The following is a 108,179-nucleotide window of genomic DNA, read 5'->3' on the forward strand; positions in this document are numbered from 1 at the left end:
CTTCCTCCTTAGCGTGGCAGACATTCTGGAGTATCTATAAGATTAAAAACCGACAAGTTGTGTCTGTGAAATTGAGATGTATGATGGCTTCAGACCATGCTGTCAATTATGATTGAACAGTGTCAGATAAAACAACCAAAAAGCAGTTGCCCAGCAGTGATTTCTGTGGTTCAGTGGTGTTTAGGGTGGATAGGTGTGTTAGGTGAGTAAGATTCTTTATGGACGGAGGTCTGGAAGACGCTGTTTTGGTGCCAACCTGAGTGTTTTAGATCACATAGTGGAAAGAAGGGAGAGTCTGATATCAAAGAATTTCTCAAAAACCACTCAATGGGTCATTCAGGCAGTGCTATAAGGAGACCAGTTTGCACCAACACTTTTAAATTTTACTCCTAAGCACACTGGGACTTCTTTCAGAATACCACCTACATATCACTATCACAAGGCAGGTGGAGTGGGAAATGAACCGGCAACCCACCGATTGCGGGACGAATGCCTACCCCCTTTGCCACCGTAATCACATAAAGCAATTCTGAGAAGAGATATATATTACTGTAAAAGTAACGAGCATATTGATATCTAAAAGCTTTTATTTTACATATTTATTTTTTCAACGCCAGCATGCAACTGGAAGTTAATAGGTGGCTCCAAAACACGTTGAATATGGATCAACTAGATTTAATTTAGAACTGGTTTTGTTCTGATGTTGTGTGTAATTTCTGTACGTCAAAACGAATCATCTATAGACAAATCAATGTAAAAATATCCCCCATGTTTCTGCCCTATATTTCTAAAATATTCAGGAGTACGTACTTGCACGTCATTTTTTCCACCTAAAGCACTGCATCAAGGTAAACAGAAATACAGAAATTAAAAAAATATTTACTGTTTCTAGCAAGAATAAACTACCAAAATGATTAGGCATCAAATGTCCTTCTCTCCAGACTCTTTATGCAGTGGCAAATGAGGGTTGTAGGACACAGCTGAGCTCTTGGGTGTGGCTCTGTCCGTGCAGCAGGGCAAGCACTGCAGGACTGCAGGAAGCAGACGTTAAACAACAAGGAAGTCCCCAAATTTTCAAAACACTGTGCATAAAGAGACAGGAAAATGAGGAACAGGAAAATTAGTGGAGGAAAAACGCCAAAGGGTAGGAATTTATGCAAAGTGTTCTGTAGGTACGTACAGCCAGTGAAAAACAAAGTGTCAATTCTACAATTTCAATTGGGGATTTTCTGTTCCTACTTGAAATACCAGCTTAGCAATCAAGGTGTTCTGACATGCAATTTTGGATTTGGGAGTTTCTGACAACACAACAGTCCTGATCATTTTCGTTCCTTTACTCTGTGGTAATTTAAACTAACTAAAATAATTTTGTTGATCTAAGAAATTTGTGTTTTCCCCAACAATCTAAAGCCTCTTTTCCATAGTCAAGTCTCACTCTAGCTGGTTACTCTTTGGTTCGGTTCTAGCCAAGTTGTGCGTCTCTCTGTTGGTATTGTCTTTTCCTGACTATGAATATGGGCAGGAGTGTAGCTATTATTTTGCATGTTTCCCCTCAGACGGGCAGTTTCTCCAAAATCCCTCAGTATATTTGTTCATTGCGGGTTGCCCGTTTCAGTTTATGGTGAATTCACTCTTCCTTCACTATTGATAAAAGGGTTTGGTCGTAAAGGTTTCACAATGGGATTATTGGTTTGCAGCTCGCCGTCTCGGCAGCCACTATGGTCTCATCACGGAATGAAAATGGTGGCTGAGATGTTGTTTGAGGATTTTCCAAGTACCTTCTTCACTCATCCAGCAATGTAAATCCACAGGCCAATCAACGAATGCCATCTGCTGCCAATCAAACTGCTTGTGTGCAATAGCAGACTTGGACCAGGTGGTTCCAAAAAGCAGGGAGGAAAGATGCAGGATCTACAAATGGAGACAAATCTGGCCATTGTTGACATTGCTGAAGAAGAACCGGTTAAAGCCACGCCTGTGGAGAAGGGTCTTAAAGGGTTTTCATCCTTCACATGGATCCTGGCAGTGAAAAAGACACCATCACAGCTTCATTTCAGCCTGTGTTATTCAACCTTCTCTTGTTCTCAGACATCCCTTGTGGTTCCAGAAGATTCATGAAGAGTGATTCACTTTATTATATACAAAGCACAACTGTTTGACGATTTTCTGAAACTTAACTGGGGATGTGGTTTTTAAAGTTTTCATCATCATCTTCTGAGCCACTTCCAACATGTTTTATCTTCTCATGTAATTGCACTTAGATGTAGTAATTGTTTGTCATACCTCTGTAGAAACCTCTATAGAAACATACACCAGTCATAATGTTGCTGTGGGACTGCGCAGCAACATCATGCTGTGCACAGCAATATCTGTTTATCACTGTCACCGACTGAAGATAATGTATAGGGCAACTATAATGAGTAAGCACAGAGAGCACAACGCCAGAGCAACTCCGTGCATTCTTGATTCATATCGGACAATGGCAGGACCAATTTATCTGCCGATTTAGTTGATTTGAAATTCCATCTGGTATTCATTTTCATATTTATTTTTGTCTGGGTTCAAATTTTATAAAAAGATGTAACAAAGTCTGCACAGTGTAGAAACAGAAACTTCTCACCTATATTCTGGCACATGGAGGAAATAATACAGATTGCTCAACTCTGAATCCATCTGCAAATAGCTATTAGCATATGGTTTTCATTTTGCTTGTTTTATTTGTCCTTGCTTTTATTATGGTAACCATGCTTTTGTGGCTGCTTTTTCATGCGTAGTCTACACAATGAGACAAATTACCATCCACGTACCCAGTAGCTGTCTAACATAAAACCTTAGTCCTCATTATATCTGGGAACCTCCACCATAAACAGGTTTTATAGAAAAACTACTGCATGATGTACGTCTCCCATTGCAGTTGAACTGTTTTAGCCTCTCAAAGCCCTAGACCTACACAGAGGTAAGGTGGATGGAGCTAAAGAAAAAAAAAATTAAGGGTTTTTGGTACTGAATCAAATAAAAATGCACAATCAATTTAAAGGAATTATTTTGTGTTGTAAGTCTTATATTGCTTTACAATTTCTCTTATTTCCATTTTTAAGCCTAATCACGTGGGGACTACAATGGTATCACAAATTATGCAGGCAATTTTGCATTTAAATCTTATGTCATTTGGAAAAGTATTTATTTTCTTTTACTTTCCTACAATTTATAAATCTACTAAGTTTAGGTCAATAATTTGTAGAACTTCTTACCAGAGATGTTTTTTTCCAGTATACTTTGGAAATTTTCTTAAACACAGGCAAATCGAATGACATTCATGTCTGCACTGTCAATTTTTCTTACAAGTTTACAATTGGATGCAAGTCGAGACTTTGAGTAGGCCATTCTAACACATACGCTTTTCTGAAACACTCCACCGTACCTCTGGCTGTGTGTTTAGAGTCGTTATCCTGCTGGAAGGTCAAAGTTTTACACGGCTGGCCAGAAGGAGATCACAGATAATCTTGATGATTTTCAGAGGAATTCCCATACTGTCCATATGTAGGACTGGGAGTATGCATTGTAAAGTGGTATATTACTATGGTGAAAAACGACGGGTGAAAATATCAATTTATTTAGCACATCTAAGACCAAACAAGTTGGAATCTAAGACCAAACAAGTTGGACCAACAAGATGTACAAGGCGCAACAAGAAGAATAACATATTATGAAAATGCAAGGCAAGTTTACTTTCATAGCACATTTCAGCAAAAGTACTAAGTGCTTTACAAAATGAAAGCATAAGAGTATTAAAAGAAAATAAAGTTGGACTCAAGACAAATTAATGATGTTTCAGTTAATAGTAAGAGAACAGTGAGAGGCACCTCTAAAAGAGTGGAGTTTTTAGTCTTGATTAAAAGAACTCAAGGTTTTAACATTTTTGCAAATCTGAAAGAAAGAAACTGTTTTCAAAGGGAATAAATTAATTGAGATGTTTATTAAAATATGATAAAATAGTGGGGGTGAATGGGGCTAAACACAGGGCAATCCTGGAAGAAAACCTCGTCGGTATATCAAAAAAGTATCCTAGTAAAATCCTTACAGTCTGTGACATGACAAAATTTGAAGACATTCATGGGCAATGAACTTTTCCAAGACACTATAATCTTTTCTCCATGTTTACAGTGCTGAGGCTTAACCAAATCAAACCTTTAAGCTGGTAGTGAGGTGTAGCTGTCAGTTTACATTTGACTGCCTTTTACAATTAAATGACGTCAAACAGCAACTGGAAAGGCTCTGGTCTGGTGTCCATCTACACAGCTGTCTTCCCATTGATTTTAATCAGAAATTTTGTATACCTTCCTTCATAGTTAAAGGACAATAAAAAATGAAGGTTGTAGATGCTTTATAGAACCTTTTAAGGTTCTCCTTAAAAGTCTCTGTTTGGGTTTTAAACGGCGTTGGTGTTTCTCATTAAAAAGGTTCCTGACAAAGGAGGGAACAAGAGCCCAGAGTGAGAGTTTGTAAATGAAGCCTAAATCTGCCCGTGTCCTCTTGAGGGACCCCACATTTTATGGATTACTTCCTCCTATTCTCTGGTCCAAGAACAGCAGAACTTATGGCGGCGCCGTGATCTGTGATGGCAACCAGGATAAATGATACAAACAGCAGGGGATGCATGGCAGCTTAAAAGCCTCTGTCCCAAATAAAAGTTACAAAGGAACTGGAAGAATAAAGAGGCTGTCAGAGTGAAGAGATGAGCAGCAGCCATGTGAAATGTAAAGTCATTGGACGGAGATGGAACCAGGCTGCAGATTCCACTGTCATCTTTCTGAAGTTATTTCTGGTTCAGTGCCAGCATGCTTGTCTATCTTTTCGTTTTTCTGCCTGCTTTTTTATTTCCTCACTTTCTCATAGGTCAGCCAACGTGAAACGGCAATTTCCCCTTTTAAACTCAAAGAAAAAGCATGTTTTTCAGTAAACGGCCTGACGTGTGATTGAGAAAAGCTGACTTTTATGCAGGTCTGCTGAAGTTTGTAGTTACTGGCCTGAGAAAAGGAAAGTTGACCGGCGGAAAGCCAACAGCTGCTGGCTGATTCTGAGTCCTACACTAAATGTTCCCTTAGGTTTTTACCCCCCAAAACAGTTTGTGTTTAGCATTTCAAAGACCAACAGAGAGTACTTTATGGTCCTCTGTGTGTACATTCCTCCGTATGCATCTACTCATAAACTACTACATCATATTTACACTCTTTTAGAAGAAAGTGGCCTGTCAACACAGTAGGTTATTACACCTTACACTCTGATCTTGCCTTTAGATACAGATTCTAAATTACAATGAGAAAATGTCCTTTTTGCAGTTAATAAATGATATTTAATCCATCACAGATGTCTTTGAAGGCTAAGCAGAACTCTAAATAACAGAAAAGTTTTAAGTTTAGGTTTGTGCATATTACAGCAACTAAACATTTCTGATGCATGTTTCTACTCATATTTTATCGACACCTAGTGTTTTAAGCTGGAAGGCCTCCTTGTCATCACCCTAATCTTTAGTTCATGTGATAGAAGTAAAGATTAGGATGATCCATCCATCCATTTTCTGTACACCCTTGTCCCTTAGAGGGGCTGGGAGGGGTGCTGGTGCCTCTTCAGCTACGTTCCGGGCGAGAGGCGGGGTTCACCCTGGACAGGTCACCAGTCTGGCATCCAGGCAACACAGAAACAGACAGGACAACCAACCATGCACACACACTCACATCTAGGGAGAATTTAGAGAGACTAATTAACCTAACAGTCATGTTTTTGGACTGTGGGAGGAAGCTGGAGTACCCAGAGAGAACCCACGCATGCACAGGGAGAACATGCAAACTCCATGCAGAAAGACCCTGGGAAGGGAATCGAACCCAGGTTGCTGCAAGGCAACAGCTCTACCAACTGCGCCACTGTGCAGCCCTAGATTAGGATGATGACTTGTTAAATATTCTTTAGAGAGCAAAATGAGAAAAATAATTCTAGTCATCAATAAATTGTTATGTTTTCAGATGTTTCAAAATATCCCGATCCACAAACTCCTTTTTATTTTTTTTTCATACAGAAAATTGCTGTGAAGCAATTGACCCATGACCTCCTGTTTCCCTGACAAGTGAATAAAGTCTAAGGAAACGTTTCTGGGCCTCAGCTCCCTGCAGCATTCCACCCATTTAGCAAAACACTTAAACTGACAGTGAAAAAATGAAAGTAAGTAGTCAGCTCTCTTGGCTTTTTCTCACGTGGGCCAGATATCGGCATGAAAGCTAACTCAGGTTTGCTGGAACTCTTTCCCAAGGAGGATGGGCTGCGTTTTTCCTGGCATGTACTGAACAAACACAAACCAATTATTCTGAGCTACCTGGCTGTTCAAGGCATGAACCCATTTTCCTTTAGCATGATCCTCAAAACTTTTAGAGGAAAATATGCACTTCAAAAACAGGAGTGGTCCAATAAATATCCTGCTAGTTTTTTGTATTTTGTGACAACTTTCAGTTTTAAAGATGTGTGCCACATCTCATCCTAGCAGATATATATATGTCACTTAAAGCTTGCATAACTCATTCATATTAATCTGAGGCATTGTTTGTCATTTTCATCTGTGCCTGTTCTAGAAACACTATTTGTAGTTATTTAGTGAAGAATCGTACAAACGTACAGAATTCCCCAACATGTCGTATAATCACTCCTTAAAGCTGCAGTGTGTAACTTTTATTCCCCCTGTGCTCTCTACTACTTCAGCAGATCTTTTTGTGAATGCTCAGGCTAATTTTGGTTTTCAAGATGAGACAGTGAAACATTTTTTATTGTTCTGTTCCAAATATTCTATTGGGAGAAGCAAACCGGTGGTTACAAGGAAGTAAATTACTGTTGAATACACAAGACATTTTGGACAAACATTCCACTTCTGGATCCTATTGATTTTTATTAAAATACCTCAAGAAGACAATTGATAGAAAAGACATAGTTTAATCTGTGTAGCATCTACATAGCATCCCGATCTACCCTTCCTTCCAGTAGATGGCGATAATGCACATCTAAACGTTGCCAGAAAGAAAAAGAAGAAGAAGGCAGCGCCATCGATGACTGCGAATAAGCGGGTTTTGTGGAAAGGTAAGTACGGTAGTTTATCTGCCATTAGCACATTTAGCAGATAGTACATGACATTGAGTGACAACATTAAGACCTCCTCCTTGCTCTGAATGGTTGTTTTGGAGGTGGAGAATATAATCTTTATCAACACATACTATCACTACACGGTGATTTAACAAATAACAAAACATATTCTTTACAAAAGGTACATACTGCAGCTTTAATAGTATTCATGTTGGATACAAAAACACGACAGTGGAAGTGGACTAGTTGCATTCTGACCAATCGCACAACCCACCGGAAATGTAGCGATGTAGCTTAGCTTCATGCGTTAGCTGCCTCCGGAAGTGCGCAATCTTCATTTTGCGAACGTTGAACGCGGTGAATCTAACGTAAAACTCCGTCTTTCCGGGCATTTGGCAAAAACCAAAATGTGTCCAAATGTTTCCCCTCAACGAAGACTGGAGCGGTTGAATCTCTCTCTCTATCTTTCATTTTTGTAGTTTCCTCTGTTTTCGTGCTTTCCTGGCCTACGTGCGTTCATCCAGTATTGGCTGCGTGGTGACGTCAGGACATAATGCAGAGGTACAAATTTAAGGCAAGTAAACGTTGGATTTATTTATATACATTTCCTAAATAAATTTTTGGGACATTTTATATAGATTCTGAATTGTAGCAAACGAGAATTGCTACTCTTTTGTTTATCGTTTTATTATTATTATTATTATTATTATTATTATTATTATCTATTTGTTTCTGTAGGTAGGACCAAGTGAAAAGCAAGTAGATATTTTGAGTGATGTGGGTTTAGAATGTGGGAAATTACCCATTGAAAAGCAAATGTTTTAAACATATTTTTGTCAGTCAAAAAAGCTGTCTAATTGTTATAATTTGTATACAAATGTACTATATTTGGACATGTACCTCCATTCAGTGTCTTGTTTGAACACATTGCATTACTGTCCCGTATTTCCGGAGAGCCATTGCTGTTATTTACCAACAAGCAAAATGGAAAGGAAAATACTAAACCAAGCTTCATATTGTTTACAGTACGCTGTAGCTACCTATAAGCAATGATGCTACTAAAATTCTGAGTTTCTAGTTTTACACAAATCCATTAGGAATGTATGAAAACATAGTTGTAGAAAAAAAAAAGAATTTTACAGGTTTGCATTGCAAGTTTACATCTTTCATCTTGTTACAGACCAGTTCACTTTAATTTAACAACCAGCACGTCTTCAGGAAAAAAAGGATGTCTGTTGATTCCTCCGATCCCCTGCCTAGAAGGCTCATGCTCTGCAGCCTCAAATTCAACTGTCTACACATGTGCTTGTTTGTGTACATGACGGTAGTGGCATTTCTGTGTCTGCGTGTGTGCAGGGATGGGTGTCTGTCCACAGCGCCTCAGTGGAAACTTGGCCACAAGTCAAATGCTGCCCATCTGTGATGGATCTCCTTCTCTGCACTCATGTGCCAAACACAATGTAAACTTGTTTCAGTCACTCACTCTTTTTTTTTTCCTTCTGTTGCACGTGAGTTCAACTCTTGAGTTGCACTGCATCTAATGTACAGTACAAATATACCATTTAATGACTATATGCACTCTTTGCATCTCATTTTAGTTTTTGTAAGGGTCCTGCTATTGAAGATGGTCAAAAGTTGTTTACAGGTCCTGCTGACTGAAGTCTCAAACTAAGAGGAAATGTTTTCTTATTTCTTATTCATACCCAATGAATGGCACAAATGCCAATGCATTTCATTGACATTTTATGCATCAGATAAACATGCATGTAGTACACTAATATATACAATATCATAAAACTAAACCCAGACTTGAGCACTTCATTGTCTAAATATAAAAAGAGTAAGACATAATTATAATTACATGGCCATCAATTGCCGTAAACATACAGATAGTGATGCAACAAGATGGCTTAGAGCAGTGATTCTGGTCTGATAAGGCACACCTCTTATTGACAAGCTGTTAACTAATTGTTCAAATTGATTACTTTCCCAAATTTCTTGAATAGAAGTTTGAGTTCCAGCTTTAAACTGTGAGCAGAGCAGAAGATGAGAAAATACACTAAAAAATATGTTTAATGATAAATCAAAACCACCAGGAAGCGATCGAAAGAGGGACGTATTCCCTTTTACGCTGAATGAGCTGCATTTTAATTCAAATCAAAACCGTTCAGCAATGTCAGCCTTTTCTTATCATACTGAACAATGCTTTTACATTTATTTTGTCTGTTTATTTTTTCTTTCTTGACATTTTTTGCCTCGGCAAAGTCTGTACTGCACTGAAAAAAAAAGATAGTTTTGGGGGTTTCTGACTCATCGCTTGAGAATAGTCTAGATCAATAGAATGGCCCAGTCAAAGTTCAAACTTAAATCCTATTAAAAATCTTTGGCAAAATTTGAAAGTTGACATTCACAAACATCCTCCACCCGACCTAACCTGGAGCTATTCTTAAAATAGGAATGTGTAAAAATGTTTCAGTTTCTACATTTGCACAGCTTGCAGAGACATACTGCAATATTGACTCATATTGACTCTTAGGGCTAAATACAAATGCAACCAATAATTGTCAGTTTCTCGTTTGTAAACATTTTTGAAAATGCTGCATCTTGTAGTCATATCTTAGCACAATATGGAAAAGTTGTGGGGACAGAAATACTTTTGCCACTTAAAGCCATAAATACAGTGAGGAAACGATGGAGGAGGCTAAACGGTGAACAACTCTTTGAAACGTGCCTTTGAGCTGAGGACAGACGTCTGATCTGTCAGTAGCCGCTGCAGAAGCCAGCGCAGGTCTGAACGGGGTCACATCTGACAATTGCCCTTCATGCAACATCAAAACCAGATGTCTGATGACCTGCCCCTCATAAAAGATTCCTGTTTCACAATAGACCACGACATTGCCTAATAGGGTAAAACGGTAACATGTGCATTCCCTAGTCGTTAAAATTCCTTCGGGTACTTCTGAATAGCCTCTGGACCTGTTTTGTAGAGTGGCAGAAAATTTCACAATGAGCCTGTCTTGAGACGCCGGGCGCACAGTGACGACTGTCGTCACGCCGCTTCATCTGCTACAAACGCAGAGTGGAGAAATCATAAAGCATGTTTATAATCACTTACGGCTGTGACAGGCTAGATTCAGGCGGTTCTGCTTACTAAATTGTGTAATTTTCATCTTATAACATATTGAAATTCATTGTATGCATCACATCTAAACAGAACAACATTTAGACCCTTACACAATGGATTTGATTCAACTTTACAAAGAAAAACAAAAAAGGGAACAAATTTGTAGCAGCTCCAACGTTCTTTTTTTATTTATTTTTGCTGACTCCAACTCATTCTTTCTGTTGTCACGCTCTCATCTTACGTTTCTAAAGAGGAAATGTTTCTTTTCCTGTTACCTAGAAAATAAAACATTTAGATAAAGTGACATTGTTTCACCTCACCCGGAGGGGAACGAAAAGTTACCTCCAGGCTCTGATAAGGTAAGAGACAAATGTTTGTGACAAAACAGAGGTTGGGCTCAGAGCCAACAGGCGTCATTTTTTTTTTGATGCACTGCACCATGGGAGAACTGTTGGGTGAGCGGTAAACATGCGTTGAGGGGTGACGGACGGGATCCTTCCTCCTCTTGTTCCTATCGCTGCCTGTTAGCACTTCTTCTCCTCCCCCTGCTTCTCACTAATCACAGCTGACGGAGGATATGCAGTGCCTCGTATATGCCACAGAGTCACGCTGACCTGTGTCAGCTTGCTAAAATAGGCAGAGAGACAGGATTCGGGGAGAGGAAGAAGATGGGTGCATAGAAATGTAGAATCTCTCTGACCTCTGAAGGAGACTTTTTTTGTTTTTTCAAAATGCTATAGATTTGGATGAAATTTGGACAGCCCTGCTAAAGATGTGTAAAATTAAAAAGGTCTGTGTATATCATAACTTCTCATTGGAAAGTTCAGTATGTGCATTTGGTCAGTTAGGAATGTTTGTTTTGATCAAAGTCAGACCAAAATTATTGATACATTTTAACTGGAACATTTTAAAAATGTATGCTTTTTAAGTTGAGCAATGTCTTAAGCCATGACCGCAGGGAAGTGGAGGTTGGGGGGGAGGAATCTCTACCTCCCACTGTTAGATAACGGCAGCTAAATGCAGAATTTGGAGCAGCCAAGTCCCCACCACAACCATTAGATGCTATGCCAACCAGAGTTTGGTGGGACAGGACAGAGGAACTGGTGGACTCAAACCATATTAAGTGTCATGCCAAAAGTGTTTATACTCAAGTTACAAACAAACTTTTATATTATTTTTATTTTACATGAAGGAATACCAACAAGGAAGTGCATAGTTGTGAAGGGTAACAAACATGAATCCAAGTTGATATAAATTAAAATTAGAAAAGTGTGCCATGCATTTGCATTTACTCGCCATTAGTGAATACTTCTATGGAACAGCCTTTTTTCTGTAGCCTCAGCTGAAAGCCCCTTGGGGTATGTCTCTGCCAGCCATCTAGACGCTAAAACTTCTGCTCATTCTTCTTGGCAATAAAGCTCAAACTCAGTCAGATTGGATGGAGAGTCAGTAAATGAAAGTTTTTAAGGCTTGTCAAAGTATCTTCTATTAGCAAAGATTTCCTTCTTGTCACTACTAAACATTTCTGAAGCATATACCTAACAGCAGTCCTATACGGATACTTCCTCCTGAGGCGTGGATCTGTGCAGCTCCTCCTGAGTTGCTTTGTGTCTCTTGGCTGCTTGCTTGACTAATTCTCTTCTTGCCAGCCTGGTCTTGTCAGGTTCTCAGTTGTGCCATATAGTGGCCTACTTATGGTTTTAGTAACTCCAAATTATTTGCGGAAAAATCGCTTTTCTTTCGCATTTCTTTTTGTTTTGGGGAGTCCTAAAATAGTTGGAAGAAAAAAAATCATATCACATATCCAGGCACAATGCTACTGGACACACTGTTAGCTATTACTTGGCTATACACCCAAGAGCGGAAATAAGGAAGAATGTAGATACTAGGATCTTTGGTTGAGCCACAACACTTACCACTTTGTGCATTATTGCATAATAGGATATATTTTTGGCATTTAAACAATTAAAATGGCTAAGTCTATGTGTTTTTGGAGTGGTTGTTCAGTATTCCCAAATGTCAGCTATTCGTGGGTGGTTGTGGTCCCTTACCCCCAATACTAGCGGTCCACTGCTAGATAATTTAATCATCTTACCATCTCCTTACCCTCTCCAAATGTTTATGGTGCATTAAAGGACAAGTGCAACTAAACATGAATTAGAAGTTGATAACCTGAATGCATGGTATGCTTACAAAGTTAGCTAGCACTTATTGTCATCCCTGCAGTTCTTCGGGTTATGCACATCATATGAAGAAATATTGCGACAACAAAAAATTTGTTATGCTCTATTTAACTCTAATGGCTCTATATTTTTAAATGATGGCCTAAGCATTACTCCGTAGATCTTAAAAGAATGGGATATTGTTTCATGACCAAACCTGCTTTAAACTTCTTCACGACTTATCGTTGGCCTCCATGATGATGTTTGTTCACTGATGTTCTCTAACAAGATCAGTTGTATTTATTGCACACCAGTGGACTCCGTTTACTAACGAGGAAACGTTGGAAGGCAATAGATTGTACTACACACCTTTCAGATTATTTTCTATATTTGAAAACCATCACTTTTCCTTTTGATTCACATTATGCGCTACTTTGTTTTACTGTATCTCATAAAATTTCCATGAAATGCACTTAATTTTGCGGATTAATGTTACGAAATGCTCAAAACTTAAACGGATCTGAGTCATTTTTTGCAAGGCACTGGTTGTAGATGGAAAATTTACCTTGGCAACCTTGCAACAATATTACACCAAGGCCACAAATCAAAATGTGCCCACCAAGATGTCACATGGCCTGAAATGTGGCTGCTCCAGTACATTATGATTTTCAAGAAGACTTTGCAATAAAAAAAAAGTCATATATGTTTTACACAGATTTCTTTGTACTAAATAAATATTAGCACATATAATCTCATAGCCCACAAAAAGAAAACATAAAGTATCCTAAAACGAAGAAGAAGAAAAAAAACAACTAAACCTCAGTCATTTGCAGAAATACTCCTGCTGGGCTGGCGCAGGGGGATTTGGTGGGTTTCACCGCTGCTCCCTGTGTAAAAAGTTGGAACTCGGGGGTGTGAATAAGCTGACACTCGCGGCTGCTTGGAGAGCTGGTGACAAAACGCTCCGGATTTGTTCGAGAAAACGCCGAGCGGACACTCGCTCTTCGCAGCTTAAATCCGCCAAAGGAGTTTATCCTCGGAAGTGCACCGGAGGGACTGTTTCGTTTCATTTCAGTAGGAGGACAAACAGATCATTTATGGTCCGGATGGTCGCCGAACGGGGTTGATGTTTTTTTTTTTTTTTTTTGTTTTTTTTCCCTTTTCCGAGGTTCTGCTGCTGTTTCCTGGATTCTGAAAGCAGAGAGAATGACAGAAAATGTGAAAGAAAGCGCGCCACAGAGGGCCGAGCTGGACGTGCGTGCAGAGAGGAGCAATGCCCTAAATCTGTAGCACAGCTTCTGAGCTCTTCTGTCACCCAGGCTCCTTTTTAATGCAGCTCTGCGTCCCGCACCTGGAAAACAAAGAGAAGACAAAACAGATCCATGCGTAAAAGGAGAGGCGTGTGCGCGTTTTCGTCCTATGCGTTTCCCAACATTTTGCACCGAACATTATGAATGTTTTTCCACATTTAACTCAAGCCCTGGCCTCCCCCTGACCACACCTGTATAGATGCTTTATAGACTTCCTCATACTTCATATCGGGCCATGAGTGATGGCGATGTCTGCAGAGGCTTGCAGTACCACCGGTACGCAGAGCAACACTCGTAAGAAAGGCTTCGGCGCACCGGATCGCAATGGGTATGTGAAAACACGCGTCACCCCGCGGTGCAGAGACCCGGACTGTGAAGCGTGGCTCAGGCTGATGTTTAACAAACTCTGGAGTTCCCAGAGGGTCCGGAGGGCTGCGTGCGTTGGCTCGCTCTCCGTCTTCCTCGCCGCTCTGGTCAAATGCGCAGGCTGGACAGCTGAGGCCAGCAGCAGCAGCAGCGCTGACAACACACTCTCGCCCTCACCGTCCCCCCTCCACTTTGTTTCAGACTGCGCAGCCGAGCTGTTGCAAACTTGCTGGAGTGCGCTGTCGTTGCTGTTTGCGCTCGTATGTGCCTTCTTATGGGTCGGCGTGTACTTGATCCACTGCGGGGTGCTGATCGAGACCCTCCTCTCCCTCCTGACCTTGTGTCACCTGGGCGAAGTGGCGGCGTGGGCTCTACTGGACGGGACAGATGAGCAGCTGTTCTTGTCCGCCACAGCGGCCGGGGTTGTGCTCCTTTGCGCGGTCGCGGGAGTACTCATGGTAGTTCGGTTGAACCAGGGCACATCGGTGATCGTTCTCATCAGCGTGGCCAGGACTATCTCGCTCCTCTCGCTGCACAAAGTGCGAGCCGCCTGGAGACCGTACGTGGCGTACCTGGTCGGAGTGCTGGGCATCCTGCTGGCGAGGTATGCTGACAGGCTCCTGCCTAAACAAGGGACACACAAGGAGGGCTGCAACCCCGTGACTGGAGCCAGGGAAGAGATTCCTGTATTTAAAAGGCGCAGGAGGTCCAGTTCAGTTATAGCCTCAGACATGGCACACAGTCAGTCCAACAGTAAGACACACCGACGGACCTCTCTGCCATGCATCCAGAGGGACCAGGTAGGACGCTTCTGTCCCATTCAGCTTTTCTCTTTCTGCTTTGGTTTTTGTGTTCATCCCCTCGAGTTTGGGGTTTGTGTTTTTTTTTTCTTTAAAGTTCTTACTTTTAATCACGTTTTTTATTTATTCTATTTTAAGGGTATTTTGTGAATTTTGAGCAGTAAATAAAAAAAACCCTCCCCTAAGCTTTAATACAATTATTACTATGAATCTGATTTTTCTTTTTAGCATTGTAATGTATCCCGAGGTGCTTTGGAGAGATTGAATGCTTGTATATTTTATTAGGTAAAGAAATATTAGAAAAACAGCACTTTATTATGCTGAATTTACAATGTTGATTACAACATTCCCATATTTTCACCTCTCCTCTTTTTCTTTTCCATCACCAGTATGTTTGTTTTCCATCAAGCACTCTTCCTGAGCTTACCACCAAATATTGCGTACTAGCAGTCCTTTGTGACTGGAACTTTGCATGGCCTGATATTTCAATTATAATTGTGATTCGATATCTTGTGCAGCTCTAACAAGAAACTCTTTTAAGTCACTTTCTGATATTTCCAATCCAAAGAAGAAGTAGAAGCACTTCAACGCTAGTCTATTTTGCACACTTTTCCTTACAAATGCCCAGATTTTGAGAAACAATTTTTCATATCTGCTTTTAATAACATTTTCTAAAGCAGCCTGTTTGAAATTATTATAAAGAAGTAGAGTTACGCTGATCAGACCTATTTTTTGACTATTACTGATTTCCGGTTTTCCTCGAGGTTTGACTTTCTGATAAGAGCTGCAGACACTTTGATAAGAAGATTTGTGCATCTTTTGCATCAAAACATAATTGCCTAACCTTTATGTTCATTTTTTAAACTAAAAAAAAAAATCCCATTAAAGTACCCTATTGTTTGATGTGCATAGTTTTAATTTAGATGAAAACAGTTTCTTTTGTTCAATAGTTGATCTACCGATCAACATTCAGAGCCAATCAATAGATGTCCGATTTGAATCTGTTTGGTGTATCTCTATAGAAAAAAAAGTTGTCAAGCTTTACTGAAACTAAATAAAATATATTTTTTTCTATCTAAATTGACTCACCCAGTTAATCATTTTATTGGAAATGAATAGTTTTCTCAACTAACTGTGCCTCTGATAAACAAAGCTGAGTATACAGTGTCATAATATCCTTACATCCACAGCTTTTTATCTTACTGTCGTTCTGCCTTCTTCACATCAGTCCTCACGGCTCACTGTCCTTAAATACTGCGGGGATATTGTAGCTCTGGCTTTTAAATCTCCTCTGACACTGCTGCACATAGATACATGGAAGCAGTTGTCTGTGATGATGCAGCAGAGAAGATTCCTCAAAGCAAAACTTGCAATCAGTGAGTATGACGATGAATCTGTGAATGGCAAACAAGCATTCTGATTGATCATCGCTCACGCTGTGATCTGGAGAGTGTGTTAGTGTCAGGAGATACGAGAGGCTGCATGTTAGTCCGTCCGGTTGGAGGATGCGCTCACCTCCCAGGGCTCGCTTGGCGTTTCCAGGGTTCCTGTTTGTTTTCTCTAGAAGAAAAAGAAAAAAAATGCAGTGTGAAAATACAAATATAGTAACATTTAAAAGCTCAGACTTTTATGTATTTTTTTCCTTTATATGTGTGAAGTTAACATTGCAGCTGAGGACCATTAAAATGTCCACTTTGATTAATTTCCTATGCTGTTGTTTTGCTGGAGTTGTGTACTAAAGATGCTGTTTTCTTTTGTTGTTTTTGAATGAGGATCCAGCTGGAAGTATGACTGGAAATGGTGTGTGTCTGAACTCATGTTAACGGCAGGTTATCCCCTCCCCCAAGAGCAATCCAGGAAAAGGATGTTGTGTTCAGAGTTTAAACAATATTACGATTTATGCTTACTAAAAAGTTATTTTAATATTTCCTGTGTTATTTCAAGGTTTAAACAGTTACAATTTAAAAACTCTAGTAAGTCCCAATACGCTGTTTCTATGTTTTAAATCCATAAGGTGAGAAAGTCTGAGAAAGTAACCAGAATTTTCTATGGCTACATAGAGTAAGACAGCGCCTCCCTTCCTCAACTCATTGCTGCGCACTGCCATTCAGCTGCATTTACCTCAGGTTATACGGGGTCCAAAGCAGAATCTGATTTGGGATCCACAAGTCAGCGAGTTTTCACCACAGCATCACTAATATCTCTCATATTTGACCGTAGTTTGATCATTTTTGCTTTATGCATTTTGAATAATGTTTGATCACTTAGCCAGCTAACCATGAATCGCTTAAATTTAGGTTGCAATGAAATGTGATCAACCCTTTTTCATAACACTGAGAATAAAAGGGTTTCATATGACGGTGCATTAGAAGTAGTTCTGGACAAAAACAACAATTTTTTTTTTTGTTAATTTGGGATACATTTGAAGGCTGATGATAAAGTCAAAATTATTTATGGGAAATAATAAAAAAAATACTGTAATCACTATATTTTATCCAATACTTAGCTATCACTGGTCTTAGCACTTGTGCTGGTTTAGTGTACTGTAAGCTACACATGCCTTCTATGTCTTTTTTCTTGAAAACATATTTAGTTTTTTGGCATTTTAACTCAAGTCTCTATCTCAGTATTTTGACTTTAATCTTAATTTAGTTTTTCAACTTTAATCTAAACATTTTGACATGATTTCTCATCCTTTATAGATTTTTTTAAACATGCTAAAAATACTCACTGCTTTCTTTAAAAATTTTAAGTGACCCTAATACTCTGTCCCATTTGAAGTAGATGACATCTGTAAATAAATTGTGTATTTTGGGTGTCTGAGTCACTTATGGTCTGGCAATTGTGTTTGATATACAGCATTTTAATATACAGCTTTCAAATGACTAAACTGCGGCATTGGGATCAAATTATGACTGTTAACACATCTATCAAACCATTAAGTGTCATTTTGGATGTTGCCAGTTGAAAGTCATCATAAATCTAAAGTGAACGTAGATGTTAAAATAAAAAAAAAAAAGTAAAAATCCTAATATTATTTTGATTGTGCTTTCCAGAATTATTCTAAAGGGTTTATTATTAAAATTAGCTGTCACTTGGCAAACTTCATTACATTTTGAGGTTTTGAAATAAATCTTCTTTTGGAAAAATTAGGGTCTGTTGAAAGCCTCTGTTGGCTTGGGGCACTCTTGTTGAAGTAGCAATGTTTTAAAAGAACATCTTGTGTTACTCCAAAAAGAGCACAATTGGAAAAAGGTTTATTATTATAGGTATTCTTTATTTTAAGACTGTGTTTAAAAATCTAAATTACCATGTATTAGAGGGAAATACATCAATAATACAACTGTAATCATGAATAAGTTACATGATGTTAGCAACCATATAGAAAATAATGTTCTTATTTGCTTGAAAAGCAGTGAGATCTTGTGTAAATACCATGATAGCGTAAAAGCGTGGTATTTTTACTCCACGTTGTCATACCATGAAAATCTGATGTGGGCCCATGCCTTCTGAACTCTTAACATAAACATATTCTCACTATTAAAACAATGCCAAATACGTCAGACGTGGAAAAGGAAAAATTCCCACATTTCATGGCCTCAGACTTGGACACAGCCCTAAAATCATCACCTAGAGTTGCAGTTCACTCAGTAACACAATTCCTGCCATATTTGACTTTTGTGTCTTCAGCTTTCCCTCAGATAAAACTGAACTACTACCCAAGTAAAGCTAACAATACTTGGAGAGATTTCAGACCTTTCCGTCATCTCTGGATGCTCTCTTTGCAATGCTGCTTTGCTGGAAGTCTTTACTGAAAGATGATCCAAGTTTTAGCTTTTTGTTGTGGGACATTAACAGACAGCGTGAAACAGGGAGGAACATATTAGCGTTTCTACAACAAAGCCTGAGCCTGATCCACCATTCCCTTTTATCTGAGCGGCTGTCCAGCAATGGCCCCCATCTGTAATTGAGACACACATGGTGTACATATGCCGTCTTGACCGAGTCTTGTCTGTGTGGTCTAGAGAGAGTGTAAACAACCCCGTGCTGATCGACTCTATTCCTCACCTCGCTCGCTCTGGGTTCCCCTGAGTGGGGTATGGGTGAGTTAGGACAGGCTTTGTTTGGGGGGAACCCACGATGCAGCCTCCTCATGTTGACGAGAACAAAGAAGATGCCGGTCTAGGTAACGCTGCCTGCAGTTTTACAAAAAACCTGTACGATTTACCGTGCAACGGCTAAAAACATTTGAAAATATTCCAGAACTTGTTGCTTTACGGTCACCTGTCCTTCATTCAAGACTAAAAAAAGTTTTAAAGAGTAAGACAGAGCTGTGCTTTGTTGCAGATGTGGTGATATTAGGTCTTTAATAAACAGAATAATGCTGAAAGGAGGGTGAGATTGAACCTCAACATTAAGTTCGACCACAGAGGGAGGGTATGATTCAGGTGGATGTGGAAAATACAACAGATTGATAATTAGGTAAACATCAGCTTTAAGACTTTTAACCACTGTCTAAATGGGAACATAGGATTTTATAAAACTATCCTTGTCTTTGCTTCATCTTCGTCCTTTTTTATAAACATCCGTATCGCCATCAGTACAAAACATACAAAACAAAAACACACCGAAATATTGCCAGGCATCCATGTGGCAGTAGAGAAATACAGTAAAAAAAAGAGGCGTAGGCCATGTGGTTAAAGTTTTCTGTTGCTTTATCTAGTATGTTTGGGGTCAAGGAAGGGTCATGTTTGTGTATGTGAGATCATAATTTTCCAATAGCTGCATTTTTGTTATCTACACAAACATTTAGCAAATGAAGATGGAGTGTTGGATTTTTCTTGGAAATGCGAGCAAAACACATATTGAGTAAAAATAAAAAATAAAAAAACAGTAGAAAAAACTTGTTCTGGGGGCCCTGAAACCTCAAACCCCAAGCTATTGTCACTGTAAGCCAGTGCTAAAGTCCAGACCTCCCAATAGACACTAAAATCATAATGAAGATGTCCGTAAAAGGGAAAGTTCAAGACTTTTCCAAACCGGTTCCCTAAAACAGTCGTCAGTATTTACCGTCATACTTGCAGTAAATAACACTTTCCATCTTCTTTCAGTATAAACTGAATTTAGTTTGTTAACCTAATGGTTAGACTGAGACAGGTCAAAGATCATCTAAAAAATCCAATGTCAAAAAGAGTTTTGCAGTTCATGACAATAATATTAAGTGTATCTTTATAACACAGTTTGCATCTGATGGCTATTTATGTCGACGTTGATTATTATTTACCCTGAAAATGGAAAGATGAAGCATTGTCAACAATGTTTCAGTCTGAAGCTTCCTGAATATGAAACATTTGCCCTCTTCAATGTTACTGTCTGGTTTTAGAAATAAGGTGGTATAAAAAGCAACATTATTATAATGACTTCAACGAACGCTACTTTACTGGTGGAAATGCTTTCTTTTTCAAATAAAAAACTGCTGAGGTTGGAGGTTGTCAGGATAGCCTGTATGGGATAAATTTAGCTCCATATTTTCTTCCTGATTACTCATTTTTATTCAAAACACACAATTCAATGTGACCGGATGTTTATTAGCTTTACCAGTTTGGTCACATTTTCAGATAAAAACATTCTACTAAAAATCTCTGAAAATCTAAAAAGAAATGGATCCACCTAAAGCACAATATTTCTGCTCTTCACACCCTCTTTACTTTTAAATCAGACCAATATGTCCAAAAATAGCACTCGCTGATTCTGTTATGTTTGATTTTAACGGCTTTGTCACATCCTACTTTGTAAGTTGCTTTGGATACAAGCATCTGATGCATAAATCGAAACAGAAATACCTGCTCTGTTCTCAGTACGTTTCACACAGGGAGTTGTTGCTGCTCCTCCAACTTCCATTTTCTGTGCATATTGTCTATGAATAACCAAGGTGACAGCAATTTACAGGTTTGTAGCACAGCGTTTAAATAAACTGCTATGACATATTTTCAGATTTAAGTTGTTTTAAGACTTTGCTCTTGGCCCCTCTTGGACTATGATGAGGAGAGATAAGATGATCTCCACAAGGGAAATTCAGGCATTACAGTTGCACAAACACAAATAAATTACAAATAAAGTAACATAACAGCAAAATGAGCTTAAACCATGAATAGCTCGATACAAGAGACCGCTTACGTTCAGCCTCTGGAACCATCTGATCTGGTTTTATACGATATGGAGAGAATAATCTACTGCAAGTAAGATATTAACTGGTCATAACCTTTTAGCAGAACTCCACTTCAAATACTCTGAACTGTCTCTCTCACAAAATTTCTTCTTCATAAGAACATTTTAATCTGAAATTGCACAAAATCAAAACTCTGCCAATGCATTTTCTAAATTGCCACCTAAGTGTGGAAAATTTATACTTCATAAACTCATTCACACTCCTCGTGATTATATTTTGGCTGCCAGCATCCGTCAGCTCTCTAAAGAGGCACATTTTGCAAAGCTGCGGTCGTCATCCACATCACAAAAGTCATTACCAGCTGATCTGATAGCGGTTAGTGAAGGCTTGTGTGGGATAGTTCTTCTTCTCAGGTTAAAACAAAATGACAAGCCAGGCTCCTGAGTTGCAGCAGGGGGATATTAAAGTGGAGGATGAGGTGTGGAGCAGTGGTGTGGATCCCTTTTTGCAGTATGAAAGGAAATTTGATTCCCTTCTGCTGCAGACATCAGCGCTGTCGCAGAAATTTCTCCCCTCGCAGGCAGAGCAAAGCAGGCAACATACTGGGAGCTTTTCACAAAATCTATCTGAGCTGCAATGTTGGAGCAGAACTGATTAGGCAGCAAGTGGGAGTTAGCCGCTCGACGACATTAGTAGTAGAAACCCGCCTTCCCCCCCATTTACTCTCAAGAACTCCGCCCCTTTCCACAGCAATTGCTCTCTGTCCTCAGAGTGACACCAACACAAATATTATCCCAAATGGAGGAGGAAATTCTTTCTTAACTCGGATAACAGAGATATTCCTAAAAGCCATGGTAATGACTTCCTGTGCATAGAGATCCAAACACAATTCCTGACGCTGTTGTAAACGTTTCCTCGCAGTCTATTTTTGCTGCTCCGTCAGTAATTGAATTGTGTTTGGGTTGCAGGTTGTTGACAGCCTGTAGGGAAGTGATTTAGCAACAAACACCCTCATTCTGATTACTTGTTTGTATTCTAAACACACAACCTCATGGGATATGAAGCTTCATTTTTTCTTTTTTCTGTACCATTTCAACTTGTATCCGGTTTAGAAAAGCAAAAGAAGATACTAATGTAGCTTTCTGTATATCAGATATCTGGGTAATCAAATTCACACTTTAAATATCCATCCAAGCAATTAGCTCTGGTGTGCATATATGAGGAGGAGGCGAGCTCTGGATGAATTGGGGCAGGAATGAAAGTAGGTCATTCAAGGTTTTTGTTTAGCAGCCAAGCAAAACAGCATTCTAACTCACGACCACCTCAAAGTCATGCTATGATTGAGACATTTTTTGCAGCTTTTCTGCAGTGTTTTCTATGTCACAATAAATTTTTGTCAAATGAAGATGTCGCAGATCAAGAATGTCTAAGTGCGGCCAATGGTCCATTAATGGCCCTCTGCATCATTTGATCAAACCTGCCTGCAGGCACAAACAATTGATACAGAACAATGGCTTTTTTTATTTATAATTTTTTTGTTGATTTAATCTTTAACATTATTTATTTTTATTAACCATCCTGCTGTAGTCAAAATAGAAAAAAAGAGGAAAGAAACATTAGAAAATTGCCTGTTTTTCAGCACAATGATGTACAGATTTATGTTCTACAATAATCTGACTATATTGTTAATCTCCATACAGGCCTTGATGTTTAGTTTATTAATGAGCATTAATAAAATAAAATAAGAAAAGGCATTAGAATCTATTTTTTAAGCATTAAAATATAATTATTTTTTTGCGGCCCAGAAGTCCTTCCGACTTGGTGCTCATGGAAAAGAAATTGACGCCACTGTCTTTGTTAATTTAAAAGTATAGGTAAGCCCAAAATATTTCCTGCCCTTGACAATAAAATATGTAAAATTATTATCATTGAACTAGAAGGTTTGTTTCTGATAGAAAAGAAAACCACAATTAAAAGCAGTATAATTTTTTATTTTATTTTAAAGATCTGTTTTTATGGACATTTTTTTACTTTGAGTCAGAAATAATTTGACAGAAAAGGTTTTAAATACTCGTTTGGTAAATATTTTTTCAAATAACCGACTAGACAAGTTTAGTCTGAGGAGAAGCGATGCCCTCTAAGCCTCTTATGCTTCACTGAGCAGGGAATGAATGATTAACAGGTGTTAACTATATCAGCACGGATACACTTTCAGTTTTTCTCTGAATAAATACCTTGTTGTATTAACAGAGCTAACACAATACGAAAAATCAATAATTTTTCAAATGAAGTAAACCTTATACCCTTAGTATTAAAAGTAGATTTTAGGAGGCTATAAGGAGGGGCAAATCAAATTATGTAACATCTAGTAAAAACAAAGCAAAAAACTTACTACAGGAGACCTAACTTACAGGTTAGTCTGTTATACAACTCAACATGTTTTTTCTGTAGTGAAAACACACTTGACACATAGTACACTGCTCAAAAAAATAAAGGGAACACTTAAACAACACAATATAACTCCAAGTAAATCAAACTTCTGTGAAATCAAACTGTCCACTTAGGAAGCAACACTGATTGACAATCAATTTCACCTGCTATTGTGCAAATGGAACTTTGTACAGAACAAAGTATTCAATGAGAATATTTCCTTCATTCAGATCTAGGATGTGTTATTTGAGTGTTCCCTTTATTTTTTTTATCAGTGTATTTAAAGGATTTAATATCAGAAATATTTTATTTACATTTTTGTTTAGACTTGGGGAGCTATAAGAAACCATAACTTTAACATTTTCACACAAGTCTTAGCAGATAAGTTAGCCAGACAGCTTACCTTCTGTTCTGTAAGTTGATTGATGTAGCTGAGTTTGCTATTTAGAGCTGCTCTAAATAGAGTTTACAGTGTTAAATTTCATATTCCATAAACCTTTGTCCCGCAGACAGATTATCACATTTCTTTACTAAAGACTTCATATTTCATAATGCTTTGTTTTGGTTTGTTCTTCATAATGGAGATCAAATAGTTGAAAACATGTATAAGTTATTATTAATGCTGCTACAAACAGACCCAGCTTTTAATAAAGCAGAATGAAGTCAGCATTAAATGGCTCACCAATCCGAGTCCAATACTTTTATTGTCTTTATCTGCAGAAAGAATAGTAGCCCATATTCTTCTGATCATCTAAGCTAAATGAACCAGAGGCCTGAGACTGAACTGAATATCCCGTTACACTCAAATTGCTACTTTGGGCATTGCTACTTTTTTATTTCCGACTGATTACCATGGAAATTGTGGAAGTCTTGCATGTGTTTGTGCATGTGTGCAAGCATTTGAGTTAATGTAAGGCAGCTTGATGGCTGCCAGCTGCTTCAGCCTGAGAGGTTGAATCTGCTCTGAGAAAAACGGAGGGGCCCTAAACCACAGACAAAACCTTACGCAGCTAAAACTGGTAGACAGGCGCAGGCCTCCAATCCCAGCACACATCATGCAAATTAACACCTCTGCTTCCCTGCTGCTAACTCAAATTTGAACAACCTGAAGCTTTATGCGTGTTGAGGTTTTGATTATATACTGAATTTTATTTTTGCTCAGGTTTTTTTATTTTTTTATCATAATAAACGGACTGTTTCAGCAGTGGGGTTGAAAACGGTTTTAGGCACAAACATGTGGGTTGGTAACGCACGCCGGTGACCATGTTCAAGCATGTTTATTCACATATCACAGCATGTGGCGACAGTGATAGACGTTTGTTCATCTTTGCTGTTGCCTGGCAGCCTCATCTCCGTCAGACTGCCCCAGGGCAACTGTGGCTACCATGTAGTAGCTTAGCATCATGAACGAATGAATGAATGGCTGAATGTAGTGTGAAATGTTTTGAAACCCTCTGGAGTTGATAAAGCGCTGTACAAGTACAGGCCATTTACCATTTACATACGTATGCAGTACGCAGTAAATCGGTTATCAAATGTCTCGTATTGTGTCCATGGTCACTTTATCTCCAGGCTTCTGTAGCCAAAAAATAATTTAAACTGAACCCACTCACAACATGAAGTAGGCTAAATATCCTAAAAGGCAGGACAAAGACTGAAAGCACAAGGAAATTCTCCCTTAAATGACAAAAGATATAATAATAAAGTGATTGTTTTGGAGTGGCTTAGTCAAAGTCTACACTTAAATCCAATTTTTATATTGTGTAATTTTATCTTAAGGGATTTAAATGCTCAAAAGCCCTTCAAATTGGATAATAAAACAAATTCCACAAAGACGAATGGGCCAAAATTCCTCCAAAGCAATGTTTACTACTGAAAACCTGTTATCACAAGTTGGCTCAGCCAGTTTTTAGATTTCTCATGGTGTGTGATGGTGAGGATGGATCCAAAATGCCAAACAGACATAAGCTGCTAATGAAACTGAATAATTTAATGAAACAAATGATAAAATGAGAACTTACCAACAACAAGGTGAACACAGGAAGAAATAACAGGAACAAACGGGACCAGGCACATGACATTAATGAAGAAACCAGTGTTGTGGAGAGTGAATGCTGGAACAATGGACGCAGCTGTGAGGCTGAAGGCTGGCTGAGGGAGAGCGAGAGTGACACAGGGGAGCAAGGAGGAGTAAACACAAACAGCTGAAAAAAAATCTCTAAGAAGATCTAACTAAAATAAGTAAAAATGAACTGAACTAAAGTAAAACAGAAACGAGGTTGATCTGATCAACACCAAGGCAAAACACAGATAGCAAATGAACAAAACTATAAACCCAGAAAAAACCCCAGAAACTACCCAAGATATTTGCCTACTGACATTTAGTTGGTAATTACTTTTTCACACAGGGTCAGGTTGGTTTAAGTAGCTTTTTCCTTTTTAAAATAAGATTCTAGTTTAGAAACAGCCTCTTGTATTTACTCTGGCTATCGTTGATATAAAAATTGGCTCGAATACCTGAAACATATAAGCATAACAAAAAAAGAAGAAGAACTTGTACAGGGATGAATACTTTCCCAATGCATTGTAGACATGGACACCAACAGTGTGGATACTAAATACTAAAACCCTCGGAACCACACAGTGTATTGATATTCAATTTCAAATCCATAGAAAGATATTTGCCTTTAAGTAGATATTATTCCAACATTTCCTTCCCACACATTGATGCAGTAGCTTACATGTTGCTACAGTAAACTGAGATGTTATCTAATCTCATGTTACAGTTTGCAAAGTCTTTGTCTACAATAATAAAAAATTACTTTCTTCAGGATGCTAAATGTGTAAAACTGGCAGTACGGAGAGCAGTCTTAGCTGTTTAATAATTTGCCCGTATTTATTTGAATAGATTAAATTTTCCTATGAAATTGTGATTATAAATATATAAATGTGACAAATGAAAAAAAGCAGTACTTACAAATTGATAAAAGTATTTTGGTGATTGATTTTTTTGTTTGTTTTTGTTGTTTTCACTGACGCGGATGTTTTTATCTCTTCAAATGATTGGCAGGTTGATACCTAAAATGAACTGAATGTTGCTCCCATGTTCCTTTCATTTCTATCCATCCTCTGAAGGGCCTTTTCAGTCACACCTCCGTTAACACAGTCATCCCTCACATAGGCCGGCATTCCTGCACTCGCCCCACTGCAATGAACTGGAATGTGCAGGTTGAGCAGAAGTTTGAAGGACAGGCCTGTGGGCCCGCTCACCAACCCTGAGCCCCCCTGGCACTCTATGACCTGAGCCAACACCACCATCCTGTGCTGTCACCAGGTGTGCAGCTGGTCTGTGCTGAATGAATGGACACTCTCACATCAGCCTGAGAAGCATCCACTGAAGTAACTGTGTATGCAAGTACAGGACAGGAAGCTGGAAGTCGAGAGGAAGGTAATCCTCCTGACTTACAGAGCGGTAAAATATAATGTGCTAAAAACAGATAGAAGCAAGCATTCTTAATTTCCACTCTCTGTGTTCAAAATCTGATCTCTGAGCCAACAACGGCTGCGGCTGCAACTCAATTGATAAACAGGAACATTTTGCACAATTTGAAGCCCTCTGACTGGCTTTGTCTAATAAATCCAGGCATAGTCTGGTATTAATTCCTCATGTAATTCAAGAGAGTGACACAGGTTGAGGGTTTCAGTGATAGATGAGAGCAGTTAGTCTTTCATCGCATATATTCAGGATAAGTACCTCTTTAAAATCTGCCCACAGAACTGTTCTATATTCAATCTACCAACAAATGTTAAATCAGTACCTAAATGTAGCCTTATACATATTTTATGTTCAGTTTGCACACATCACAGAAATGAAAATGTGCTTGATTTTATTTGCAATCAGCCTTGTCGTTGTTTTGCAAAGCAGACGTAATGTTAAAATACACTTTATAATGAGGCCTCTCTAAAACAGAAAGAGATTCACATACATTTCGTCTTGTTAACAGGAAACTGACTTTTTTCCTGTTTATAACCTATTGTTATTGACACAAATAACTGATCTCTTCAAACTTTCCAACCTCATCTTCGCAATTATTACCTGCAACTGAGACGTATGTCTTTGCTGTTTTTATATGTTTTTTATGCACCTTCCTTGGGCATAAAGTCATTATCACATGACTCATAAAAAACAACGCTTCTAAATCATGGCATCTTTCTGGCATATCTTTTTATCAGATTTATCTTGGTGGCATACCAGCATTCTGAAACAGGATGTATTTTGATTCAGCAGATCTAGACTTAAAATCCAGGTAAACGTTTTATGCTTTCTCAAATATATGCTGATTTAATGTTTAAAGCGTCTGTAAACGGCTTTATTTAGGAAATGCTCACTGGACTGGACTTGACTGGACTTTAATTGCCCAGACTGCATGACATTTCTGAGTGCTCATATGTTGTTGCTGCAGACTGGTAAACCCAGACAGTTTCCACCTGAACAGCACAAGCTCATACTTTCTGCTGTATTTAACCTGATTTATGGTGTGAAATCAGAAGTTTGCTCCCAACATTTAAAGATGGGAAATAAGCTGCTCTACTTACTATATTGTTTATGTGCCTAGTGTATGTACATTTAAAACAAAGTGTGATTTTGTGTAGAAAAGTGAAACTTTTAGCTGCATACATTCACTGTGGTTTACAATATAAAAGCATAAATACAACAAGGTCTTCTGGAGTTGCTTGGAGAAAAGGCAGCACTGACGTACACTTATGTGTATCAGAGTAATGATGCTGGTCAGAAACAGAGCAAAACTATATATGCTTGAAAGCTGTCAGGATTGTAGTTTTTTGAGTTACTGTTTTTGCCAGGTAGTTTTTAAGAATATGTTGAATCATAATAAGACTATTTAAAACCCTGGGTAGGGTGCATAAGCTCAATATGCAATATTGAGCTAATGAGCAATATTTCACCTGACTTCCTCCTCCTTGCTGGATAAATTTAGGCACAAGCCTTTTCCTAATGAACTCATAGTGGAGCTGAAGATTTTGCAAACATTTTGAATTTGAAGCATTTCTTGTGCCATAAAATTTATTCTTTTACCTTTATTCAGAGAGAAATGGTATGAATGCACAACAAAATCCATCGAACTTGTATGTTAGTCAGTTTACTCAGCAGACAGATTCAATCTCCAGCTCAGTGCTGTGATGCAGGGAAATGTGTTATTGTAACTTCTGCATGGTGAGCCCTTCCTTTCCCTCCTGCCCGCTGCCTCTCTGGCTCTCCACATCTGTGTCTGCAGCCAACAAGGCTTTTGCTGTTCCCTGCTCAATGCTATGTTTTACTCTCCAAATATGTAAGGGGGTGGGGGGATTCTGTCTGTACATCTGTCTGTCAGTCAACTCATTTCATCCCCTTGGAGTTGTGCAAGTCTCAAAATTTGGGTCAGGAGCTGCTTTTTCAGAGTCACTTTCAATTATTAAACATGCAATTTACATCCAAAGATCTGCGCTGAATTAGGTTGGCCGCATAGAGTTTCTATGGAATGTACATTTTCAGGGACAAATCATAAACATTTACAAGTGATGTAATGTTATGAAACTCGCTTTGAGCCACTTCAGTAGATAAAAAATAAACAGAAATTGTAGCTATTCATAATGTATAAAATGATAAAAGGCAAAGCTAAGTTTCACCACTTTTTTTTCCCATTTACAAATAAAAATTTGGAATGTGTCACAAGTTTTTATGTTCAAAGGTCTTTACTTTAATGGCCCAAAGTAATATCCAGAGCATCTAACTGGCTTTAGAAATAAATAGCCTCAATAAACAAGCAGCTTTATAAACACCAAGAAACATACCAAACAGATCAAGGATAAAGTTATTGTGAACTCTGTACATCTCACCTCACACGGTTGCAAAAAGGACGTTATTGTTAAAAAGATATTTTAATTACATTCATTTGCTAAGCAGGAGAATGTAATGAGTGGTGAAAAACTAACAAATCACTCAAGAAGCGAACCCCCTGCAGAAACATAATGGTGGCAAAACGTTATTTTGTCTTCAGTAGGGACACGTAAGCCAACCGGTCAGGTGTTAAAAGAAGTGACAGGGGGATTGCAGTTTACTGTCTTTCTGAACATATAAAAGCTTATTTTTGTGTCAGAATGGTCAACTAAGAGCACAAGATCCAATTCAAAATTCTGATATTTCACGATTGTGCACTACTACCATGTGTTGGTCACATTAATCCTAATAATAGACTTGAATTTTTAGGTCATATTGTGACAAGATGTAAAATAAAATAATCTTTTATGAATACTTCTGTAAGGCTCCCTATTATGTTTAGTTTCATTATGAATTTTCTACAACAAACATGAAAAAACCCCCAACAAAAAACAAAATCAGTTGTCAATGTGTGTTGTATCTCCTCACGTTGAAACACAAGGGCCCGGCATAAAATGCAGATTTAAAGTCAACTCACCAATATTGCCCTTCTTATCTAGTAGTAGCAAACCTGTAACCAGTAAAGACTTCTAGGGACAAAATAGGATTGTGTCACATTTGAATTAGTGGTCTGATGCAAAGCAAAGACAGCAGCAGCTCAGTCTGTGGGTTTGCACAGAGCAGGGCCTCTGAGTGACTCTCTGCTGCCCCGCCGTACCCGCCAATAACTTGTTGAAAATGCCATGCAAGTTTGCTTGTTTTTAAAGCACTGCACGTCTTACATGAGGTTTGCTCAAACAGGATAAGGAAATCCCTTACATGCATTTTGGGGATATTGGTGAATGCTGCAAGTTGTAGGCTACGCTCCTTTGGTTCCCCAATCTCAGCTGCATTTTCTGAAGGAATGCACGGGCCGTGATTTCCTGCGGATCAACTCTATTTAACTGTTAATCTGAAAAGGGCTTAAAAAAGGGAGGGAGGCATTATGTAATTTCCAGACACATAGTGGCCTTTTATTCCACAACCAACTTTCAGTTGTGAAAATGTTGTACATATCTAAAATAACTCTCTCTTTAAGAAGCTCCTACTTCTACCCACACTCCCCTTCAGCATGTCATCACAAAAATGCTTCTCCTTGATTCCGTTTACATCCGTTCCTAGAAACGTTGGACTGAGAAGTAGTTTGTGTAATAAGTTCAGTTCTACCAGGTGTTTGCTAATTGCAGGAAATTCAAGGATTCCTCAAACACGCATGAAAGAATCAAAGCAACACTCCGGGTATGTTTTTGATGAGGAAGTAACATTATAACATGATGTAAAGTTAAAAAAAGTTGGGTTTTTTTTTTAACACACCCATAAGAATTTTCATGCAATATGATGATGTTTCAGCTTCTTTTCCCATTTCACTGTTAACAGACTAAAGACTAAAGTTGAAGGCATTAGCCTGGTAAAACCCAACCTTTTGCACTACACTTCACTTCGTCCAGAAGGTCTGGGCTCTCGATTGTTGAAAAACGATTACGTCCTGGAGGCGTGGAGGGTGTTGAGGTTTTAAATTTTACCTCGTTGCTAATGTTTGCCCGTGACGTATATAATCCACCAGTTCAATGCTAAGAAGCTAACCTGTAAACAACCATCCTCCACTGTGAAGAGTGATGTACCGATCCAAACAAGGCGGGTTGTTGATGTCAATTCGATATTTGGAAGTGTGACAAACAAAACTGAACGACTTTGCTAAAACTACAGGCAGACTACAATTCTAAAACAGCGCGGAAACTCGACATCATCGTTCACAACTTCTTATGTTCGCTGATTGGTCCGGTCAAAAATCAATCAGAGACTATCCGAGTGAAGGGAAGAAAACCCAGACTGCAATAGAAGTGAGAATTTGTTTTCGAACGGCATTGCGCAGGAAGGCAATGGCCAGGCTAGCATCCAATAAAATGTGACCCTCACAGACAGGACGAAAAGCCTTGTTTCAATATGTACTTGCAGTATTTTGTCTATTACTGATCTTTAACAGGTAAAAAATGTGGTCTACAGCAGACGGGTAGGAGTTTTTTTTATGGTTATGTCTAGAGCTTCCTCAGAATTCCAGACTTTCTCCATCCACAATTTTCCATTAGACTCTGTTTCATTCGTACTGTCTCTGGTCAGTGTGTGTAACTTGCCAAAATATCTTTCGTTAAATCAAATGTATTTGTTTCTTAATCTTTTCCTTTGGAAAAAATTCCGAGTCAGGTGCTCAAAATCGGCCTAAAGTAGAGCCACTAATTTTGTTATTGTTTGTTTTTTTTGACATCTTGGTGCTAAAAAATGTCATATTTCCACCTATTTTCTTACATGAATAGTCAAACCCTACAACTCTTTTTTCTTTGTGTCAGGATCAGATCTAGTTCACTATTAACTACCAGAAGTTCGCATTCGCCTGGAAACTCACCAGGACTTCAGGGAAAGGATTTCCATTGTAGGCATGTGGCGGTTTTTGGCAGAGCTCCACAAACCGAAGAGGCAGAAGGACTTTTGACGTCATCAGGAAACGTGACCCACTTCTCAGGAGGAGAGAAGCCTTGGGCTGGTTGAGCAGATGTTGCACAGATGAGCCACCACACACACGCGCGCACACGCCTACTTTGTATGCACACTCAGTTTTGCCTTTTATTTTCCATTAAAATGTCCGAAGAAAATGAATTAACAGCGTAGAAACGCTTAGAAAGGTCTCATTTGGGTTTGCGGTTGCATGCATCAATACATTTGTTTTTTTTTCGACAATAGATCACATGACTACATACAGGCGTTGCTTATAACCACAGTATGAAGCCACTTAGAGCTATTCCCTGAATCTGCAGTCCTTCTCAGATTTTGGAGAGCTTTAGCATAAATTAACTCATAGTTTTGGTTTTCTAGCCTGTATCTTAACTGTTTTTTTGGTTTCAACCAGCGTGAGGCAGCTGCTACGAGTGAAAAAACGATTTTATAACACCACAGTAGGCTACATGAATATCATCAAACAGGGAAACAAGTTAGAAAACAAATTAGAGGCTAGGTGGTGCAGTCCTTGTAGAGAGCTAAATGGCACAGGAACACAATTAAAGAGAAAGGAAACTGAGGTGGTGGAAATTAACCCACCTGCAAATGTGTAGAGAAAGTTATATTTTCAAGAAAGTGTATTTGTGTAGGTACTTTAAACTATTCAACTTTTAGTGAATCAGATAGAAAGCACTGAAGGGACGCACAAGCACTTGTTGAAGTGTCCAATTCAGCAGAAATATTAGAAGAACAAAAAAAAATTGAATAAATCTTATGAGAATGTGCAGTACAAACATGCTGAATAGCAGAAATACAGGTGATAGTCTAATAGCACGGCATGACGATTCAAATTCATTTATGTAGCACCATTCATACAGCAGACTACCCAAAGTGCTTTGCGGGGCATCAGTATTACCTCTGTAATATTGGTACAGTTGGAAGTGAACACACATCTCTAGAAATTTAACTGTAAGAAGATATTTACTTCAACTAAGAGCTACAGTATAGCAGGAACTTCAGATAAGTCCAAACTGTGATAGAAATAAACTGCGATTATAAAAAAGCATTAAAAAGTTTAATTATTTGTTGTGTAACCATTTCAAAGTTTGAATGAAGTTTCTAGCTGAATCTAAAGCGAAGCAGCTGGATATTAAAGGACACAAACTGATTGGATGATGGAATTATTGCATTTATTTCAATGGAAAAGTGAAAGACATGAATACCATCATCCATAATACATCTGATGAATTAAATAAAGATCTAAAAGTTGTGAGGTGTGAATAGCATTCGCACAAATATTTTTTAACATTTTAAACTGCATAAATGTATATATTTTTAATCATTGCTAAGTAAGTTCTCAGCTTTCTAAAAATGTCTATTGTCTATCTGCTACATTTAGTGTCTCACTATGGAAAAAACAAAATTACATAACCCAAGTCAGATTTTTGTTAGCTGTGGCTTCACAAATCAACCCATTTTGTGGTTCAGTCTAAATGTGCTGAGTGGATGATAACTATCGAGCGCTGAGCATGCATCGCACCAGAAGTTGTGAAAGAGCGGGTTTCAAACTGAACGTCATCCAGGTTTTTTCTTACCAATTAGTTTTTATTTGATCCCTAAACTTGACCAGGCACTTTGCTGTTAGCGTTTAAAGAATTGCAGCCCTTGCATTTGAGCTCATTTGTTAGTTCTCCATCCTCCATCTAAACAACAAAAGCAACCAACAGAACTGGGATTTTGTTTTCTGTGACCAAAGATTTTTGTTTCTATTCATTGATCATTTGTAGCAAAATCCTATGAAGACAAAGCACATGAAAAGCAACATTCTTCTTTAAAAATCAAGGACTTTGCTTCTAACATCTTAATATTTATTGACTGGCATTTCAGCTGCTCTCTGCAGCTCTCTCTGCTTTGTTTAGAGCTTTCTGCAGATGTTAGAGGACTGTGCTAGTAAGTTACCACATAGACCAATAGATACATTCAACAGCCTAAACAACGCCTGTTAAACTGCAAACAGTGTAATTTAGGGAAGTAGTTTGTTAGGAATAACCCAGAGTTGTTATATAAACACATAATGCTGTCTGCCACAATATATTCATTTTAAATCCGTTTACATTAAAATAAAGGAATGCTGCAGACACATTACAGACAGTAGAGCAACAACAGGGAGCTAGAGTCTGATAAATATGAGATAATATTTTACAAAACTCTACAGTTGACAGCAGAATGACCTTACCAAGAATATATATGTTCTTACTATAGGTCACGTATTTCCCAGTTTTGATAGAAAGCTATATTACGTCTATAAAAGTGAAACATCATTACCATATCTCCAGTTTAGACCCATCGATGCATCACTGATTCCTTAATAAAACTGAAATTAGCTTGAGCTCAGCAGCTGAGCTCTCTGTCATTTTCCCTGTGAGGTGAGTGCTATCATTTTATGACGTTATTTGACCAGGTTATTTTTTTCTCATTGAGTTGAGCATTCAAATTCCAACGCAGGTTGGATGTTCCTCTGTAGCTTGTTCATGCCATTGCTGATTAGTACATTCCCTCAAAAGTCAACAAAGCGTAGAATTCGTGCCCTTCAAGAGGTATCTTGATTGCAACAACTGAGGTGTTTCTGTTTGTTGAGAGCTAAATAAACACCACATGCTCATTGCGTTTCCTGATACTTGATTCTACGCAGCTACAGGTACACATGCAGCACAGTCTTATGTAAAGGAGGCTGAGGCCTGTGATCCCTGCAAAGTGCAGTAATCACCTCTTCAGATCAACACAGGCAGAAGGTTAGGACAGCCTCTATAGCTAGTGTGCGGAAAGGACCAGTGAGCATGCTTTGAGTCAGTGTAAGATTTCCATCATTGCACTGCATGCTCCAGAAGACCCAGTCCAAACAACACAAACAGTGTCTCTGAAGCCCTTTGACAGAGCTGAATCGGCCATTAAGTCAGTAGTCGCTCCTTGCTCTCTCCTTCCTCTTCTCCCTTCACAACTGACCTGCTGTTAGTTTTTTCGTACTTCCCTTTTTACTTACCCTCAACAAGTCTTATCCAAACAGCTGCAGAACTTCTCTCCTTACTTCCTAGACTCACATTTTTAACGTTTCCCACAGTCTTATTTACTTTCCAGTTTATAACCAGCATCGTTTGTTGTTTCCAGACAGCAGTGGAGCATTTTGAAGGCAGTGTGCTGGATGTCGAACTTGTTTTGCGTGGAGGAGAGGCACACAGACACACTACCCCACTTGCACATGTCAGACACACAGAAGGGATGGCTCCAGGAAGGTGGCCATTAAATAAATTCAGTGAACCAGTGCAGACCTTTTACATATGGTGACCATACGCTGGAAAAAAAAAACAAAACAAAAAAAACAAACAAACTGGAAACGGGTCACGGTTTAGAGAAGTGAAGATAACACATGTTGAAGACTTGGTGACATATTCTCATCAAAGCCCCTTGAAGCTCTTCCCTGATGCTCAGTAAACTGGCTAGATTGTTAATTTTTGCTGATGCTAAATGTTTAAATTCTTGGAATTATTTATTTTGCATGTAGCAAATGGCAGAATGTCATTTTTCTCCGCTGTTGTTCTCTGCTGAATCTCAGCAGAGAGCAACATATTCAACATATAACAGATCAACATGCACAGTAGTTTACTTCCTCGCTTGCTGTTCAAACTACTCGCCTGGTAGTTTCTTGTAATAGATGTCCAAATGAGCAGCAGCATAGCACCAAACTGCATGACCTTGACCTTCTCCACTTTCAGTCACGCAGGGTGAAAGCCAACCAAACCAAATGACGGTGATCATTTTCTTTTAATTTCCTACCCAATCTAACCTTTACCCCGACCTAATAGTGGGAAAACACATTTATACAATTGTTTTTGCAAACATTTGTATTCAAGACTTCTTTCCCTACAAAACCCCCAGAAAGACATTGGAGCCAATTATACAGTATCAACAGGAACTTGCAGGTTTATCAGTTGGATGTTCATCCCATAAATATATATGTGGTGTTAATTGGAGGCTCTCATTGCACCCATTTATGAATTTGTACCTTCTTACTTTTTATACTTTTGTCCCTACAAAACATGCATCAAGCATCTTCAAAAACGAATGAGCTAGTTATGCATAGTTTATTGTAAGGAAAAACTGTTATATGACTCTAATAAATACTATTTACCTCTTGTGAGCTTTTTAATTTGATCAAGGATCCTAATGTCATACTTTATTTCAATAGACAACAATAATTAATGTAGGGTCTAAAACAAATGACTGTCTAAACCCAGATGAGTCATCAAAGTTAATGACCATAAAGAGAAATAATGTGATTAGCAATGGTCAGAAGCTGTACCATGAATGCAAAAGGGTTTGTTTACATGTATGACATAAAAGTAAGTGGAGATCAAATTGCAATGTGAAATGATCCAACGCCTCTTATATACAACATCTTGTATTTTTAAAAAACGTTTTCATGTATTTCGTAAACTGCTGTTTTGCAGGATTTGCTTGTGCTTTGTACTTTTCCCGAATGAAATCCAGAAGACATACCAAACTTATCATCAGCCGAACACAGTGACGTAAAACAGATAAAAAAAAAAACAGTGTGGCTAAATGGTGGATGTCTTAGTTTGGGGGACTTTTTTTCCAGTGAGCAGGAGTGGTCCTGTTCTTGTTTGGCCTTGAAAATGAGAACATGAAGTGAGAAGCTGATTTTATCACAATTATGTAGATATTTACTTTTTAAGGGCAGCTGATGTCAATCAGCTCAAAGTGACTTCCTGTAGTTTTTCTTTGACAAAAAATAAAAACCTTACAAAGTTTACTGATGACATTAACAATAACAGTTTGAAGACAATATGACTTGCTAAGACATCCAGCTCTCTGAGAGGCTCTTGGCTCGTGGTGTTCGAAGACGTGTGGTGTCAGAGCACCTGGTTAGAGCCTCGGGCGGCGGATGTTGCTGTGCATGCTGCATGAATACAAGACTCATTGAGTTCACCGGCCTGCCAGATGGACTGCAGCTTGCTTAAAAAAACACACACACACACACCCCACACACCCCTACTCCCCCCCAACACACACACACCCCACACACCCCTACTCCCCCCCAACACACACACACACACACACGTGGGGTACATATGCTCACACATGCAATGCATGAATGTACCCATGTGAGCCTGCTAATCAGTCCACAAATAAGGCACATTCACAGCAACGTAAAGAGGCAAGGCAAGCTACTGAGCTTATAAACCTCTAATCAGATCATCTCAGATATGGTATCTCCGTAACCAAATTAGTGATGATGCAGAGTATACTATATCAAATTTTCGCCAGAGCTCAGTCACACTTGTGCCAGAGCAGTGTCACGAAGCACTTTGTCCAAAATGCAATAACGGACCTGCGTCATGGACAACGAGGACAGTTAAATATACAGATAGTCTGAGGTTCAGTGATGCTTGCGAATGTAATGTCATGTTCACGAGAAAAGAAAGAGAAAAGAGATGAAGCTGCAACTTTGTCTCTGATGTTTGTGTTTTTAACATGCAAGAAAAATATATTTTATTCAAATTAATCCCAAGATGGTTCTGCTGAAAAAGAGTATTAGTATTAGAGTAATAAAAACACGTATGATGGTGATTTGCAAAATATACCATCAGCAGATAGAATTGGGTTGGTGTTTTTGTTGACTTCTGCTGAAAGTATGTCACATGCCATCGGGAAAGCAAAATCAAAGACGCTGACTGATCATGCTCATAAAAAAAGAGTAAGCAATCAATATAAACACACGTGTGAGAGTCTAGTTTAAAACCACTGCATAGAGTAGTCTGTGCATAAATACTGATGGGGCTGCAAAACTCTGGAAATGACAAACAAATTAAAAATTCGAGACAAAACTGAATTTATTAGAAGTTCCTGAAGCTGATTTGTTAGATTTTATTTGTGTCCTCACTCTGTCTCAGGATTTTTCTGCTCTTGCTGTCTGTACACACTCACCTAATGGTCTCCGTGGTGGGAATGTACACAGCCTTTGTAATGGAGTCTGGATCACATATTTGTCTGTGCATACTCTCCTCTGATAGGTCAGTGCTTCTTAATTACCAGAATGTCTGTTTATCCACTCTATTTGCCTGGATCCTTATCAGCCCTAACAGTGTTTTAACTCCCTGAGGAGAATGTGTGGGAGATGGCGAAAGGAAATGGGCGTGTGCGTGCGTGTTTGTGTGTGGTGCCCCACAGGCGTGTACATGTCAGTGTTTGATGTATTTTGTCAGACATGGTCAGAGTGTGTGGAATGCAGAACATGCAGATTTTGACAGTGATATTATGCTTGTGGCTGTGCTGATGAGGAAGTCTTTGTGCTCCTCCTGGATGGGACGGATTCATGAGCTGCAGCCTGAGATTGAACACGTTTGAGACTCAGCATGGTCCTGGCCTGTTTACCGACTCTTGCAATTGTTAAAAAAACAAACAGGAATAAGCATCCCGTTATTCAAAATCAGTAGTATGATTTGTAAAAAAAAAAAACCCCAACAAAACAAAACAAAAATCACAAGAAGTGAGATTATGCGGTTTGTGTGTGTGTGGATATTGAAGTGTAACCTGAGCTTCAGCCATCTCTCTCTCTCTTTCTCTCTCTTTTTCTCTCTCTCTTTCTCTCTCTCTCTCTCTCTCTCTCTCTCTCTCTCTCTCTCTCTGTGTGTGTGTGTGTGTGTGTGTGTGTGTGTGTGTGTGTGTGTGTGTGTGTGTGAGTAATGGTCCCTTGTTTTATTGGCTCCTTAACAGACTCTGAGTAATCACATAATGCATGCTCTGACGTCAGGCCTGTTTCTATGGTAACCCAGGGCTCCCCACTCCGGGGATAGTGTTCTTTCTGGGTTTTTTTTTTTCTTACATCTCTTCCTAAAGTCTTCAAAGCTCCGGGTTGGAACAGAGAACCGGTCCAACTCATAATCACCTCCGATCATATAGATTCGCAGCGTTCTACTCCAATTAGCACCACAGATGTTGCTGACTTGTGCTTCACATTTTTTTTTCTGTTCTTTCTCTTACTAAAACATGCTGGCACGGTCTTTTTTTTTTTTTTACTTAATTAATCCCGACTTTATTCATCTTTATACGTCTTGCTTTTCTACTTTGTCTTTTATAATTATCTCTCATTTTCCCCCAGTCCTCTTCTTCTGCACTACTTTTTCTCCTCCTTTTCAAACGGTGTAATCCTCAACCAACCACCTCTACTATTTCCATGCCAAATGAATTCATTTTTCTCTCTGCCTTTCATGCGCTGTTGAATTCCACTGAACAGCTGGCCCCTTTCTTTTTTAGACCGTCTCTCTCTTGTTACACATTTTCCTTTCCCTTTTCTCTTTCTTTCTTCTCCGGTGAGAGGATGGGTCAAAATGAAAAGGAAACACACTCCCTTGTGTATTCTTTCCAGGCAAAGATGAGCACAGTGTCAGCCATCTCTAGGATGACATGGAGTGAGAAAGCAAACACGTGTTTGAGTTGTTACAGAGATTTTTTTCTTTTAACAAAAGTGTTTCTGACAAATTATACGTCATACAGGTTTATAGTTTCTGGAAACTAGACCCATTTCAACATATCATCATATAAGCAATGTGAAAGATTAACTTAACTGCACTAATTTAGCTGTAAAATGTTAGTCTGAGGACACTGTGTCTTTCCGCTTAACTCAGGCTATCTTTTTTTTTTTGGCCTTAAAATGTTAGTAAGTGTTTGAGAAATTTAAATACCAGTATGCCAATCAGACAGCAGCTGCCGTCAAGCATTTTTTCAATGGGCTCAGACAAAAAGTGAACAACGAGTCGCAACTGAAACAAATCATCATGATTTAAGAGAATCTAAAAAGACTTCAGCAGAGGTTTGTTTTGTAATGACAGAAGACACAAAAAGTAAAAACACTGTAAATGGAAACTTTTTTATGTGATAAACTTTATGCTCAAAAACAACAGCTGTAGCTGGCTCTGGCCTGGCTGCTGTCTTCCTGTCCGAGCTGTCAGAATTTAGGGACTTGATTAGTATAACAGTGAAAGTACATAGACGGAAGAATAATATCCCCCAGTGGTCAGACTCTGCTTAGTGACACCTGGAATGACCCAAAGGCTTGCTTACATATAAAAATTTACCACAAATATACATTCATTTTTGTATGAAATTAATAAATTGTCAAATATCAGTCCAGTCTGATTCTGTAGCTTGCAGCCGATCCCGCTAGCCAAACACTCAGAGTCGATTCTGTCTTTTGTTTGTTGTCGGTAATCTGACCATTTCCTCTGCTTATTGCTAGATGACTATTGTTAGTAGTGAAAAAAGAAAAGGACCCACCACTTCTATTGTGTTGTAGTGAAACCTGTGTCTGTCTCTCATCCAGTCACCAGTCAGATTCGAGACTAAGAAAGAACTGAGTCCTTGTCTCTTGCTCACTCAGGCGTCCGTCCTCATTTCATAATCAATCAGACCTTCTGGGCTCACAGTCACACAGGTAATCTGTCGCTTAGACTCCTTTTGCACGTGTGGCCAAGATGGGAGAAAGAGAAAAAAAAAAACCTAGACTGTGACAATTTGTGACCCTGTGTAACTTTCAGCGGTTTACCAGAGAGGCAGATGACAGTCATAAAAAACAGAAAAAAAAACTGGTCAACTTCATGTCACAATGGTTTCTGGCTGACTTAATCTTGACTTTTAGCAGCTGGGACACTCAGTACCCTTTCCATTAGCGTTGCATCTGAGTAGAGTTTTGACCTGAATCCCTGGGAGCGCTATTGAGCCAGAAACCAATGAGTCAGAGTTTAGGGCACAGGAGCCTGAGGCAAAGACCATTTTGCCAATGCAGGGATCCTGGTCAGCCAGAATGTATTATGAAGCTGACAGTTCAGGAAAAGAAAGGTGAAATTAGTAAACGACAAGGACAATGTGTTCACGAGAGTCAAGCAAGATGGATTTATTCCCTGTGAAAAGGAGCACCAAAATAAAATAGAAATAAATAATCGATTTAAGGTTTTCTGTATAAATGAACTGAGTGCTGTGATGGAGTAAGGAGAATATTTTTGTGACCCTGTATGGCAAAGGTATATGAGCTTACATAACCACATGAGAACATTCAACTATTAATCAATAATGCAGTGGAAAGACCCCAACTAAAATTTTCACTTTACAAATTTGATGCAGAGTACATTAAACTTGTCAGTTGCTTTTATTTTCATTTGGAAACCTGAAAGTCCAGGCTGCCCACTGCCTGGATCACTTTAAATCGCTTCTTAAAACTCATTTTTATTCTTTGGCATTCATTGAGGCCTGATACCGTAGCTCATCTGTTATTATTTTAACAATATATATATATATATATATATATTTTTTCTTGTATTATTTCTCTTTTTCTTTTCATCAACTTACTTTATTATCATTTTTGTACAGCACTTTGGTGCAGTTTCACACCTGTTTTTAAATGTGCCATGCTAATTTCTGCTAAGCTGTCCTTATTTGGATGAAGGCTTTCATCCAAATGAAGCCCGACTTTCTCAAGAAAGCATATCAGTCGTTACAAAACAATGAGACCAAAATATAGAAAAGCATAAGATACCTTAATCAACCAGTATGATGGTTAGAGCCCAATAATAGTTTTAATCTTTATCTTACTTCCAGAAGATTTGTTTACAGATTATATAAACTAATGTTTTGCTTTTTAATTAATCATGTGGTAAATTTTCTTTTACGTTACAGTAATTATATTTCAGTCACCAATAAATGGCTCTTCAAGTTTTGCCCCAATTTCCTTAATTTTAGGAGAGCGGTGATCGGTTGATATTTGCATGTGAAGCTGATCTTATCCACCGTTCTCATCTTCCTCAGCAAATGTTTAAAAATCAGCCACTGTTCTCTTCTGCTTTCCTGTGAGAGAGATTTGACTGACAGACCGGCCCATCAAGTCATGTCTTCACATTTGCAGTTAACAGTATTCGCTGCCACCTCAGTAACTTTTTTTTGCTATGTTTAGTGACATTTCAGACAGAAAAAATCATATCAGTTTTGCCCAAAATTGAGGGACCGAACTGACCTTGCATGCGCTCTTACGCTTCGTTTTCTTTTCCCGTTAAGCATCTTTAAGTTTACATCCTCGTTGGAATAACATTATGAAAATTGAGCAATATGTTATCATGACAAGATTTTTATGTATTCTTCAACCCAGATCAGATATCAAAACTATTAGAACTGAGGTTGATTCGCATCATTGGAAAAATCATTATTTCAGCTCCATTAGGTTTGTATTTTTCTTATTTTCTTTTTATATAAAAATAAATTGGCTATGCATCTATCTTCCCATTTCATCTGCACTACATGGCTCTGACTGCTTTGTCTCTTAATCCCATTTTTGTTCATGTGAGACTAGTTTGACAAAGAATAGTGTCCATTCTGGTGCAGCTGGACAGCAACTTTTTTTATTTATCTAAATCCAGTTTAGGATGAATGCAAAACCTTGAAACAAATTTGCTTTGAAATACTTATGTCACTAAATGACCCCAAACACTTACTTGGAAAACAAAAAGTCTACCCAAAAACTCCAGCTGCAAACAGGAGACACATTTAGTCTTATTTACTGGCAGCTTAGAGTTCAACACCTCCGTCTGAAATATACGTTCACTGATTACAGGCGTGAAAATTGTATTAAGGTTTGGCTCGTTTTCTTGTAACATAAAGTTTCATGAATGTTTTTCCAACTGCATTCATTCCAACAACGGTCCTGGATTAGTGTTTGAGATAATTATTCAAATCAAATCAAAATCAAATTTTATTTGTATAGCACATTTCAGCAGCAAGGCATTTCAAAGAGCTTTACATCATAACAAACAAAAACACAAAGTCATGCAACATAGAATCAACAATCAAAACATGACATTAAGTCAAGTTCCATAATTAGATTTGTAATTGATTACGTTTCAAAAGCAACTCTAAACAGGTGGGTTTTTAGTCGAGATTTAAAGGCACTCAGTATTTCAGCAGTTGTACAGTTTTCTGGAAGTTTGTTCCAGATTTGTGGTGCATAGATGCTGAAAGCTGCTTCTCCTCATTTAGTTCTGGTTCTGGGGATGCAGAGCAGAACCAGAACCAGAAGACTTGAGAGGTCTGGAAGGTTCATACAACAACAGCAGATCTTTAATGTATTGTGGCGCTAAGACGTTCAGTGATTTATAAACTAACAACAGTATTTTAAAGTCTATTCTTTGAGCTACAGGGAGCCAGTGGAGGGACTTTAAAATGGGTGTTATTTTGATCATCTATCTTTCTAAAGTATTACTGATTCAACTTTAAAAATTATGTAGCTTTATGTTATTAAAGCTACAGTTTAATCAGTAATACTTTTCTGACAAATTTATGTCAGATCATGATTTCTTGGTTAATGCCAAGTTGTCATAACAAATACATTTTGAATAATGTCAACTTTGTATTAAAAGTGTCATGATTTACCAAATGACACTTTATGAGAGCAGTCATAAATATTCATGAAGACTTACTCATGTTCATGACAGGTGTTATGACGTCATGTTTATGACGGTGTCATGACAGTCTTATTCACAACCCGTCAAATAAAGTGTTACCGATTGTTGATTACTGCAGAGGATTTAGTAGAGAGTTTAGTTATATATTTGAGTCTGCATTTTATACTTCTAACCTTTATGGACTAAAGAAAATCCATAATGGATTTTAACATTTTCACCTATTTTCTGTAATTCATTCAAGCAGCTTGTTGTACTGTCAGCCAAAAATAACCCATACAGATGTTTATTTGACGTTCCTGTCCTTGATTAGTGTATGACCATTTCATATCTAGAATAATCAAACTTTTTTCATACTTTTTATTCCAGTTCTTTTTATTACACTTGATTGTTGTAAAGCTGTAAATCCACAGCTTCATTCTTACAGTATTCAAACCAGCAACCTTAGTCCTCTTACTTCCAACTAAGATGCTGTAACTACTACTTTACTGCCATGCTTATTGACAAGAAGATGCGAACACAGACTCTTGACTTTATGCAGCATTTGCTTTGTCCTTCAGAGAATAATAATGTGGCACAGATGGCATAATCTCACACACCCCTCCTTTTTAACCCCATTGATCATCTGGCCTAGATCTATTTTGGGTTAGTCTGCTGCAGCTGAACTAATCAGGTTATAGAAGACAAAGTCATTTATTTTAGATCTGTTTTCCATAACAGTAATTCCCATATGTGCATAACAAACAAGCAACTTTCCCAGAAGGAAATAAAATGTGCACACTTACAGAGATCTTAGTGGCCATCTTGCAATAACAAGTGCACCACGATGGCCTGCAGCCTTATCAACTGTGCAGTAGGTTTAAGCCTTTGCTTAATGATGCCTCTGCTTTGGTCTGTCTTGCTAATTAATGAAACTACTTTCTATTAAAGTGGATTGTTCTCAATTTTTGGTGCCATTTTGGAGTCTGAGTTGTTTTCACAATGGTTCTCATTTATTCAGGGAAGCAACAGACCTCTCTTTCTGCTTTTTACATGATCCATGGAAAGTGCAATTTAAGCAATTACACATGAGAAGTCACACCAGTTCCAGGCTATGGGCCCAGCGTGCTGGACTTGCATAGGACGTGAACCATAGCCGAGTAAGACACGGAAATTAGAACAAGTCTTTCTTTTTACCCTTTGATTAACTTTCCTGCCACTGCAACTGAGTTGACTATTAAGAGAATAGCAAACTGAAGTTTTGGAGATGCAGGGACTTGAAAGGTTAAAAGCAGCCTTCTCTCACGTCTCCCTTCAGATGGTAGCAAGCTGAGCCTGCCGTTGTGTTGTGTCTGTGGAGCATGGCGTGGGCAGAATGTGAGAGGCAAAGGTCTCAGCAAACTGTTTCTTCAGCTGCGCTGCACAGTGGACTGTTTATGAAGAATTTCGAAGCCCAGGAAGAGTTTCTGTTGTTTTAAACTTACTCTATTGCAAGAGTTTTTATTGGTTTGATCAACAGATTGCACAGCAAGTCCCACTGTGTTGCTAAAGAAGAAGATATGTCAGTGCAGAGAACGAATGAATATTGTGTTTCTGATTACAAATGTGACATAAAAATATCAGACTGTGTTTATTGGCTTAGACAAACTATCTTAAATAATGTTTTGTTGCTGTGTTGTTATGGTTTGAAAACTGTTCAGCCTGAAAATACCTGGGATGGCTTCAGACCTCACCCTGAACAGGAACAGGAGAAGCATCTGTAAAGTGAGCCTAAGTTAAATAATCCTGACATTGATGGCAGATCTATCAAAACTAGGAAAAATAATTTTCATTTTGCATTGTAACTTTTTTCATCAACATACACCAAAACACTTTATTTGCTTGCTTGTATTTGTTTTTTTATTGGTTATGATGAAAAGTACCTTGTGCTGCTGAGTTTTATGAAATTATTACTCATTATAAAGTCTAATAATAGTATGAGGATACAATAACTTAATTTGGAGATTTAAGAGAACAAAATCCACGTGACAAACATACAGCAACCATAATTAGACACTTAAAAAAATCTTCTCAAATGTTTTTCTTCTCAAATGAAACGTTGGATTTTTCAGATTTTTTTTTCATTATAAAGTAATGGTGCTGCAATAAAAAAGTAATTAAAAGGCTTTTAACGCATACAGTGATGATATTAAGAAGAGAGATCACTGTAATTTAATTTAGTTCTTTTGTTATTCACCCAGTTCTGATGTTTTTATACACACATTACTAAATTAAAGTCACTGTCAATATTCTGATTTATCATAACAATCCAGGAAAAGTTTTTCAAAAATATGTTTATCACACACCTTAAAGTACAAAACAACAACAAAAATACTGTTTCTCAAAATTCAAGCATATTTATGTAGGGAGTTATTTGTCCGGAGTATTCATATCTTGACAGCAGTTTTGCAATTATTTATGGATTCAATGTCTTAAGTGGAACAGGAGGACTATTTCAGGCAATATGTCTTCATGACTGCTCAACTGTTTATGAAAACAGATGGCAAAGTGGAGGTTATTTATTTGATCAAGAGAAGATAAATATAGCAAACACAGGCCCAGTGAATTATTGCCGCTTTTATATTGTGTGATCTTTGCTCCCTCTCTTTCGGAGTATCAGAGACAGTATCAGTGAGAACTGAGTTTGATGAATGCAAGGAATGCAAGCCGACGTCAGAGGACGTACAGTGGCTTCAGTCACATGGCTACATAAACACGAGGGCGGATGTTGTGGAAAGCACTCAGCGCGGATGCAGAACATCCACTTTTCTTGAGGATTTTCTTCAAGAGTTTTTTTTTTTTCTCATGTTGTTTAAGTGTGAAAAAAAACACACAAATGTTTTGTGTATTTGTACTAGCATCCCTTCCATGTTTAAACAGCAGACAATGTTTTTTAAACCAGTGTTTTCATAGCTTGAGGTTTGCCTTTGTGCTGATCCTCAGCTCACATGCACACATAGACACGGTTGCACATCTGTGTTCATTGATATATCACAAGGATTCATGCAGCATCCGCTTTTTACACTGAGAAACTAAAAAGGCTTTTGAGAAATTCACTTGCAAACAAATACACAGCATTAAAACAAAACTGGTGTTAAAAAACAAGCCTTGTGTTCAAAGCAAATGCACATTAAAGACCAGTCAGAGGGTTTCACTGGTTATGGAATGAATTAAATCAAAGGTGATCTATTTACAGAACACCTATAAAATAAACCAGCGTTCACCACTGTGCTCTGCACAAAAACAAAAAGAAAACTATGGCAAACAAAATGTGAACACCAAGTAAAAATAGAACAAGGTAGAAAAAGTCAAAGGCTTAAAGCTAAAATAGTAAGTAACCTCTTAGGAGAATTAGCATCCATTTAGCTTTGTTGTTGATGTCTCTATGAAAGGCGCTGTATTAATTTTAAAATACACCAGTGTTGCCCGGCCACAACACCAAAAGCACAATCTGTTTTACAAATATTGCAGTCTGGATCTCAGAACAGCTTAACCAGCAGTTTGGGAGATTTAAAAGATGTAGAATTTGAATAAGTAGAGAAAGTGTATATGAAGTGCACAATCCTCAATTTAACAGCTGGCCAGCACATAGATGGTTTAGCTGCCTAATACAACCTCCTTTTTCTTGTTCCAGCTGCTGACGGGAAAACACAGACTGACTGATGCCAAAGTGAAAAGAGCTGCAATTCTGTTATCACTGCCGCTGCAGCCGATTCACATCATAACCAGATTATTTTCAACATTTAAAAAGGAAATCTTTAATATCTCTTTATTTCAAATCACAGTCAGAAATGGCTTACATATTCTTTCTGTGGGCCTTTGTGTGGTCTAGTTTTAATTTTGGTTACGTATAAGCAATACTAGATCTTCAGGAATCCAACATTTAGGATCTAATGTGTTGAGTTATTGAAAAACCAACAAAAGCATGCTAAATGTGAGGCCAAACGTGGCATTAGGATGAATCTTTGGGTAACTCCAGGATGGACCGGAGCTGAAAATGACTATTTTAACAAGAGAACATTTTTACTTTCAGTGGCCGTGAGTCTCAACCTGGTCCAGAGGGAGATTTAGAGGGATATGCAGAGCAGAGGCTGTTCTAAGGTCCACACGCTTCAAGCTTATCTAACACTATTTAAAAAGAGCAGGCCACAGCGGACTTTAACAGAGCTGATTCAGGGCTATCACCAAAGACTGGCTAAAATTTAGAAAGGATCAAAGCTGTGCATGAATAATTTTGTCTAGAATGTCAGAAATAAATTGCAATCTGGAAACTGGTCTACAGTTTTAAAATGTTAAGGAAGGTGAGGCTCTTTAAGAAGTGACTGGGTTGTCTTTTAATCCTCAAAACAGGATGAAACTACTAGAGTTTCTGGACCAGAGTGAGAGTTAAATGACGAAAATTATACATTTCTTACTTTTACCAGTGCTGTCAGCTCAGGAGTTTCCAAAGAGTATCTGACTCTGCTGCTTAGTATAATTTTCTTTAACATCTCTCTGCGCTTTATTCTCTAGTTTGCCACTGCAGCACAAAAAGCTGTGATAAACCAGCCTTTTATTACCTGCGCAGCATCAAAAGGCAGACATCAGAAGTCGGCCACAAGGTGATGAAACATTTTATGGCGGTCAAACTTCGACGAGATCTGTGGGCTGTTCGGCTTTGTGGCTTTCATCCTGTGAGGACTTGTGAGCATGATTCACGCTTCAAACAGTATTTTAGAATAAACTCATTTGAAAACATAAACAACGCTTCACCATGCACTTCTTCTATAGTATGCCTTCTTTATAGTTTCCTGGCTAGTTGACCTGGTTGACATTCTGCAAGGCGTCAAGAGTTGCTGTTAATCTGTTAATGTCCCAATTCCTTCTCAATAAAGGAAATGAAATGTTTTAGACCAACACAAAGTAGAGCATAATTGTGATTTGGAAGGAAGTTGATACTCGATTAATTATCTGCTTTACAAAAAATGGATCTGAAAAGTGCGGTATGCATTTCTGCTCAGTTGAGAGGTTTGTGTGTAAGTTAATTTCTGTTTGACAGAACTGTTCTAGGAAGGCAGAACATTAACATCTAGAGAACATTAACGAACAACCAGCATAACAAAGACAAAGGGACACACCAAGCAACGAGCGCGCCAGCCCTGCAGCGAACATGGAGAGGGAAGCATTGTGATGTGAAAGTGTTTATGGACCTACGGATAGAGCACTAAAGCATAAAATCCCGTTAGAGGCTGTAAAAGCCTGGGATGTTGGCCTGCCTATCAGAAGGACAGTAACTCTAACACTATCAGAGTCACAAGGAAATGATTATGATCTAAGTGGCTGGAGCAAATAAAGTGATTAAAGTCAAAATTCAGACTTTGATAATGTTCACAGAACATTCAATCTGCCTGAGCTTCAGCTGTTTTGGAAAGGTAAGCAAACAAACATTTTAGGCTGAGCAAATCTCATGGAAACATGCAGGATTGCTACTGCAGCTGCAATGATTCTGCAATATATAGACTAAATACAAACGTATGTCATATTTTACATGTTTTTGTCTGTACAAAACAAAAAAAGTGACACGTAAGATTTTTATTTGACAGCACAACTGTGCACTACTTTGTTTTGGTCTATCACATAAAGTCCCAAAATAACACATTCAAAAGTGAAAAGTCAGAATGAATAAATTTGTAAGTGGAACTTTGCTGAAGTACGCCAGTCAGGCCAGTAGGTGGCAACAACATCCAGAATAATGACATTAAACACATTAATTTATTGATTGGCAACACTAGGCAACACAGTCTAGATGAGCTTTGACAGACAAAGAAAAACTTAGGGAAATGGTGCCATTGTTTGCAAAAATACTTAATATGGAGCGGACCTAGAGCACTCACTGCTTTGGGACTCAGTGATGAGACTTTACTGCTACAGTGTGCATAAAGTGTGAAGCAGAGAGCTGCTCACTAAGCCTCTGTGATACCCAGTAATGTTGTGTGAGAATAGGATGGCTCTCTATGCTCAGGCTGTAGCCTATTTTCCCCAGTGGAAAGCCATCATCCCCCATATCTTATTCTTGTGTTTGGTTTACATCGGGACAGGTTTCCAGGGTGGCTGTCAGCATGTTGGGCTCCTTCTCATTGGTCCTTCGCTTCGTCTCAAACCAAGAAGCCTGAGAGCTCCAGCAAAGGCCGCCTCCTTTCTCTCCATCTCAACAGTGCCCAGATGAACATTATTTTCCTTTTCTTGGGGATCCAAATGGACAAAACGCAAGCTGGTGTTGGACAGCTCCTCCCTTGGGGTCGACCCGAGTCTCTTTCAGGGGATCAGGCTCAGTAGTAATATAAATTCCTCCACCTGCAAAAAGAGGAAGCAAAGATTTATGGCCTCCCACAGGTACACATGCTGTTTATTTGAGGCTTTATAGCACTTTTACATTTGCATGTCAGTGATTTGTAAGAGATGAAGGGATATGATTTAATGGTACATGCTTGAGGGGGCAAATCCTGTCTGTCTGTTTACTGGAATCCTGTGGGAATCTTGATAGGATTGCACTGGCTGAAATTGTTGGGTAGATGTGTGCATATTTCCATGTGCGGTCCCTGCAAAAAGCTTGGGAAAAAAAAGAAAGAAAAAAGAACAGGCGTTGCCGAGTCAGTTCAGTTCATAAAAGATGAAATAATGTGGAGGCAGCATCTGTACACAAATTCCCATACTGCTCTCATAACATCGCCTTTGAGTGAACTCTGTCCTCAGTCTCAGTGTGACGGCAGCGCTGATGTCTGAAACCTTCTAGATCAGAGTAATTTCAGAAGACAGAGCTCCAACATGTTTTTTCTGCCAAAATTAACTATCTAGCAGTTTGGTTCAGTGTGTTTTACTATGTTGTAATGAACAAGTGTAAACCTTCATTGCTTTGTCATTAAACTGTTCATTAACTTTAGAAGTCAGGCTTGACATGCTTTGCCTCTTCTAGAAGAAATAACAAGACTTCAGGCTTCATAAAGACATGTTCTGAGTGCCCATCTGTGTGGATGACTGAAACCTTCTCTTGGTTATGCCAAAGCGAACTGGCATTTTTTTTTCTCCTAACTGTGGCTTTTAGTAATGTGTTTATCGCTACGGTAAACCTTTTAAAGGATACATACACTGATAAACAATAGCATTGTGACCATCTGTCTGACAGTGTGTTATTCTGCCCAAATATGCTTCATTTAGGCCCACACTCCACTAGACTCCTGGAGGTATCCTGGAGTATCTGGAACCATCCTGAATTATTTGGCACCAGATCCATTAAGTCCTCTAAAGTGGGGCTTGCATTGATCGAACTTGTTTGTTCTACACTTGTTCATTTACTGTAGATTGCTATCTGTGTAAGGAGGCAAAATCGGTACCTCAAGCTCTTTGTTGTGCTTCCCAAACCTTTCCTAGTGTAATTTTGCTTTGTGGCAAGGTGTGTTATCCAGATGAGAGAGGCCACAGCATCACTAGAATAATGTAGTAAACTAACATCTAAAGTCTGGTTTCCCAGAAGGACATTGTCCAAATCATCACACTGATCATGGTCCAACTTTCATGCTTGTTCCACTACTGTCATAACTTATTGGTGGACAAGGGTCAAAGTTGATTGTGCATTTGTACAGCATTCTGTCATTTAATTTGAGCTATAGTACCTTGTCTGTTTGATCAGACCAGATGAATCAGGCTCCATTCCCCAAAAGCATTAATGCCCACGATGCAGTCGCTGGTTCACTGCTGTTTTCACCTTGGAAAACATAGAGGCTGACCACTGCAGACTGGGCACACCCACTAGAGCAGCAGGTTTAGACAGCCCCTGACCCAGTCCTATAGGTGAAAGTTTCCCCTCATCAAACTTGCCCAACTTTCTTATTTTGATCCATTTTACCTACTTCTAACACATCACCTTTGAGGAAAAGTGTTCACTTGTGTTCACAGGTTTTCAAACTGTTGTGCAAGTATCAGCTATGGTACTTAAATTGGGCCTCAAGGGAAAGTTTGGGTAATTATTGACAAGGTTAATATAAAGGTATTAACCGTGATAAACATATAGAGAATTATATTTTTTTCTTTAAAATCTTGCCTTTTTCACAACAGGTTAAAGGAATTTTAGGTCTTTCCGCCTGACAGAACTGGTGTAACTGAGTAAGAGATCAGACTTTTGTGATGGTCAAGTAAACAAGCTGATTTTATTGCCCCAAACCTTTTCAAATGTGTATGAGCCTTAACTTTCCGTTGTTTCAGTGTTTTCTTACAATGTTTTTTACTCCCAGTGTCATCCATTTGGTGAAACACAACAGTTCCACCGGCAGCAAACATGACCACACGTGATTTTTACTTTACGGTCGAGATGGTGTTCTCAGGTTGAAAGCTGCCTCTTTTTTTACGTAAACCCTGATTTTCTCAGGAATCAGGCTTCCAGATACTGCAAAGAGTAAACCTCAGTAGTGACACTTTAGAAAATAGAAATGTCTGAAAGAATAAAGTGTCAATAGTGGACGAGAAGGTAAAGGAGCAAATGTAAATCTACTGTTTAGACCTTGGCATAATTTTTTTGTGTGTGCGATTTTGTTCATTAGCATTACCCTTTATAAGCGTGAGAAACTGAGGATCTGTGGATGCTTTTAGCAGTGCATGTGCAAATCTTTCACTACACACACAAGCGTGTTCCTCATTACCTGCACACAGCCCCCCTCACCCGGCCTTGGCAGCCCACCTCAATAGTTCCCTTCCCTCCAGTGATGACGCAAATGGCTCACAATTACTGACCCCCACAGTAAAACCTGTAAAACATTAGCCAGCATGATTAGGAACAGCTCTCCATATTCCTCCCCAGCAGGCAGGGAGGCAGGCAGGGGGAGAATTTACAACGTCGTTTGACAGAGCCGATGAGTGCTACAGCGGAGAAGGTTTATAGGTTTGTCTGGAAAAGTGAACACAAGTTTGCTGAATTTCATACTTTTACTGAGCTTTCAGTTTCACTATGCGTGGTTAACATATGTGTAGGTTCCATACAAGCTTTCGTTTTCCTAAATACATTTGGCTACAATCACACAGCAGGTCTTGATTTCCCATTTCCCAATTTTTTTTGTCCGAAGTCTGTGTTGTTTTTTTGCGTGGTCGTTGATGCTACAAATTAAGTGCAATTAGACTTCTTCGTAAAAAAAAAATTATGATCCCAAAGCGACCTGCGTGCGAAGAAGAAGAAACGTAGTCTTCACACAGCAGAGCTCTCTATGAATCGATTCTAAGATTCTCGGGGTTAGGGTGTCGGCACTGCTTGCATCAGCCGATGTTTACTTCCAAATTTACTGTGTATTGTTTCTTCTGGTGCAGAATTATGACACATGTCTAAATGAAAAGCAACATGCCTGTTCTGACTGCAGACGAGAAGTTGCTCTCTAGCCCTTTTCATTGTCTGACATTTTGAAATCCCGTCATAATCTATTTTTACTCATCATTTTTTTTATAGTGATAATAATGACATATTCAATTGCATCTAATTTTTATTCAGTTTAATTACATTTATTCCAAACAAGTAGAACAGAGAGTCAACACTGTACCAACACACAGATGAATATATGCAACTTTTTACTTTGGCACCAATAACTACATATAAATATTGAAATCAAGCAATTACATTTAAAATAACAGTTTACTTTTCTTCTGGTCCACATGGACCTGAATTGTGCACACGCTTGTGTGCAATCAAATGTCTCAAGGGGGCTTGCTGCAGAGGGTTTATTGTCATGAGGTTTAGGAGTTTTGTCTCGGACAGATGACTTCATCCTGTTTTGGTATTGATCTGGAGGCTGAATCCGCTCTCTGCTGCCACACTGGAGACTGAAATTACAAGCGGCACTTCAGCCAAAGAGAGGAAGCTGAGCACAGCCGATGTAGAGATGAGTAGTGCTCAATACTGGAAGAAGAAAAAAAATCTCTTAGAGGCTGCAAAAGACTTGAGACTTTGGCAGAAGTTTGTTTTCCTGCAGGACACTGACCATAAACATGCAGCCGCTGGCACAATAGAAGGATTCGGATCAAAGGATACTCATGTACCAGAATGACCTAGTCAAAGTCCAGACTCACGAGAATCTGTGGCATGAAAGAGTTTGAGCTATTTTGCATTGGAGATAAATTTTACATTTGTTAAAAGCATGTATCCATTCCTTACCACTTCACAATTATGAGTGTTTGTCTATCACATAAAATACCAGAAAAATTTATTAAAGTTTTTAGTTGTGATGGACAAAAAGTTCAAGTGGATGAATACTTTTGCAAGGCATATGAAAAACATGAAAGTAAGAGATCAATGCCAACGAGAGTGATAGAGATGCTCTGAGCTGTTATCTTGCAGCGAGCAATGGGACGAGGCAGATACTGGTACAGATTTTTCCGACTCTGTAACGGTGTGATGACAGCTTGATAATATGATGGGTTGGCCTCGTTATGAGGCTTCAGCAGGATCGATGAGAAAATGGGGGTATACGAGCTGTCGCCACTTCCCATCCTCACAACATCGCCTCTCAGCTGTTTGTGAGCAGAAACACGACTTGAAGGTTCAGCTTTGGAGTGATGAGGTTTTTGTATGTTCCTGTTTTGTCTCCAGCGCTGCCCTGGCTGCCATCGTAATCAGTCAATCACACTTTATTGGTAGAGCAGTTTTTATATTTCAAGCATAAAGCAACGTACTGCGCATAAGTTAAAACGTGAAGACAGAAGTTAGAGCTGTTGTCTCACATAAAGACGGTCTTGTACAGAAAACCAGGATGGTCCAAGTCTTTTCTCTAAAGAGTCTGCATGTTCTTTCTTGTCCATGCGTTTTCCACTGCAGTATACTACAGTGCATGTACACTCAGGTTGAAGGTGTGTGAGGATGGTTGCTTGTCTAGTGTAATACCTTGATACTCCTAAATAAGTCTCATTTGCAAGGAGTTGCTTGTGCAAGGTGTAACGTTTAAGCAGGACAGTAAACCTATGCATACAATCAGAACCACAATCAAATAGTTTACATAAAAGTCTATTCATATGGCCCAGTCAAAGTACAGGCTTAAGTGTTTTTGCAAGTTGATATTAAGTGTATGTTAGCTGTGGCACTGTAATCAATATACTAAAGAAAGTTATGTTCCCACATTGCTCTGCTATCCATTTAACATTGTTATATGAACAAACTGATCACCAGAGAAAACAGCTTACTGCAGAACCTTTGGAAATGTAAAAAAAATGTCTTCCTCGTAAGTATCACAGCTCATGTTAACTGCACATATGCATCACTGCAACACAGCTAATGTAACTGCGTAACTCCAATGGTGCAGCAATGACTATTTGTGTCACATTACGCAGACATTTTACTTATGCTACACAGGGGACGGTTAAAACCGACAGTGAACATTAAGCCATCATTTGTATGTCTGATTAATTGTGCTAATAATTATCTGAGCACCTGGGGTCACCTGGAAGTATTGAAATTTTAATACCAGAAGGTCATGTGATTGTTATGATAAAAACAACTTTAATAAGACAGTGACATCACAGAAAATTAATATACACACTGAATTTCACCCCTCAGGTCTATTAAGGGGTGACACACATAATTCAAAGACATCATAGTTCATTTTGTGTCATTTTCTCACATTTACACACAAAATAATGTACCTTTTCAAAAAGTCAGCACATATGGCATGATAGAAAGCACCAGCTTACACAGGCTGAATCAAAGGCCACAACTTTGGCAAAATCATTTTTATTTCCCCAATTGTGCTGTTGCCAAAACTGATGGTGTCATTATAAAAAGACAAAGAAGACATCCTGCGATTCTAAGTCTTAATACATAACTTTGGCTGTAAGTTACTAAGAATTATTTTAGTGCTTTCCTCTGTGTGAAACTGTCAAAGTTTGTAGATGACTAAATGTAATAAACAGAACATGTGAATCCATGCAATGTGCTTTTCCTACAGTGATGTACACACAAGCGTTTGAGCTACTCTGACGGTAAACGCTCTCATTGCGACCTTCAGAGTTACTCTTTGCAGGGGGGCTGTGTGCAGGGCTCACATTTTGTGCACAGCTCAGATGTTTTTTTTTTCTTCTCCTTTTTTTGGCACATCAAACAGCATGTTGAGACTTCGGTGTAGTCTAGGTCTGTCTGTCAGAGCAAAGAGATGAAAGGTTGAGTTACATAACATCAGAACATAGAACGGCTGTTTATATGTGTGTGCGATCAGGGCGGCTCACTGTCATGACGATCCTCTAATGGTGCAGCACTTTTGCTGCTACTTAGCAGCGAAGGTTTTGCTGCCAGCTTTTTTGCAGTTAAGGTAAAATGTCATTCTCAGAGCAATAAAAAGTCTGGTAAACTGCAACTAATAGTAAATACTATAAACTACAGTGATTTACATTATTTCTGTGCAATATTTTGCACACTTGTTAAAACTTTGAGAGCATTGCTGATAGTCAAAACCTACTTGCCCCTTCATAACTGTAATGCCAAATAAAGAAAAGTTGCCCTTAAGAGGATGAAAACACTGTTTGAGAAAGCACTTAATGTTTCTTTTTTTAACTTTCAAAATGTCAAATTATGGAAAGAGTGCTCCAGAGCCATATTTTTTTTATTTATGATGGCTATATATAACACTGTTTGCTCACTGTCAGGGTCATTAATTGTTGGACTGCTTTGCCTATTGTTAATAAAACCTTGACCAAAGAACAAAGTGTACAGTATTTTCTCTCTAACTGATATCTTGGTCTGCTAAATATTTGAGTGGCATGTTTGTTTATCAAACTGTATTGAATACATAAAAATTTCATCCCAGTGGTTTAATGCCAGCAATTATGCTCCAAAGGATTGCTAAATAATATTTAATGACTTGCTTGAAAGTGTATTTTTCAGTTGGATGACTTAGTGTGCTGTGCTCAAATTCAAGAGGAAAATATGGTCATGTGACCAATATGTGAAGCACAGTTATCAGCAATTATAGTTATTGGTAGGGAAAAAATGTCATTACAATATTGGTAACTTGTTGCTTGATTAGATTATAGTAAATTGAATAAAATGGCAAAAAATATGACATTTGTAAGTATTAGGCTAACCGATGGATGGATGGATGGATGGATGGATGGATGGATGGATGGATGGATGGATGGATGGATGGATGGATGGATGGATGGATGAATGATCAGTAGGTGACGAACTAAATCTAATGTGAGTTTGATTTATTTTACAGAAAAGCTTAGCTTGTGTCTTCAGTAACATTTTCAGAACAATACTGTTGCTGATTTTGAACATTCCTCTGTAGCTTATTGCTATTAAAACATCTATAATATCTAACAAAGTGTGCTGCTGAATGTAGAACAAAATGTGAAGATATTAAAGGTTCAAAGGTTTACAGACAATAAAGTTGATGGAAATGGGGAACGTATCAAAGGCAGAAGATTATTTGTGCTTTCATGAGCTTTAGTTGGAATCGTATTGTTCAGTAATTATACCTATTTTTTCAGCAATAAATAAAAATGTATCCTGTGCAAGAGTTTTTGTCTAATTACACACAGCAGCACTCTGCAAATCTTTGACTAAGTCGTGATGCTGACTGCTTTGGCCAGCGGATTTACTTGAAATTAATTTTCATTGTTCTTATTAGGTATGAGGATTATCAACTTTTGTCTTTGTTTAGCAAAGCGGCGCAGTGGGGAACTCGAAAGAACACTGTTGTCCAGACTGGTGTAATTTTTCCACTCATAGCGTGACACAATTCAGTGACCTCCACTGACACAGTAAATTACACCTGAATTATTAAATTGGCTTTTATACTGAACCTCTTTCTTTGCAGCTTTCAGCAGCAATTTAGCAACATGCTGGGCTCGCTTGTCGTTATGGCGGTGGGTCCGACAGAAATAACCACGAGTTTAAGGTTTGAGCTCTCAGGCAACATGTTCAGCAAAAAAGAAACAATGGCAGAACCGCACTTATGCATGTGGGGAAACACGAGAGAGTGGAAAATGGGTTTACGAGGCCCGTGGGAAGACGCAGAGGCTGGTAATTAGAATAAATAGAAAAATCCTCAGCCTTCATGTGCTACTGAGGCAGCAAATAACATCTAAAGTAAACTAAACCTGACTGTGAAATTACATTAAAGATGTGTGCTTACTCAAAAGCACTAAAAAGTAAAACAACTACAGACTTTTTCTTCTTCGAGAGCATTTCCGTCCATGTGCCTCCATTTTCTGAAGAAAAAAATAAAACAAAAAACTGATTATTTACAGTTTTTTTGGGAGGCCCTCTGATGCAGGAAGTCACAGGATGTGAAGTGCTGTGCTTTGAACATGTTTCTGTCTTTGTTTCCCACAGATGCTTTCCCGTTCAGAATGGGACCACAAGAGAGGCTCCCGAGGATCACAGGTTAGCACAATAATCAGATGGACATACACGTTTATTGGAAGGCCTGATCAAATGGTGCCAAGCCAGAAAATAAGAATACACCCCTTATTCCAGCAAAATAATTTTACATTTAAGCACTTAATGAATCCAATCTTTAATTTGAGTTTACTTTTTAAGTGGAAAAAATTTCACAGTAACAGGGCTGAAGCTTATAAAGGAGGATTGTTGCTGACTCATCATTCTTTGCTTAGACTCTCTTAAAAATCCACTCCTTGTTTTTGTCTTCTGCCCTCTACCAGTGGCGGCTGGTGGGGTTATTTGAAGGATGGGCTATATACTGTATATATATATATATATATATATATATATCATATAATATCATCTCATATAAAACAGTGGTCCCCAACCCCCGGGCCGTGGACCCATACCGGTCCGTGGACCAATTGGTACCGGGCCGCGCAAGAAGTAATTAAATATTTCCGTGTTATGTATTGAGTCTGGAGGATCTTTTCTTTTGAAAATCCTTTAACCGGATTCTGTCGGTTACATCTTGCGCGGCAACATTGAGCCCACAAACAGCATCGGTTTCGGTCTCCTCCCAACGCGTGCACCCCCCTGCTTTCTTTTCCAGACGCGCACCCCCCTACCCCCCGGTCCGCAGAAAATTTGCGAAGTCTTAACCGGTCCGCGGTACTAAAAAGGTTGGGGACCACTGATATAAAAGACCAAGCCACTGCAGTTGTGCAAATAAATCCCCCTGCAATAAACCCCAACACTGACTAAACGAAACAAGATACAATATGTTTTTAAATGAGACCTGCCTTATTTAAAGAGAAACTCACTCCATCGACTTTTCTGGGACGCAAAAACCTCGTTTATGCTAATATTACTCACCATGGCCCCTTCTCAGTCTACGCAAAACCACGCCCACACACGCTCGAGCTTGAGGCAAGTCCATCCTGATTGGATGAATCCTATGGCAGCGGGCTGGCCCTGGGCCGACCAAAATTAGCCCCAATGAGCCGCAAACCGAGGGGGCGTGGCTAGACACCTGTCAATCATTCTGAGCCGTGACTGACAGTAACACTGAATGGGGCTGTCAGAAGTTAGCCCTCCAGAAAGACCCCGGGATTTTCCCCAGGCCGTTTGACACCAGGTTTGTTGAACATTTAACAAAATGTGATGCATTATTTATAACATGTATTTATTTCTAGGTAGTTATTTTTAAGTTGTTTATTTTAACAACGTCATTGTAAATGTCAGGGAGGGCTTAGCCCTACTAGCCCACTTATAACCCCTTAACCAACCCCCGGATGTCTGTAGGATTCATTCAAAACGACTGAGAGGAGATTGATTTTCTAAATTGATTTTGGTACATGTTTTGGATTATCATCCTAATTTAGGAAAAATTAAGATTTACATAATATTTTTTGTCTAAAATCATCTGGTATTACAAAGGTTTCATAAAGCCATGCACACTAATAAGCTTCCTTAGGGCCTTTGGGTGAGAAAAAGGCATCATTGACCCTCCACCATACATTACAGTTTGTGTGAGTTGTTTTAATACAAATCCATCCTGTTTTTTTTTTTACGTCTACAACTCTTCCAGTATAGTCCTAGTACGGTTTAGCAAACTCCATGTTTACATTTGCGATGGTAAGGGTTAGGGACAAAAAGGGCTTTTATTTCTGGAATCACTTACAAACCACTCTTTGGAGACTATGTGATTTTCAGATTCCTTTCTTTTTGTGTGGTTTCATGTCACTGAGCTCTGAATTACTTTTTCTTTTACCATTTTACCAGCATGATCAGCAAGATAAGCACGAGTCCCGGTTCAATCTTGTGTCCAGAGGCTAAATAAAAGACCTCCGTGTCATGTTGCATTTATAAATTGTATTTATTTAAAAAGATTATAGAGGGTATCATTAACCATGGCACCTGTAATTTTGTTAATAAAAGAATTACTTATCAACATGCACTTTTTTCCCCCATTGAGTAAACATATCTATATTAACGATTGGATTTTTCAGATTTCTTTCTGTGGGTTTATGTTTTAGCAACAAAAGAAACATTTCCTTTAAGGCTTTTCGACATCTTTGCTCCTGATGAATGTGTCCAGCGTTGAGGATGTAACAGCAGACAGGAACGTCCCTGTCTCTCTCTACACATGCAGATTATAAATAACACTAACAGGATAGCTTCAGCAGACCCTGATTATCCACCCGTCTTACATTTGCGTGAGCACCATGTTGGGAGGTGTCACTCTCTCCAACAAAGTCATCGTCTTAGTGCTAGTTTGAAAGATAGAGTGACTTGGCTCTACATAAGGTTCTCTAAGCGATTAAAGGGCAAGGAAATGGGAATAGACTAAGCAGGGACCAGGGGAATTGGCTCTTTGAGAATAGACATTCAGCCACATCCTTCAGATAACCTTCCCCATCTTTTGTGGGCAGGGGAATTTGTGGATGTGTCTGCGCTTGAAAATTGATGTATTGAGCTGCGATGGAGCTTCGGGGCAGCACTCCAGAGTGAGAATAAACAACGCCCTTGGCGCTGGCTTTTCCACGTCCAGCATGAATGTGTCCTGTACCTCATGTTCTCCTATCAGGGGGGGACATCCTTCAGAAATAAATGGACAGCCGGTCTTTGCTGACAGTGTGCGGTTTATTTAGATAGCAATGAATGCTGCAAAGATGCACAACACTACACTTAGAAACTGTTTATAGAGAGTTGAATTTTTTACTTGACTGAAAAAGTATTGAAAAAAACCCCAACTGTGACAATTTATTCTGGGAAGGCTGGAGAAGAGCAGAAATTGTTACTTGTAAAAATGAGCAGAAATATTAAAATAGTCAACAACCTGCTAAGAAAGTTTTGATCTTAGGTCAAACTGCTGTATCAGATGTTGAATGGGCAAAGTTAAAATAAATAGAAATAAAATGTATTTCAATTTACCCTACAGGCAAATTGACCTAAAATTGACAAAACATAGACGATATGGTCAAAGGTTTAAAGACAAGTTGGTTGGGATTTAATGCTTTTGAAACATATAGCTCAAACTTCATTAGAAACTGTTGCTTAAAGTCATGCTATATAAAAGAGGAGAAACATTAATAAATTCTTGATGTAATGTTGATGATATGGCAGAAATTTGTTGTATTTGATCAAAAATCTAATGGAAATTAAAATGTGATCATATAAAAAAGGAAACATTGTAATAAAAAGCGGTAGAACCTAAGATCGGCCCAATGTCATTTCACCTGTTTTCATTGTGTGTCGAGCTGAAACTAAGAAAAAGTAGAGAGTCCTTAAGAACACGAGTTTCAAAGATTTTAAACTTTGTCCTACTCAGATCTATTGAAATGTATTGCCAAAATAAGTAAAATATTTTTAAAAAATTAACACTTTGGAAGTAGAAGACATGATGGCTACCGGATTGTTTTAAAATATGCTTGAAATAGCACTAATATTGCAGGTGAAAATAGATGGGGAAAGTCTCACCAGCTTTAGGATCCTAAATCTGCCTTAATCTAGTAATTTAGCAACTCTCAGACCAAAGAAAGCCTTAATGCCATCCTGAGCTTTATTCTCTGGGACTTGTGTCTTGGCACTTTGTGTAAAGTTAGTAGGAGGAGAAGACATATTTCATAACAGAGGCATCACCTAAGTTGTTCTTTACATTGAATGGTTAGTTCGTTTTTCTTCTTTTTCTGGACAGGAGCTGCACATTCCTCACTGGACTCTAGCAGAGATCCAGAAAATGATGAGATATGGAAGAGTCCAAGGCTTATGTTGGCATCTTTCTCCATCCTGTGGCAGTTTTCCCCTTAACTGTTGGACCAGGTTGCTGGTCAGAAAGGCAGGCTGCGCCTCTCTGTGCCCCTGCAACTCACAGCATATTCAAATCATAGACACAGAGAGAGAGAGAGGCAGAGAGGAGAGTGGGGTGGACTGGAGACTGGACCACTTGATTGATCTTCTCTGTGTTGTATTTGCCAACATGCACACATTAGTGGGCTCATTTTCCAAACCACATCTTTTTTCCACCTCTAAAGCATGCGGTGGATGTTTTAGCTTAGAGACTGACAGTAGCGTTATGTATGGAAAGAGCTATTCAAATATTTGTATTGAACTGGAAAGTTGTTAGTTTTGGACGGAGACCAAGGGAATTAGAAAGGGGTGCTTGTAGTCCTGGATGGATTTTCTGACTGTTATTCTAAATTAATGAAAGGTTGAAAGAGTGTGAAGCAGACAATTGATGATGTTGGTGTCATGCCATACACTTGTGAAGTGGTTGTTTATTTTCCACCATATAAAAGGCTGCGCAGTGCTTGCTTCACTGGAATACATATTCCTAACTTTCATAGATTGCTCTGTGTTACCCTTGTGCTTAGGATAAGTTACTGCCTTTCAAGAGCAGCGCAAGAGGCAAAAACAACCCAGTGTGTTTTGATTTGCGCTGGGCCACTGATTGTGCCTTTTTCCAGAAAGCTTATTTATTCAACAGTCTATCATGTAAAGCAGTTTGAATTGCCTTGTTGCTGAAATGTGCTGATCAAATAAACTCAACTTGAGTGAACAAAACATGTAAAGTTCACCACACCAGGAAAAAGGAGGCTATCTTTCAGCTTTCAGTGCCAGCGATTTAAAGTCATCACCGTTCGTTCGTGGCTGTTTTCACGTGTGTTGCGCTGTTCATATTAGTCTCGATGTTTGCAGTTTTCTGGAGCGCAACGCGAAGCTCGACGTCATTCACAGGTAATATATTAACTTGACATTAACAAAGACACAGCGGGATCATCCAGGAAATGATGGACAGGGAGAGCCTGACTAAAAGAGAGACTTGGGTTTACCAAGATGGCGGCGCGTGTAGACGCTGCGGCTCGGAGCTCCCGTGTTTTCGTTTTTTTTAGCCTGTTTTTATTGATGTCTTCGCTCAACACACTACTGGAAGCCGTTACAACTTACAGCAGATTAGAACTGTGGGACATAGGAACACAGTTTGGACTTCACACACCCACCAAGCTGGACTTTATTCCTCCAGAGCTGCTACGAACACCTGGGACTATGATCATTCCCCTCATGCTGCCAAGGCGACGGAGGAGGCAGCGCAAACAAAAGAGGGGTAAGAGAGCCGGCGTGCGGGCTAGGCTACAAGCTAGCCCTCATAAACCGGCCCTCCCCAGCCTCTTCCTCGCCAATGCCAGGTCCCTCGTCAACAAAATCGACGAGATGCGACTCCGGATTACTTCTCGCCGGATGGACAGCTGTGTGACTATTGTCACAGAGACCTGGCTGGAGGATAACATCCCGGACGCAGCGGTGGAGATAACGGGGCGCGCTCTGTTCCGGGCGGATCGGACTGCAGCTTCGGGTAAGGGCAGAGGCGGAGGTTTGGCATTGTATGTACACAATGCCTGGTGTACAGCCACACACTCTGTCGGAACATTCTGCTCTCCTGACTTGGAATATCTGGCGGTGAAATGCAGACCCTTCAAGTTGGTGAGAGAACTCTCGTCCATTGTGATCGTGGCCGTCTACATACCACCGAGGGCTAATGCTAAGCTAGCATTAGAGGAGCTGTACTGCCTGATCAGCGTGCAGATGAACTCCAACCCGGAGGCGGCCGTGATTGTGGCGGGGGACTTCAATCACGTGGAACTGAAGGCTGTGTTTCCCAAATTCCACAAATCCATAAACTTTCCCACCAGAGACAATAACATTTTGGACCAGGTCTACTGCAATATCCCCGGAGCCTACAAGGCTGTAGCAGCTCCACATCTGGGCATGTCTGACCACATCTCAGTGGAGCTGATTCCTGTCTACAAGCCTCTGGCCTGCAGAACTAAGCCGACCACCAGAATAGTTCAGGTCTGGACTGAGGAGGCCTCCTCTGCACTTCAGGACTGCTTTGAGCATACAGACTGGAGTGTGTTCAGGGACGGCGCAGACTTGGAGGAATACTCATCGTCCGTTCTGTCCTATGTTCAGTTCTGCACCGACGCTGTCCTCCCTGTTAAGACCATAAAAGTGTTTCCAAACCAGAAACCATGGCTGGACAGCACAGTACGGGCCCTGCTGAAAGCCCGGGATGCTGCCTATAGGTCTGGAGACAGGTTGGCTTATAGCAGGGCCTGGTCGGAACTGAAAAAAGGTATCAAGCAGGCCAAGCTCCAGTACAAACAGCAGATTGAGGAACATTTCATCAACAACTACCCCCTAAGCATGTGGAGAGGCATTAGAACCATGACGGACTACAAACACAGCACTCAGCTGACCAGCCGCGACCCCACCATGCCTGACACCTTAAACAGTTTCTTTGCCCGCTTTGACACGGCGGGCAGCAGAGAAGCCGTACATCTACCCCAACTGGAAGAGCAGCACCAGCCCCTCGTCTTACAGAAGCATCAGGTGACGTCCACCCTGAGGAGGATCAACACCCACAAAGCTCCAGGACCGGACAAGGTGTCAGGCCAGACGCTGAAAACCTGCGCCGACCAGCTGGCAGGAGTGTTTCTGGACATTTTCAATCTGTCCCTGCAGCTCGCCATGGTTCCTGAGTGCCTCAAGTCTTCCACCATCATCCCTGTACCGAAGAAGAGGTCCATCACCAGCCTGAACGATTACCGGCCCGTCGCTCTGACCCCGGTGATCATGAAGTGCTTTGAGAGGATTCTTCTGAGGTACATCAGAGACTTCATCCCCGCAAACCTGGACAGCCTTCAGTTCGCCTACAGAGCGAACCGGTCAACAGAGGATGCTGTCTCCATCACTCTGCACACAGCCCTGACCCATCTGCAGCATCCCAACACCTACGTTAGGATGCTATTTGTAGACTTCAGCTCAGCATTTAACACCGTCATCCCAGACAAGCTGGTGCTGAAGCTACTTGAGCTGGGGCTGCCTGCTTCACTGTGCCACTGGATCAGAGACTTCCTCACCAACAGGCCTCAGGTGGTGAGAATAAGTGGCTCAACATCGTCCCCACTGGTCCTCAACACAGGCACGCCGCAGGGCTGTGTGCTCAGCCCAGCTCTCTTCACCCTGTTTACACACGACTGCGTGGCCATCCACCCCACCAACACAGTCGTGAAGTACGCAGACGACACAACAGTAGTGGGTCTCATTTCAGACAACAACGAGACCCACTACAGAGAGGAGATTCTGCAGCTCACTCAGTGGTGTTCAGCCAACAACTTGGTGCTGAACACAGGGAAGACCAAGGAGGTCATTGTGGACTACAGAAGGTCCAGGAAGACGGATCACACTCCCCTTCTCATAGATGGAGAAGTGGTGGAACGTGTGGACAACATCAAGTTCCTGGGCCTCCACATCACCTCTGACCTCTCCTGGAACACAAACACCTCCCACCTGGTGAAGAAAGCACAACAAAGGCTCTTCTTCCTCAGGAAACTGAGACGGGCTGGACTTTCCTCACGGCTGCTCGTGAACTTTTACAGGGCGATGATCGAGAGCATCCTCTGCCTCAACATGACTGTGTGGTATGGTAGCTGCACAGCATTGGAGAGGAAACAACTGACACGGGTGGTGAGAACAGCACAAGGCATTGTGGGATGCCCCCTCCCAGACCTGGACTCCATTTACACAGACCGGGTCAAGAAGAGAGCTGGATCCATAGCGATGGATTCCAGCCACCCGGGCCACAGACTGTTTGTGCCGCTGCCATCAGGCAAGCGGTACAGGAATATATGGACTACAACAAATAGACTGAGAAACAGTTTCTTCCCCACAGCCGTCAGAGACATTACTCCCTGCCGCCCCCCCCTCCCACACATATCATAACCTCGCAGTCACACATACATATCCCCCACCCCCACACAGCCATATTGTTCTGCACTTTGCACTGTCACATCATCTGTACTTTGCCATAATTGGACCTGCTGCTACTTCTTTGGTGTGGTTGAGTGCCTTTAGTTAATTTAGTTGTATATATTGTTATTATTATTATTATTGTGTGTTTGCTTATTTATACTGTATATATTTGACCTTTTGCACGGGAGCTGCAATGGAAATTTCGTTGAATTCTGTTCAATGACAATAAATGCTATCTATCTATCTATCTATCTAAAACTAATTGGATGTCAGACAAATTCTGGGGTTTCTGTCTGCATATTTCCAAGCCCAAAAAGCGCAACCCGCGACTCATTAAATCTGCAAGCGATTTTGGAAAAAACAAGCCCTTAGCTGCTTGTAATAATCGGACTTGGTGAGCGAAACTCAAAATAGTTCCTGTTCTTCCAGCAACAAAATGCGCATCTCTCTCCATTGTTTATGTTTCTGTTGCTGCTGATAACTGTCGCATAGAAACGGGGGTCACTCCCCAAGACGAGTAGAGGAAATAAAATTTAATTACAAAAGAAAATAGTAACGCAAAGTGATTTCGATAAGTAACTGTAGCTTGTTTACAAAAAACAAAGAAACAGACACAAAAAAAGACAATTTGGCATGTGCTATATAAATAAAATTACCTTACCTTTAAAAATAAATGCAGTCTTTGGGTTTTTTATATTCATATTTATGATTCATAATGTATCTCAATGCATTATTGTATAAAATGAGGAGCAATTTTTTAAAAATAAACTGTTTTAGAACTAGTTTTTGTTAGAGAACAGTTCTTACGATACTGTTTTGATGGGTAGTGTTAGCAGATAACTGCATGTGACTCTGAGATTGGTCGCAGGTCAGTTCACACGTGGAAAGTTTTTCTTTGTCTGTTTTAAAAAGCAGGTTCAGATACAATACATGATAGAGAAGTATTTCCATGCATCTCGTAAGATTTTTTACATCTTGTGAATATTTTAGACCTATTAGGTGTCCAAGAACCACTTCTAACAATGTCTAGTTTTTTTTTCCTGCTCTACCTTTCATGTCAGTATTGGATGGATCTGACTTCTTTTAAATCCTTTGTTGCGCTTTTTCTGGACCCAAACAAGACTTTTGAATGGTTGAATATTAGGGGTCATTTGTCTCAACCTTTCTCTTCAAGTGAATCTTTAACAAAGCAATTTTTCCCTTCGCTTTGGACCTCCTCAATGTTCCCCAACAGCGTTCCCCGCCTCTTTGTCATAAAAAATAGAATAGCGTGTAATTGTATCCAGGCTGCAGCTGAGGACCTGGCTCTGTTTGAGCTGACTGAGGGTCTGTGATGGGCGTTGGGTAACAGTAGGGGTGACGGTTTGTTGTGAGTTTTTAGGTGAAGTCCTGTCAACTTTGGTACTTGCAGTGGTGTCTTTAGTTAGTGGAGTCTTGTCTTTCCAGTTTTCTGTTGACCAATAATCCAAGTGGACACATGTAAGTATCGAGTCACTGAAATGGAAAGCTTCTGGATGACATTGTCAATGTTTTTCTGTTGTAAGGTGGTTTTTTTTATTTTATTTTCCCCCACACAGTTTTTAAGGAATTACTCTGCATTGACTTAAACACAGTGGCGTGTTTTGAGGTTAGTGTGTTTTTCAGTCAAAAACTGACCTCCTGCCATCTGTTGTCAAGCTTTTTCTTGGCACGTCACGACATGCTAACAGCTCAATTTCTGGTCAGCAAAGACAGAACTTTACAGTAGCTAATCCACCTCTTTTGTTTTTGCTGCTACTTCCTACATCTCTGCTTTTAAAGCTAGGCTGATTACCATTATAATCAATGGTAGGAATGGTTTGAGCTTCCTCCTTCTGTTTCTACTCTCTGGTCCTCCTCTGCATCTACAAAATCTCTTTTAACTCCTCTGGCATTTGGGGTTGTAGTTCAAGTATAATTTGAGCTTTTGAAATGCTAATTGGCTGCTCCTGGTTGTAAACACGATGTCTTGTTGCTGCGATTATGCATGCTATCTGAAAGTAAAAAAGGAAGGGCTGGACATTCTTCCAGCTGCAAAACCAAAGGGAATAATTGTCCAATCATGGAATGCAACAATTATGATCAAAAGTTGAAAGAAAAAGGCAAAAATCAAATCAGAGCTTAGGTAGCAGAGCTACTCCAACATAAAATGAAGAAAATTATGGACAACCCTGAGTGTCTTCGTCATGAGGCACTTTTAGGAAAACAGTGTCTTCAGTCAGAGGCTTCTTTAAATATCCTGCCACACTGACTGCTACAGGAGATCCTTCCTGCCCAAAGCCATCACCATCTAGAATAATTCTTTGAAGAACCTTGTATTAATATGAGCCACAACAACATTTAGTTTCCCTTTGGAATCAATCAAATATTTTCCTATTGAATGAAACTGAATTGAAGCTGCGGCCACCATTAGCGGCTCAGTTCTGTAACGAAACAAGATAATAAACAATATTGAGTTGAGGAGATTGAGAGAAGGTGAGAGATTATCGATATTTACAAGAAATCATCTCAGATAATGAACTAAGTTTTAAAGAATACAATCAACTCTAACAGCAATGGGCAACTGTTCTGTCATCTGTGATGTTTTATATTTCAACATATGTTCACCATCTACTTTATTTAGTTCAAATCACCTTTCAAAAGCGAGTCCAAAAGAAAGTCATTGTTAGTGATGGTCTCCTCCCATCCAGCTTGCAACGTATTAGGTTATTTATAAATTGTAAAGGCTGTGACACAATAATCTGTATCAGTGCTGTTCAGAAACGACAACAAATCCACCTTTGCTTAGGTTGTCAGGCCGGTCACTCACACTCTCCGAGGAGGTCCCTTTGACCTCGCGAGTCAGAGTTCAAACCCAATATAAGTGTTTTTCAGCTTCACCAGTGGGATTTGGTAAATGATGTGGTCAGTGACCAGGGTAAAGGCTATGAGCTGTTGAAGTCAAACCAATGTTTTTCTCAGCATATTGTAAATTCCTCTGCAATCTGTTCACTGACGGAAGTTATGTAGTGCTTTGTTTGTGACTGCTTTAATGAGATGCAAACCACCAGAATTTGCATTTCAAGTGTGCGTTAAATTTAAACTCAAGGGATGCAGATTCCAGATGCGTTCCAGTTGATGGAACCTGGAAACATTGATATTTACACACAAATAGAACAAATCTCAAAACACATCAGAAAGAAAGATGCAGGTGAGTGCTACATAACAGCTTAGTTTACATGCTTATAGTTGTTCTTCAAACAGAATCACAGTAAACAAAAATCCTTATGAAAATTCAGGTGAATTAAAGGTTAGTACTGCCTGCTTAGAGAAGTTTGGGTTTTGTGTAAATGTTATTGATGACACCTGAATTTGTAAATATAAATTATCATTACCTCATTAAGAATAGTTTGTGTGACAGAATAGGTTGTTATAAAAATACAATTTTTCTGCATCAGTGCTAAGAAGATAAAACACCAATGTGGCCACATCAACACCCAAAGCAGATGTCCAGTGTCTTTTTCTCCTATGGGAGACTTTATGTCCCCAGTATGCTGGACAGTTTCAGAAGTCCTGGTATTTCACTGCAGGCTTTGAAGACTAAGAGTTTAGATCAGGGAGCCAAAGGGCTGAAAGTGTATCAAGTAGACCATCTCAGAAATTACAAATATGTGACCCCTGCATGTGTGCGTGTGTGCGTGGACGTGTGTGTAGGGGTGCGCTCGTTTGTGTGTGCCGTTGATAAAACCTCATTGATCAGAGGCCTCGGCGTTTTGTTATGTTGCACCAAATGGGTTTTGTCTGTCCCCTGCATTCTGCAGTTACTGGACAAATACATGTGGACACAGCAGGACCGTCAGCAGTCATATTTCCATGAGTCAGAGCTGTAGAGGTCAGTTCTGTAGTTTGTAAAATCTATTGCACTTTCTAAGAATTGGAATCGTCTGAAGTTTATAAAAGCACACTGAAAATAACGAGATGTTATTAATTAAAGTAATTTATGACAGTAAACAATACAATAGCAAATTCAGCTGTGCTGAGTTTAGAGCATGATTACTGGTTTGTTTTGACTGCTTCTCAGTTTAGTTTACTTGAAGTGCTGCGCTGGTGTTGATCTGCAGTGTGTCTATAGATGTACTTTTCCTGGCAGCACTCACACAAACAATTAAGGCTATTGATCATGAACACGGCTGTTAGTCACACTAAGATGTCATAACAGGGTGTTCATGCACGGTTTAGTATATTGCTTTGCCTGTTGAGGAGTCATAAAAAGTGATTCTGATAGTCACTTTTACCTAATGTAGCGTGTCAAAAAAAGCTGGGGGCTTGTGGGGGAATATAACGCAGATCTGTGGTAAGTCTTTGACTGGAGGGTCTTGCACTGGGGGCCGGCTCAGGAGGATCAGTGATAATCTGGAATTTTTTTGGCTTTGATAAACATAGCGTTTCATGCCAATTACACAGAAACCCCAAAGTATTGAAAGACTGCAAGCAGTAAAATATGTTACCTTCCATAAATAAATAAAATAAAATACTTATAGGATGACACAAGGTCACAATAGGTAAAAGGCTGGAGATTCAGGGATGAAAAAAAAAAGAGATTTCTCTCAAATAGTGAAGACTGAGAATTAGTTCCTTTGATGAGCTCAGCAGACTTGCAGTTGCACCAGGTTTTTGCTAGTTGCTGTTGCCACTAGTCTGGTGGAGCTGAGTGGGGGAGGCATGCGGGTGGGATGCTCTGTGGGGCTGAAGCTCAGACTGCAGCTCTATGGTGGAGCTTTGGGTAAATAGGTGGTTCTTTGTGTGAGCAGGCATTCAGGACCCCTGCATTACTGCAATGGGAGATTCAAGGTTTTCTCAAACATGTAAATATAAATCAAAGCAGCACTCTAGCTGTGTTTTTAATGAGGGGATAGCATTATGACATATAAAGCTAAAAAAGCTGATTTTATATAAAAAAAAACCTTTTTAAAATGACCATCAACAAGGTAGAACTGGTTTCCAATTTCAGATTTTTTGTATTTTTTTTATTACATTACACTTTTGCAGTCCATACACCAAACTTATAAATGAAATACTTCTTTTCTAGAAATCACCCAATGTGGTTTGCATTACTTTTATTCAGTGAAAAAGTTTCAGATGAGCTCTTGGCTGATGTATTAAACTTATCATGAAACTTGACAGGAAGCACTTATGTAACCCCCATGGCGTTATGTAACTCACTCACAAGTTTTTTCTCCAGGATTTCCATCAATGACGGGTTTTTTTTTAGATTTAACTTGCAGATGATTGGAACATTAGGTACACTAGGCATTGTCTTCCTGCCAAAATAATAGTCTTGAATAAATATCAAACCTCCGACAAGGGATATAAAGATGCTTAAAAGCTCCATGAAGTCACAAGTATTTATGTTGAGCATTTCAAGTTGAATTATTTCAATAAATCTGTTATGTAAAATATAAAAGCAAGCATATCTGATTTTCATTTTATATGTGGACAAATGTTTCACAGTACTGTGTAAGTTACAATTCAGTTGCAATATTTACTGCAATATTGCTTACATGTGTCCACAACTTTACTCAGAGGGTGTCTCTTATGTTTTTTGTAAGTACTGTAAGTTTTTATCTGATTCTTTGCACAATGCTGTGAACAAATTAAAATTGCAAAGAGAATGCAGTAACAACGTGAAGCATTTTATTCAGTATCTTATACTCATTACCTCACTAAAGACAGTAACGTCTCACTTACTGCCACAGTGGATTCTATTCTATTCTATTCTATTCTTTCGCTAAATTATTCATTCAAAACTATTTGAGCCCATCACAACTAATCACCCTTCTGCCATCTCGGACTAAGGTTTCAAATCCTTCTCATTCTTACAGAGAAAACAGTTTGTGTCCATGTGAACGCTGTCAGCAAGATATTGTGTTTTACTGAGAAACACACACATGTGTCAGCAACTCCATGTTGCTGAAGAGCAGCAGTGTGATTTGCTGCCTGAATTGAGGCTCAGATCTTTATTATATTTTGTGGTTATTAGCATTATGGCACTTCTTCCAGAAATGTCTTCATTTTGCAGATACAGTTATTTAGTCAAAATTACCTATCAGATTATTCCTGGATGGATGGATAGTTGTCTTTCCTGCAAGTAGTTTGTGTATAAAAGGAAATGGCACCACCCAACGGGGTGTAACTTTCGTAAAAGTGAATATGTTTGTTTGCATTTTAAAAGAATGTGACGTTAGAAAAATATTTATACTTTGCAAAATAGATAATGAACAGTATTGGCATAATAGAAACAAAACAGTTTGTGTACTTGCTGAAAAGGTTTTTGCATGTTTTCGCTGGTATGGTAACAACATCTTCAGTCAGAGAAAACATATTGGTAAAATCAAACGATTACTCCAAATCTAAATCGGCTCAAGGTTAAAATAATATTGGGCTTGACTATAACTGCGATTAGTTATGATTGTAAACATGTTGTTTGTCCAGCCATAAAAAGAAGTGGACCATTGTTAGGCTTTTAAATCTCATGGCTGGTCAATTGCATCGACTGCTAAGAACATTATAACTACATTTTAACCTGGAGCAGCCGACTTAAAGCCCTAGCAGCAATATTTTGTTCCACTTCATCCATGTACGTAGATGTGACATCACACTGGATTTACTATTTTTAGGCAAACACAAAACGATAATGAAGTTAACATTTTAGACTTTATTTAAAGGATTGGCATGGCTGCTGTGGCTGGAGTTACTAAATCAACATTTTTTCTTGTCTATTCTTTAGTGCATATGTATGAAACAAATCCGGCTTGCCATAAATGTTTACATGTACTTACTTAGGGCTGCACAGTGGCGCAGTTGGTAGCACTGTTGCCTTGCAGCAAGAAGGTCCTGGGTTCGATTCCCGGCCGGGGTCTTTCTGCATGGAGTTTGCATGTTCTCCCTGTGCATGCGTGGGTTCTCTCCGGGTACTCCGGCTTCCTCCCACAGTCCAAAAACATGACTGTCAGGTCAATTGGTTTCTCTACATTCTCCCTAGGTGTGTGTGTGTGCATGGTTGTTTGTCCTGTATGTCTCTGTGTTGCCCTGCGACAGACTGGCGACCTGTCCAGGGTGTACCCCGCCTCTCGCCCGGAACGTAGCTGGAGATAGGCACCAGCAACCCTCCCGACCCCATTAGGGACAAGGGTGAACAGAAACTGGAAACTGTACTTACTTTCCCTTTTTTTGTTTTTGAATGATTGAGGTTTTTTTTGCTTATGTTGCCTTTTTACAATGGTTTTAGGTGTTATTTTCAGCACTTTTGTTAGAGTGGATTGTATTTAAATGTGCTATATACAGTCATATTCTGTAATTTGTGTGGACCTGCTGATGAGGCTGGTTTGTTAGATTAAAACTACATTTGAGAACCACAACATTTAAGGAAGTATTAAGCACACTTTTTATTAAGCCCACATATCTGTTTTAAAAATAATTTTTGATTATCGTGTTATTTTTGAAAGTTAGACTTGGCTCAAAATTATTTGGTTGCATTTTGTCCTGAAACCATCCAGCAGTGCAGAAGACAGGGACAGAGAAGGAGAACCAGAGAAAGTTAATTTATTAGCTAATTAGAATAAAAATCTTCTGTCTGTGCCAGGAATCGTTCTGAAATTTAGATATCAGTTGTTTTGGTCCGGTGCTTCAATATAAATCCTGCATGCAGTGAAAACAGTTTATTTTTTTGTTTGCTTTTTTTTATTTTTTCTGACCATTGGGTAAAATATTTACCAATTGTTAAACTTTCTCATCTGATAATATTCTGGGAAAATGGAAAACGTTTTCCGTTCCCACATGTGAACGTCATTGAAATTGATACGCAGGTCAGCTGCTTGTTTCGTTGCCAGTGAAAACAGAATAACTCTGGGTGTCTGATGGCTGTTGTGAAAATCAATAGGATGTATGGAGAGAAAAATCTGATAACATTCTTTGAGGGTGAATGGGGAACATGTGGTCTGTTCAGATAAATTAGCTGAAGGCCTCCTTGCTTTTACTTGTGGTCAATTGACACAAATTAGTTGTGGATTTTCCCTTCAGCTTGCTGAAGCAGAGGTAGCTCAGACTGGGCGGCGAGGGTGGAGAGACGCTGCTGATGGTTGTTGCTTTTCATTGGGGTCAGGTTAAAGCCGAGAGGTTGTTAATGAGTCCGTTCATTAAGTATCGGGGACTGCTCAGCTGTGCTGAACATGTTTCAGACTGATGCTGTAAACATATTTAACAGGCTACTAGCACGTCACCATCCACTCCTGTTAATTACCGCTCCGCTCCTTTTTTGTTGCTTCTGTGAGCTAAAGTGCGGGTATAAAATAATGTTTCTATAAAATGCCGTCTCTGTGTCTACGTGAATGTAAGCATATGCATGTACAGTATGTAGCCTAATGTGATGCAGAAGCGATTAAACGGTTTACAAATCTTTACAGCCTCTGTAGGATGATAAACGGTTAAACGCATTCGCTTTAATTTGGCAGTTTCAGTTTTGAATGGTAATTCTTTGTTTATTGGCCGTATTTTTTGTGCCATTTAGTTTTTTTTCCCCTCCTGCATCTTACACATGCTTCTGCTCATGTGTTTGTAAGCTGAAAACTTGAAGTGGTAGGAACCTCCCAACAACAGCTGACCTGTTTCCAATTGAAACTGCGATTAGTTATGATTGTAAACATGTTGTTTGTCCAGCCATAAACAGACCTGAAAAGGTGATAAATGGATATTGTCCATTTATTTGAGGGAAAGAACTGAAAGAGGACAATTTCTTTTTTCAAATTTATTATTAAAATCTTGGATGAACTTAAAGAGATATGTTGTTAGTTTAGCATGGCAGCTTAGGGATAGAAATTTATCCTATTACAATTACATTTTCATACCAGTCGATATCAGTATATGTCTGGATGTACAACAAATTACTATTTTTGTGAATTTTCAATGTTCCCTTGTACTATTAAGTGATCATTGTTTACTGATCCTCTGTGTTAACCATTTATGACTGTGTCTTAAATGACTTCTTGCAGAAGTCCAGTTAATGTCAGCGGTCTCTCTGTTGAACTTTGGTCTGATCATTATGTTTTTTGTAAAGAAGAAAGTTTTCCTGTTTGCACACTTCCAATGAAACCTTTAGAGTCTCTTTCTGGGCTTGTTGGCATGTGTTTTTACTGAATACCAGCCTCCTTTAGGTCCTGTGAAGAAATTCTAATCTCTCTGGAAACTTATTTTAGTGTGTTTCTGTCTGCTGCTTTCAAGGTGAAACCGCTTGGACAACCAGACCTTGACATTTTGTTAGTATTTTGTTTTTATGTCTTCCACTTGTAAACATTTAAGTGTGGAAAACGTAGGGGTTTTCTAATTCATTCCTCACAAAAAATGCATTGCTTTATTGTCTCAGTTTTATTGTTTATTTTTATTGCATAGGTTTTTCAGTATTATCACACCGATAATAACATACACATGCTCAACTATGTGAGAAATGCATACAGGCTGTTTCATTTTTACATGATTATCTGCATAAGGTTATTCTCCTTTTTTATGGTTTTAACTGTCCTGGTTTGGTAAAATAGCACTGACCTCGGTGTGTGAGGACTACCACTCTACTCTCTCATCTCTATAGATGAGAAAGTCACACACTTCAGATTCGCTTCTGTAGGAATAACATCAAAGGTTTGTCCATGTCACAGTTAACCACATTTGGGGAACTGGTGACACAGTTTATGCACCTCCTCCTCAGGTTGCCTTCCTCGCTGTAGCTGCGTGCGACCAACACCTGCTCTAACTACCTGCTGCATCGTGATGTTTATTTCTCACTTCTGTCTCCTTGTCGACGTGTAGTCCTCCGGCACAACTGTGATGGTGGACATAGCGGTGATGGGAGAGGCCCACGGACTGATCACAGACCTCCTGGCCGATCCCTCTCTGCCGTCCCACACCTGCACGTCGCTGCGAGCCGTCAGCAGCCTCCTAACCACCCAGCTCACCTTCCAGCCGCTTCACCGGCCGCGCCCCGCCCCCCTGCTCATCCCCTGCGATGCCTACACCTGTTCTGACTCAGAAGAGGGACCCGAGAAAGGGGAGAAGACGTCGATACACAAGGTGGGAGAATCTGTGAAAATGAATCATCCTTATGTTAGACTTTACTGAGAAGAACAGCGGTCCCCCCCCGTAGCCACGCTGAAAGAAAACGTAATTTATCAAACTGTTGAAAGGTCAAGACTGTTAATCAAGAGCACTCAAAAAGGTTTCATTTGGAAACACTCGAACTAATCCGTAGATGGTGATGCAGTCCACCTCATTTAGGTCAAACATACCGTGCTACACTCCTCACATGTGTTAATCTTTTAGTCCAACTCTCAACTGGAAAGTGGTTTTTCCTCCGACATCAAATGAAAGAACGTATTTCTTAAACAGTTAGACCGAGAAAGAAGTAGAAGTATTGCTCGGAGCAGCGTTCTCCCTTTCATAGCCGCAGCTGTGTCAACATGACAGATGTGCCGAGCCAGACAGTGTGTCTGAATGAGCGTATGTGAGAGGGAGTTGTGTAAGGGAGGCAACACGCAGCTGGATGCATTTCTCAGAAACTTCTGAAGAGGGATGGGTATGTGTCAACAGAACCTGACTCCCACTGCTATTATGCATCTGGCTCCTTATCTGGCGAAAGATGCCTCGTCTTCGAGGCCGGCCTGCGGGCTTTGCGTCGAGCCCGTCCGGTTTTGGCAAATGTCATTTTGTGTCCTCGGGATTGTGTGAAAGCGTCAGAGTTGAACTGCACCTGGAATGACATGAAAACGTGCAGTCATTTCGACATTCCCGCTCATAAATGTCCAGCATTAACAGCTTGGGGAGAAAAACAATGACGTGAGGAGGGAACAGAATTTGGAAAAAATGCTGTTTTCCTTCAACTGGTTTGACGTCCATTTGTGGAACAAGCTAATAATGGCTTTTACACTTACTTAGTTCCAAATTATTTTTTTCTTATTCTCTGCTACAGAATAACTAAAGAGTAAAAGCATGTGGAGTATTTAAAAACTAAAAAAACAAAGCCCCCGAAAGATACTGTACATAAGAATATCTGTAAGAGATTTTAAAATGTGTTACTTTTTACTTGAACAGTTGCAGAGATGAGTTTATCGACCAAACATCAGCAGCCATCAGATTGCACTGACTGGTTTTGCTGCACTTTTTTCTGTTGGCCATTTTTGTCTGTATCAGTGCTTGGTATGTGTGTGTGTTTTTGGATTATGTCTTGGTGCATTCAGTATAAACTACAGAGTCATCAGGAACATCTGCCCATCAGGCCTTTTAAAAACTTTTGATTAAATATATTTAGGCTGGTCTCTCGTTCAAATAAGCAGATAAAAACAAAGTTTCTGCAACTTATTATATTGCAAACACAACTTTGCATGCATTTCATAGGGACAAAGTAAAGCAGATTGTAAAGAGGAGGAAGATATGTAGCTTTAATTCTGTAAATGGATGATTTACAGAATACAGTTTTTGGAGATAGATCAAGACTCTGCCAGCTTCACACACTTATACACTGAAATTTGTAACCGTTCTTCTAGCTGAACTTCAGATTGCGAAAGATCATGTGAGATCAGCAGTTTTTACGTCTCGTCTCTGAGTCCTGACTGGGCCGTTCTAAAAGCTTCCCCACAGCATAAATCCTACCCCCGCCATGTTTCACCATGGATATGTTGTGTTTAGGGTGATGTGGAGTGTTTCTGCCGCATACGAGATTTTGCACGAAGGCCAAAAGTCAAATTTTGGTCCCATCCGACCTGAGCATCATATTGTGCATGTATGGTTTGTTTCCGATGTGACAAGCTGTAAACAGGACTTCATATTGCTTTCTTTCAGTCACAGGTTTCTTCTTGGTGCCCTTCACAAATCTGACCTTTAGCTTTGTGCACTAAAAGTTTCCCTGTCAGCAGAGAAAACCCGCTGAAACTAAAGCTCCTCCAGAGCTACAGCGGGTTTCCTCCATACTGCTCTGGTTTAAGCTCTCCTTGTGGACAGCCATATCTTGGGACGTTCGCATTAGTGATGTGCTTTTTTTATTTTCAAATGATGTATCGAGCAATGTTCTGTGAGATGCTCAGCGTTGGAATGTTGTTTTTATAGTTAAAAGCCACTTTAAACCTCTCGTCGACTTCATCCCTGACCTGTCTGGTGTGTTCCTTAGGGGTATTAAATTAACGGGCTCAAATAAAATCTAGGCCACACTTTTCCATTTTGGGTTTGTTCAAACTAAATTAATGCCATGTACTATTTTTCTACCACTTTACAACTATAGACATAAAATCCTAATGAAATACATTAAAGTTTGTGGCGACAAAACGCATAAAAGTTCCAGGGGTACGACCACGTCTGCAAAGGCAGTGGCTCGGTTCTCTGGTTGCTGTGAATGGACCCATTCAGAATCCTGGGGTGATCTTTACTAGGTCACCCTGCAGAAGACGAAGCACAGAGCCAGCCATGTTCAGTGCTGTTGCGCCAAACTGCTGCAGCGCGGCACCAAAACAGATGGAGGCATCACGAGGGCACACACACACACACAAACACGCCTCTGGGAATCTGAGGGAAGAATGAGGCAGATGAGGACTGCGATGAAAAAACAAAAAGGAGACAGAGAGTGAGGAGCACACTAGCACAATCCATATGATGAAATTAATCTATGTGTAATGCAATACTGGCAATTTATATAATAATGAACCACCAGGAGCTTTCCTGCCACAGCTGTCTGTAAATAAACCCCTGCTCCTCTTTGACCACAGTTTCTATGTTCTTTGAATGTCGTTTTACATTGTGGATATTTAGCTCTGGAATCATATTTCAGCACCAGTCCAATGGGGATTTTTTCAAGCTTATCTACAGCTTCATTTATTTCATCTATGCATCATGATCTAGTCCCATTTAGTTGATATATTAGACATTAACTTCTCATACTTTTCCTTTTAGATCTATTCCAGTCATGTTCATCCTGCTCTTTTAATCCCTGCATGTTCCAATTTTCATTCATAGAGTTCAGTAGTGGCCTTTAGATTTTATTTTTTTTAAGTCTGTAAAAGTTACCTTGCGTGTGGTGGGGTGTGTGTGTGTGTGTGCAGCGTCTCAGGCGGAGTCTCCACCCTGGCCTTCTGAGGAGGATTTCTTCCACATGGACGACCACCACCTCAGCCACAGGACTGCCCACCATCGAGCCTGGGCCTGTTCGAAGGGACCGCAGCTCCAGCATCAAACCGTACCATGAAACACTGACATGCAGGTACCCAAAACAAAGCTGATTACCTGATACTGTTTTTAGGAATCTAATACCCCCATCGTAGTGTTATGAGTTCAATGCCATTTAAACTGATGCTGGTTTGAGTAAATAATGCTGCTGTATAGACTGCAAGCACCACAAATGCAGAATCTGAGCAGGCGCTGCTCAAATGTTGCAGCGATGACTGAGCTTTGGTGATGCGTTCTGCTTTTATTGGGGATTCTTCTTCTTTGGTTTCATCAGAGTTATGTTTTATGTTTTAGCCTATCTCTAAAACAAACAAAAGTTGAATCAAATAATGATTTCAGACGAGTGCAAAAGCAATCCGAACCAAGCTGGTCCAAGAGAAAGTATTTACAAAAAAATCTTGGTGCATGAATGGCCCTTTGCAAGGTCATAGCACAGTACCTCAATCAGACTGACGCCCAGACTTGGACTAGGACACTTCAAAACCTTAATTTTGCTTTTTGAGTCATTCAGAGGTGGACTTGCACTTTTGCTTATGATCATTAATGTTACTGGATAATGCAAATGTGATTGAGTTTAATATTACAAAGTAATGACTGGAGATTTTCCCCTCAGTATTTTCTGATAGAAAGCAGAATTCAGGGCTCAATCAATTGGTGCAAATTTTTCGGGTCCTAACATAGTGAACAGCCCCAGACCATCACATTACCACCATGTTTGACTGTCAGCTTGATGTTCGTTTTTTGAAATGATGTGCCCATTTTACACCAGATATAACAGGTTGTTACATCACTTTTGTCTCGCCAGTCCGGAGAATGTCTTCCTCAAAGGTCAAAGATCAATTTGATAAATGTGAGATGAGTTTTTGTGTTGCTTTTGGTCAGTGGAGCTTTTCTTTGACCTCTCTGTGAATGTCATGTTTACCCAATCTCTTTCTTATTGTTGAATCATGTTGATTGACCTTAACGACATACGGCAAGTGAGGCCTGCAGTGCTTTAGATTTTGTTTTGGGGCGTTCTTTGACGTTATAGGTGAGTTGTTGATGGACCGGCAAATCCCACAAAGGTTCACCGCTATATCACGTTATCGTTGTTTGACGGATGACTTTGTAGTCCTATCCAGACTGATAGATGTCAGTGACTTTCTGAACTGTTTTTGAATTATCCTCACTTTTGGATGGGAATGAGATTTTTTTTTTTAAGTGATTTCTGTTGTACAGGTCAGGTAATAATCAGACCTGGGTGTGGCTTTGAAACTGAGTTAAGAGAGTTAATCGGATAATTCATGATTTTACAAAAGGGGGTAATTACATTTTCACATAGGATCAGTTTTAAGTTGGACTGCAAAAGCTTTAAGTTGGACTGCAAAATATCCCACTGGTATTCCAGAAGAATCATGTTACTGGTAGGCCTGTGTCTCAATGGTCCTCAGGGTTTTCCTGATCTTCCAACTCCATTTCCTTTCAGCTCATCTCTTTCAAAGTCAACTTGTTTACCAATCCCAGATGCTGGTTTGGATGGAAAAAGTGGATATTCAATCTGTAATGCATTACATTTTTTTACAACAAAAGAACAAGTTAAAGATATCAATAAACGTACTAATCCATAAAAATGTTACAGTAGGTCCTGCTGTGTCTGTCTAACAATAGCTACTGCAGTTTTGATTTATGTTTATAAGGTTATTAGATTTATCCAACAGTGTGGCCACATTTATATCAAACAAAACCAGTGTGAGTGAACACCAATGGCACAGCAGTCTGAAAAAAGATGTGTGCGCAGCAAAAGCCAGAATGGAAATATGCCCCACAGGCAAACGCATTAACCTGAATAACTAAGATGCACATCAACTGTGAGCGCATTAATGCTGAAGACAGCATGGGACCAGGGTTATGCAGAAGTATGAAGGCTCAGGATGGGAGCGCTATAATGGACCAGGCCTGTGTTTATCTGGGAGTTTTAGTCATTTTGGTATAATTGTAGATAGTTGTACTGTACATCAGAGGACAACTGGGGGTTATGTGAGCGCTCAAACATTTTGGTCCACATGAGACAAGTCTAGAGTAGTTATATATAATGACTTTCTATCTATGTTTTGGTTTAAATTACATTGATTCTTTGCTAAATAGATGTAGGACTACATTTAATCCAGAAGTAGTGAATATTAGGGAACAATTAAAGTACAGTTTGCTATAAAAGAAATAACACACATTGCAAGCTTTATAGGTACTTTTTAATTGCTGTGACTTGTGTTTGAACATGAGATACTGGAATGCCAGGTGGCACAAAATGGAGTTTCATAATGAAAGATAGTGAAAGATATTAACACTGCATGTTTCTAAATGACAGAATACAGTTTATTACTGTACATTGAAGATGAAAAGTCGGTAACACTTTATTTGACAGGGTGTGCACAATACTGACATGGCATGAATAAGTTTTCATAAATGTTTACAACTGTTGTCATGAAGTGTCATTCGGTAAATAAAGACACTTTTAATGCAAAGTTGACGATTTCAATGGACTTTTAATACAAGTTTTAACAAATCTTTGCATTAAAAGTGTCATTATTGACTGAATAATGCACAGTTGACACTTTTAATGTAAGTTTGCATTAAATCTGTCATTACCTACCAAATGACACTTCATTATTACAGTAATAGACATTCATAAACAGATTTCATGTCATGTTTATGACAGTGTCATGTCAGTCTTATGCACACCCGTTCAAATAAAGTGTTACCGAAAATCCTTTATAAGGGACATAATGTCTTGATTTTTTAAATACAAATAAAACCTTAAAAGATAAATTATTGTCTTTCATCAACAGCACCTTGTGTAGTTTCTGCCCTGTAAAGTTTTGGTCACCTAAAATCTTCCAAGATCTGCACAAGTCTACAAATGCAGTCGCCTCTGCTGTAAAACAGCGCTGTGTTTACTTCTGTTGTGTCAAACAAGTAGGACAGTTTTTGCATCATCCTTCTGAGAGAGACTGATTTTCAAATGCTACATGGGAACTTTTGTTGAATAGATGATCTGGATTTGCAACTCAATTATTAATCTGCAGAAGAATTCCAGTAAGACACGTCTGATGTCTGCCTCAAAGAGACGGAGAAAAACCCGCTGGGATCCAAACAACACAGCTCCAGCTGACGATAACCTATATATTGTAATGTCTGCAAGAGTCTGCGTGCGTGTGTGAAGTCACACGAGTTCTTACTTTCTGTATTTAGTTAATGTTTAACATTTTCCAAAAAAAACCCCACTCATTATTTAGTGGGAGTCTTGTGAGAAGATATGAATCGGCTCGCCTGAACTCTTACTGCTTCAATCACCAAACTTTTAGATATAAACTAATTTAGCTTTGGCAGAAACTGCCTGAAACTTAGCTATTGTTAAATCCTGGAAATGCACATGCAAAATGAGGCGTGACTCTAATACTGCATGGCCTAGTTTAGAAACAAATGTTGGGTGGATAATTGTTAAAAAAGAAAGGACTACTTTAAACAGCCTTTTTTTCTCTTTACATTTGGAAATTACAAGGAAATACCATCCTAGGGGTATGCTGATTTGGCAGTAAGAGGAAAGGAAAAGTAAAATAGGGCAGCATTTTACTGTAATAAATGCAGAGGATACATTAGGTATGGTGAAACTTAATAAACATAATAAATATCTTGAAATAATTCATCCATGCTGAATAGCAAAGCCGACCAGTTTATAGCAGTGTGTTCTGAAATCTTTGGAAATAGTTCTTTCATCAAGTTAGTAAATGATTACAGACCTTGTCCTAGCAATGAATTGTTCAAATAAAATGCAACGCTGTTTTCTATAATTAGCTATAAACCACGTTGTAACCACTATAAACCAAAATAGACAGAATTACCTTCAAGACAAAGCTTTGGTAACTCATGCTAGACTAAACGTTTAGTTGTCAGTTTTATCCACCAATCATGTGGCTTTCATTATGTGAACTCAAATTATGCCCATTTAAAGGCCTGTGATCGTATTTAAGGATCTACTAGAAAAGCTCTACTTGATTTTGCTTTTAATGCCACACTGCCGCAGGTTCTGAATTAGGGCTGTTGTAGAAAAACAACAAAACAAACAAACAAAAAAAAGCGTTCATGTGGTGACACACATGGGATCAGAGCTGTTTGGCAACTGGGTTTTCTGTTTGTGTTCCATTTGGGTAAAAACAAGCTTTTTGCTTTTTAAAAAATGTGGTTGAATGAAATGACTGAAAACATGCTGTTACTCAAGAAATTATCCTGCTTTGTCTCACCTTTTCTAAGACATTATAACACATTGGAATATGCAATTTACATATAGTCTCTCGCGTTCTCTCGATTCAGGAACAATTTATCTAAGCTGCAGCTTTCTCACTTTTGTGCTGCCTGTTTTTGTGTTCAGAGTTTTCTCTATCATATATTTGCAATTGTTATTCAGCCTCTCAGTGAGTAATTTGCATCCGACATTTGGAAATGGTAGAATGGAAATATAACTTGCCCGCCAAGCCCCCAGAATCTTAAAAATCCATCTTAAAGAGGCAATTACTGATTAATCATCAGATTGTTGCCTGGAGTTTGGAAATGAGATGTCAAGAAAAAAAAAAAAAAAATCAGGCTTAGGTTATACATATGATTTTTTTTTTTTTTTAGGGTTATGATTTAATGCATTTTCCCAGCAACTATAAAGTCTGAGTTGGTCATAATACTTTACATTTACTGCTGGTAACAGAATTACTTAAACAAAGCAAGATTACAACCCAGATTAAGAGTTGACAGACTCTCCGTTGCTCCAATAAGAGACTCCTCAGGATGGGTCCACAGGGTTTCATCTGACGTCATTTTGTTTACTGGGTTGTTTTCTACATTCCCCCCTTTTTCTCAAGAGTCTTCAGCTATAAAAAAAAAAAAAAAACTATGTGGGCTGCTTCTGTCTATGACTTGTTTGGCTCTGTTTGACAGCGTGATACTCAAGCAACATCTGTAAATGTAGGCACAACGAGCTGACTCTCTACACAAAGCTCTGTCCCCTGGACTCAATCAGTCACTGAGCCCAGCAGAGGGCCTCAGCTATACCCACTTATGGTGGTGAGAGTGTAAACAAACACCTGGGTTTTTCCCCCAGTCACCACAACCCTGCAATTAACACACACACACACACACACACACACACACACACCAGCACACACACGCGTGCCTGTACGAGCTGTCGCAGCTGCTGCTTCTGGTGCAGGTTATGGAGCATTTCAAGTGTACTGAGTGACTCTTGGTTTGGTTTACTGAAATTTCTTGTCAGCTGCTCTTTAGCTGATTTTCAGCAGTGCCGAAAATGAAAAGAAAAACAAGATGGTTCAGTATTAAAATAAACTGCTGTTAAACATGTCCAGTGCCTTCTAAAAACAGCTTGTTCCTGATGACTGGTTAATCAACAACATGAAGAAAATAAAAAAACACAAATTCTCAAGCTAAGCTTTTACAGGACGACAGAAAGAGTCGGTATAATTTCTTTTCTTACTTATGTACAGCCTTTTGTGTCTTTTCTTTTTTCAATTCGTCTGGCCAAGAAATTTGTTATATATAAATCTCTTAGGAGATCAAACGGAGCAAAGGAATAATCTGTCCTCATGTGTCCTTAGAGAGAAAACTGGAAAACATGGACGAGGAGAACACATGAAGGGGAGGTTTGGAGGGGGAAAAAAATTAACACATGGTTTCAATTCCCCCGTTCTCTACTCCTCATCAATTCTGCGCGATCTTAATTGGGACATTAAGCATCTCCTTTCCTGCACACCTTTTTCCATCCTGTCAGCCTTTAGTGACGTGCAGGAACAACACCGACTTCAAAAGCAGCAACATCGGCTTGTTATCGGACAGTGCTTGTTGAAAAGGGAGCGAGCGATACCTTCCATTTGCCTCAGTCGGAGCCCCGGCGCTGTTATCTTCTTCACGTCATCTAGCTCAAGAGTAGGCAGATTACTGGAAGCAGAAATAATGGCTGCTGTGTTTATCGTGGCTTGGACAATGTCCGTTTGGGCTCTGAACCAAAGATAATCTGTCAACCTGCTGCGAGGAAGGCAGTCTGAAATCTGGGAGTAAAAGGCAACAGAAGAGGGAGCAAACAGAGGCCAGCTGGAGTTTACAGCTGGAGTCTGCAGCCAAAACTTTTATGTCTAAAAAAATCCCAATTAGAGCAAGAAGCAAATTAACACATAGTTTTCTTGAAAATAAAATGAATGGGTTGAAACCACGGCAAAAAATAAATATTTTTTCTTTTCTAACGGTCTGGCTTGGACAAAGTTTATTGCAGATGAAACTAAAGATTTTTTTTGTTTGTTTTAGGTAAATTAGGATTGGCATTATTATTTTTATTTGCTAAAAGATAGAATAATGAGAGAGAGAGACTTTTGTTTTTATATAGTTTATAATTATCTTTTATATTTACTAATATAAATAAGCCTTTAAGTTGGCAAAAACGATGATGCAAAGCATCTAATTCACAAAATCCGAGTGAACTGGAAGCACACCTGTATTTTAGAGAACAACACAAGCCTTTTGCTTCTTCTGATCAAATAAAGCAAAAAGAAATCAGTCATGATATCAGGAGAATTATTGACCACCAAAAGTCTGGTTCGTTCTAGGGTGCCATTTCCGAATTCCTTAAAGTTCGACGTTCATCTGTTGTTCCGGATCATGACGTTCGTTGCGCTAGAGATCAACCTGTTGCAGCACAAAACGTGCAAATCCTCTGTACAAAACCAAAAGCCCCTGTGAAAATTCTCTCGAAAGCTCTTAAGAAAGTAACATTTTGCAGTAAAATGAATCAACATGGACTGAAAAGCCACAAAAAGCCATTTTATTAAAAAAAAAAAGAACGATTCTAGTTTAGAAATGCAGTCAGCGGCAAATATAATCTTTGGAGTTGTGTCCTTTTTGTATGGTGAAACTAAAATTTAGATGTTTGGCTAAAATGACTATTGTTACATGAGGAGGAAAAAGCAGGACTCCTGTAGGTCGAACGACATCATCCAAGATGTTCTGTACAAAGGTAGTGACATCATGTTGCGGGATGCTGGAGAGACGCTTCATAAAAAAAGCTGACATCATGTGGAAATACTGAAGCAACATCTTAAGACATCAACCACCAAGTTAAAGCTTGAGCTCAAATTGGTCTTTCAAAGACAAAGTCTGAGCATCTCATCAAACCAGTTACCTTAAGAATGACACAACATTACCTTATTCAGGCATTTAGCTGTTAGAAATTATTTTGGTGATCATACTTGACGTATAAAAGGAAAAGTTTATTTGATTTAAAGTTAGACAGAGGGGTAAAAAAGGTGTGCAGATATACAGGTGAATGTCGAGCGTGTGCACTGTAAATTGGGAAGCAACACATTCCTTCATCCATTTACATTCTCCCCACAAACACATTCTTACGCGGCAGATAAATGTTATTTCTAGCAGACGGGCTTTCAGCTTATGCATACTGGCATGTGTATTATGTTTTTACAATGCTTGCAGACGTCCCACTGAGACAGTTAAATTACTGTAACTGCAGCTCCAACCACTGTAACTGTTCCAGTTTTTCAGCGATAAAAGCAGAGTGACTTGACACTTGACTGACGGACTGCGCGAGTGAAAACAGCCAGCCTCCTTATTTACATTTTGTGCTGGAGGCTCGGTGTCAGAACTCAAGGTTGTTCTGCTGCATTAGCACGAAGGCAAAAGTGTCTGCCAGTTCTTCAACTTTCATTAAAGCTAAACCTTTTAGGCCAAACGCTCTGCGGCCGACGCAGACTCTTGCTCCCCTGACAATAATGTTCTAACTGTTCACCCGCCAAACTATCTAACTATTTTATATTCCACACCTGTGATGTATTAGACGCAGTGGTCCGGCCTGATCATGCAAACACAACAGTACACTCCTTGTTAGAGCCCCGGGTCCATTATAGTGGGAGGGTTTGGCCCGAAAGTGTTCCAGAAACACTTTATCAGAAGGAGATAGACACACTGCGGGCTTTTGTGCTCCCTGTGACACAACACTCTAACGGCAGGCATTTCCTTAGCTCAGGAGGAAGGTTTTACAACATTTAGGGTGAAGTATTTTAATTGAAACCACCTACAGCCTGGCGGTAGCCTCAGCAGAGACACATGGAAAACCGTTGAGGCTCCCTGCGGTGTCAACATCCCTCTTTCAAAACGCGTGACACTTGCCGTTTGATTTATGTTTCAATTCAACGCTTGTGACGGTCTTCATCTGTCTGCCAGTTCGTGGCTTGCAGTAGGTTGCTCATGTGGCTGAAGTTGCTCTCCCATAAATAACAAATAGAGCGGGCATGTCTGCTAATGAGTCATTCATAACAAAGCCAGCACTGGCGAATGCTTCAGGTTTGTTTGGTTGTTTATTCTCATCGTTTTTATGTTAATGCCTGCATTAATTACGCTAATTAATTGCCGTTTTCTTGGAACATCTGTAAATGTTGAGTTGGACAGCAGCGCTGGAATCCCAGTTAAGTTTACTTGACAGCTTCTGCAGTTAGTTATCAAAGCCTGACTACTGAATAGCATCAGTTTTGCTCTTTTGGCTCAACCACAGACAGCCAGATGTAACATGCTCTACTACCACTGATCCATTTTGTTTTGTTGTTAATTTCATATTTAAACATTTGCATCAAAACCTCATATTATGGTATTCATTACATCCAGTTTCATTTTATTCAGTGTTGTCAAATTTCTCCTCTATACTCTCAGTCACAATTCGTTGCAAAAGTATTCAGCTTTCTTTACAACAGCAATCCTCTTAAACTTCCAATTTCAATTTATTTTGTTGGGATTTTATGCGATAGAACAACATAAAATGATTGTAAAGTAGGAAGAAAATGATATGGTTTTCAATAAATGTTACCATTAACACTTAGCATGTATTCAGTCCCCTTTGGGTTGATGCTGCAAAATGAAAGTTTGGTAATCTCAGTGTCTAAATGTAACTGTTGCATGCCTGTTATGGGAAATTTGAGGAACTAGCATACTAAAAATATTTTTAATAATAAGTAACACACCAGGAAGTTTAGGGATAAATCTGTGGAGAATATGGCGGCAACAATATGCTGTGGGGTTGCCGTACTTCAGCAGAGACAAGGAGAGAAAACAATTCCTGCTGCAAAAAAAACTTTAGATTTTGCCTGGTGTTCACTATTCAGCCGGATGACAACCTCAAAAATACAGCCTGAGCTGAAACAGAAATGTTTGTGTACAAGGGAATTGAAAATGGCCCTGTCAAATTATACACCTAAGTCCAATTCAAACACTATTGCAAAACTTAATTGTTCTAGGAGAGCTTGAACTAATGTGCTAACAAGAACGGCCAAAAACTGCAGTTTTCAGATGTACTAAGCTGGTTGGGACAGACCCAAAAGAACAGACCCAAAATTTACCAAAGCAGGGAAAGAAGTAGTGACTCATTGAGGCTAAATTCAAATACATGACACATTTCCAGGCTTTTTATTGTACAAAACTTTGGAAAACAACCATCATTTTCTTTCCACTTGGGCCATATGCACTAAAGAAGTTAGTGCTTTCTTTTAATTTAGATTAAATTAAATTTTAATTTAGATTAAAAGAAGGCACTAAAAAATTTTGATTTTTAAATTTAGATTTAAAAAATCTACATTTTTTAAATCTAAAATTTAGATTTTAGCTAAATCTCTGTTAGCTAAGTCTAACAGAGATTTAGCTAGATAGTAGCTAAATCTCTGTTGTATTAGAAATATGCAGTAGAGTTAATAAAGATTTGTTTGATGTATGTATGTAACCTTCTTTTCTGCAGTTGTGGGAGACCGTACATCAGGCTGACCCACGGAGAGGGCTCTATAGATAAGGGAGACAGGACACCGCGAACAGGTAGTGGCATAACGGAGCGGTGTGTTTAGCATCTTTCTTTTGTCAGATAAAGGAGATGCAGGCAGTTTTACAACAATCGTGGTAAACTGAAGAAAATTCCTTTTGTTGTTGTTTTATAAGAAAGTGTACCTTCATTTCTGACATCTACAAAAATGTACGTTTCTGTATAAATGGTGTTCTTTAACTTTTAGTTTTTTATTATGAGATTCAAGCCAATTGAATTCTTCAAATCTAAGAGATTTTAAATAAAATGACTTCCTGCTTTATTGGTATATATTAAAGAACTGCACAAGATGCTCAATATAAACACTACCAGGATTAGTGGTCAATAGAAAATGTCTCAGATCTATCTGAGTGTATATTAAGAGTAAAATTCCCATTAAAATTTATTAGAGAAATACTAATGTGTTTTAATCTTTCAATTAAATTACCAGTGAATACCTTACTAAACAATAGTCTAGTCTAGTGTGGACATGAATGCAGTTCAGTTAGCTTTAGTTATTTTCATGGCTCTAGTTCATAGCAAATGTCATCTCAAAGCACAAGATAAGCAGATCCAATAGGATCAAGTTTAGTTTAAATCGAACTTATTCAAATAAAGTTGAATTATCTAGTTCGGAGTCAGGTTAGATACACACCAAAACAGGCCAGTTCGGCTGATTATATAATGCCAGCTGACAAACGGAGATCTCTGTGAGGAAGGTGAGTTGATTACAGCGAGTCACGGATTTTGCAGCAATCCGACATCTCTTTGTTTTCCTGTATTGACAGAGGACCCTGTAGTTGTGTCATCAGACTACGACAGCACCCATGAAGTCAACCACAGTGACAGCAGTGATGTAGCACAAACAGAGGACACAGAAAAGGGGAAAAACCCCTCCCAGAATGTCATCCTCCATGCACTAATACCTCCTGAGGTGAGTCAAAGCACACACGTTCAAAACCATCTCTTTAATGTCAGAATAGGATGCAGTACGATGCGGAAACGCAGTGGGAAAAAAAAAAAAAGCCTGCACACCCCTATAAAGATGGCAGCTAAAAAAGTGATGTTGATTTTAAGAGCTTCTTAAGTTCTCTTAAGACTTCCTCCACTTTTACAAACGTCTTCTTCCATCTGAAGAACAGCATCGCCATCCACCGCCATCTTTTACAATGGATGCGGTGACGTTTTGGTGATGCGCAGTGGCCACATGTTCCAGTTTGGTTTTATTTGACCATAAAATTGTCTTCCGTTTGGCTTGGGGATATTTCTGCCAGATCTGTAAGTTCTTTTGAGAAGAAAAGAACTTCTCTCTGTCAACACGACTCCTGAGTCCAAACACATGGAAATTATAGGAGACTAATGTAACCAGTGAACAGGAGCTACCAGAAAATCCTGCAGTTTCTTCCATTCTGTCAGAGTCTTGAAGGTTTTCCACATCAGATTATGTTTAGTCAACAAATGATAGAGAAAAGTACAGATGTATAATAGTAATGCTACTGTTCCACATATGTTCTCCAATTATTGTCTTTACTGTACCATTAAAGACATAAAATGCTGTGAATTGTTGCTTTGTACAGTGAGAGATTTTTGGTGCAGGTTATTACAACTTCTTTTTTAAAAGTTGTTTCCTTTTATTAGATGTTTGTTTTTATTTATACACTGAAGTTGGTAAAAAAAAAAAAATTCTGTAAATATTTCAATTTTCCAACATTTAACAACACAAAAATAATTTTACCATAAATGTGCATACTTTTCAGATCCAGTGTACATGTATATGGTTTGTGCCATTGAGAAATGTATTCTTTAAAACATTTTCATTATGTGTTTTTTGTACAGGACAAACCCATTCTGGCACAAGAGCCATTACTAATGGAAGACCTGGAGCCTTTAATGAGTCAATTAAATCATTGGAACTTTCCTATTTTCACTCTAATGGAGAAGACAAATGGAAAATGTGGGAGGATCCTTAGTCAGGTGAGAACATTAAAAAACACAAAGAAGTAAGATCCAAGATGAATTAGTGCAATCCTCACTTATTAAGGATATTAACAAAAATCCAACACAGTTGAAGACTTTATTTTCTTCTTCATAAAGCAACAACTATTACATTACCAACACAACGCCACACAGTTTTACTCCTCCAGTGTTTCTGAACCAGAATCAAAAAGAAGAACATTTAAGACAAATGAAAAACACAGCCTCATTAATAAATAAGAACATGTTTATAGGACATCAGATGAACACTAAATCCCACAGATCCACAGTTGTTGTTCTCTCGATGATGTACGAGGAGAGAACTTCTTTCTCCAAATGAACAACTGTCTGCCAGGTGCTTCAGACTTGGCTTGGGGTTTGTCATTAAAAACTGTGTGTCTGGGATCACTCTGAAGGAGTCTGCATAATGTAAAGGTCTCTGGGTGATTTGTAAGGGAGAGAAAAGCAATCTTCTTCATAAGGAAACTGCTGAACAACATTTTAGGAGAAGCTATACATTTTTAAGAGCCAGCATTGGTCAGATGAGACCAAGATGCATTTGTGACGTGTGCAAACCTGACTGGTGCTCTGCAGTAAACGTGTAGCAATTCACAAAGGTGGGAGTATAATTATATTTTCATATTTGACTGTTTTTGTCCCAAAGGTTCCTAGGAGCAAAAACTACCATGAGATAATGACCAAAAACCCACACACACACACACACGCACACACAAAAATCTTTACTGTCTGATGTTTCAGCTGAATATGTTGTAGAAAACAATAGAATAGGCAAGAATAGAATAGAAAATATCTTGTTGTTGACTCACAGAAATACAGTAAAGATTAACAACAATTTATAAAAGGGTTATGACCAAAAAAGCAACAATGTAAGGTTACAAAAGTGAGACAAAGTAGCATAACACAGATAAATTAAGTGAGTCATGTAGTGGTTCACAGCTATTCAGCTGGATGACACAATTAACTGCAATGGGATTTTAGCTGGTAATGTAATAAATTTCATTTGTCTGATCTTCTGATGGTAGTTTTCACTGAACATTTTGTGTTGCAGGTGTCTTACAGGCTCTTTGAGGACACTGGCCTGTTCGAGACCTTTAAGATCCCCGTTAAAGAGTTCATGAACTACTTCCATGCTCTCGAGAGCGGCTACAGAGACATACCATGTAAGTTTAAATGTCTCTCAGCTGGTCATGGTTTTACTCACACCATTTTCCTGTCAGCTTTTGTTGCAGTTGTAAAAAACAAATCAGCCACTAGATGAAAATTCACTCCCTCTAATTTGATTCATTCTACGGTGTACAGTACAATACAAGATTTGCCTTTACGTTGCTATGAGAAACCTGAACGGCTCAACAGTGCGCCCTGGTGGAAAGCAATTTGATTTGGAAAAGGTATACTTTCTCCTCTGGATCAGATCACAACAGGATCCACGCCACAGATGTGCTTCATGCGGTCTGGTACCTCACCACGCAGCCTGTGCCTGGTCTACCCAGCCTCATTAATGATCACAGCTCAGCCAGTGACTCGGGTATGCACCATTTTATCAGTACCTATAAGTGCAAAAAAAAAGGAAATGAGCTTTTTTAAAAAAAATTTATTTAATTATAAGTTTTGTGTTGGATAAGAAATTTCGGGTATGAAAGGCTTTTTGGAGGTTTGTTCCTTGTGCCTCGATGCTCCCTGTAAGCTGGATGTTCTCTCATCAGTGTGAGAACATCCAGCTTTAGTCAAGCTTTTGGCACATGTTTTTTTCTGTATGAAACTCTATTTGAAGTCTAGGACAGTATGAAGTTGCTGGCAAATTAAGAGTTCCCTCTCACCAATATTTCAAAACCTTGTTTGTATGCCTTACCAGGACCATCCCTTTGATCCACACATAAGTCGATTAAAACATCCGTGTGTGTATCTGTGTATATGCGCTCCGGTGTGCATTACTGGCACATAGAGATGAACCTAAAGTATGAGTGTTGTGTGTAAATTCTTCCATCCTGATCCGAAATCCCCTCGCTTTGTCTCTTCCCTGTGGTTAGACTCTGACAGTGGGATAACACACAGTCACATGGGCTTCCTGGTTTCAAAGACCTACACTGTGTCAGAAGATGGATATGGCTGTCTGTCTGGCCTCATACCCGCTCTGGAGCTGATGGCACTTTATGTAGCTGCTGCAATGCATGACTACGATCATCCTGGGAGAACAAATGCTTTCCTCGTGGCCACCAGCGCCCCTCAGGTACTTTGTTCCTGAAGTCCACCAGGACCACTCTCTCATTTGAATCGGGAAATGTAGAAATTTGTTTGTCTGACTTTTCTGATATCTTCATTATCAGAAAGGTCAGACAAACATTTTCGCCGGTGAGCTGTAAAGAAAAGCAGATTCAAACAGCCAGCTCTTCACACCGTTATAAAAACAGGGTAAGAGTAGCTACCCTGCACACTTTCTCTGTAAAAGTGTGCAGATTTCCTGGAGTATCTGCCTGGCCTTGCAATTGTTTCATTTTGTTTTTCAAAAAACGTGTTTTCTTTTCTAAGAAGTTATCAGTTGCTGTTGACATGAGTCTGGGCCAAATAATTCACCTCTTTAACATATTTTACTGTTTATTTTTTATTGCCTCATTGCCTTTCCTGCCTAAAGATGATTACATCACTCCCGCCGCTGTTCTACTTTCCTCAGTTTGTGCAACTAATTTAAGCCTAGAGCCACACCTTTAGGAAAATAAATCCACAGTTTACAGCAAACACCAAAACATGGGGCAATTTATTTACATAATATATATTTATAATGTTGTGACTTTCAAGTAACAGTGTCTTAAACGATCTGAAACTCCACTCACCTCTCTGTAAATCCTGATGTAAAAGTCTGATCAGGTTTTCCAAGAACTACAAACTAAATCAATGTTTATCTTACTGCTGTGTCAACATTCTTGATAGTCGAGCAATAAAAATCAAACAGAGGTTAGAAGAAGTAGATAGTAGCCTGATTTAGAGATAATTGTATATCTTTATTGTGTATTGATGTACCTCCAGTTCTATCACTTCCGTAGGTTTTTCATTTGAACTGAGGCCTCAAAACATCTTAGATGGACCCACTTTTGAGTATAAGGTTTAAAAGGTCTTAAATGTGTATACTTGCTCATGTATTTCCTCTTCCAAGAAAGTGTTTTTTTTGTTTTGTTTTTGAGAAATGCTCTGGAAACATTTATTTGTTCCATGTGCTGTAGACGAAGTAGTCCGGTAGCCAGTCCTGCTGGAAGGAATTTAAAGCCACACATTCTGGCTCATTGTGAAAACCTAAAACAGTGCTCGCCCCAAAATGTCCTTATTAAAGTTACATGTCAGACACTGCCTTTTTCCTGCCAGTAGTGATGCAGCTATAGTTTAAACCCGTTTTGTGAAATTTTTCCTCCTACAGCAACTTTAACAATATTCGCAATTTATTAATAGAATAAATGCATCTGTTTACATAAGGTGGCTTTTATATGAACAAATCTACTCAGAAGCCAAAAAAAAAAAAAAAAACGAAACTAAAAAAACAAACTCTGTGATCTATAAAGCAAACAATTTGATCAGGTTTTCCAACACATATAAAAAGGATCAGCTCTTTTAACTCACCGCTGGGTCTGCTTTCTTGACGTTAGGACAGTAAAACTTCTTTTGAAAACAAATGAGTCAAAAAGTTTTTTGGGTGAAGTTCCAGGAAAAAGCAACAGTCTCAGGGCCTCAGGCGCTTAGAGAACAGCTCCCATCTCAGCCCCCGTCGTAATGGGCAACGCTTTGATCTAATCGAGCCCTGGATTGCCGAATATGTTTAACCCTCTCATCTCTAGAGGCCCCACATCTGGGGGGTAATAGCAATGGTTCCAGGACATTTTAGGGAACAACGTTAAAGTCTTGCTTGTACACACTCATGCAGAGAGTTTGGCTGTTTGCAGGCAGTGCTCTACAACGATCGCTCGGTCCTGGAAAATCACCACGCCGCCTCTGCCTGGAACCTCTTCATGTCACACCCAGACTACAACTTCCTGGTCAACCTGGACCACGTGGAGTTCAAACGCTTCAGGTTCCTGGTCATCGAGGCCATCCTGGCAACGGACCTCAAGAAGCACTTTGACTTCCTGGCTGAGTTCAATGCCAAGGTACTGCGAAAGATAAACTCTTAAATGATTTACATTAAGTATAATATGAAATGGAATACGTACTATTTTTCTGGAAAATGTTATTACAGCTATAAACCTTTTCTCAATATCCATCTTTAGGTATATCTAAAAAATATGTTTTACATACACTACTTTAGGTAATTTATTGCAAAGAACAAACTTTCATTAGTTTAAATTGCTGTTATCTGGGCCACTTGAATATTTTTTCTTTTTATTCCTAAATTGTTCTTTTTTAATACTGGAAGTAGTCTGTGAAGAGAGAAAACTAATAAATGTTTCTAACATTTCACATGCTGCTTATTAAATTCTTTATTTTTAGATGTGAGAAAAGCTGACTGGCCTTTTATTGTTCCCTCAGGTAGGCGATGATCCGTCAACAGGTGTTGACTGGTCTAATGAGAATGACAGGTTACTGGTGTGCCAGATGTGCATTAAGCTGGCAGACATCAACGGGCCTTTAAAGTGCAAGGATCTACATCTGCAGTGGACCGAGGGCATTGTCAACGAGTTCTATGAACAGGTGGGTGAACTCTCAGCAAGGCTGCGATGTTTGTGGGAATGAAGCGATAAAAACACCGCTGCAGCACCATGTACCACAATGCCGTTTTGCAAAATCAATCTTCAGTTTATTTTATTTGAGTTTTTAAGTGATGGATCAACAAAAATTAATATGTGGTTGTTAAGGGGAAATAAAGTTAAATTCTAAGAAAACGTACATACATACAAGAATTTCTTTTTTTTTTTTGTTTATGTTCACAAACAGATAACCTGATTACAAAATACCAGATTCAGGCAGAAGAAACACTTTACTATTATTTTTCTTTAAACAAGCAAAACGCAACAACCCCCCCCCAAACTAATATTTGCAGTAGATAATGTAAATATGATTTATGTCACAGCATGATGAAGTACTTCCAATGCCAAATGACAGCAGGCTCAGCAGGTGGTGTTAGGATAACAAAGCTTGTGCATAAAGAAGAAGATGCTTGACTTTAACTTTTGGGTTAACTTTAACTTTCTGCTCTTAGGGCACCCAAATAGCTAGTGACGGCCCTGGATACAAATGATATTGTTGCTTCAAAGAGCAATTTTTTGTTCATCCTTTTTAAAAGTTCTTTTTTTTCAGATTTTTAGCTGTAAGCAGGAGTGTTGCATAATTATCTGTACGGTAATTGTGGCCTCATTTTGAATGGAGTTGCAGTAACAAACATAACCTAGTTATGACCACAGCTTATATCCACTCACAATTGTTTGTTAGGATGGCATGCACTCTTGGCACTGAGTTCCTCCTCTCTCTGTTAATTGCTCAGGCACTGCTGCTTTAATACGATGGTTTAGTACGCACATACTGACTACACCGCCACAGAGAGCAAAGGTCAAACAGGAGAAAAGCCTTTCTGTGACAAAAGGTTTGAATGTCTCCAGGAGATGTGATGCACGAAGGTGGTCTCTTCAAGGCACTTGACAGAGATGGCTACTCTCCAACATTATAAACCGATAGCAATTCAGTTCCTTCCCCAAAATGTGACACCAACTTTACCAGCTGATGAGATCCAGGACTAAAGTTCAAGCGTTTAATTTTTTATTTATTTATTTCCTGGACGCACCTTATCAATTAAAGTGTCATTAATCAAGAGCTCTATTAGTTTCCTGGAGATGTTTTAAAGTTTCTCTTGGTGCTTTTTCTCTCATGCTGTCCTGTCCTTGTGCCCGAACATGTCAACATATCATACACTTAAAAATCTGAAAGAAGCTGCAGTGAGTCCCTGCGGGTCTCCTATGCAGAGACGATTTGTCCTTGACTCAGGTGACCGTTGCTCAGGTCTTTTGCTGCATGATCCTTCATGTTTGCTTCCTTTCCTGTCTGATTATAAAATTAAAGCCACAAGCGACACAACGTAAGAAAAATACCCAAAGATAGGATATTTTATTCTTCATGTAATCATCCATCATAGGTCAGTCCTTCACCCGATATCTCTTTTGTTATGTTCTGTTATTGCATGAAAAGGACACAAGGGGGAGCTCTGAATATGCATGTGACAAAATATGTTGTACGTGAAGAAGAGAACTTAAGAGAGTAAAGAGAGAACTGAAGCTGAACTACATCTGATGCTGCTTATTTTCCACTATTTCAATATAGCAACACCACAACATCTTTGTTGTGATAAAATTTGTATTTTACAATCTGTGTTATTAAATTTTTTTTAGGGATTACATAAATAATACAAAGAAACATGAAAATCCATTATATTTGTGACAGACTAGTCTCTCAGCATCCAACTGAAAATTGGTTCTTTGCTGAATTGTCTATTTTTTTATTGGCATAAACTTGTTCATTCTTTGATAATTTATCCTGTTTTTATTTAGATGTGAAACAATCATAAACTAAATCTTATTCTGCTAGAATAGCCTAATCCAAAGGTGACAAACCAGAAAACCTTAAGAGAGATGTTTTCACTTTTGTCTCTATATACAGTACAGACCAAAAGTTTGGACACACCTTCTAATTCAATGGGTTTTCTTTATTTTCATGACTATTTATAAGGCAATAAATCCCACTTATTAACCTGACAGGGCAGGTTGACCTATGAAGTGAAAACCATTTCAGGTGACGACCTCTTGAAGCTCATCAAGAAAATGCAGAGTGTGTGCAAAGCAGTAATCACAGCAAAAGGTTGCTACTTTGAAGAAACTAGAATATAAGGGGTATTATCATTTGTTTTACACTTTTTTGTTTAGTGCATATTTTCACATGTGTTATTCATAGTTTTGATGCCTTCAGTGTGAATCTATAATGTCAATAGTCATGAAAATAAAGGAAACTCATTAAATTAAAAGGTGTGTCCAAACTTTTGGTCTGTACTGTATGTCATGGAAATCATACTTTTTGTAGGGTTTTTAATTAATTTCAGAGATATTTGAATTGTAAAAGTACAAAACAAACTATAAGTTGCTTCTGTATATTGTTCAGTAGAAGTAACTAAGCAAATTAAACATCTAGTATGTGATATTCAGTCATATTCATTAAATTAGGATCTGCAGATGAGGCTCATTTGTCAGATTAAAAGTACCTTTTGAAAATGACAAGCAGATATCAAACATACTTTCCATTAAGCTCACGTTTCTGTATTGAATATATTTTCTTTATTGTATGATGTAATAATCTAAATTTAAATGTCATGTTGTCACTGCCCTTAAGCGGAAATGACATCACAATTTAAAGGAATGAAGACTTTTAAACGCCCGTCAATGTTTCCTGAAAGAAAGGAACTTAATCAGTAATATTCTATATTATTGAATGGGTCTGTAGATGACCAATCAGAATCAGGTAATGCTGTAACTCAGTTCTTGTTCTTCCTTTTAAGTTTGTATCATTTTGTGTTAATGGCTCATGCTGTATGTAGGGCGATGAGGAGTCCAGCCTGGGGCTTCCTGTCAGCCCCTTCATGGATCGAGCAGCACCGCAGCTGGCCAAGCTTCAGGAATCGTTCATCACGCACATTGTCGGACCGCTCTGTAACTCCTACGACTCGGCTGGCCTCATACCTGGACGGTGGGTGGAGCCAGAGCCTGAGGAGGAGGAGCCAGAGATCGCTGAAAGCGAGGAGGCAGATGAAGACGGATCCACCTGCTCTGACGCATCGCGTAAGTACGAGGGTCCAAAACAACGTTAAAACAAGACACAACAGGAACCCTAAAACAATCATAAAATAAGGCTGTCATTTCTTCTTCTTTTAGAAAACCATTCTCTCAGTATGCAAATTAACTCCTTTCATGGAGCCCATTTTTGTCCTTGATCTTCAGATTTATTTATCCAGCACAATTGATATTTATTCAACCAATCTCTGCAAATAAAACCTGCTTCGATAATTCGTAACATATAAAGAAGTATTTAATATAACTTTTGTTATAATTCACCCTCTTTCATTCTGCTAAGACTGAAAGATCCTGATAACTCAGGCACAGTAACATTGATTGATAATATTTATTCCCAGAAGATAGATGTAATTGGCAACAAGCAGAAAACCCAGAAGGCCTTGACTTGACCTACATCCATCAGGTAGCTAAGTGTAAATTACTAGATATAAAATCACTTCTCTATGCAACACGCATTGTTTGGATTTTCATTTGTTACTAGAGATTCACTGAGTCAGCACATCCAGCTGTATTGCACTTCATTATGCTCCCATTTTGCTCCTGCTGATCATGTTTTAATTTTTTATGTCTTATCTTTTGTATTTTTAGAGAGTAAGTAAAAAAGATTAAGAAATTAGAAAAATACACATATTTTTCTAGTAGTGTATTTTAGTGCCTGCATGTCTAACTAAAAATTGCTTCTCTGACTAAAAATTTCTTATGTGTGCACGCAGAAGATTGGTACCGTTCTTAAAAATAAGAGCATTTCTTCGTAAATATTTTATAGGTCAGAATTATGTAACATAAAAGTAACATTTTACATTTTAAAAGTCTTACAGTAAATCTCATCTCATTCTGCTGCAGTGAATAATGGCTAACAGTTAGTTACTAAGGAAACCAAGAAACCTTGCAAAAGATGATTTTCACTATGATCTCCAGACATTACAGAAACATTAACTAAGCTCATTTAAGGCCTTAAGAGAGTTTTAGATCTAAGTTGTTAGAGATTTTTAAGAGACTTATTAGTTTAACAAACATGTCTCTCAAAAATGTCACATGCAAAACTAAAGTTAGGAAAAAAATGCAAAGTTCTATAAAAGACGATTAACCACCCAAGCTCCATAAATCTCAGAGAATTATTGCTAAAGATCCCTTTAGAAGATTAGAAGAAACCAGTGAAAAAAGAAGAAATAGATCACTCTCATCTTTTGTACTTTATTCTGTTTAGAAATACTTGATTGTTGAATTTGTAGCACATCTATGTTTACAGCAGGTAAAGGCATCAAGCTACAGTATGTCCCCTTTACGACACAGAGCCAGAACTTTTTTCACATTTTGCTTCAAGGTATTTAAAAAAAAAAAGATTTATGAGATGGATCAGAACAAGGGAGCCTACGATTGCAAAGTGGGAAACAACTATATGTTTTCCTATTTTTTTTTTTAAACAGATGCTAGTCTGAAAAAAGTTGCCTGAAAATTTATCCACACAATCTTCTAGCCGATAAGTAGCAGAACGACATATTTCAGCAACTACTGCTGCAATCTGGGCTGGACCTTAGAAAGGATCTAAGAAACAGTAGCCTTGATTTTCAAAGATTTTTCTTAAAAAGAAAAGAAAAGAAAATATTGCAACCATTGTACTTTATTTACAACTCACTGACTAAAATTAGATGAGTTGTATTTATATTTTAGGATTTTTATAAATATAAAAACATAAAATAAATATGAACTTATATTAAATTTCTTTGGGAACAACATGGTGTTACTGGCTGGTGGACGTAATTAACAAATCATGTAGCAACTCATACCTGCTGATGTTTAGGACTTCTTACTAATGTACTATAATTTGCATTTGTAAAACAATTTGTCTCTACCAGATGATGCTACATGATTGGCCCAGGGGCCAACATCTTTACATCCTTTATTTTTTTTCAAACTATGAATGAGACTTTTTATGACTTTTTTCATGCTTATTTATTTATTTATTTACTCAGGGGGTTGAATACATAAACATCTCACAAAAAACCCTGTGTCCAGTTACTTCCACTTTGCAATAATGTTGGTCTACAATAGAAACACATATCCTTTATAAGAAGCATGTTGGTTATCATAAAAAGAGTAAAAATAACACTAAATAAATTACTTTCCTTTTTTTTTTCATCCAGAAAAAGCAGCTCCCAAGAAAAGGAGGAAAGTATTTTGCCAGATCACACAGCACCTGCTGGAAAATCACAAGATGTGGAAGAAAGTGATAGAAGAGGAATCCCAGAATGAGGAGCAAGGAACAGAGTCCGCCCATTTCAACAAAGTCGCTGAGCCGATTCTGGCTATTGATGAAGAAGAGGAGGAGTCGGGCAGCAGGGAAGAGCAAGTGGAAGGAGAGCATTGTGAGGAGGAGACAGAGAAAGCAGAGTGGCACGTCTCTGACAGGGACGACTCTCAGACTCCAGAGGAGGGAGGGGACAGCGAACCACAGTGAAACCTCTAAACTCCAGACACCCTCAGATAGAGACGCAGCATCAGTCAGGATAAGGATGTAAAGAAATGTTCCTTTTGACCTTATCCTACTGACTCTTGTTTCTGCCAGCACATTACTTAGACACAACACTGTAGATGTTTGGGAAACGCGTGCCTACAGAGAAGAAAAAACAAAACAAACAAACAGGGTGGGAAATTTTGTGCTTTACATATTTAATCTGAATATGTGGTTTTACCAAACATTTATATGGGTTTTTCTTTTCCCACATTGCAATAATACATTATTCATGGACTTTGAGATACAGACTATTTTCCTACTGTCAGGAGTTGAAGACAAGCAGTTGCATAGGTTTTAACAAAGTGTGGTAACACAGGACTGCAGAAAATTGCTGCCAATTTATGCAGAATTATTTCCCGAATGTGATTATATATTAACGTCACCATCACATGCTTGTGTTTTGATTGTAGCTCAACTTTTTCAGTTTAAACTGTGCTAGCTTATGTTATTTTTTTTTTTTTTATCCACACATGGATTGTAAAAGGACTGATTTACACAATAATCTTCTTCCTTTCAACCCTTGACAGAAATAATCCCTCACTTGTGGGTTTTAGCACCCAAAGTCAAATATCTATAAATATTATGTTTGATGTTTATTGCCAAATGAGGTACTTAATGCCGTCATGTAGAGATACGTCTCAGAAATGCAGAGACAGCTCTGAAATGTCTCTTTGCGTTGGCATTTGTGTGTTCCTCAGTTTTTACTCTAATGTACACATTTGTTCTCCAGAATGCAGAGGGAGGAAAAAAAGTCAGATTATTCCATTTTTAAACTACAGTAAACCTGATGTCAAAGACACAACTGTTTTACAGCATTGCCTGTCAAGAGTATTCATACGCCTTTAACTGTTTCCTACCACGATGACAAACTCGCTTCGGTCAGACCAAAGTTAAACTTGAATTAAACATGCAAAACACTATTTGTGACAGGAAAAAATAATGCTGCAATGTCAGCCTGAATCCCATCCACATAGTGCAACAAATAATGGTGGCAGCATCATGCTGTGAGCCATTTTATTCCTCCATTAGTTAAGGAAGTCATGAAAAGATGAATAGAAAAACAGTATTCTTGGGAATGGGACTAAACTGTTACAATCTAGCCAGAGCCAAACTAAAATGGTTTAAGTCAAACACATCAGAGTTCTTTAACCTATCTGATGGAGAAAGAGGAATTGGAAAAGGAGATTCTACAAAACATGGACTGGAATTCAATATAAGTTAACACCACATTTTTCTCATTTTTAATTACGCAAAAAAAAAAAGAAGAAAATTCAGTGAAATTTGGGGCCATAATTAATAGATTAAATCTTAACCATAGAAAAGAAATGCTGTCCGTTTCAACACGTTTCTGAAAAAAAGACAGTAATTGTATGACAATAAAAAAAATTTTTACACAGAATTTTTTTTTTCTGTAGAAAATTTTTTATATATATTTTTTCGTTGTTTTTAATTTTAGAGAAAAAAAAAGACAGGACAACAATCTCTTAATTAAGTGAGCTGTCACAAACAAGATCTAAATTCAGTCACATTGTTGCCAGAAATTAATAATCCTTGAGAGATTTTTCAGAAAAGCTGTTCCAGATCTTGTCCAGAGCCGGAACCAGTTTCAGTTCTAATTTTCCACAGCCAGAGAAACAGCTTTGTTCTGCTTTGCTATGCCACAAAAAATCTGTAGAAGACCACAGTGCAGTGAGTAACTTAAACTATGTTAGTCACATAATATATCTCTGTACCCCTGCAATTAAATCCCCAATGTCCCTAACCTAAGAGATAAACATTGTTTTAACCAAGTCATGTACTGTAGTTGTGAACTGTGGCTCTCTGATCTACAGTTGTGAATTACACACTGCCTTTAAAAGAGAACTCATCAAAAATTACCTTTTGTAAGTCACACACAACATAGATCAGCAAATTGTGAAACCGTGTTTGCCAGTGCAAATAGCGATGGTGAATAAAACGCAAGCATTGTATTGACTCACATGTGACTCCATGATGCGCGATAGCAAAACTAAAAGCTGAAAGATGACTCAAGATGTTCAAATGCTTGTTCAGTCTTAGATTCATGTCAAAGTTTAGATCTGAAACCTGAAGTAAGTTTGGAGTTTTTACTTGGCCCAATTAAGTGTAAGTCCAAGTGTCACTTATCTTAGACAGCACCAGAGTTTTGGAGCCGGAAACAGAAAGAGTTGGTGCTGAGTGAGCACCAGAACCGCTGTGGTGGAAAACAAGCTAAAGCTAAAGTTTATATTAAAACGGTACTGAGTCATTCTTCTGAACTGGTGTTCAGAAATGGCTCAGCATTTTTGGGAAGTCATCTAGTGACCAAACTTGAACAGGAGAACATAAAGTTCTTAATTTAAAACTTAAAGACCAATACAAGGAATGAACCAACTAAATTACATGCTGAAGGTTTTATGGGAGTTGTTTGTCATTTTTTATTTGATTAGAGATGTTTACACTCTTTGAATGGGAGTTCTTTGAAGTCTGTCAGATTTCACTTACAGGTACTTTTAGCTTCATCCGTCTTTTAGATTAATTATGTAATCGGACTCAAGGTGCTGAGTTTTATTTTTTTTTCTAAAGTAAATCTTAGCTACTGACACTGGTTGTTACCCTCAGGGAAACTACATCTGTATCACATTTAAAGACAAACACGTCTTTGAAAGGCAAAGAACAACTAAAGACACTTACCGTGTCTTTGTGCAGTGAATCTGTTTGATTCTCCTGGCACCTCAGGGACTCGTTCATTCTCCTACAGTTCACAGCAGACAGCATGCTGACAACACAGGCTGGTCAGAGCTTCACAGCAAACATACGCAACAAAGTTTTAATTGTACTTAAAGTTAATAAAATCTACTGTGGCGTCTTATTCAGAAGAGAGCTCAGACAAAGCACATTTTGTGTGACTAAAGCCAAGAAATCTCATACAGTCCATGTAGTCTCTTAAAATAGGCCTGAAACTTCATTAGAAACCGTTCTACCTTGTGTAGAGATGCTTGGACAACATGGTTATCTGACTTTTAGTTTTAGCACCACCAATGTAGTGAATTGTTTTCATTGTCTAAGCTCACCTGGTTCTGTTGCGCAAACCCCCCAATAAATGTCAGGTATTTGTCAGCTATTTGCATAACCTTAAAAATTTGGTATAAAACATGGTTTAGTTGTAGTGATAATCATGGATGCTTCTCTTGCCTCTGTTAGGATGGATGTGTATTGGGAGAAATGGTTTCCCACCAGCAGTTGTCAGGGGATACGATTATTGAAGTGAAGTGCTGTTAAAAGGCTATAATCAGTTAATATCACTTTTGGCATAATTCCAGATAATGTGCTATAAAAATTTTTTATAGAAATATTTAAAGTCATTTAAAGACAATGGAAATCTGTTAACATCCGTTAATCTTGATTTATAATGAATGAATACATCTTTAGAGTTTTCTAATACAGATAACACTTTACCCTTTTAACAGAACCTCATGTAAAAGAAATCCTCAGCTATCCTTTTGAGGAAATTTTAAAAAACAACCCATTCATAAATTTTAGTTTTGCTCCTGGAATACAAGTTTTGAAAACATTTCCCTCAATTTATTATTATTATTTTTTTTTTTTTACAAAGAAGGAGCCACAACAAACAAAACAAAGAAAAACAAGTATTTAGGGATCAAAATTGTGGAAGACCTGTAGCTGTAATCTGGGTGCAAAACATAATTTAAAGTTGAATGGAACAACATTTGGTAACACTTCATTTGAAGGGGTTTGCATAAGACTGACATGACACCATCATAAATATGACATGTTCATAACAGACACCTGTTATGAACATGAAGGAGTCCTTATGAATGTTTATGACTACTGTCATGATGTGTCATTTGGTAAATAATGGCACCTTTAATGCAAAGTTGCTTTACAAGTAACATTACAAGTCCATTAGAAGTGCCAACTTTGCAATATTTGGTAAATAATGACACTTAAATGCAAATATGACATTTTAAAGCAACTTTGCATTAAAAGTGTCATTATTTACCAAATAACACTTCATGACACATGAATGCAGTCACAAACATTCATAAAGACTCCATGTTCATAACAGGTGTTACGTCATGTTTATGACAGTGTCATGTAAGTCTTATGCAGAGCCCTTCAAATAAAGTGTTACCAAAGATTCTTAGAAGACCTCTCTGTTGATTTTATGCTTATTTGTTTGATTTTAGACATGTTTCTTTTCTATGAGGGAACAGAAACAATCACCCACATTATAAGTTTTATAAAGATGGTCGATTAAAAAAGCTAAATTCTTTTTTGAAATGTCTCCATCTACTGCTAAGTGCTTTGCTCTGTTTCAGGGGCTGAAACACAAGCATCACATCAAGTGGGTTTGCGAGTCTCAATACCACAAATGCCAGCCTTTTGTAATGCAGTGCTTCAAAATGCCTATTAATTTTGTGCATTCCCTGGTCCCTGGTGATCACACAATGGGAGCTGTGTGTACATGTTTGGATATCAGGCAGGAGGCCAGACCATTGTTAGATGTTTCAGTGGGAAAGCTCAAACTTTAACCCCCTTCTTTAAGCGATTTGATGCAAAGGTTTCCATGCACAATTTACTCCCATAATCTCAATCCATTTAACGTATCTTCAGGACTTATAACAGCACACAGTAGATTATGCACCAACATGTTTTTTCACCACACAATCATGCTATCTGTGTTGAATAGGCAGTTCATGAACAATGGTCTCTTTGCTACCGTCCTGACTCTGCAGCAGTGGGTGCTACTCAGAATGGAGGCCACACACAGGCTTGATAATTGGCTGACCTACCGATTAGTCTGGCATCACACATGTTTGCCCTCCGGCCTTTTATCAGGTCGCAATTGTTTGAAGCCACTGAATCATCCAGTGTTTTCCTAACCCTTTGCATCTTTCTGTTTGCAGAATTAAATTTTTTGCTTTGCTGATTTGTCTCATACCAAATGAGCCACAACCATCGCTAAACAGACAAAAGCCACATTTCTTTTAATCTTAGAAAATCTTTATATTAGAATGTTTAATCTTTTTTCAATTGATCCACTGGCCCTTTGAATGTGACTGTCCAATGTTGTACTGCTGTGGTGGGGGATTTTAGTGGGAATACATGAGGTGATGAAGGTCGAACAGACGCAGTAAGCAGTTTTTAATTCCTTGCACATGCTCCGCTCAGATAGTTATCCCCCAAAGCTCCCGCAGTATGTCGCTCCTAGTGCTTCCTCTTTGATCTGCACACTTCCTTTTCCTCGCTGAGTAAAGCAGCAGAGCTTTCGCTGCACAGCTTCAAAAGCTCAGACATGAAGGCATTCTGACTCTGTCTGTGGTGTTCATTTGTTCATCATCACTTTATTTTAAGACAGATCGATATATGCATTTTCCCGCCTCAGAATATTTGCTTTTGAGTTGAAACATTATATCTGTTTTATAGTGTTACTGCTTTTGTTTGATTGTCATGATTATTCACAAGTGTAAGATAATTGTAACCGTTTGAACCAAACAAGCTTTACAATGATGTAAACAAAATGAAATGAGTATTTTTATATAGCTGACACGTAATGAAACAATGACTTGCTTTTTTTTGTTTCCTCACTAGTACTCTTCACTTACCACACTATACTAAAGGAAGACTACGTCCAAATTCACAGTATTTGTGGAAGTAAATTAATGAATCTCTGTGAAGGTTGATGCTCCGTTTTGTACAATATATGCTGTACAGATAAAGAAATTTTAAAACTACAAAAACTCTTTTAGATATACATTATTTATTTTTACCGTTTTGTAATTTAGACACTATACTGTAGCTTCAATATTGCCGGACTTACTGGAAGTGCCTATATTGGTATTATGTATCATACAGTGAATATATTTGGAGATCATAGACTTCGTCACAGACTGAACCAGTGTGGATGTTGTAATGTGAATACATTGAATTACAAAATTACAGTTTCTGTGTTTATTTTTGTGTTGGTGTTCTGTTGGTTTTATGTACCAAGCCTTTTACATTAATGGCACCTCTGGCAAAGATATGTAAAAACAAACTTTAAACAAAAAGCAGTGGGGGATTGTGTTAAATTGATTATTTGAGCTATATGTTATGTTATCATGCTATTCCCTCAGCAAAATCATCCCTGGAGTGTTACTTTGATTCTTTCATGCATGTTTGAGGGATTCCCAGTGGCAGCCATTCAGGGACGCCTAAATGCTTGCTCTCACAAAGCCTATTTCCATAAAGCTCCTCCAGACTAGTGGCAGCAGTAGTTAAGAAACACCTGGTGGGGCTGTGAGTCTGCTGAGCTCATCATATGAGCTACTTCTCTGTCCAATGCTCCTGAAACGGTTGCAAACGGCATAATGAGAAGCATCGTTGTGATGACGGGCCGATGGTGGAGTGTCTGAAAAAGTAGGAGTTTCTTAAGGAGACAGAGGAGCAATTTTAAGGTGTCAAATTGCAAAGTCAGCTTTCTTTGAAGATATATTTGATATTTAGAGCATTTTTTTAACAACTGAAGGTAACATAGTTACTTGATGTGCTACAACATAACACTCTGTGTGTGGGAAATACATGATACTGCCCCTTTAAACTAATTCATCATTAGAAGAAAAACACAATAATTGGTTTTAGCAAAACCACTGGTGCCACATTATTGGCACCCCAGCAGCTACTGCTTCGGCCTCTTTTGCCAAAAGGACAATACTTGTCCTTTAACCTTTCATATATAAGGCATTCCTAGATATACATACAGAGGCATTAGAGAAAGACACATCTCTGACCATTCCTCTTGGCACAGGCTGGTGATGAATGTCTGGGTATTGTCTTACCTCCCTTCCTTTCTGCTTTATGTCTGGCAAATGAGCTGGCCATGTGAAAACTTTGCTTTTTAGTCTGCTGAGAAAGTTCTGCATTTATTTGTAAACATGTTTTTGATCGTTATCCTATTGAACGAAAAAATTTGAACTCTTTTGACACAGGTCATCATATTGTTTTATTACGTCTTTGCGTTTCAATTTGTCTGTAATGCCAC

The 108,179-nt window shown here is 38.8% G+C and overlaps 1 protein-coding gene and 1 long non-coding RNA gene across 3 annotated transcripts; one reads left to right on the forward strand and one right to left on the reverse strand.

The window, feature by feature from the left end:
• Nucleotides 1–12,785: 12,785 nt before the first annotated feature.
• LOC114158902 (uncharacterized) lies at nucleotides 12,786–14,062 on the reverse strand. The gene is made up of 2 exons (XR_003598495.1): nucleotides 13,910–14,062; nucleotides 12,786–13,759 (listed from the first exon to the last, which is right to left on the reverse strand). It is a non-coding gene; the product is annotated as an uncharacterized LOC114158902 (long non-coding RNA).
• On the forward strand, nucleotides 13,936–107,113 carry LOC114158890 (cGMP-inhibited 3',5'-cyclic phosphodiesterase A-like). Of its 2 annotated transcripts, XM_028040795.1 has the most exons (14): nucleotides 13,936–14,884; nucleotides 57,823–57,873; nucleotides 75,541–75,801; nucleotides 78,816–78,973; nucleotides 88,763–88,836; nucleotides 89,608–89,753; nucleotides 90,656–90,793; nucleotides 91,863–91,974; nucleotides 92,226–92,339; nucleotides 92,842–93,041; nucleotides 94,741–94,944; nucleotides 95,324–95,485; nucleotides 98,370–98,610; nucleotides 100,767–107,113. In XM_028040795.1, the coding sequence occupies exons 1-14, from the start codon at nucleotides 13,961–13,963 to the stop codon at nucleotides 101,078–101,080; spliced, it is 3,099 nt and encodes a 1,032-aa protein (XP_027896596.1). In that variant the 5' UTR covers nucleotides 13,936–13,960; the 3' UTR covers nucleotides 101,081–107,113. The 2 variants fall into 2 exon arrangements, with proteins under 2 accessions (XP_027896596.1, XP_027896604.1); XM_028040803.1 differs by lacking the exon at nucleotides 57,823–57,873.
• The last annotated feature ends 1,066 nt before the right edge of the window (nucleotides 107,114–108,179 follow it).

This window comes from Xiphophorus couchianus, chromosome 2 (genome assembly GCF_001444195.1).
Source record: "Xiphophorus couchianus chromosome 2, X_couchianus-1.0, whole genome shotgun sequence".
NCBI lineage: Eukaryota > Metazoa > Chordata > Actinopteri > Cyprinodontiformes > Poeciliidae > Xiphophorus > Xiphophorus couchianus.

What these genes read in the sequence shown, in the direction of transcription:
- LOC114158890 (XM_028040795.1), top strand. Translation starts at nt 13,961, where the DNA reads ATGGCGATGTCTGCAGAGGCTTGCAGTACCACCGGTACGCAGAGCAAC. An exon ending in ATGCACTAATACCTCCTGAG is followed by an intron (nt 89,754 to 90,655) that starts GTGAGTCAAAGC and finishes TTTTTTGTACAG; the next exon opens with GACAAACCCATTCTGGCACA. An exon ending in CGGCTACAGAGACATACCAT is followed by an intron (nt 91,975 to 92,225) that starts GTAAGTTTAAAT and finishes CCTCTGGATCAG; the next exon opens with ATCACAACAGGATCCACGCC.